Source organism: Manis javanica, chromosome 3, assembly GCF_040802235.1.
Source record: "Manis javanica isolate MJ-LG chromosome 3, MJ_LKY, whole genome shotgun sequence".
NCBI classification, from domain to species: domain Eukaryota; kingdom Metazoa; phylum Chordata; class Mammalia; order Pholidota; family Manidae; genus Manis; species Manis javanica.
In genome coordinates this window covers 121180341-121324519 of record NC_133158.1, presented here as the reverse complement: position 1 = coordinate 121324519, position 144179 = coordinate 121180341, and the positions used below count along the sequence as shown (strand labels likewise).

The window sequence follows — 144179 nt, the reverse complement described above, 5'->3', positions numbered from 1 at the left end:
GCACCTGGAACTTCTGTGCTAAGACAAGCCTGTAACTGTACTTCTCCTGAGAGAGAAGAAAACCCCATCTCCTACAGCCTGATGCCTACAAATTTCCTATGAGCCCTGGCTTTTCAATGCATGGTCCTTAGTTCAGTATCCCCTGAGAGTGTGTTGGAGATGCAAATCTCAGACCCCATCTTGGACCTACTCAACCATTTTGATAAACTCCCAGCTGATTTCTACACACCTTTAAGCTTGTACTCTGTCCAATAATCCACACTGGGAATCAGAAGAGACTCTTGTCTGTATTCTACCAGTAACGAGCCGTGAGACCACAAGATACTTAGGCTGGTCTTTAGGTTCCTTGTCACATGGGGTGGGTATGGTAGGCAGGACTCTATGTGATTTCCCAGCAAGTCTGGGACACCCGAGGGCTTGTGGACAGGAGTCTCAGAGATGACTGCAACGGTAGAGAGGACGAGGAGTGGGGGAGTCTTGCAGGGAGAGGCTTCTGCTCTCCTACCCCCTCCAACTGTTCCACTAGATCTGGGTTTTGAGGAGAGAGGGCTGAGATATAATTGACATGTAATGTTAGTTTCAGGTATACAATGTAATGACAACATAATGATTCCATATTTGTATATACTGTGAAATGATCACCACAATAAGTCTAGTTAATATCCATCACCACCCATAGTTACAATTTTTTTCTTTTTCTTTTTTTTTTTTAGTTTAATTAATAGTTTTATGGTTAATGTCTTAGTTTTGACAAAGTTACCATGGTATATAAGATATTAGAGGGTGCTGGGGGAAAGGTAAACAGGCATGTTTATATTCTCTCTGCAACTTTTCTGTAACTCTAACATCACTTCAAAAGAAAAAGTTGAACAAAAGACCTGGTAACTACCTTGTTTGAGGGAATGGTCACCACTTTTTATGCTGTATACCTTCTGGGGACGAAGGTCCATGGCACACCCATGGCAGTACTGCAGGCTTTTCTCAAGGAGGCCCAGCCCCCTGTTCAGTCAAGGACTCCAGGTCCGCGAACTGGCTCAGGTTTGCAAATTGAGTGAGAGTTTTTGACTCTCTTGGAATGATTCGAGATAGATCTCTGTTTAACTTACCCAGAGATTTTCCACTTACATAGATCAAATAATGCTTTGGATGGCTGCCTGTTTTGGGTTGAATTGTGTCCCTCCAAAGGTATAGTGAAGTCTTAACCCTTGTGCCTGTGAACATGACCTTACATGGAAATTGTGTATTTGTGATGGAAGTTAAAGATGAAGTCATACTGGAGAAGGGCGGGCCCTTGATCCAACATGACAGGTGTCCTTATGAGAAGAAAAGAGACAGACACAGACACAGAGGGAGGATGGCCATGTGACAGCGGGTCCAGGGGGTGTTGGCAGCTGTAAGGAAGCTAAGGAGGGCCGAGTGGTGCGGGCAGCCTCTGGAAGCTGGGAGAGGTAAGGAGCCTCCTCACCTAGATCCTCCAGGGGAAGCATGTCGCTGCCGACACCTTGATTTCCACCTTTCAGGCTCCAGACCTAAGACAATAAATTCTGTTTTGGGCCACCCAGTCGGTGCAGCTTTGTTATGGCACCCTAGGAAATGAATACACCCTGCACCTCTTTTGTTCTTAGAAACTCTGGGACTTTATAGCCACCACCAGAGGTAACGGGGGCAAAATCATCTAGTTGGCGCTTGGGTCCGGTGGTTCGTGCTGCCTGTGCTATCTGTGGCAGCTGGCCTCTGCCCTCTGGAGTCCCTTGTCCTCGCTGAGCTGGGGAGCTCATGCCGCAAGGGCAGAACGTCTCACCACCTACTGCATGGCTCTGACTCGTTGCTGGAAAACAGTTGCCTGGTAAGGCATTTCCAGCCCCATGCGACCAGCTCCACAGTGGAATGTGCGTGAGGGCAGTGTGATCCAGGGGAGTCGGGAACAAGGGATCTGGCTGCCCTCAGAATCCACCATTCCTCATGCCCCATGCCTGCCCACCACTGAGCTGGCGGCGGTCATAAGAAATGGAAGATCCTGTGTGGCTCAGACCTTTGAAAACATTTCCTCAGCGGAAAACAGAAAGCGGTGTGGGTGACTCCTTCGTGTTGGCATTGTCTTGAGAGGAAGGGGACAGACTTCTGTGTGTCTCTTTCATATCTGCAGGTTTCCATTCCATTGCTTATTTAAAAGCATGTAAGTCTCCCCGGGAAGGGAGCCCCAGTCCATTTCAGATGGAGATACGTGCTCTATCTTTGTGGACGATTCAAGTACATGTAATGCTGGCAACTATAACATACATTTCATGATTGTGACGATAGCGCAATGGAAGTGTATTTCCACTCATGGAAGGTCCAGCTTCCGCAGGGGAGAATCTGCCTTGCCGCTCACTAGAGGCACCCAGGCTGACAGGTGCTGCCGTCTTCACCATGAGGCTCCCGAGGTTGCTTTGGGTGCTGGTGTCACCAGGCAGCTGGTAGGAGGTGCCCGGAGAAACTAGAGGATCATGGAGGAGGTTTTCATTGGCTGGGCCTGGGAGAGCACACATCCCTTCTGTGCTCTGCTGACGACAGCTTAGTCACCTGGCCCACCCCCTTTGCGAGGCGCTGGGTTCTCGCAGGTGTGGATGTGGTCTGGATGTTGTCTTGTGTCCTCTGGTCTTTATTCTAGGAAGAGTTGTCTTTGTTATATTTTCATAAATATATGTGGTTTTGGGAGGAGATTTCCGCTGCTCTACTCATGTCGCCATCTTGGCTCCACTCCAATTTTTTTTCTTTTGAGAGTTCTCATTCTTTTAAGAAAAAGAATGAGAACTTTTAAGATCTACTCTCTTAACAACTTTCAAATATACAATGCGGTATTATTAACTATAGTCACCATGCTATACATTGATCTCCAGGACTTATTTTTTTTATAACTGGAAATTTGTACTTTTTGACCCCCTTCACCCATTTCACCCATCCCCCACACCTCACCTCTGGCAACCACCAATTTGTTATCTTACTATATCTGTCTTATATACTGGATTTCTCATAATAATTCATTTGAGAAAAGAATTCTGTCATTAAAAAAAAAAAAGCTTGGGCCCTCCCGTTCTGAAATCTCCTGCTGATTTGGGTCTGTCTGGTCCCAAAGGGTGAGGCTTCTCTCTGATGGGAAGGAAGGAGTGGGACTACCTGATGTCCTAGGCTCTCTGCCTTGAATCAGGTTTTCAGTTCAAAAACCGTTATTGTTTCCTAAGGGCCTTGAAGTCAGTGTGCTTCAGGTTGACCTTCAGGTGCTGGCTTACTCCTGCATGGAGCCTGCATGACAGCCCCGTGGGCCCTTGGAAGCAGGCTGTGAGAGGAACAAATTCCTTTTGAGAGTCAGTACAACACCATGTCGCTTCTCACGTGCCCTTCCCTTGCTGGCTCTGCTCATCTCCTGGGCTCTCTACTCCTTCTGCCTCTGCCCCCACCCCTTTTATCTCCTTCTGTAAACCAATTTTGAGGACCTACTATAAGCCAGAGACTTCCTGCTCAGTTCTTTCACATTCAAAGATGGATAATGACATAGGCCCAGCCCTCAAGGACAGTGTGTCTAGACCAGACTCCAAGTTAGCGTCTTGCCTGATTAACCTAAGGTTTCCTTCTCTAGTAGCAGATCTCTGACTTTTGTGGTTCCTCATGGGATCTATCCGGGTCATCAGACAGATTTCTGATTGTGGACAAATCCCCATGCCCTTGCCTTGACATACTGGCACCAGGCTGACAGCTGAAATTATAAGGAAGAGATCGAACCTGTAGGGTAGAACTAGAATTTAAAGGGGATTGAGGACCTCAGCTAATGAGATACAGAATAAAGTCCATAAAGAATAAAGGGAATCCTCTAAAAGTAGACATCTGGGTTGTTTCTTTCTGCTATTTTAAACAACATTATAACATTACATCTTTGTGCACATCCGTTATCTCCATTGGATAAATCTCTTCTGTATATGTGACTGCTGATTCAAAGGGTGTGTGTGTTTTAAGGTTTGGGTTATATTCCCACAAATTTGAGTGTGTTTTCAAAAGTTTAAAAACCTATTCTTTCTTTCCAGGCCAGATCTGTTGAGATCTGAAGGTATCCCCAGTATGGAGGTGGCTCCTGCCGCATCCCCTTTGTCCGGAAGTCCCAAAATGTCCACCTCTAGCAGCAAGAGCCGATACCGAAGCAAACCACGCCACCGCCGAGGGAATAGTAGGGGCAGCCATAGTGACTTTGCAGCAATCTTGAAAAACCCACCAGCCCAGGAAAATTCACCCCATCCCACTCACCTGAGCCAGGCTCAAGCCCAGTACTCTACTCCCCATCACCATAATCCTCTGCAGCAGCAATACCAGCGACCACCTCCTGCCATTTCTCAGAGCCACCATCCCAGACTCAGTATGCATGGACAGGACATTGCAGCCTGTGCCAACAACCTGAGGTATTTTGGCCCAGCAGCAGCCCTGCGGAGCCCACTCAGCAACCATGCTCAAAGACAGATGCCCGGCTCTAGCCCTGACCTCATCTCCACAGCCATGGCAGCGGATTGCTGGAGAAGGTCTGAGCCTGACAAGGGCCTGCCTGGCCCCTGGGGCTGTTGTCAGGCTGACCCTTGTGACCCCTGCCTCCAGTGCGGGTCCTCAGACATGCCCTCTGCTGAGCCGGTGGGGAGGGGCCCAGACCTTTCCAAGTCACCAGCACACAATTCCATCTCAGAAAATGGCCACGCTCCTGAGAAAACAGAAAAAAATGAATTCAGTGGCTGTAGGTCTGCATCATCCCTTGGCATCCCTCATCACATCACACCCCCCATGCTACCTCGAAAAATAAGGCCCCTTCAGAAGGTAAGCTATAATGACATCACTGCCTTCGTGGAATGTCAGATCCCACTGTGCACATTATAAAACATACATAACAGCTGTACATTTTGTAAAAGGATAAGATAACAAAAGCCTAAACAAGTTTCTTTAAATACTTTCTATACTACTTAAGTGATGAATTAGAGAATACACTTCGGGAACTAATGAACCAGATTCAAATATATATAACTTATAGATAGATTAATAACCATATATGATGGATATTTCATCAAAATAGTTGGGAAACTACTACCCTAGCCTGGTCCTGACAGATGCTGTAAGAAGGAAGTACCCCATTATATAACAAGTTTGGGAAACAGTATTCTCTGTCCACTCTTGGAAGATTCCTAGTGTACATTAACAAATCCTAGGCTTTGAGAAATCATGCACTAACCTTATTTAATGCAGCATTTTCCTCATCTGTTTGACCATACTAGCTTTTGAAAATAACATCTATTAATCCCCATGGAACTAGCTTTCTTTACAATACATTTTGGGAAATGTGGCCTTTTCTAATAACCATCATGACCCAGCCAGTTCTCAGTCATTAAAATCTGTTCCTCATCTCCTAGCCTACTGGCTGCCTGGGCTTATTAGCTTGGAGGCAATCTGCCATAGTGGTTAAGAGCATGAGCTTGGGAGTAGGTTGCAACTAAGCTCAAAGCCAGGCTTTTCCACTTAGACCTTGTCTATAAAATGGGGCTAATAGTGGCCCCTGCCTCACTGGTTGATGTGAAGATTAAATGAGTTAATACATATAAAGCATTCAGACCAGGGCCTGGCACATAGCTACCTTCCAAAAATGTTAGCTAATAGTTAAAAATAAGATTATATATGAAAAATATTTAGTGCCCAGTAAACACCCACTCAGTTCTAAGTACTGCTTCATCTCATCACCAGCATTCACCAGGAATTTAGGTGAAGGAATGAAAGGGCCTAAAATATAAATGAGTATGTCTTGGTCAATTAGCATTTAATAGAAAAGAAGCTGAAACTGAGGGCTACTGTCTCAGAACTGTATTTCTTCCTCCACATGCAGTTCTGCTACTGACTAAGCATTCCCAGAGATTAAATTGTTTCAGGTGGGGCAGTGGATTTGAGGTAATCTGTTCTCTACTCCCCCCACCCCTATGGCCAGTAACATGTATTTTTTCAGTAACAACTTTACTGAGATCTAATTCACCATACCACACCACAAAACCATACAGTTCTCCCAGTAAGTGTATGACTCAGTGCTTTTATTCACAGTTGTGTCACTATCACCACAATCTATTTTAGAATATTTTCATCTCCCCAATAGCAGTCACCCCATCCTAAGTCCCCTCCCAAGTAACATGTATCTTTGAACCAGTCTGATGCCATTTTCATGCCATCTGGGGGCCAGGCTACGGAATGCACACCTCATACATTTGGCCTCATTAGAACTGCACTGCCACAGAGCAGTTCAACTTTTCTTTCCAGAGATATGCCCCCACTGGTACACCCAAGGTAAAGTACATATCTCCGCAGTCAGGATTAACTCCATCCCTGTCTTTCCTACTCAGAAAAGCATATCAGAATACTAATACCTGGCACATAACTACCTTCCAAAAATGTTAGCTAATAGTTAAAAAAAAGATTATGTATGAAAAATATTTAGTGCACAGTAAACTAATGGGTAAGAGTAATGGTAGATGAGAACCAACTCTAAAAGTAAGTTATCTTCAATCTTTGGCACAATTACTTGGCCCCAGTCACCTAACTCACAAGGGATCATAGTAATCCGGTGATGCTGTGGTTAAGGACAGTTGATCTCAAATGTGGCTACTCTTACGCCCTTGAATAGAGACGGAATCTTCCTTGTGAAAGAAGGTTACCTCATCAGACAGGACACCTATGCAATCTTCCAGATCAACCACAGAGCCCCGTAATCATGAGGCCTCAGATGTCCCAATCAGAGCCCCCTTACCCCCATGAGCATGACTCCATAATGTACTCAGCACCTGTTTTGTGTGCAGTGTTGTATTTAATGGTGGAGTGAGGAATACAGTACCACAAGATATGGCTTGACCCTTAAATAAAGTATGCTTTAGTAGTGGAGAAAACATAAGTATCATAACTATAATATTAGTGAAAAGGTAATTGGTACATAAAAGGAGAAAAGGTAGTCTTTGGGCTTGTTAGAACTGACAGATCACTTCTTGGTGGAGTCTCTATGTCAGGGCCTGGAGATACTAGCAATGGTAATTTCCCAAATCCCAAGACTGCCTCTCCAATTGTCCCTCTCCATCACTCACCTTGGACAGTCTCATGGACCATCCATGAGGGCAAAGATAACATTTTATTCAGTTAGATGCTGTCTTCTGGCATCTAGTACAGGGCCAATCACCATGGACACCCAGGAAAAGTTGCCAAATTAATGAATGAAAATAAGTTTAAAGATGGCACTTCTTGATGATAATTAAATCTTTTACAGGGAGTCTACATGTGTTTGTAGTGTGTGTGTGTGTGTGAGAGAGAGAGAGAGAAGAAGAGAAATAAAACTCTTTTCTCCTATTCTCAGAGTGGCGATGATTCCTCAGAAGAGGAAGAAGGGGAAGTAGATAGTGAAGTTGAATTTCCACGAAGACAGAGGTAACACCAATGAACATATATGGCTGCTTTCAGTATAATGGGGGAAAATCCCACATTTGCCCCACCTCCTGTTCAGTCACAGGGCACTTTCTAACAACCACCTTACAGGGAAATTCCAACTCACTGTGTTCATATTTTCCCATTGCCATATTTTGGCAGCTGACTATGCACAGCAGACTCCAGTCCATTAGAATTCATTTCACAGGAACTTCAAGGTAAAGAACATAAATACAGATTCAAGGCTACAGTTGAGAATATAGTGGGCATTTAATGAGGGATGGCCATGCTGTTTTACAGGTTATTTTACTGGTTACTAGCATACCTCCCAGGCTACCATAAGAAAATACCACAGCTGGGTAGCATAGAGAACAGAAATTTATTTAACCTACTTTTGGAGACTGGGAGGACCATGATCAAGGGCTCCCAGTGGGGACTGTTTTCTCGGCTTGCAGACAGCAGCCTCCTCGCCGCACCTTCACAGGGAGGGAAGGAGAGGGGAGGTGCAGGAGATCTTTCTCTTCTTATAAGGTTCTTTGGGATTAGGTCCCCATCATTACTCACTGGACCTTTATTACCTCCTAGAGACCCTGTCTCCAGATTTAGTCACAGAGGATGGAGGGCTTCTACATATGAATTCAGCAGGGAGTGGGGGGTTACACAATTCAGGCTGTAGCACACTCCGTGCCTTGGATGTTATGCCTCAAGTTAAGTATTATTAGATGGGTTGAGTCCTCCTTCAACCTGGACTTAGAAATACCTTCCCTCTTAACCCCTGATAATAATTTTGCTGGTAGGATTAGGGAATGAGCACATCCCCCTACATCTGGACTAGGAGTAGGGAAAATATTTTCCTCCCAGGAGGTCTTTTTTGATAATAGGAATTCTATTCTTGAAAAGTAAAGCTCTAAGAGTCCCCCAGGAAGGTTATGTACCTACCCAGAAATAGGAATTTTCTGCAAACCAAGGAACTCCTAATCCTTTGGTAAATTGTACTCTGGGTCCCCATGCTCTGCATAGAATTGAAATCTGTCCTCATCCCCTGAGCATTCCTAACAAGTAGCTATTGCCATCTTATTGTCTCCTTGGACACTATGTTTTCTCCTATGCAGTAAGAATGGGCCCAAGTGAAGTATCTTTTTATTCTTTGAACTCAGTCTACTGACATCAATTATGTTACTTCCAGCTTTTGTTCCTACGACACTCCATGAACTAATGGATTCCCACCTTTGTTTTTTGCTGTAATTGTTTTGCTTTTTGAATCATAAGGTTCTTCTCTGTCTCCCTTCTGGATTACCAGCCTTGAGAAGTTGTGTGAGTCCCCCCTTAACTTCCCTTTCCCACACAGCCTTTCATGTGTCTTTGGTCCTTCAAACTCAGCCCATCACCTGGCCTGGTCATCATCCAGGCTCAGATCATACGGCATCAAAATCACTTAAGACTAAGAAATACAGAGAGATCAGACAATGACAGAGGGAAATGGCAGTCTTCTTTTTATTACTTGCTTTGCTTTTTAAACCAACGTAGGCTAACAGCATTCTTATTTGCTAGACTACTTATAAACAATGGAAAAGAAAGAAGGAACTTTGGCAAATTCTGTCCACATCCCCACCCCAGAAGTGTTGCCTCATCACAGCTAAACCCCCATGTTAACTGGAATGAGCCATTAACTGACTGGGCAGTACCCCCAGCTACAGGGTGAATGTTCCTTCCAAGCTTATTTCCGTTATGGGTCAGTCATCAGGGGTGGTGAAGGTACTCTGCCTTCCAGAGCTGCCAAGCTCAATGGGCAGTACAGCTGGGGTGGAGTGGGGGGACAGGGAAGGACACCGAAGTGGGTGTGCGCAGACCCAGCCAAGCCCCAGTTCCACCTCTGATGGTATGACCTGAAACAAGTCACTTCCCCTCTCTGGCTCCAGTGTTCTATCTGGGAAATGAATTAGACTAGAGCATCTCCCAAGTTTCATTATTGTGAGAATCTAGGATTCCATGAACAGGAAACATAATTTCAATCTGAACATTTCCATCCCATGCATAAGTGTACACAGTGTGATCAGACCAGCTGATTTTTTTCAGACCAGTGGTAGCCATTAGTGTTGGAATGTGGGTTAGCCACATCAACATATAAACCAAATTTCCCCTTCTGCTGCCTTAAAATTAAATAGTGTCTGCCTATCTGAATTTGAATCTCTCAGGGGCAGGGAGAACCTAGATGCCCTCTCACCATGGCTGTGGCTGACAGACAAGGAAAGGAAAGGAGCTGTCCTGTGACTGAGCTCCTTTGGTTTTTTGTGGTTCTAGGCCTCATCGCTGTATCCGCAGCTGCCAGTCTTACTCAACCTTCAGCTCCGAGAATTTCTCTGTGTCTGACGGAGAAGAGGGCAATACCAGTGACCATTCAAACAGTCCTGACGAGTTAGTGGACAAACTTGAAGACCACCTGGCGGACAAGCTAGATGACCTGCTGTCCCAGACGCCAGAGATCCCCATTGAGATATCCTCCCACTCAGATGGGCTCTCTGACAAAGAGTGTGCTGTGCGCCGCGTGAAGACGCAGATGTCTCTGGGCAAGCTGTGCACAGAGGAACGGGGCTATGAGGTGGGGGCTTCTCCTTCTCACCTCGTCACTTTTCCCTTCCTGTAGTTCTTTTCTGTTAAAACAGGCTCAGGTCCCTAGGGCCTTAAAGTTATCCCTCAGTATATAAGATAAAACAGTAGCCTTCAGGAAGTGAGTGGGAGTGCGGAGACCGAGAGAGCTCCTGAAATGAGGGCAGTTCTTCCCAGTGAGGCACACTGAGCTGCTCTGGAACCCTCTGTCCTAAAATTCAACTCGGATCTCACCTCCTCCCAGCCCCCTCTCCCACCCTGACGAAGGGCATGAGCCTCCTTCCTCCACGTCCCCACTGTCCCATGGATGCTGCTATCATAGCACATGTTAACACTTTAGTTCAAATAGAGTGCTGCCTTCTGAGAGACAGGATAGCAGAGTGTTTGAAAGTGGGTACCCAGGAATCCAGCTGCCTAGGTGCAAATCCTAGCCTTCCCACTTACTGTGCAACTTGGGCAACACACTTACCCTCTGTGCACGTCAGTTTCCTTATCTGTAAAATGGGTGTGATAACAGCATCTATCTCATAGAGTTGGCAAGGATTAAATGGATTAATAGATGTGCAGCCCTGACAGCTGTGCCTGGAGTGTAGGAAACACTGCATGGGCGGGGCTTTGGGTGGTCCCTTAGCATGGTCACCATCGTCTTTTTATGTCTCCTTTCTCCTGGGCTCACTTATCTCTGCCACCCCCTTAGCCAGCAACCCAGCACTGTGCCTATTGTGTGGGAGGCATTCAATATATGTTTACCGAGTGACTGCAGAAATGAATTAAGGTCTTATTTTGTCTTGACTTTGCAGAATCCTATGCAGCTTGAAGACTCAGACTGTGACTCTTCAGAGGGGGAGTGTTCTGATGCCACAGTTAGGACCAATAAACACTACAGTTCTGCCACGTGGTAATGAAGGAACACTGATCCTGAAGATCTCATGACTGCTGGCATTTCAAATCCACCCCACCTTCAGACTCTTCCCACTCTCTCCCTGCTTTTTTGTCTGGGAAGAGAGCTGCCCCATCTTTCTTACCCTAGAAATGAGCTGCAATAACAAGAACGTGAGACTTCGCAAATCTCTGGAAAAAAAAATACCCAAATGAAATTAAGTCTTACCGAACATTTCAATCAAGAATGGCAGGGATCTATTTTATTGAATATTCTAGCTACTGTAACATTGATATTTATTTTTGTTTGACATTTTAACACTTTGTACTGTAAAGAGTGAACTATATATGATATATAGAGAGACACAATAATTTCTTGCAAAAAAAAAAAGGGAAAGAGAAAAAAAGAAAGCAAGAAAGAAAAGAAATGGAATTTAGGAGCAACATCCTTGGGAATTTGTGGGGCCAGGAGGTATTGTTGCTACTTGAACAGGGGACCAGTTCTTTTGGCCGTAAGTAAATGAAGAAGAGCCAGAGGAAGACATACTGAGCATTTTAGGAAACAAAGAACAGCACAAGAAAAGCAATTCCAGGTAATGTGAACAGACCACATTAAGTTGAACCAGCTTATTCAGATGGGTGATGGAAATGGCTTAGAAAAAGTTTGTGACCAGGTTCCTTCACACGAGGTTTTTGAGGGCATGTGTTTCCTTTAGGACGAAAAAGAAAACTGTGTATGTAGAAGCTGATTTCATTTTTAAAATTTTAAGCAGCATTTGGTAGTGAGACTGAAGATAGCTTCAAACCTGGTCCTTCACAAACACTTCCCGCTTTAATGCTCTCAGTGTCATTACCTTGCCAAATGTGCTACCTTGACCAATGTGTTTGTTTTTCTGACTTAAGTGCCACTTTTTTACAGCCAATTTCCTTTCCACCTATTGACTACTTCCTTTAGAGAAAAAAAAGAACAGGGGACTTGGGAGGAGAGAAGAATGGGGAAAAGGAAATTCACAACAGTGTTCAAAAAGCAAATGTGGAATTTGTAAAAGTACATATTCTCAATGTCTCAGTTCAGCTACATGGAGAAGATGGGATCACCCCTCTCTAGAATCAGGTTGCTTGTCTATTAAGAGTCCTACTGATACAAACAGAACAGACTTTGAAGGCAGCTAGGATATGTGTGAGTCTGTCCAATGTCCAATCCCAAACCATCCCTCCTGTTTTTATTCATTAACTCATTCCATCCTGGAAGCTTTAGTGACTGGCTACACTATCAGAATAAAAGCAAAATAAGCAACTTGCAAAAGGCAACCCCCCCTCCCACCACAATAGCATTTTTGTTAAATGCTACTTGTAAAATGTATTTTACTTCACTTTGGATCAATGCAGTTTTGAATATATGGATTGGAAATTACAAAAGAACTGATGCTGAGCAGCAGTTAGAAAGACTTTACATTGTCCAAGGCATGAGGTCCTTCCTGTTTCCAGGATTATGGGCTCTGAAAAGCATCCCAAGGTACTTCATTGGCCTTAAGGAAATTTTTATCTAGAATTTAAAATAAACACAGATGTTGGCCTAGTTCCTATGTCTGTCTCTAAGAGAGGTTACTGTCAGACAACCTTTCTAGGCTCAAGACCTGAAGAAGATAGCTAACCTCTTTGATATTGCATCATATTGAACATGAAGAAAGATTTACACATACAGGTATTAAAACATTTCCAATGCAGATGAAAATGTTGCCTTCCTCTGGGTTTCATTGATTACATCAGCCAAAAAGGAAAGGCAGGAGAGAATGTAGAGCAGTTCCTTCTGCTTGTTCAGTCCCTCCACTTGTTTACACTTTATTTTGTGACACTGATTTAAAATTTAGTGTCTATAATTTATAGCTTTTAGGTAGGATGAAGGAAAATGTTTAACTTATACAGAGAACAGTATTGTTTGCATTAAATTATTCCATTTTGTATAAATTCTGTGGCTGGACTACACAAAAGATCTTAAGTTATGGCATTATCATTGTTATTTTATTTTATAATTACTATCATTCTCATTTTCTGTTGATCAGAAGGTGTGGTTTACAGTGTAGCACAATGTGTTTATTGCTAACCATGAATTATTATGGATTTTTATGAAGGAATGAAAATGGAACTTCCATTTGGGAGCTCCCTGGTATTCAGCTCACTTGTATTTCTGCTTTTTCTTTGTACAACAACAATCATCTGAGGGTTGGTGTTCTGCCCTGGAGCCCAGTAGATACGTTGTGATTTTGACTTGCTCTGAAAGTTCCTGGTGGGCAGATGACTGAGTGGATGGACAAATACTTCAAAAGCTGTAAACTTTCTCAACTTTCTTTAGAAATAAAATCATGGGACTACATTAGAAGCAAAAAAAGAATTATTTAATGCCCTGAGAGGAACAGACCTAGAAAGTTTCTACCAAGGGTTTATGGGTAGAGAGTTTCAAGAAATGGCAACATAGTTTGTAATCTCCATCTGGCCAGACCCCACAAAACCAACCTTATTTCCTCCTAGTTGGATTTAGCAGGGAGACTAAAAAAAAGGTACATATATGGCATAACATCAAATGTCTAGCTGTGATGTCTTCCCATAACAAGACTAGAGAAATTCCAGAATGAGGCCTTGTCACTTAGTGGGTCACAGGGCTAGAAAGTACCTTCAAAGGCTGTAGTTTCCATCCTAGGACTTGAGACCACACTGTTCTGTGGATCTCTCTGGTTCATTGCTTTTGGGAACTGAGAAGCTACAACCCTGTCTTCTTTCTGTCCAACATAAAACACATCTCAGCTTGTCCAGTTCTTGCCCACCTGTAATGGCAAAAGAGAAACATGTGGATCAATGTCTGTCTTAAACCCATCAGTGATGGTCTTCCTAGAAAAACCACACCTGATACCTCATAATTTTGCTAAGTTTTTTGAACTCCCATCTTGACTGTCTGTCATGATAATGCCATATACCTTGTCTGGATTAACCACTCAGAGCATGTCAAGGTAGTAGGCTAGTAGACTATGTTAAATCTTCAGTCATTCACTGTTTTGTCAAGAGTTGAATAAAGCCCCTCAGTGAACTTTTTTTTTTTTTGAAGTTAGTAGAGGCTTCAGAGAATAGTGTCATTAGTCTACGTTACAAAGAGAAACACTTTCTCTGTCCCAGTCCTGCCCTGCCCTTGAGCTAACCAAGGCAGTTTTGAATTGGTGTGTATTTTAGAACAACTCCACGGTCATCTGAAGAGTGTTGAATCAGGAGCCCAGGGAATTCACGAGCTAATTCTTCAGTCCTGACAACTGTGCGACAGTGCTTTAAGGAACCTCACAGGACTACGGTTTCAAGCTTTGTTGATGGGAAGTTTAACCACCTTGGGATGAATGTCCACATTCATTTAACACCTGTTTTTGACTGACTGCAAGATAATGAGTTCTAATTTGTGTTACAGAACATTTGGCTCTGATTTCTATTTCTAGATCATGTTCTCTGAATAATAATTCCTCTTAAAATTGCTTAGCAGAAGGATTGAGAGGCCTGCATCTACTTTGAAATTATAAAAGACCTTACCCCCACAGAAGTTTAGACCCATTTGCAAGAGTGTGGGGAGCTTGTAGTCAGAAAGGCGAAGATGCTGGCTCTGTTGTAAGATGACCTGGGATGGCCTACTTGAGTTCAGATTTGACTTAATTTTAGTAAGATGTAATAAGTACTGGACATCCATTTCAGCTTCATTGTGCTAAATTTCAATCTTGCCCTAAGTGATGGTTTGGGGTTTTCCTGATATCAACCCAGTTTTTAAGTGCTGTCCCTGATTGTGCAGCACTGACATTCTTTAGGGGTGAATGTGTCCTTATTGATCGAGTCATGTACTCTCTTTTTCCCATGCCCTTGTTGTCTTTTTCCCCTTTCCTTAAAATATTCCTACTTGAACTTCCTGGAACTGAATTCTCCAGAATAGATCATCATATTTGGAATCCAAGGAATTCCTACCCTGCTCTGCAGTATAGCATGCTATGTTTTATTTTGTTTTTCCACTAAGTTGGAAACCAAAATCCCACCACATACCTTCCTCCACCATCTACCATCTACCACCTCCAGCCTAAATACCCAAGACCAATGTTATTTATTGATCACCACATATTCCTTCCTACTGAGCCTGTATAGAGCCTAAGAGCCTTTTTCAACACATTTGGAACAACAACTATTCACCTGCTTGGAATTTGTGCAAGGAGGTATCTGTTTGCCCTCCCAGTTCTAAGCTCCTTATTTCCTAAACTTGGTCTTGAGTTAGTGCTGACAGGAGAATGACAGGATCACAGCATTGTTCTATGCAGGGATCTCCCACACTATGGCTGCTGGGGAGCACCGCTGGCAGGAAAAAAAAGCCACTGCCCTTTTGGACTACAACTCCACTGAATAATCTCGTTACTGGCGGATTGAATTCCAGAATGTGTTCATCTACATCACTTCATTGTGTTAAATGAGCATGTTCCTCCCTCACCTTCTGTAACAAAAAGTTAACATGTTAAGTCCCACTTACTTGTTTCTTCCTTGGACTCTGAGACTAATGTACCAAAACAATGTGACATATTTTTAAGACTTCGACTTGTACTGTCAGTATGAATTTAGTGCCTTTTTTGGCAGCAAGATTTTTCTTCTTTGCTGGTTTCATAGAATAAATGTCTTAGGTTAGTCACACCACCAATGTTACCAACCTCACAGATGAGCACATAAGAAATACATTAGTCTGCTTGTTTGCATGTTACAGCCAATACTGCAAGCACCTATTCAAACTGGAATGAACAAGGCTGCCCAGTGGAGGATCCTTGTGGAGCCTGGAGCACTTCTCAGGGACAGGTGGCAGAAGAGGGGCAGCTCTGAGAAACAGAGTTGGGTTAAACTCTCCCCAAAGGAGTTGGGTTAAGGGTTTTGTTAACTGTCACATGGCCAGGGCATGATGGCGGGATTCTACACAAAAGCCAAGCCCCTAAGCAGATGGCAAGGCCACTGTAAGGAAACTTATGGCAGAATCCCAGCTTATCCTTTAGGGCCACTTCACAGAACTCAGGGGAATGCAGGCTCTTGGCCCCAGGCTGCTGCCTAGTGATCAGGCAGACAGGGTCCTCCAATGGTTACAGGCTGGAGGGAATCCCAGCCAGAATGTACAAGCAATTGGGAAGAGGTCCATGTCACCTGGATGGCTCTCCACCTCCAGTGACCCTTCTCAGACTCTGGGAGTGGTAGGGCCTACTTTCTTGCAATAATTTGAGTTATTATCAGTTTGGAACAAATTGACTCTTTTGTGGTTAAGTCTCAAAATGAAGCCCCTCATCTGTCTCCCCTGTGGTCTCCAGTACTGTCTATCTGTGTTGGCCTCGGATGCTGGCTCCCTTTGCACCGAACAATTGTACAGCGATAGGAACAAAAGCAACTATCAAAGCAAACATGCATGAAATTAAAAAGTGTACTTCACTGTTTTCTGGTCCAGTCCTTTCCTAAAGGTGCTGTTTTGTATCCCAAGCGCTGCTTTCATAAGACACAGCATTTCAGGCATCCACAGAAGGAAGAGACAACCATTCTTTTATTACAATATCTTCCTGACTATTCTGTCATAGTCTAGAAAGGTGCCCTACTTCTTCCTATGGCTTTCCTGCTGCCCACCTTTCAACTATTTCTCTGTTATTAGTGACCCCCACTACACAGTGAGCACAGAGAAGGAAAGAGCAAAAATGAGAGCCTGGCTTCCAATAAGCCTCCTGAGAGTGAAAAACTAAAACACTATTTTGGATTGTTTGATATTCAGTCACTCCTGATTCCCACTGGCAAAGGGAACTGAATGTTAGTAATATGTACAAACACACACCACACATAACTTTTATATCCATTTATTTGGGAGATTGTTTTGCCTGTAAAAGCACACTTGGTAAGGCACATTGTTGCAAAATCATGGAGGAGGGAGAGAGATAAATCTAAGGATTCTGATAAAGGGCAAAGGGCACGTGCTTGCAGTAGTGTGGGAAACTTACATGCTCCTTCTTCCCCCTTCCTCTAGAACGTGAAGAGCCAGAGATTTCAAAGTCCAGTTGGCCTTCTCACCCCAGCTCTTGTTATCAAGGTTTTTTTTTTTAAATAACACATTTAAAAATGAAGTCCTTGTGTTTTTTGGGTCGTATCACATCCAAAAAACACTGCTTAGGAAATCATTCTTCCTACTGAACATAAATACTCCCAAGAATTTATATAGAACGAGGGGCCTAGATTAAAGCCTTGGCAAGACACTTGGCCAAGCAAAATAAGAACCTAGCAGATGATGCCCAAGGGCAACAGCTCTGCTCAGAAATGGTAAGTGACTCCCATAGGTACAGCATCCCAGAGTGGTCAGTTTAGGTGTCAAGTTCCTTCTGTCCTTGGAAGGATCAACCTAAGTTTGTGCCAATTCAATACTGCAACTGTATGAAGCAAGGACAACTATAGATAGTTAAAATACAACAAAGAAATCCAAAACTGGGTTTTCTCTTTGAATTAATAAAATAGAACTATTTCTGTTATTGTTGGTAAATACCAAAATGAAAAAAAACATTGAGGGTACACTGGTTGATATCCAAGTGTATTAAATCCTAGCAGATTTAGAGGACAGAAAAGGGATTCCCACATGGAAAGGACAGATTAGAAAATGTACTGATAGTCATTTGGTTCAGGTCAGTCAAGGGACCTCCCTGTCCCAATGTGTCCAGAACATACCATAACATACAGTTAGCTCCATCTGTATTTAATAGTCTATCTGCAATCAGCTTAATTGCCAGGAAATACAACTAAGAGGAGACTTGACATAAAGGGTAATATCAGTGTGTCTGAACACAAAGAGCATCACAGAAATCACTGGGCAATTGAGCTGTAGGTGGAAGTTCAATGCAGTTTGTCAGCTTCTTTCCCTTGGTTTATGGAAGAGGTAGGTCACCAAAGTACACAACATTCTTCAAGAGATTAACAAGATGAAAAGTGAGGTCAGTGATGTGGGTTCACGTGTTGTCATTTACACTAATAACATCCACTAGGGACTTGACAGGAGAACACCTGTCACCATAGCCTATCGCTTTACAAAAAGAGGCGGTCTGGACAGGGACAATCAGCATTGCTTCCCGAGGCAGAGCAGAGCTCGGCAAAGGGCAAGTTCAACACCATCCTGAGTTCTTTGTTACTCAGTAAAGTATCAGCAGGATTTTCTAAGAGGCCATCCGTTTTGCAGAGTATCCTGCTAAAAAAGGGTAAGTTTGAGAACCTGATATAATTCACCTTCTAGAGCACAGAGTGTCTTCTATGTAGACACTGCACACAGAAGAATACTGTCCAAATCACCTGCTGATGGTAATTAAAAAACAATGAGGGGCTGTAGAGGACCACACCCATTGCACAAATAAGCAACAGAGTCCAGGGACATCGCAACCAAAAGTCCAGATCATGTGTCCTTTCTACTGCTTAGATGATTAGTGTTGCTTGTTTCATTCAAATGCAGGTCTTTCTGACTAAATTTTTTAATGAGGGTTCCAGGAACTAAGGCCACCAGGGCAATGGCCAACAGCTTAAAGACAGTTTCCCAGGAGAAAAGAGCATCCAGAGAGGTAAGGGTTGACAGGATGGAGCCTGTCTGCACACAGATGAAATTATATGGGATCAAACCTGGAAGAAAAGGGAAAACGCCTGTTACTGGGAAATAGAACACTAACCTCTCAGAATTGTCACCAGGAATTCCCAACAGTGACTCCAGTGGTTTTTTGTTTTGTTTTGCCCAACTCCTGACCCCTAAACATATTACCTCTTTCTCTTCTTCTTTTCCACTCTTTCCCTTCCTTTTCTTACTTCCCTTACACATCTACCTTGTTTAACCAAAGGACTTGAGATGGTTTACAAAAATACAGTAAGATAAAAATCTTTATATAGGATAAACAAATGAGTGAAGAATAAGTCAAGGAGTATAGTTAGTACAAAATGCATAGAGGTGCCCTGCAATCTGGTTCCAAGTGCCCAACAGCCAAAGCAGAGAGGCACCAGCACTATGAGATCTACAGTATGCTTAAGATAAAAACAAACCAATGTCTCAGAAGCAGTAGTTCTTTTCATGTTCTATACTGTCTCTAAAAAGTCATCAAATCCACTGGATCCCAAAGTCCAACTGGTGGCTAGGCGGGCTGGTTGCGTGAGAGTCCCCTGGTGAAGGTAAGAACATCCTGGGGCTCCACCGCAGAGATTCCGGTTACCAGGGTCCCAGGCAGAGCTCAGGAACCCGCATCTGAACAGCCTCTTTCAACTGCCCACCCCACCCACCCAAGACTGCATGGTCTGGGACCTGCTGACCCCATTCCTCTTCTATGTTAGAAAATGCCTCCAGACCACAGACCACTCAAGGTCACACAGCTTGTCAGACAAGCTGGTCTGATCTGAAGTCTTTCCAAGCCTCGTGCTGCCTGGGTAATTACAGGCTAACTGAGGTACTAAGGCACTTTGTCTGAAAGCCGTTATGGCCAGAATTAGCTGTGGTAGATTCTGCTTCAATTTAAGATCTCAATTTCTCTCAGGAATCCCCTATTAATAGCAGCTGCTCAACCACAGCTTGTCATACTTGGCCCAGAACACCAGAGTATTCTTTCCCTCTATGCTTGAAGAAGGCTTAAAAGAGGCAGTCCTTGCCTTAGTTGTAAAGAGGTGGTTTACTTCCCCTGTGGAGAAAGTCACTAATTTTATAGGATGTTAGCACTGTGCCATTCTGATAAAGGCAATCCAAGACCCATATTTCAAGAAACACTGCTCTAGTCCTGGCCCCTCATCTGGTCAAGAGGCCCACTGAGGGGAAGTAGCTTGCTTAAGGTCATACAACTACCAAGAGGCAAGAAGGAGCTTCACTAGTACAAGCTCTTCCTAAGGCAGACCTTCATCAGAACAAGGGCCAAGACCAGAGTCCTCCGCATGGCTCCTTTCTTCTGCCCACTTTTGTTCATTTCAACCCTGCTTTCTGGCTAGTGTTCACCGAGCCCTTACTATGGGCCAAGTCATATGTCTTACACAGACTACCTTCTGATTCCAGTGCCTAGCACAGGGCTCAGGGAACAATAGGCACGAAATACAGTTGTAGAATGAATAATCCTTATTTATTTCAATGGTATTTTTTTGGATTTTCATGTTCAAACCTGAGCAGGATTGAAATGAGGAATAATTCCTTTAGGTCTTAAGGCTTGGCAATACTCTTCACGAGCCTGTGCTCTCAAAGGCAGGCACATGTCCATGTGGCTGGTAACCCAGGGCAGTCCCCCAATATGACAACTCGGAGGACTCCAACTTACCCCTCCAGCCTCTTACCGATAAGAACAGAGAAGAAGAAATGCACGATGGGAATGTTCAGAATCGGGGCCGAGAGGTTCAAGAACCAGTTTGGCGTCATAGGGAAAAGTCTCAAAAACAGTAGGAAAAAAAACAAGCTGTTTCTATTCTCCTCCACCTGTAGCCAAAGAAGATAAGGCTTTTTTAGAAGCAGAAAGAATCTCTAGATATTAAAAATGTGTTGTTGCCAGGCACTATTCTAGATACTTTTACATATTCTGTTCCCAAATCTTCCAACAACCTTCCATGGTAGAGACTGTTTTCCTCATTTTAAAAACAGAAGTAGCTGAGGCTCAGAGAAGTCAGTAACTTGTCCAAGGTCAGAGTTAACAATGATGGAGCTGGGGTTTGATCCCAGGTCTGTGCCTCCTGGAGACCCCAAGGACCTCTGCAGCAGGGCAGAGGAGCGCCATGAGGGAAGATCCCCTCTCTCCCCTTCTAGCCTCAGGGAGCCTCTCTGGGGGCGCAACACTCAGGCACGGCCCCTCCCCTTACCTTCCTCTGCAGCACGGCCACTTTATCCGGGAAGTAGGACACCACCAGCTGTTTGCCAAAAATACTGGAGAGCAGGTAGCAGCCTGTGGCGCCCACTGATGTCAACGCACAGCACAGCAGAAGCCCCAGCCATGGTCCAAACAAAGCACCCGCTAAAACGTTCTGCAAAGAAAACAAACCCTCAGTCATTAGAACATCTGGAGCCTGAAAGTTCTGGGTTCCCTCTTCTGTCAGTGATTTTCCCTGCCAAAACCCAACTCACATTTTAAAAAGGAAATAAAATGTAGTCAAAGAGCTGGGAACTACAACCCTGGCCTGGTCTCATCACCTTTACAACAGAGATGAGGATTCACCTCAGAAGACAGGAGAGAATTAAGTGGATAATATGTGTATACAGCACCCAGCCTCCTGCATGGGCTGGGTAGGTCCTGCAGACACAGGTGCTCTGGGAAGGCAGAAATTAAACTCTCAAGTTATTTTTACTATTTTCAATGGGCAAACACCATGAATTGTCCTTCAGTAAGACCACACAAGCTATCTAAAACATCTTGTTTCTTTGCTTTTTGCTGAAAGTACATCTATGTAGTATGCTAACACTGGGGATTTTGTGTTGACTAGAGTTCTAGTTGACACTCAAAAAGTCTCAGATTAACAAAAATGAACAGTGAACCAATGCATCATAAAAGCAGTTTGATTGACAGCTATCACCCTGCCAAACATGGGATCCAAGAGAGAAAGAAAAAGGGGAACTTAGAATTGAGAAGATGGGAATATACTAAGCACCTACTATGTGTTAAGTGTTTGAGTACCTCTTATTTCCTCCTTACTGTGACCCTGTGTAGCATACTATCCTTGCCCCATTCTACAGGTGAGACATTAAGTACCAGGCAGAGAAAGGATTCACTCCGAGGTAGCAGCTGGCTTTTTGCCCTGAAGAGGGATCAGCTCAAGAGGAAAGGCAGATACAGGGGCAGCCCTGGAGTCAGCCCCTGACCCCAAGCACCCCCCATCTCTCTTGGCATGGACATGTTTGCCTTCCTTCCAGTTTCCAACAAAGACCCTACTTAATGGATTCACCCTGAGCCTGCAGTAGAAAAAAGAACCTAGAGCAGGAGAAAGAAGCAAAACAGCAGGAAGTTCTCAGGGTTTCCTGCTCAGGTGTTCAATCATCCAGCAAATGCTAAGGGCCACTGTGTGCCAGGTACCATTACAGTGCCAGCTGCTCTACACCCACTATTTCACTTACTCTTCCCAGGGCATTGCATAAGAGTATTTCCACTTTACGGATGAGGAAAGAGGATTGCAGAAGTTAAATGGCTTGCCCATGGTTACACAACTGGTATTCAAACCCACCCAATCTCTACACTATACATACATTTACATGAAATAGCTTAAAATGCTGCTGGGAGGGTAGCACAGATTCTATGTATAACCTGAGATGGCAACTGATGAGAAGCATCCAAGAGCCAGAGTACAAGCCCAGGTCTAACACTGTGACTCCTGAGTGCCGGGAGGCTGCCTGGAAAAATCAGAATGACTTGTCTTCTCCACACCAGGGAGACATTGCAATCCTCTACATCTTAACATCACCATGAACAACTTGCATCTGTTCATCAAACATTTATGAAGGCACCTCAATGGCCAAGAATAAGGAACAGGTCAGTCTTCAAGGAACTCAGATTAGTAAAGAAAACTTAAAAAAAAAAAAATCAAAACCAGTGCCAAAATGCAGACCATTATAGGGTCTCCGAGGAGGAAGAGGTGACCCAGCTGCAGGGGGGTCCCCATATGTATCTCAAGGACAGCACTCCATAGCTGTCAGTACCTTAGAAGCAGAAGCAGTACACCTGAGAGGAAAGGCAGACTCTGGAGCTGGGAGGATATGGGTTCAGACCCCAGCCCTGCCCGTTTCTCACCTGGTGGCCTTGGACAGTTACTTAACTTCTCACCACTCGTTTCCTTATCTATAAAATGTGGGTAGTAATGCCCATATTATAAGGCTATTGGAAAAATTAAATAAAGTCAGTGCCTGACACAGGGCAAGCTGTCAGCAAATGGTAGCCACCATAGTCTGTCTCCTAGACTGTATGATTTACAGCCTAAGGGGCCCTCCACAAAGACAGAAGGTGGCTTCTCGCTTGGCACAGGAGAGAAGGGCACTGACCAGGAAGCTGGAGCCAGGGATGGCGAAGCCCTGTTTGTAGAGGTAGGCACTGCAGAAGAGCAGGAACACGTAGGCCTGGTGCTCCTTCCGGTATTCCCGGAGGACCTCAGAGAGCTCCCGCAGCTCGGCCAGATCTGAGGGGAACCACAGTGACCTGGGGATTTGGAAAAGTAGATGGAAAGATGAGTCTAGATCAGCCAGTATCTAAGAAAGTCATGTGTATCTTCTTTGCACAGGTTTATAAATGTGTTTTCTGGAAACACACACATAAGGGGAGCCCAGGATAACAGGTGACCTGACACAACACAGCAAAGGCAGACATAAGAGCCCTGGCTTGGAAGCAAGAGACCTGGGTTGGCATCTTAACTCTGCTACTATCCAGTTGTGTGACCTTGGGCTAGTCCCTGGGCTGCAAGTTTCCTTATTTGAAAAATGAGGGGTTGGTATTGGATATCACTAAGTTCCTTTTCAGCTCTCAGGTTTTATTATCTATTCTTAAAAGGCAAATGGATTAATTCCAGGCAGTTACTAAACTCCCTGAACTGCTTTCCTTTGAAGGAACTCCTCGTCCCCCAAGAGCTTCAAGCCAAGGACCATACAAACTTCATACTGTTCCTGAGTTACTAGGTATCAGTATAACTACTGATAAAAAGATACTGGTTTATCACTCACTAACATGCCAATTAGAGATTCTCTGGGAAGTATATCTGTCCCGCACCATAAAAGAAAACCTTCTTGATAGTATATCAGGCATGAAGCCAGCCCTTTGGAAAGCACCTGCTTTTCACCCTGCTCTTTACCTGGTTCTCTGTGTACTCTTAACCCTGTACAAGGGCTACAGTGTAAAGGCTATTGTGCCTCTGCCATCTGAACAACCCTTGAATCCATCAGTGATCAATTATGAGCAAACCCTCCTAGTTCTCATCAGAATGTTTCTTAGTATGTCTGACACCCACAGTGGAGCCTTCTCAGCTAAAGCCAAAGAATACAGTAACTGAAAACAGTTGTCCTAATATTCAAGTATCAGTAACATCCTTGACAACGCAATGCTGTGCCAGGTATACTCCCATGAACTTCACGACAAACCAGCCCTGTAAGTATTGTACCGCCCCCGGCCTCACCCACTTGGTGGTGGGCAAAAGTGGAGACAGCCAGGAAGACAGGCAGACACGATAATTAATTTGTGAATAATTTAAAGTTTTCCCTGCAACGTTTCTCTTGAAATTCGAATGCCTTTAAGTCCCAAGGTCAGACTTGACTGAAGTGAGGTGGGGAGGCCTACGGAGGGATGCTGAGAGCAGTCGGGAAGAAGGGGCTGCGGGACCACACAGGGCAGTGTCGGCTGCAAATGGGGGGTCAGAACTGGGCCTGGGCAGGCGCCAGGACCCCGCTCAGAGGCGACACCACTGCGCGAACAGAGATGCGCGAGCAGGCTACGCCGCGGTGAGACGCCGCGTTTCCCTTCGCAAATCACCACCGTAAGGGCACCCCGGCGCCCGGACAGCCCTCCCGCGCAGCCCGCACCCCGCACCCCGCTCCCGGCACCCGGCCTGCCCAGACCGAGTACACAGACGCGGCCCGCATGCCAGATGCTGATCTGTAGTCCTAGAGCCGCAGATCCCGACCCCCGACGACTCGGGCCCGAGAACCCCGATCTCCGATTCCCAGAGCCCATCCTCGGAGCTGGCTCCGTTCCTCTGACCCGAACCCCGCTCCCCGCCACGCACCTGCCTCCAGCCTCCTCGGCGGAGCCGACTATCGGCCCGCGGGGCAGCAGCGTCGACAACAAGTACAGGGCAAATGTGCAGCCGGCGAAGACTAGGACGAGGCCGAGCAGGGGGCGCATCACGGCGCCCATACCCGGATCCGCCCGCCACGGAGAAGCCTAGAGAAAGTGCCGGGACGCCGCTGCGCGCGGACTGCGCCTACGGAGCGCATTCGCGGACGGACAGGAGCTGGGGCACCGCCAAGCCCCGCCCCTAGGTCCAGGCCCCGCCCGGCCCGACCCCGCCCGCCGTGTCCCTGGGCCGCGTTTACAGTGCTCACGCGTGTTCCAGCCCCCTGCGTTCGGTCAGCCCTCCCTCTGTAAGTGTATCTTTTTCTGCCTTTATCTGGTTCATTCTCCACTTATTTGCAGCCTCTCTGTCCTGAATCACGAGCCCTGCCCACAGGGAGCTTGCAGTCTAGTGGTCAAGACAGTTTTATCCACAATAGGCTGCAACACAAAACAAATGCAACCGGGCGTAGAACCAGGTGCTCCAAACAAGTACAGTGGGAAGCTAACACTGACCACGTGAATAATCGGAATTACCTTTTATTGAACACCTACTGTATACCCATTATACCTAAACACCACAACAATCCCGCAAAGCTGGTGTTTTTGTATTTCTTTAACAGATGAAAAGCCCAAGTCTCAGAAAGATTATTACATGTCCCAAAGGAGAGTCAGCATTAGAATCCAGGTTAACCTGGTTCCAGACTACTAGTCTGACACTTCATGCATTCATGAAGAAGGTGGGATTTGAATTTACCTTAAAGGATGAGCAAGATTTTCACAACAGAGAAAGGAGGGAGGGTGTTAGCCGAGGGTCCAAGTAAGGCACCAGAGTCCAGTTTCAGTGGAGCCTAAGGTGTATGAGAAATGAGAATCTGGGGATAGACTAGAAAACTGAAAAGCAGGCTAAGGAGTTGGATTTTTTAATATTGTACATGGTGAAACAACAACAGAACTGTTTCAGCAAGAGAATGATATAGTTTCCATTTTAGGATATTTGCTCTGGCTGGTGATTAGAATACAAACTGATCTGATAGCTGCAGCTGTACTGGTGGAAAAGGCTGTCAGCCTGAGCTGGGACCACAGCAGTGGGAATGAAGGGAGTCAGAGGGACACACTGAAAGAGTTGGTAGGATATATGACTGATTAAGTGGAGAAGGGACAGAGTGGATTCCAAAATGTCACAAGCCTGGACAACAGAGAGAAAGCATCTTTGTCATATCATTCAAACCACTTCTTGGGCCAATTAGGGAGCACCTATCAGAATTACAAGTCCTAGCAATTTCACATCCAGAAATCTAGACTAGAGATATGTCCATAGACAAAGATATATGTTCAAGTGTATGCTTTCAGCTTTGTTTTGATATTAAGAGTTTGGGAACAGCCTAAATGCCAATCAGCAGGGGACTAGCAAGGATTATCCGAAAGGTTTGAAGAGCAATGGGGAAAAAAGCCAACTTCTCCTTTTTATAGGGAACCAGGGAAATGGGCACTGGGTCTCCAGAGATAACAGAGACAATAATCACACAGGTGCTGGGAGAGAAGTCTGAGGCAGAGAAGTGGGGGGTGCCTCAGTGGAAATGGGTGATGGCTGGGAATTGCAGGAGGTCTTTACTCACAACTGAACATAGTTTCATAGGGCTCAGAAGATAATGGAGAGTTCATTCAATATTTCCTAAGCACAGACTATATTGTAGGTACCACCCAAGCACATGGCCCCTGCCTTACAGAACAGTCCAGGGAGACAACAGACAATGAACAAAAAAATCACACAAATAAATGTAAAAAAAAACTCCAAAACTTAAAAAATACTACAAAGGAGAGGTACAGTGTCTATAATGGGAAATGAGGTCCAAGAAGACTCAACAATTGAGCTAAGATCCAACTGCTGAGTAGGAGATAATTGGTGAAGATGGAAGGGAAGAGGGCAGAGTGCAATTTAATTGCATCTTGGATTTGGATTCATTGACAAAATGGATGAAAGGTGAGGATGACAAGAGAGTCAAGTTCTAGAGGCCTTGCGAGGAACTTTCTGTGAGGAGAGTTCCCACACTTATAACTGCTTTTATCTTTCCTGTTACATGAGACTCGCTGAAATTCATCTCCATCCAGAGAACAAACTTCCTTCTTGCCTTTACTCATTCATTTATCCATTCATTCATTTGTTCATCTGCCCACCCACTCCACAGTGAGCCAGTTACCATGCTAGGAGATGCCGAGAGGAGAAGCTGAGAGACACCCACTGGCCTGAGGAGTTTATAAATGCAAGTCCCAGCATTTTCTTGGTTGTTTTGGCCCCTGCATACCAGGCAAGGTAAAGAAGACAAAGTGACTGTGCTCATCAAAATAGAGGCCCAATAAAACTCCAAAAAGAAATCAGGCCTATTAGCAGACTGGTCTCTGTACACAGTTGCAGAGCAATCCCAGAAACCTCCTGCAGTGGCCACTGCTGTGGGACAGGTGGTGCATACCTTTGGCTCTGTGCCCACACTGGGTACCTGGCCCCAGGGGTAGACCTCCCTTGGTTCTGGCTTTGGCTCTCCAGACCTACTTGACTTGGCTGCTACTGTCATTCCAGATTCATGGATAACACCTACTACTAGGAAAGCCTAAGGATTCTTCAAACTGGAAGTTTCCAATGCTCCAAGAACAAACTGGTTTATATTTTGAATTCATATGTTAGCAACAGAAGCTATTTAGCATCATTCCAAAAAGTCAACATTAATTACCATCAACAGCTGGAATCATGAATAAGCATATTTTCATTTTGCATCTATACATTTTCTAACTTTCCTCCGATAATCATGGATTGAATTATTAACAAGGAAAAATAAACATCTCTTAAGGATTATGTAAAATGAGGGTTGCCTGTAAAGTAATTGTTCTTCACTTTACAAGAGAAACAAGCTCTGCTTTTCCTCTCTGCCTCTCATTTCATCCCTTGTCCCTGTGAGGGAGGCGGCCCCACGGCTCCATCTGCCCTTCCTGCCTCATCCACTTAATGTCTAGCCCCAGCAGCTGCCCCCTCTGCTGTCCATCTGTCCCCACCTCCTCCCTGTACCAGCCACACTTCAGAGAAGGCAGGAAAGCCAGGCATTGGCTTTCCTGCTTTCTCAGAGCAAACAGGCCGAGAGAGGCTGGTTTTGATAAAGAGAAGTTCTCTTATTGCATATTAGATAATGTCAAAATAAATAAAAGCACATTTCACATTTATCAAACCACTCATAGATGTAGCACCCATGGGATTTCAAAGAACCCTTCATAGACTTGCCTCCCAAACCCACACAATAGTCCTGTGAGGTACGGCAGTCTCCATTCCCTTCTACAGGAGGGGCCTTGGAGGAATTTGGCACAGGGAATGTGGGGTTGAGACCACAGAGGTCTCCAGTCAGTCCTTTCCTTCAAGATGTTCAACTAGTCACTGGCACGGACAGAATGACCCAAGTATAGGCAGCTGAATCGGCTGGCCGGAACGAAGGAGGCCCCAGGACACAGGCGTCATGCTGTCAGGAGTCTGGCTATCTCTGATCCTCCTGCCCTACTTAGGGGCTCCCTTCCCAGAACTGTTCTATCAGCCAACGTCATTTGACATTTTGCCTTGTGACATCAACAGAACGCTTCTGGAAAAACCCTGGTTATTCCGTACTTTCTGTTTCTTGAGGAAAAGGTGAGGTGAAGCTTTAAAAAAGCCCGTAGTTGTAGCTTTCTTGATGTTACTTGTGCCCATGTGCCCTGACAACAGTTACATCTGCAACTTTGGGCAAAGAATAGGTTGGAAGACTGTTTCAGCGTTTTCCATCAGTACAAGGTCATACCGACACAACTGGGGCCTGTAAAAATAAGACAAAATATCCCTGTCAATAAAAAATGTGCAAGAGCCCATTCTAATAAAGGAAATTGTTTATGTCTTTAGGATGTAAAATTTTCTAGCAGTTATTTCTAATGTTATTGGAAAATGGTTACAGCAAATAAGCAAATCAACATCAGGAACAACAGGAACGCAGAATGTAAAAGTTTATTTACCATATAACTTCAGTTAGGTGTAAAAACAGTAATAAAAAGAAGAATAGAAAGAAATAACCAAAAATATTATAGTGGTTGCCTTTGAGTAATTATGGGTGATATTTTTCTGTTTCAATTACTTTCAGTACTTCCCAGATTTTAGAAAATGAATGTGTATTCCTTTGATAATCAGAAAAAAAATATAAAGTCCCAGTTTTAAGATGTAAAAATTACCCTTTAAAAGAAACTTGTATCATTTTCGGATACCCTAAACTGTCAGGAGAAAGGAACATGCAGACAGTACTAACTGCTCACAACATGTCTTGTCTCTCTTTGCCCATAGATCAGATTTAGGACTGCATGTTGCAGTGGCATTAGTCACAAAACATACATACCATCAAAGCTTTGTTCTTTCTCCCTGCCTCTCTCAACACACATACACACACACACACACACACACACACACACACCATTGTTTATTTTTTCTGAACCAATTGAGAATAGGTTGTTTACCCCTTAGTATTTCAGTGTGTATTTCCTGAAAACAAGGACATTCTCAGTGCAGTTATCAAATTTAACATCAATACTGTATCAATAGATAACATATTCCAATTTCCTGCAGCTTTTTTTTAATAGTAAGCTCTGTTTTACCAGTTTGCCATATTATATGAGGCTTTATTTTCTACAGCAAATTATCAACTTGCAAGCAATGTAGGTGGAATGGTTAGGGAGCAATTATATATTTCTAGGCAAACAGCACTATTTGTTTGGGTGATTGGGCCACTAATCTTTAAGTGTCTAACAGCAAAATTTTCTTGGATTACTGGCTACTTGTTTTTTCTCGTCTGTTTTTGGAAAGACTCTCACATCCTTCATTGTGATTGATGAAGTGCTGTTAAAACATCAGACTGAGCAGATTGGACAGGAACCAATATCATCTTTGAAAAACAGGTGCTTGTCAAACCCTGCCTATGGCTCACCTCTCAGGATGGGTAAGTGACCTTAACCTCATTCGAAGAATCCTGAGCTTGTACTTTGGGCCTATTACAGATCCTGTAGAGAACACCAAGGAAATGGCTGCCACTTTATCCAGATCTTGATTAAATCTTGCAAGCAGACTCACTTGGTGATATTTCTGAAATGTTGAGGGTTCACTGGAAGGAAGAAATATTTTTAAGTGGAAATACATTGCTAATAAAAGAAAACAATCTTGAAGCCTATAGATCATTCACAGCCATTTGACCCCATAGCCAGCCCCAGACAATGTTCATGAGCAAAGTCTACTGGATTCCAAAGGGCTGCACAAGTGAAGCTGCTGACCCCAGGACTGATGAGATACCATGACACTAACAGGCATGTGCTGCCTACTACTTGCCAGACAGCATTCTCCCTCTTGACACATTTCCAGTCCCCTGAATAATTCTGTGAGGTATTATTATCTTCATTTTATAGGTAAGGAAACAGGCTCTTGGAGAGCTTAGGCTCACCCAGGTCACAGGGCTTATCTGGAGCAGTGCAGGTCAAACCCACTTCTGGCTGAGTTCAAAGTTATGGTCTGTCCATTAAACTGCATTGTTAGACACATACATATATTTTTAGCCAAACTAGATACTAATTTAGAAGTTGTGCTTAAGCAAATATTTTTTTTAAGTCCTGCCTCTCAAGAGAAACCCACAGTAATGTTTGGGTAAGCTACAAGACAATGCGGCACTTGCATAAGGAGATATATAGATAAATGGGATAAAATTGAAAATCTAGAAAAAAACCCTTACTTATGGTCAATTGATTTAGACAAGGGTGTCACAACAATTCACAGAGAAAGCTAGTCTTTTCAGTAAATGGTGCTGTGACAACTGGATATCACAGGCAAAAGATTAAAGCAGAACCCCCTAACTCACACCATATGCAAAAACTAACTCAAAATAGATCAAAGACATAAATGTGAGACTTAAAACTATAAAGAACTTGTACTCAGAATATATTAAGAACTCTTGTAACTCAACAAAGATAAATAACCCAATTTAAAAATGGGTAAAGCACACAAAAACTGACACCCAGATGTTTATAGCAGCTTTATTCAAAATTTTCAAGACTTGAAGGCAATCAAGATGTCCTTCAGTAGGTGAATGAGTAAATAAACTGGTACAAGTAGACAATGCAATATTATTCAGTGCTAAAAGGAAATGAGCTATCAAGCTATAAAAAGTCATTGAGGAACCTTAAATGCTTAATACTAAGTGAAAGAAGCCAATCTGAAAAGATCACATACTGTATGATTCTAACTATATGACATTCTGTAAAAGACAAAAAGACTAAGGAGACAGTAAAAAGACCAGTGGTTGCCAGGGATTAAGGGGAGGTTGGGATAAACACACAGAGCACAGAGAATTTTAGGGCAGTGAAACTACTCCATGGTCCTATGATGGTAGATGTACGTCATACAGTTGTCATAGAGTTACAACAAGAGTAACCCTAACGTAAACTATGGACTCTGGGTAGTAAAGATGTGGTAGTGTAGGTTCTTCAGTTGTAACAAATGTACTACTCTGGTACCATTGATAGTGGAGAAGCTCTGTATGTGTAGGGTAAAGGGTGTACTGGAAATCTCTGTACTTTCTGCTCAATTTGGCTGTGAACCTAAACTGCTCTAAAAGATTAATTCTATTTAAAAGGAAAAAGAGTAGATATTTCGCAAAAAAGTATATAAAATGGCCAATAAGCACATGAGACATATTCAACATTATTAGAGAATTGCAAATCAATACCATAATGAGATATCACATAATGCCCACTAGAATGGCTACAATAAAAAGGAGAGACATAGATGAATGGGTAAACAAAATGTGGTATATACATACAATGGAATATTATTCAGCCTTAAAAAGGAAGGAAATCCTATCACACACTATCTCATAGATGAACCATGAGGACATTAAGCTAAGTGAAATAAGCCAATCACAAAAGGACAAGTACTGTACGATTCCAGATATGAGGTATCTGAAGTAGTCAAATTTATGGTAGAGTGGTAGTTGCTAGGGAATAAAGGGGAAATGGGAGTTGTTATTTGATGGAATAAGAGTTTCAGCTTTGCAAGATGAACAGGTTCTGGAGAACTGTTTCTCAACAACGTGAATATACTTAACACTACTAAACTGTACACTTAAAAGGGAAGAAAGTGCTAAATTTTATGTTATATATTTTTATCACAATTAAAAAGGAAAACGTTTTTTAAAGACATTAGCAGTGTTAGCATGGATGTGGAGAAATTGGAACTCTAACACATTGTTGGTGGGAATGTAATATATGGTATAGTCTCTTTGGAAAACAATAGGCAGGCAGTTCCTTAAAGGTTAAACAGAGTTACTGTATGGCCCAGCAATTCCACTCCTAGGTATATACCCGAAATGAAAACATATATCCACATAAAAACTTGTACATTTATGTTCAAAATAGCATTATTCACAACAGCCAAAAAGTGGAAATAACCCAAATGTCCATCCACTGATGAATGGACAAGTAAAATGTATATGTGAGCAGAGTGGAACAATGGAAGCATGCCAGGCCCAGAGGTCAGTGGACTGAAATAAAATGTGATATATACATACAGTGAAATATAGTTCAATCATAGAAAGGAATGTAATGTGAATACATGCTACAACATGGAAAACTTTGAAAATAGCTAAGCAAAAAAGGCTACCGATTGTATGATTCCATTCATATGAGATGCCTAGAATAGGCAAATCCATCGTTGAGCTTATTTTAGATGTTCAGTGGTTGCCAGGGGCTGGGGAGGAGTGACGAATGGGGAAGTACTATTAACAGGTACAGGGGTTCATTTTGAGATATTGAACATGTTCTGGAATTAGGTGGTAGTGATGGTTGCATTTTGTGAGTAAACCAAAAAACACAGAACTGTAAACGTTTAAAGGATGAGTTATATGGTATGTAAATTATATCTCAATTTTATTTAAAAGGTTAAAAAAATACATCTAAAAAGTGGAAACAGGGAGAGTCACCAGAACAATAATATTCTTGAATGTGTGACTCCACTTATACCCATAGTCTGGTAAGACTGAATGAATTTAGGGTACAGACTCTAATATTATTTTCCTTTTTTTTAATTGTAAAATTGCTAAATACTAAAATGTTAGAGTTTACCTTGCAAAAAAGGGAAAAGTAGCCATATTCTTACCATGGAATAGAACAACTCTTTCCTTTTTTCTCATATATTCTCTGATTGATGATGACTTTTTCACAAACATGACTAAAGTAAGAATGACTAAACATGACTAAACTAAAGATGTCTCTATCTTAACCAAGAAATAAATCTAGGAATTTTTTTATAAATTTATGAATTCATAGTTGGGAGGAATTCACTATGTAAAATTAAAATTTTTAAGACAAAAGTAAAGCAAATATGTAAGCAATTATTGGCAAGACTGCACAGTTGTACTAGGCGAGTCCTCAAGATATAACTGTACAATCTCCCGTGCCATTTTGTAGGCTCTCCAGATGAGATCTTCGCCCAGCTTGCTCACTGAAGGTCACAGTCTGTAAATGCACCTGAGGCTGGTTCCTCAAGATACCCCCTAGCGATGCCCTCCCTCATGATGCTGCCTCTGTGGGTTAAGGACATGGACACTGAAGGGAGTGTGATACTGGCCAGATCACCTGACTTCTCCAGGCCTCAGTTTTCTCATATATAAAATTGGGGTGTTAATGCCACCTCACAGGATTTTAGTGAGATTACATTAGCCAATGTGTTCAGTGTGCTTAGTTCAATTAAAAAAGGCTGTTGTTATTATGATTCAAAGATGCATTAAAAAAGTCACCTCCAAACTTCCCATTAACAAGTTCCCTGTTTATTGTAGGTTGGACTTTTAAATGGTGAACCCATAAGGTGATCTCCAGGCTCAGGTGACATTCTACTTGGTCCTTTGTGTGTGGCGAAGAGACAAGCAGAGTGCCTAGTGGATAACAGGACCCGGGAAGTGTTTCCTGACTAAATGAGTACAGTAAGCCTCAGATTCCTTTGCTTAAAGTAAAGGGTTTTGGGTTTTTTCCCCTTTTTCCTGATTATAAAAGTCATTGATAAAAAATTATTAACCATTTTTAAACTAGGTATACACACACACACACACACTCTCTCTCTCTCTCTCTCACAACCTCATAGAAAATTAAAAAGTAATGAGAAGCTGAAAAAAAACACTCATATCCCTACCACCCAGGAATAATCTAACATATTTTGGCATGTTTCTTCTTCATTTTTTTACACTATTGAGCTAATCTTACACTTTATATAATTTGATATCCTATATTTTTTCACTTAGCATAATACAATTTAATGTAATATATATCATAAATAATTTCAATGTATAAATAGTATTTTATTATATGGGAATATTTAATTAACTATTTTTCCATTGTTGGATTTTTAGGGTGTTTCCAATTTTCTGAGTTTCATAAACATACACATATATGTTTATATAAATGTATATTATGAGCTTATAAAAGAATAGAAAATGTGTGTGGGTTACCTTTGGGTGTGGGATTGTTAGGATGGGGCAAGGATTTGCACTTTTATGTTACATCTTTACCATTTAAATGCCTTTACAACAGGCAAGCATTTTGTAATTAAATGTTTAAGCAAAATAATGGAGGGAGAGAGGAAAGGAAGGGAGGGAGGCAGGGAGACAGGGAGAAACAGAAGGGCAAAGTAGGATGGATGGAGGGGATGGAGAGAGGAGATCCTTGCACCAATTTCAAAGAGCCTGAAAGATCAAGAGCTATGAGAAGCAACTAAGCAATATGCCACATATCATTTGTAGAACAAAGAAAGTATAGACCTATAAATAACAAAGTAGTATATTGGGGTTTAATTTCTCTGAGAAAAAAAGGGAAACAGCAAACTGCAAACTATTCTAGCCCAACTTACTGATTGATTTTAGATTCTGTGGTGTTTCCTGCTTTGTCTCTCAACTTGATTGTAATGGACCCTCTTCTTATATTCTTATTCCAAGTTATGATATCCACAAAGTAATGATATACTGCAAAACAGGGAAAAAACATGGTAAGAAAGGTACTCCCAACTGCTCCCCTGAGGGCCAATTTTTAAAACCCAACCTCCCCAATAGCTGTGTCTTTTTTTCTCTTCCTCTGTAGTTCCTCTGCAAAGATCCAGGGCAGAATTTTCTAATGTTCCTTTCAATGAAGATGGCCTGAGTGACAGCAGAATTCAATGGCATCCAGTCATGGTGTTTAGGCATCACCTCTTGGATCAGTTCCCACCCTACTGACCGAGGTCTCATGACCTACTGCTGAGTATGACTGGTTCCCTTCAATCCCTGCCCACATTAGAATAAACTAACCAGGTGGCCATGTAGAGACCTCCACAGCTGACAGGTCCTCTGCCATCTGGGCCATGTCCATCAGCCTATCCAGCTTCCCTCATTTCTCCCCAAGTCATGCCACACTACCCACACCATCACACTCTCTCTTGCTCCTGGGCCTCCCCTCTCTGGGACACTCTCACTGTGCTCCCTTTGCCAACTCATCTGTCAGGCTTCAGCTTAATGTCCCTTCCTCCTGGAGGCCCTCACTGACCATCAGACTAGGGTCTTCCTCTTAGAGTTCTTATCATGCTCTGGTATTCTTCCATCATTAGCCAGCACACTTTACTGTATTTGCAAATTTCAAGAAAAAGTGACAGTCAAAAAATTGGTACATTATGGGTATCTATGGGTATCTATACAAATATTGCCTGAGTAATGTCTTGTGGGGTTAAAAAAATAAAACTAAAATATACTACAACAATAACTGGGAAGGGATTTTTTTGTAATCCTAGCAGTAATACCTTAAAGGTACCCAATAAATCCCTACTTAATAAACAGGAATGCATGATATGTTCAAAGAACTATTCCTCCTCCCTATTCTTTGCTCCCAAAGATCAAGGATGCTTTGGGGAGATGGGTCCCACCATGAAAGTCAGATCTGCTATCTCTTGGTCAAACTTGCAGAGAAGGGAAAAGAGGCTCAGGAAGACGACGGCCCCATAAACAAATACGGTCAGCCCTGGAGTTGCCACTTTCTGGCCCATTATTTTTCAGGGGCTTGTCCCATTCCTACTGCGCAGACACCAAACCCTCAGATACCATGCATGGCTCTAAAGCAGGGAGAAACCCAGTGACCTGCAACCTCTTTTATAAGGAGTGCTCCCAAGAAAAATGAAAAGGGAGACAAGATTGCAAGACATATGTCTGCTCAGGAAAATGCCTACTTGCTTCCCAGGACATCTAATGGTCTGCCACCCCATTTAACTCCCATATGGAATACCAACCTCTCAGCGTCTTTAGGAGGCCATGATGGTTGCTTTGGAGCTGGAACTGACCCGTAGATGTGGCTGGCACCTGATCTTTCCTAAACCCAATTTCATGTATCTCGGGGCTCATATTTTCTGAAAGATCTTAGTCATTATAATGGTCATCCAGAGAAGCCAACAACTATGATTTTTTTTGAGATTTTAATCCTTATAATCTAGAAGATAGGCTTTATTATCCCCATTTTACCTAACAGAACATGGAGATTCATAAAAATTCAATGTTTTGACCAAGGTCACAGAGCTATTTTGTGGTAAAATCAGGATTTGACCGAGGTCCTTCCAGCTCCAAAGTCCACACTTCACTATGGCCTTTATTTACCAAGAAGTAGCCAGGGAGCTGGGACTCAGCCATTCTAAAATTGAAGGGTCGGGCCAAAGCCAAGAACCACATTCACCACTCACTGCAGAACGGTTTCTCCTCAGCTGTGTCAAAGAATGCCTTAGTCATAGGAGGGTCTTTCTGCCTTAAATAATCTTTCCAGTTATCAGCATAATAACCTATAGAAAAAGTTGGAAAAGCGCAACATTAATGTGTATTATGTAAGAGTAAAAGCAATCGGGGGGTAGGGAAAACAGTGAGTTTGACTGCCGCCACCAGCCAGTCTCCCTTGGGCCCACCCCCATGGAGAGGACCTGCAGGGCCAGAGGGCCGCACCTTCCCAGCACCTACTATACCTTGCTTGGTGCCCTACCTCTCATTGCTGGGGCTTGCAAAAGGACTCTATGGTGGCTTTTCCCCCTTTCTCCTGACATTTCCTCACTCAGCCTTTAATAACATTAGGAGACCCCAAAGTACTTCAGGAATTGCGGTGGGGGAGTGGGGAGTGCTACACACTGGGTGGACTAAAAATAGCACTGATATTTTTCAGTAATACAATCTTCTTACAGATGAAAACAGATTCAGGTTTATACCTAGAATAGCATCACTCTTGCAAAGCATTGTGTTTCTTGAAGAACTACAGTTGGACCCCTAAATTGTGCAGAACCTGGGCTTGCCATGTGATTATGCCAACAAGCAGGGGAATGTCCTCCTTCATGTCTATGCCTACAGGACTAAGGTTGGGTGCCATCAGTGGGGCCTTTGGCCCCACCCTTAGAGAACAGCCTCCACAATCTGACTTAATTGATCTGGAGTAGGACCCCAAAACCAGTAGTTTTTTAAATCTCCCTAGTTGATTCTAAGGCATAACCAAGGTTGAGAGTCCCATGTCTGTAGCATGTCCTCATGTTAACCTGGGTTTTTTCTTAGGGAACAATTAGAAAATTTTCATCGTCATCCAATTTCAAAGTCCTCACCACCTGGAATATTTCTATTAACCCTTAACAAACGTCCAAGCAGCCTCCGCAGTATCTTTATGCCACCCCATTCCCATACATGCTCACAAGACCCAGGGGTGGCATGAGGGCATTTACAGACATGGCTCTTTGGAAGGCATCACGCTGCAAGGCTCATTTGACAGGAGAGTCCCTGGGCTCACTGTGACCCTCCCCCAGCAGAGAGACTGTGTATATAGAGAGTGTGCTCCTGTTCCCATGGAGCAGGCTATGTAAGGTGACTGTGCCTTCAGTAGGCTTGGAAACTCTTCTGGAACCTTCTTTTTCATGCGAAAATAAAGTGTCCAGGGAGATTACACTACCTTCTGAATGAAATCCTTTACAGATTGCTCTTCTAACACTATTTTTTTCTCTTTAATAACATTAGGAGACCCCAAAGTACTTCACAGAACAAATTGGCAGAAAAAGCTTACTAAATGAATTTTTTTTAAAAACACAATTTTCAGGCCCATTTTTAGATAGTAAATTGGTGCTGGGGTCCTATTAAAAATTAGCTCTGTTAATCAGAGGGGGAAACTGCTCGTTGGACTTACCCACAAGGGGACAGGACTCCTTCTGTGGCATGCCGCAGGTGGCACACTGGCCATTCCTATAATCCCGGTAGGAGTCACAGGGATATGCCGTAATAGTGCAGCTCTCTCTCAGGGAAGAAAGATACAGGTACACGGATCTCTGGTGGTCACACTTAAAGTATTGCATTCCTTGGTTGTAAAAGGAATGGTTAAAGAGTGGTTGTATTATTTAATAATAGTGCATTACATATTGTATACATACACAGTTTATCACCTGTCTCCAAACGCCAGGTACTGTGCTAACAGCTTCGGTTATTTGATTCCACTTAATCGAATATAAAAACCCATTGATCAGGATTCATACTGGCAAGTGGCAGGAGAAAACAAGATAGGCATGATTATCCCCATTTTACCTAGCAAGACATTGAGACTCAGAGAGGTTAAATGACTTGACCAAGGTCACACAGCTGTTATGTGGTGGAATCAGGTCAGGATTCAACCTCTATCAGTGATTATCTTTGATTATCCATCTCTGGAAGACACAGACTTCCTTTGTCAATGAAAAAGAGGAGAAAAATTATGTAGTAGTCAGAGATTCCCTGGAAGTTTTCAGCAGAAAGCAAGCGCATTTAAACTAGTAAAAACGTGAGAGGAAAAGGCACTGGGGAGTATTAGTAAAGGAAGATTCCCCAAGGAGGGCAAGCAAGGAGACAGCTTTGCAAAAATATGGGGAATGCCCCACCCTGGGCCGAAAGGGAACATGAATGTAAAGACCAACCTTGTGAATTAAGATGAGGATAAATAAAATGGCTTCCTGAGGTGGGGCCTTGATCTAGGTACAAAAGTCAAATCTAGCTCATCTCTAAAAAGTGAAGGTTTATAGGTGGGTAGAAATTTGTAATGGCAGCATGAGGAATGATCATGGGGAGTCAGCAGGAGATAAACATGAGGTTTCTCTGGCACTTTTTAGGGCCTTGGAGAAGTTAGCAAGTTTGCCTGGGGCTTATTCTCAATCAGCAAAGCTCCATGACTTCTCTAGAGTGTTTTCAAGCAAAGGTGGGGGCTGGCAAGGCAGAGACCTAAGGTCCTGGGGGTGCACAGGCCATTCATGAGAGCAGGGGCTCCATTTCTGCTCAAGGGTGAAGGGTGAAGTGAGAGGGGCTGAACAATAGAGGATGGCCCTTGAAGCCATGGCCCAGCAAGAAGAGGTGAGAAGCAAGCCTCCAGTTAAGTCCTAGTGGGTGCCACGTGGTGTGATGGTGAGAGAGGAGGCTGGTGAAGCACGGGATAGGCACCGGAAGAGCTGGTGATGCAGCATCACCGCACAGACTGTTGGAGATGTTGTCGGAAAGCTGATGGTCAGATGATTAAGTCATTCGGACAAGGGCCTGGGTCCCAGAGATGGGTAATCAAAAGAGGTGAGGATCTGAATAGGCAACAGTGAACCCCATGAAAAGAGGAGTTAGGCTTATGAGCTCATGGGGTGGAGAGGCACTGGGTGCTGGAGGCAGACTGTCTCCCCTTTCTCTGGTGCCCTCATATGCCCAGAGAAGAGATCACAGAGGACAAGAGAAACAAACTGGGCTAGAGAAGGGAAGCAAGGGCTGGCATAGGGCCATGCTGGACTGAAATAAAATCTGTAAGTCAATATTTACTTGTTCCTGGAACTTCTGTTTGCAGAAACCATGAAGTTAATACAGAGAACGTCCTTTATAATTGAAGTACATTGTCTTCGGCTGCTCACGGATGTAGTTACACTGCATCATCACACAGGATGGGATTTGAACCCACACCATTTATGATAGAATATGGTTGGCCTTACTTATGCCATTTCATTTGGACCATTTTCAATTATTATGTCATTTCCAGGGCCATATACCATTTTGTAACAAGGTCATCTTTTTCTAGAATCATTCCCATGATGGTTTAATTTTCTGTAGCAATGGTGAAATACAGATTCAGAGCACTTAAGGATGGATTTTTTAATTCTGTACCCAACTCCACTTTTACATTACACTCCAACATTCTTGTTTTGTGAGTTTTTCTCACTAGAAAAGTAATATATGTTCATTTAGAAAATATAAAAGAATAGGAAATAATGATGCAAAAATCACCTAGAAGTGCAATATCCAGAATTCACCACTAACACTTATTTTTAGTCTTCTTTTCTGTACTTACATACATAAAAATACACATTTAAAAAAACTAATTGGGATCACACTTTATAGTTTTGTGTCTTTTTCACTTAACATCATATTATAAGCATTTTCATTAATCTAAAGATAACAGTTTTTAACAATTGTATTTTTTTTTGTGTGTATGCCCTAGTCATTTAATGATTTTCCTATATTGGATGTTTAATTTTTTCTAAAAATTTCCCTATATAAGTAATGCTGTACTGAATATGTTTGGACTCTGATTTTTGTCTACATTTTCCATTATTTCTCTAGGAGAGATTTCCAGATGTGGAGTCTCTAGGTCAAAAACACACCTTTTTAAGAGAGGGAAATCATTCACAATAGATTTTAATCATATGGCTGTGGTTTTTAAAAGTAATATATTTGAGTAATAATTTATAATTATAATTTATATTTTGTATTTATATTTATACCCCCTCTATTATCTCAGGAATTTATTTTCTATTAAAAACTTCCACATGGCATAATATCAGATTTTTTTAATGTGCTTTTTTTAAAACCACTATTTCACAAAGTATCTGCACTCACCTCCAAATATTGTTTTGGGGCAACCAGGCTGATCCAATCCTCCATTTGGGTAGAAGTCTATGTTTCCTAATGGTTCCTTGTAGCCCAGTGCTAAAAGAGAATATACTATGTTTTTATACTGCTTTGAGATTCTCTCATCTCATAGCTCATTTGCCTGCAGGGTATAGGCAGGGACTGTATTATTATTGTTGTTGTACCTATTTAAATATTTTGCCTAAAGTTACCCAACTAATTAGTTAAAGACAGCAGTGATTTCCAACTAAGAGACTATGAAGATGGTAATGGAGATTTATCTCCAATATTTCTAAAGAATGTAGGAGAGTTTGGTCACTTGTTTTCCAGGCAGTGATATTTTTAGTCACTAGTTCACTGCCAGGCAGTGATAAAATATTTTTCTTCTTTATATTCAGCCAGAACTCTCTGATTAATTGCCAGGTACTTCCTGAGCCTCTAATTGCATTTGTGCATGTCTTTAGTGAATACAAAACAGGAAAAAGTGAACTTTTACTTAGTAGGAAAAAGTCTTTAAAAATTTGGGATCTATGATGGTAGATTAGAAACTGTTCTAGAAAATGGGGACTGAAAAAAGGAATTACAGAGTTAATCATTGCTTATTCTCTTTAACTCATAACCCTAAAATAATCATAAATTGCTTGATTATAAGAATTATTTTTATATATGTATACATATGCAGTATTTCATTGCAGTACTAACACATATTACATATCAAGAACCTACATATGTCTGTGGGCATGATACTAGGTGTTTTACAAACCTTCTAATTTTCACCATGTCTGAAAAGTAGTCATTGGTTAAATCAGATGAAGAAGTTGTGGGTAAAGATACTAAGGCTCAGAAGATGTACAGAACAAACATGACACCACTAGAAAGAATAAAACCTTTCTCTGATTTGAGTCCACCTGCCCAGCTACAAAGCTCATATTCTTTCCCACAAAGTTCACTTTCCTTCCAAGAATAAAAAATAAATTACTCTACTCCATCAAGCATTAAAAGTTCATTGAGGTACTGCACTTAAGTAAGGTAATAATTTGCAAACTACATAGTAAAAATGCAGCTGTTTCATAGATGTTTCTTCTAAGGCACACAGTTACTGAGCACCACAGCAGAGAGCCAGTGAGAGATGATGGTTAGGGGTTTTTCAGGTGGTTGTATTGCAGAGAGGGTGTGCTCCTGAACAGCCCCTCTTCTCTGTTCCCTCAGCCCTCCACAAGTCCCTACTCTAGCTCTTCTCCCAGACATCTTGATGTAAAGACCCATCTTTAATATCATTCCAGTTCCCATGTCATGTGCCCAATCCCAGATATGAAATCAGCACAATGAAAGAAACAGCCAGGAAGATCCACAGATTGACAGAGAGCTGTAGGTGGTTCAGAATCACTCTGCATAGAGACACAGCACTTGAATGTATCTTGCAGCTTAAGGAAATAATGAGAAAGGACCAAAAACCAAGGAACCATGCATCCAAATTCAACTGCACATATTGGAACATTTGTCCACACAGCATGCAAGTCGGCCTGTCTTTGGTCAAGATGATCACTTTAAAAATAAGAGACGATGAGAAAAGCACATCCACTCCAGCACGAGGTGCTGGGCACCTCTGTTAAACCTGCTTCCCTTCAATATTTCAGTGGATCTGGAACCCTACCCATAGAAAAAGAGGGAATCTGGAGGAACTTGATCCCACTGGCATGATGATACCCACAGGGCAGACTCTTTGGGAGTCTGGGGGACCAGTGACCCACAATGATAGGAATGTTACCGTCAATGTCGGAATGGATGACGTCAACGAATTGTGCATCACTGAAATGTAATCTGTCCTCAGGAGGTTTCCCATTGAATAAAGGGCCCGCAGGGTCGAGACCTAGAATGAAAACACAGTCCACTTGGCAGACCCATGCCATGAGTCACCTGCAGCTAGCCTTTTGATCCCTCCCCTTGAGGAGAACTCACATGCTGCAGAGCACCCTTAGGTAGGCAAGCACTTACATTCCCATCCTGCTTTGTCAGGCTCCTTTCCACAGCCCTGCAGGCTTTTCCCACAGTACAGATGGTTTCCCTGGCAGTGCCTCCTGAGAACAGCACCCACACTCCATCAGGAGGTATATCTTGGGCAGGGCTTAGTGGCACAGAGTGCACGAGAGCGTGGGGATAAAGTGGTTCCGTAGGAAAAGAGCACCTACCTAAGAGTGCACAGAAAAAGTAGATGCTATGCTTGTCTTTATCCCATTTAAAATGGTCAAGAAACCTCATTCAACCTTTCCTTCTTGTTATTAATAAAACTCCCTTACAGTTTCCATTTTTTGTTCATCCTAGCTCATATGACCCATATCACAAGCCTGTGAGGAAGGTGGGGTAGCTATGATCATTCCCATTTTACAGATGAATGAACTGAGGTTCAGGGAGATCAGGTGTCTTCACCAGAGCCATAGCTTCATAATGCAACCACCTTTCTCTGGTGAGCTCTTGTTTTCACTGCACTGAGTTTGGCCAGTTCCCTGAGCATATGAGAAACTCACTGGTCAGGCCAGGTATCAGAGGGAAAGAAAGTGGCTGTTGAGTCCTGCAGAATTAACCCACCCATAAAGGCCTGAACTGATTTGCCCTTGGTCATTGCTAGCTGGGCGTTCTTCATTCTTGTTATGAAACAGCTGGACAAACAGGAGAGCAAATCCCGGGATGTTGTAACCACAAACTGAAAACTTAAAACTCCACAACAGAAAACCACCAGAACCCCGCTTGCTAGAAACCTACCTGGAGTGAAGAAGGTTTTAAGGGGTGTCTCAAAGTTTTCACTTGTGAATGTCATTTTAAAGACATCGCCCACCCCCTGGTATCATACACAAAATCAAGAGATAGCATCTTTGCCTCAACTTTTCTGTTTTGAGTCTCAATCTCTCCATTTCTTCTCTCCCAACACTCTTTTGCTCCCTTGACACCTGTCTTTACCTGCCTCCTTTCCTTCACTCTTTTTCCCACAGGATATTCTCGGCACAGCATGAAAAACTTATAACCTTGGATAGAGTTTGCTAGGGAAGCTTCTGCCTCCTCTTAGGCCAGCATCACTTATGGTCTAAGAAAATGAACAGTGAGAGCCCCACTTCCATGGCAGATAAATCAGCTCACTATCTAATGTCCAAACCAGGGCAGTTTTGCGAGTCATGAGGGGCTATTAATAATTATACCCACACAAAAGGCACAAATGGGGGCTGTTATAGTAAACATGGACTTACCTTCTTAATGATAAACCACAGCAAATGATCAGCTTATAATGTCAGCCAAATACCACAGTTAAACTGCCCTAAAAAGCAGAGTATTTTGTGTGGGCAGAGACCACTGGAGCCAGAGAGATGCGACATGGAGCCCCAACCAAACAACAATCAGCTGTGTGACCTTAGGCAAATTATTTCTCTGAACCTCGGTTTGCTTGCCTGCAAAATGGAGGTAACATTAATAGCTACTTCAGAAGACTTATAAAAGGGCTCCTGGATCTGAATCCAGAACACTTTGAGATCTATTTTATAATAAATAGAAACAAAATCGGAAAGTAGAGCTCTTTCTGATTGCTCTAAGATCACCAGAAAGTGCCCAGATAGTGATTTGTGACTTTTATTGCAGCATTAACTGGTTTGGGAACTTGGTGACAGCTCTGAACCTCTCCCCAGGACAGAACAGTTTCAGAGGCCTGCAGTTCGTGTGCAGCTTGAAAGGCCTCTCCTACCCATTCCCAAGTTTACCGGGAACTCTCTAAGGTAGTGCTGTCCAGTAGAGAGATAATATGAGTCACACATATAATTTAAAATTTCCTACAAGCCACTTTAAAAAAGTAGAAGGAAGATTAATTTTAATAATGTACTTATTTTACACAGTATATCCAAAATATCATTTCAAATGTAATCAATATAAACATTTTGAGATTTTTAAAAATATTCTTTTTTTGTACTTTATCTTTGAAATCCTGTGTGTATTTTGCACTTATACCACATATCAGTTTGCATTAGCCACGTTTAAGTGTTCACTGGCTGCACGTGGTTAGTAACTACTTTACAGGATAGCACAGCTCTGTGGACATCTCTCAAGGTGCAGTGCTCAGACTACCTGCATCTGGTGAAACATACAAACCCCTGGACCCCAACCCAAGTGCTGACTCAGCAAGTCAGCATTGTAACAGCACCCACGGTGATTTTTATGCAGCCTTAGGTTTGAGTATCAAATTTAATGTATAATCAAGTGATGTAGGCACTTGAAATATTTTTAAACCCATTCATCCTCTGCCACCTTCTGTTGAAGTTAATGGGAAGTAAAACCAGGAGATGTGCTTGGAAAGGAGAAGCGAAAGGAAGGACTGGGGAGAGGGAAATGGAACAGGTGAAGCAGCCGTTCCAGACTAGGTAATTAAGAAGCAGAGCCGTCCTATTCTTGGGAGCTGGGATTGTGTCCTGGGATAACAAGCAGATGCCCACTCTGCAATCCGGAGCCCACTCAGGCAAGGCCGTGGGAGGTGAGTAGGGAAGGGAAACGTTTGACCCTTGAAACTGTTCTTGCAGATAACAGACTAATCCGGGGCTCAGAGAAGATGAGGAATCGGGAGAACATGGGGAAGTCAGGGGTCAGATAATTAAGCTGTGGACATTGGCTGAGTTCATACTGCAGAGCAGGGCCACATGGGCCCAGAGTGGAAGGAAGGGTTGGGGGATTTCCACAGTCAGAGACCAGATTACATTGCATTCACATTCAAAGTAGTTGTGGGAACAGTTTGCTGGGAGGCTGAGGAGCAACTGAGGGGTAGACAGAATAAGGCAGCAGTGGGCTGGAGCCCCACTAGGGAGCAGATTTACTCCTCTCTTCCCGAGCTTCGTGGCTAGTGCTATCAGCAGACACTGCCTCTCCCTTTCATCCTTCTTTTTCTTTGCCTTCCTTCCTCTCCCTTCCCCTTTGCTTCCTTTCCTTCTCCCCACTCCCCTTTCTCTCTCTCTCCCTCTTTTTTTTTTTTTTCTTCCTTTTTTCTCTTTTTTCTTTTCTTTCATTCTTTTTAGAGAGCAGGTCAGCTTCTAACCACATCACTGGGAAAAGTCCCACCCTCCAGAAGACAGCTCCCAGGAGATGAGGGACACAAGCATATTCAAGCCATCTGTCCTTTGTACCCATAAGGGAAAACAAAGTTTTTAAAAGGACACATTGCTTTCTAAATAATAATAATAGTAATTAAAAAAAACCTTTAAAAGAGCTTTGCCTCCCTGGGAAAGCAGGTAAATAAGAAGGTGAGGAATGAAAGTGAGAGAAAACCAGCCAGAAAAAACAATGTGATCTCAAGTACCAGGGCTGGAGGAGACAGCCAGTGTGGTGTGTGTGTATGTGTGTGTGAAAGAGAGAAAGGGAGAGAGGGGGAGAGGGAGAGAGAGAGAGGGAGAGAGAATGACTTGCCTAGAGCTGCCTGTCAAGTTAAATAGCACATTCAGACTTGTGACCCTAAAGGTGACCTCCCAAGCATAGCTGGTTTGAAAATCTCCTTCCTGTTCACTTCTACCTTCCAGATTCCCTAGATTTAAAATAGCTATCTCTGCCTGAGGATGGATTCTGGGAAAGGTCTGAATGGGAGAAGCCTCTAGTCTCTGAAAGAGAAGGCCTCCCTCAGGCCTTCCTTTGTAGCTGTGGAAAGTTACTAGAGACCGAGGCTACTAGAGAACCCAGCAAGGGAACCTTCATTTGGGGTTCCAAGTGTTGTCAGTCAGCTTTTATCTGAACGCTGATATTCAGAGAGCTCAGCCATCAAAATTCCCATCTCTTTTTCCAGCTGTGCCTGGGGGTGGAAAGTATTAGGTATGCAGCTCAAGCTATCCCAGATTAAATGAAAAGAAGCCGGCTACCTGCTTGGGGGCACAGCTCAAAGCCCCATGGGACACAGCTGCTTTCCATCCCTAAGAGAAATAGAGTCACCACCAATCTTTTCTGTGGCATATACAATCTACAAAGTGCTTTTCACATATTTTATTAAATAATAACCTGAATTCAATATTCCCTTTGCACAAAAGGACACATGCTCAGAGAGTTTAAGTAATTGGAGGAGCTGGCCTTGAACCCAAGAACTTGGATTGCTTGCCTCATGCTCTCCCAGGATGCAATTTGCCCAGCTGACTACCCTGTGCCTATTCATAGGAAGCCTTACCTGTAATTCTCCCCAGCTTTCCATTGTACATCTTTCCAACAAATCCAGATATGTGGGCTCCTAGACTTACTCCAATCATGTAAATGTGATCAAGAGAAGCTCCTTCTGCCTGGAATTTCAAGAAGTCCATTATTATGAATTGTGAGGGGCAAGTTGTTGACAAAACTTGGAGAAATTTCCTTTTTGTTGACTTTAGAGAAACACTTCTGAGCACCTTACATCTATGACCTCATTTAAGTATAACAACACTCCTGCAAAGTAAATCCTGTTCTTTTAAGTACACAGATGAGGAAACTGAGGCCCAGAATTGAAGTAATCTACCCAGGCCAGGCAGTTGGGGAGCAGGCAGAGCAGGATTCTAGCCCAGTGTCCAATTCCAAGCCTGTACCTTAACCTTTATGCCAGGGTGTCTCCATTCATGCTTGTAGAAACCAAGCCATCTTTAAAACCTTCCCAGCTGGGGAGTAGGGCAATCAAACATTTTGATGAACTCCTTTATCTTCACACTGACTCAGTTAATGAAATCACCATGTAGAGGGAGGGAAAGTAGGAGGGGTGGGCACAACACTGACCACAGTTTGCTGAGACAGCTTGCCATGAATCATCTTAATATTCACTTTCCCAGGGCTGCGGCGTAGGTGGGGAGTGCGTATAGAACTTACGCCACCCATGGCCACAATGACCACCAGACCTGACTCTCTCTGAGACTGCCCTTATTTCAAGTCACTTTTTTTTTTCATAAAAGGGGCAATTTGTGACATAGCTCACTAGATAAAATTTAAGATTAATTTAATCTTTATAAATTTTCTAAAAAATATCGTATCCATATAAAACTTTCCAATCAGACAATGTGTATCAGTTTTGCTTTTGCACAATCTGATCACTAAACTTTTGGCATTTCTAGGAAAAGAAACAATAATAGAAGTTGGGGAAGCTGTCTGCATCACAGCCAGGAAACCTCTAGATGGAAACTCTCCTACCCATAAGACACCTTTATGTAAATTAGAAAAAGATGCCCCTTCCTTAGGACATTTTGCTGTTACACTGCAAAATTATCATAATAAATATATAGATCTACAATGTCTACAATGACAATGGTGCTCCTTTAGAAGAGTGACATTTGCAATGCACAACCCGCACAACCATACATATGGGCCTTCCCTCCACCCCTTCACTCCACCTTCTCTAGGGCTTATTTGGATTTGCAAATCAGTCTCCCTGTTCACTGCAGATACCTCTTCACTTTAAATCTCCAGATAATGGGCCAGTTTCAATTTGGCTCTGCACCATCTAGGAGAATTCTCACTTACCAACATCTGGTCAATGAATTCCTTCAAGACTTTTGCTACTTTCCTGGTTTTATTAGAGGCATGGCTGTATATTACAGTTGTGGCTCCTCTATTCCAATCAACAACAACCACATTTATGTCTTCTACAGAGAGCAAACCCTGTACCAAGTCCCCAATCCAAACTGGAGGGGAGCCTGTTGGCCTAAATCCATGGACAAGGAAGGTGGTTTTCTTCGTTACATTCAAATTCCCAAAAACTGTGGAGTTGATTGCTTGTGCACAGGTCGGGTTTCTTCTTGAGTAGAGCATCAACTTCACATTTAGCCCTGTACCAACCACTGCACTGTGAAAGCTCAGTTTGGTGAATGAAGGACATATTTCATCTGTGTCTGCAAATAAAAATTAAGAAGTCATTGTGATGGTTCTTGCCTTAATACTATCAAACAATAGTGCTGCTCTGTATTTGGTGGAGGTTTTTCTATGGCACATGGTGGGAGGCTGGATCTAGTTGAAGGAAGTTGCAAAGTCATACCTGATTCAGATTTTATAGTGACTAATTTTTCACCAGGAAAACTATTTTTTCAAATCCTACCCTCCTTTAAGGTCCAACGCAAAAGTCACCTCAAAGAAGCTCTCTGATTCTCCCAGATTTAAGTACTGTCCTTCTCCCAGAACTCCCCCAAACTCTCTGTGTACCTCATTGACAGCATAATGAAAACACTTTCAGGGGTGTAATATGGGTATTTATGCTCATGCATGTCAATCTTGCTAGATCACAATCTCCTTGGAATTGTGTTTTATAAGCTTTTGTATCCCTCACAGTGCCCAGCACATAGTAGATAACTCGGTAACTGAATCTGCACAGTCCAAGCACCTCTTGCCTTGTCGAGAGCACCCCCTGTAACAGTGGTGGACAAAGTGATGTGCCTTGCCCTGAGATTTTCAGTAGCATCTGAAACTATTGACCATGGTGGCCTTTTTTGGACCTTCTTCTTTGCTCCTCAAGCACCATTTCAAGCACTCATCCTGCTGAGTAGGCTGTAAGGATGGCCTTAGAAGAAAAATTGGGGATCAAAAGGGCAACAGCATTAGATAGCCTGCAGGCAGAAAATAAGGGAGCATCTAAATACATGTCACAGCCCAGCTTGGAGGGGCTTCCATTGGCCAGATCTGGGATAATCTGAGCATAAAATAATTAAGAACAGTAATGAACCATGGGCCTTTGGAAAAAAATTAGGAAACAATAGCTCTATAACAAATAAATAAACAAACAAATAAGTGGAGGAAAGAGGAGGGCTCTTAACTTCCAGTATAATGCTGAATGACAACTGGTAAATGTGGAGTGAATACTGGAGTTGAAACTCATCATTTGTAACCACCATAATAAAGATTGGTTTAAACAAGCATCATCAATGGCTGCTAAACAAGGGTGGGCAGTATTTTGAGGAGAAGCATACGTGTATGCTCTTAAAGTCTTCCACAGATTGCTTATTAGTGATGAGGGGAAAAGTGGTAACTATATGGTGGAGAAATTGCACAATACACTGACTAGGTTATCAAACTGCACGTCACCAAAGACAGGCAGATGGCCATCATGTGTCTCTAGCTATAATGCACTGAGAAGGACACATTACCTCATAGTATTCCAGGGGGAATACATAACCTGCATCTACCCATGAGGAAGAATCAAACGAATGCAAAATGAGGGCTACTATATATTTTTTTAAGAAGGGACTATGTTCTTAAAAAAAGAACAATGTTATAAATGACAAATAAAAGCTGTGGAAATGTTCTAGATTAAAGAAGATTAGAGAGACAGGATAAATAAATGCAATATCTGGTCTTAGATTAGATCCCATAATGGAAGGAAACAAATGCTATTAAAGAAGTTAGTGGGTCGATTGATGAAATTGGGGTACAGACACTAAATTAGATAAAAGTATGATATCAGTGTTCAATTAATTGAGGTTGATAACTATACCATGGGTATGTAAGAGAAAAATTCTAATTCTTAGGAAATACAACTGAAGCATTTATATGTAAATGGCCAACTTATTCTCAGGTGGAAAAAAATTAGGGGTGAAGAGAGACAGCAAATGATAAAATCTATGTAGCAAAATGTTAACAATAGGGGATTCTGACAAGGTTGTTCATGTGAAACCTTCATAAGATTGTATATCAATGATACTTTAATTAAAAAAACAATAGGGGAATCTGTATAAAGGGTTATTGATATTCTGTATGTTTTTATTCTTGTAGATTTTCTGCAACTTTAAAATTGTTTCCAAATAAAAAGCTTAAGTAAAAGAAAGAAGAAAGGGGTCAGGGCCTTATCAATGACATACACAGTGGGAGGGAGGTTCTGAGTTCTGGTATCAGAAAACAAAAGTAGCTAGGAATGATGAAGACTTCTGCTTGAAAGGGAACAAGGAGTTGGAAATAAAGGAAAGATCAAGATGCAAGATGAAAGAGCCAGTAGGAAGGACAGAAGACTTTGGAGTCCTTCGGTACTGAGACAGTGTTACTTTGCAACATTATAGAAGCCCTCGATCAAGAACCATGATCAAGTGAAAGTAAAAAATAAACCTCTGATCAACACTGGTATCGAGACACAATTATATAATAATGAGGAAGAGTGTTTTTTTTTATTATAAGAATTATTTAAAACTGTGTTGTGACCCACTATCCCACATCCTGCTTGGCTGAGAAAGAACAGCCAACTAGGAGGTAAAGTGGAACAACAAACAATCCCTAGCTGCCTGCCAGAGATGGCCCTTTAGGGTGCTCAGGAGAGTGGTGCGGTCCTCCTATGAACGTTCTGGGATGGAGGGAACAGAAGGGGAAGACTGCGGACTTGCAACTGCTCAAGAGAAGACAGGGGTGCCTTGGGAAATACCTATCTGACTTCCTCCAACAGGAATTTAGGAACCATTTGCTGTAGGCCCCTATTCTCAGTCAATCCAAACTTCCACACTCAGAAATTGCTCCTCTCTCATTTTGAGCCTTGGGGTAGCCTTCATCATGGGTCTCTATCCTTTCTTAATAACTTGGGTCCATTCATGTATGCTTTATATGAAACTTCTTGCAAAGGCTCTGGTGATTGGGAATGACTGAACTTCCAAAATAGAATGAGCAAAAGTAGCTGAGATAGAAGGTTAAAATTAAGGAGGCTTTGAAATCCCTCAACCTAGAAAATAGTGGTTGAAAATTGGGCCCCAAATTCACACATTCCTCCTTTTACTCGACACCATCAAGTAGCATGTGCAATGAGGGATGCTCCCAGGTAAATACTTTTTTCCTTTTCCCCCCAGCTTTATTGAGATATAATTGACAAGTAGCACTGTGTAAGTTTAAGGTATACATGATGATTTGATATATGTATATGTTGTAAAATGTTTGCCACACTAAGGTTAGTTGTTTACACAGCCATCCTCACATAGTTATCTTTTTTGTATGTATGGAGAGAGTTAAGATATACTTTTTTAGCAAATTTCAAGTATATAATACAGTGATGTTAACTCTGATTACAATGCTGTGTTTTAGATGCCAGAATTTACTCATCTATGTACGTACTTTCTCCATCTTTTGGCCCCTTTCATTTTTCTCTTCCTGTAGATTGCATGCTTCTGGTAAAATGGACTGAAACTTGTCTGATACTTGTAAAGCAAGGCCCAGAATAAATAACTGACTGTTTAATTAGTCATTTTATTGAGTAGTAGGGGCACAAGATAGGGCTGAGCTTCTCTGAGTTGGCCATCAGTAAAACTGTTTCATTTCTGGTTGTGTGACTGACTCACCAGGTGGCCTGGAGAAATTATGTCATCTTTCACTTGCCACCTACCTGCCCAAGAGAGGAATGCTGTGGATATTGTGAACGAGGTCATACTGGGGAAGATAAGAGATCCCTTCCAAAGAAAAGGACTGCTTAATTGTTAGGTTGCCTGTTCATTTGAGTCAAATGAGCAATATTAAGCCAGTGTGTCAAAAGTCACATGTCTGAGCCCTTGGAAGGCTCACAGAAGAGTTGTGGAATTTAGTTCAAAGCTATTTTTCAGCAGCAACTGCCAACTTTAATGTCTATGGAATGGCTCAACCAACCTCCTTGACTTGCTGAGTCTTTACAAGAAGCCCTGAAAATAGACAGTTACTGAAAGGTAAGAACGGCAAAACAAATGGATCTTTATTTTTCATTTGACAAAGCTACCCTGACTTCATTTTTAAATGTCTTGGTTATTTTTATGATGATATTAGGCTTTGGAAAAGTTGAGGGTAAGTACTGAGTGAAAAACAGATCTCCTTGTTCCTCTCTCTACTAAATATTTTAACCAGTTAACATGTATTATCTCTCATCCTCAGAGGAAATGTGCAATCCATTCAACAAGAGTCTACTCTATCCTATGTTCTGTGTCATGTGGCATTTTAGAGGAAGAACCAGGTATCAGTGAAATAAAACATACAAATAAGTATAAAATTGCAACCCGTGATATATGCCATGTAGAAGACATATAGTATGAAATGAGAATTTAAAGGTAGGGAGTTTGGCCTGGTCTGGAAGTCAGGAATCTCTTCTTATATCAAATGGAAATGATGTATCTAATTGCCAGCAATGGGAGATTCCTCTTGCAAAATATAACAACATTACATTGAAGGGCAATTCAAGTTCCCCAAACTATTGGTTTAAGTATCAGGTATTATATCTTTTCTCATTTTTAATGTGCTTTATTTGCCTTGAGTTCCACCAAATGATATTATCATAACTGGGCCTTTTTTTGTTAGCATTTGCCTAGCATTCTCCCCACTGACCTGATGTCTATCCTGACTTTTATGAGTTACAAAATTATTTTTCATTCATCTCGAGATCACTTTTCTAGTTTAAAATTAAATAGTTAAGTTTCTATGTATTGGTGCATTGATCAGAATTGTTGTTCTAGTTACTGTATCTTTTCTCTCTCCTAATTCCCTCCAAGAAAGATGAGAAAGTTAATGTACATATATTGCCTCTCCTATCCTCCTGGATCTCTCCCTTAGAACTCTCTCTCTCTCTCTCTCTCTCTCTCACACACACACACACACACACACACACACACACACACACACTCATGCAAACAAACATAAAAATAAGGTCAATCCTCATTATTTATGGATATTTGTGAATTCACCTACCCATTCATTTGTAACCCCCAAAATCAATACTTGAGTGTGCTTTTGTGGTCATTAATGGACATGTGCAGAGAGGTAAAAAAATTGAGTTGCCCCACACATCCACTCTGAACTGAGGTCAAATGTGGTAACATTCTGCCATCATATTTCAGCTCTTATAACAAATGTCCTTTTCACAAGACATCTATTTCCTGCCACATTTTTTATTCTTGTGCTTCTTCTTCATGATTTTGCTCTTTAAAATGGCCCCAGGCATAGTGCTGAAGTGCTGTCTGGTGCTCCTAAAGTCAAGAAGGCTGTGGTGTACCTTACAGGGACAGTATGTATCTTTGCTCAGGTGTGAATTACAGTGCTGCTGGCCATGAATTCAATGTTAATGAATCAGTGAATCAACAACATATGTTAAATAAGGTGTCCTTAAACAGAACACACATAAGAACACACATAAAATAAGATTATGTATTGACTGGTCAACAAAAAATGTTGTAACCAGAGGCTCACAGGAACCTAGCGCTGTATTTCCTCCAGGAGCAAAGGTTCGGTGTTTGCTAATTCAGTGTGTGCAATGACTTCATAGCATGTAACTACCATGAATAATGAGAATGGACTCTATATGAAAATTGCTTCTAGAACTGTATTTCCCCAGTTATATAGTTTTAGTTGTATAATGTACACCATCGTTGCTCACAGTGAGTCCTTTTCCTAGGCTTCTCCATTCACCCCTGTGAAGGACTTTTGCTGTCTTTTCAAGAAGGGCTCATGGGTAATGCAGATCCTAAATTCATTCATATCTGTTAATGAATTCCTTGGCCTAAATAATGACCTGGCTTTGAACAATATTCTTTCCCTTGGTATTTATAGATAGTATTCTACTTTATTTTTATATTGAATTCACTCTAGAGAAATTTTCCACTTACATATTACTTACCTTTTTCCTACCTCACACCTGAAGCATCCTTTCATTATTCTGAAATAACTTCCCCTACTGGTAAAGAAGCTCCAAGTTAACTGACCTGTCTGTTTATTCATCGTTGTATACCCAGCCAAGAAGAGGACCTGGCTCAGAGTTGGCATCAATAAATGTTTCCTAAATAAATGAATATAAACCTCTTTAACACATCATTCAGCCATTCAGAATGATGCATAAGAATACTGCAAATAGTATATGATGTAATGTTTATAAAATAAATGGTGTATGAAATGGTACATGCACTATAACTGAGACTATGTAAAAATATATCTGCAGGTGATGAAGCCTGGGAAATAATATGCAAACAAATTACTACTTCATTTCTGATGTCCTTTTTTTAAAAACTGCCTAAAGTTATTAATCCTTTTCCTCTCAGAATTAATAATGTTTCAAAAAGAAAATACTAAATTTATCTTATTTTGGACCACTTACAAATTAACTTAAGCTCTTCGAGGGCAGCCACTGTTGTTCTTTGTCCAGTTTTGTGTCCCCAGCACCTTGCACAGGAATTTGTCTTATTGTTAGACCAGAAATTCTCAGGCAATTTGGAGCAGTGACTAAGTATTGTGCATAGTAATTTGTTAAATTGCTTCACCCTCATAGTTCTTTAAATTCTACTTTATGTGCTAATTCTAAAATGATTTCTTCTGTGCTTTCAGAAAGCAAAACCTTTTTGCTTATTTTGTTGTGTTGTTACAAAGACAAGTTTACTCAAAGGTATTGCCAGAGCCCAACTGAGTAACCACAGAACATGTTAAACTGGTTTCCAAAGCTTAACCTCTGCTATTAGAGTTTATTTGAAACAGGAGAAACTTTGTCTTTCACCTTCAGACTACTTCGAAATTCATTTACTCTGAAACGCCATTTTCTGTTGACAATTGGAAAATTATAATTTAATGAGTGATGTCTCCCATCCAATGAGGAATTCAACCTCCTACACAGAGCAGGCCTGATGAAATCATTTATAGATTTTTCTCTGTTAAATTAAATGAAACATATCCACATAGGATGTCAAGGAAATTTGGCTATAACATCTTCAGGGATAATACTTGTTATGCATGAGATATTTTGTTATGATCTAATGCATGGTCGCCCACCAGCCAAATTTTGCTCTGCCCATTTACACGCTGTTAACAGCTGCTTTCCTGCTCTACGACAGAATTGAGTGGTTTGTAACAGTGGTCAGTGGTCCCTGATGCTGAAAATATTTACCAACTGGCTCTATACAGAAGAGGTTTGCCAACCCTGGTGTAATGTCCTAAACAAAAACACAACACAATTTTGGAAAGAGCACATAGGTTTGAAGTCCAACTCCACTGGTATTAGCTATGTGATCTCAGGTAATTAACTACCTAACCTCTTGAGTCTCACATGTCTAAAATGATCATAGTAATACCAGTCTGTCAGGCAGTGCTTTGCAAAGTCATACTGAGCCTGAGGCAAAAGAAAAAACAGTATATATACAGTTATCAAAATATCCTCCCTTATATTGAACCAAGTGGGAAAAGTTTATATATAAGCTCTACAAAGACTGTGACTATAGACATAGCCCTTTGTTATTCAATCTGTGCACACACCATTGTCAACTCTCATAAACCACCTAGCAAGGAAATAAAGGTGGCATGAGCCCAGGAACAGCTGGCTGATTGGAAATGACTTTTCTTACTGTACAATAACAGAGATGTAAACAAACAAAAGTCTGTCTTTATTTAAAATTTGGATATTTTGTTCATCATGGATTTATTTGCATTGATCTTCATTTTATAAAAATATTACATTAAAATACAACATGCATATAATTTATCATGCAATATAATGCCATGCATATTATCATTTTCATCAAAATATTAGATATTAAAATATCAAATGATATTTAGGTATCATTTAAGTATTGCATTAAATATGAAAAATAAAATATCATCCTTATTGTATTAAGAGATCATTAATATAAATTTTTCTTGATTACTGAGTTTTGGTGTCCCTTCCTCCTTAAATTTTGCACCTGGTGAATGCCTTTCTTGCCTCACCCTAAACCCAGCCCTGCTGTCAGGATTGCTGTGAGAATTAGAAATAATGTCTGTGAGCTATCTAAGGCATTACCTGGTACATAGTAAATGCTAAAAAATTAGTAATTGTTGATGTTGATGATTGGTTGGGTTAATAGTATTGATCTCACAGGGCTGTTATGAATACTATATGAAATAATATAAGTAAATTGCTTAGCATGGGATCTGATATAAAGCAGGTGTTCAATAAGTATTGATTCTTTTTTTTCCATCATTTTGGATTTGGGAAGGGACACTTTATTAGTCAATATACTGGTGACAGTTTTCCTTGGCTGGAGAACTAGGTTTGGTTCTGCCTCCATCATTAGCAAGGTAAAACAAACAGCCTGTTTGGGCCATCATTTTTCTCATATTAAAATGAGAGGTCAGTTCCTCATTCCTTAGAGGTTTAGCTAATCACTAGCATTCCTTTTGGACACAAAATTCTAAGATCTGCTAGCTGATTTGAAAGGATAAGAGGCATCTATTCGTGAAAAAAATTTCCAGGGAATTCTTACTTACCAAAGACAACTCAAATCTAAAAAAATTAATGTAGCAAGGAATTAAAAATTCTTTTAATTTTAATTAAAAGACCTGAAAATAGCCATACTTTACTCTTGTAATTAGAATGTTGATCAGACAGGTGTTTTGTCCCCCTTATGTCAGGCAGGGGTTTTTGGCTAATTAAATACCCTTTAGTTAACCAACAGGATTCCACATGCTACAGGTAGGGTGAATCTTGAAAACATTATGTAAGTGAAAGAAGTCAGTCACAAAAGACCACATGTCATATGATTCTATTCATATGAAATGTCAAGGATAGGGAAATCTATAGGGATAGAAAGTAGACTAGTGGCTGCTGAAGGATGGGGGTTGGTGGGGAGGGGGAGGTAGGGGTACCTCAGCTAAAGGGATCTGGGTTCCTTTTTGAGGTGATGAAAATGTTCTAAAATCAACTGGTGATGGTTGCACATATCTGCACATACACTAAAACCCATTGGGGTGTATGCTTCAAATGGTGAAATGCATGGTATGTGAATCATATCTCAATAAAACTGTTTTTAAAAACAGTTCCTATAATTTCACCCTTTCAGAGAAAGACCAGAGTGAAATGATAAGAAGTTTGAGGTAAGTAGGCAGGAGTTTCACTTTTTTTGTTAAAATCAAAACAGCTCCCAGTTTATCAATTTGTTTCCTTTGTCTTTGGAGATGGAGAGTGACAGACGTCCACTGTCTACCACTGAAGGTTAAATAAACCCCCCTACCTTAGTTAATCTGTTGTGGGTGAGGGTTGTAGCTATTCCCGTGCAAAACAAACCACTCTTAATCTCAGGCTCAGGGATTAAATAAAGCTGTTACTCTGTTTTCTTTGCCAGACAAAATTGTGTTGGATAGACAAAATGCCCTCTTGACAGGAAGGCCATCTCTGCTTTTAACCGTTGGCTATTGCTTTTAACCTACTTCTTTAGGATACAACCGAGAAAAGACGCCTGTTTCTGTAGATTGGCTTATTTCATGAGTCCCGGGTGGATAGAAAAGAGTGATTCCCTCTGACTGATTACTGGCAACCAGCTCCCTTTCCGATTAATCTTTGAAGGGACCCTTTTGCTCCGCTGTTGAAAGACACACTGCCCTGAAGCCAAACAAAGCTGCCTTTGCTGTCTGAGTGTTGCCCTCAGTTCTGCCTGCTTTCGAAGGAACTGATTTCCTATCCCACATTTCCAAGTAGGGGAAAACGTGTACAAAAAGAGGAGACTCCTCATTCATCTCCAAAGAGGTGTCAGTGAGAAGAAGAGATGGAATTCTGGACAGCAATAATCCACTGATGGAGCAATTGTGAGCATGGGCAAAAGGAGAGAAGGTTCTGAGATTCTCTGACAATAAGCAAAGGCAGGTCCAGATGAAACCTCTCTAAATATGACTTAGTCAACTGATTAGAAACAAAATAATCCATTTCTCTCAGACCTATGGTTGGTGAAGTTTAGTTCACTAACTTTCAAATGCAAGTGATGGCTGTGAAATTCCCCCTAATTTAACCCTACCACTAAACATGACATGGATGTGTGTTAATAACTTCTGTAGAACAGAGGTCCATAATTAGGCATAGTGACTCAATGCTGCCCTAAATATTTGCTGAGATTCAGAACATAGATGAAGGGATACATTGTCGAGTATTCTGCATGCTGGAGGTCAGTCAGTGTCTGGAGCACAGCTCACAACACGTCAATTGATGAAGCTGGGATGTTTCCAGTAACCTACACTGGAACACACTCAAAAGTTTGCCTGAAAACACTGCTCTGAAGGAATTTTCAAAAGTCCCAGTAATAAAACTCCCTTGAAACCAGAAACTTTGCCTTGGCAAGATCAGAAAATGAGTTGGACTCCTATTTTTTAAGAGAAACAGAATGGGGAAGTAATGTGTGCTTACTATGAAATTCTATTAAATGTTTTAAGTCTGAAAAGCAGCTCAGTTTATATTTTTTTATGAGAGGACAATACTGAGTTTGGCATCAAAAACCTGCCTGAGCCAGATTATGAAGCATTCACAGTTGGCCAGGGCCAAACCTGGTGGAATATCTCATGGTTCTCTTTTATCCCAGGCAGAGACAGGCAAGAAACATATGGGCAAAATGCCCTCTTGGAAGGACATCTCTGCTTTTAACCATTGCCATATTTCTTTAGGACAGAACTGAGCAAACAAATGAGATGCTAGATTTCCTCACTCCCATCTCTTAATCATGGGCATAAATGTGTACATTCACAGCCCACCCCCTCATACACTTTCACCTACACGTCAGAGGAGGATGAGTCAAACACACACAACAGAGTTATAAATCACGTGGAGAGGATTTCCAATATTCCAGGAAATAATTCTCTGTTTTTGGCATGAGGCTATTTTCTCTAGGAAAGTATCTGCCTAGTTTTACAGAAGTTGCCATAACCAACAGATCGACAGCAAAGTAGCATTGAAATGTATTTATGACAACAGCCTTAATAGTTTATCAGTTTGTCTTCTTTTGACCACCTGCCACTGAAAAACCTTGGTGGTTTGTTAAAAATGCAGATTCCAGGATCTCACCACAGACCCATGTATCTGTGTCTTTGGCAGTGGGATCTCTGCATTTTTAACAAATTCCCCAAGTGATTCTGGTGCACACTTGAGTTTACCAGCCATTGCTTTGTCCACTTAAAAGACTATCACAAATGTTCCAAACCAGCTCTCACAAAGGTTAGAACAGCAAAACAAAGACTTCTGAAAGTGAATTGACTTATATCTTTGGCGTTTTGGAATCACATCTTAACACTTCTTAATTTTTGGACTGCAAGCCAAAGACTGGAAAAATGAAAAGTCAACATATTTGTGGTTGATAATTTCTGCTATCAGATGCATATTATTCAACACCTGCCCACATGAAAGTTCCAAGTTCATGGTTTTACAGATACTGGGAAGTCTAGATTTAGCTTACAGCTATAATTATGTTTTTTCTTTTTAGCTACAAGTTTATTGTGGTATGTCTCTGCTTAGATTCTATCATGAAGCAGGGAGTCTTCTAGAATCATTTAAAACAAGACTTCACTGATGAAATAATGTTAAGTAAAAAGTAAGGTCAAAATTAAGGAAAAATAAGTTCCAACTTTGAAAATAGAGATATATAATGGGAGACTGGAAGAAAGTACCCACAAATCATCCTCAGGTTTGTGTGTAGGGTGAGCCCCCACTCCCCTTAAGCTATCTCTAAATTCATGTTCATTTTTAATTTAAAAAATGGTAATAAATACACACTAAAATGTTGACTTTTGTTAAAAATATCACTAGTATAATTTTAACTATTAAAGCAACTTTAAAAGTACAAATTAAGGAAAATTTATTTATAAGCCTAAAAACCTAATACAACTGTTTAAATTTCTCCATTTGCCTTCTAAACTTTATTAACAGGCATACATACATGATTTTAACATAGTTGTAATCTTAGTTTACCTACAAATTTGAGTTCTGATTCTTCTACTTTGTATTGTTTTATAGATGTGTTTGCACATTTCTGCATAGCTTCAGAAATATTTCAAAGGCTACATTTTTTTTTAAAGTTGATAGGCTGTATTTTATCCATTCCTATGTAGGAACACTTCTGCTATATCTAGTTTTAAATTATTATGAATAACATATGATCATCATTGCATATGAGGATTTTTTTCCTTTAAAAGTTATTACTTTAGAATAAATTCCCCAAATGGTTTTCTATTCAAAATGCATGGACATTTTTATGGGTCCTAATAAGTAACATATTTTCCTTCAAAAAAATTGTGTCAATCTTCATTACCATTAAACTATGTGAAAAATAATTGGATTCCTAAGAAAGCTGAAAAGTATTTTTTTAAAAGCATTTCACTTTATTTTTGTTACTTTGCTATGTACATTACTGTTTTAATTTTTACTTCTTTATTATGATTAATCATTTTTAAGTATATGAGGTACCATTCCAAGGGATATATAAAATCATATTTTTATAAGAATCATTTAAATAAATTCTCAATGGATGAAAGCTATAAAAACCTACCGTCTATGTATTATATACTATAAAACAATTTTTTTTAATTTCCAGAAAATATCTTATTTCACAGCGGTAGATAAGCACAGAAAATTTAACTGTGAAAGAAAAGAACACTATTCAAGATTTTTTCAGCATATTTAATTTCTGTACATCAGAATAAATTAATTCAAAGGAAAAATAATTTCTAGTATTACTGAGAAAATATATTTTTTCAGAATTAGAAAGTTCATTTAATCCATATATTCTTTCCTTAAAAAATGACTTTAAAAGTCCATTGAAGAATTTGGGATGATAAAATGCAAAATGACAGTAATACTTATGTTGTTTAAATAATTAAGAAAATCATACAATAGGTGACTTACCTGATCTCACCAAACACAACAAACTGATGAGGAAGTATAATCTCAGCATATGGGAACTGGAGAGAGCGTATGTCACATTCACAAGAGTGATTTCCTTCACAGAACGTTAGAGTTTCTACTGAGAGCCTTGCTCAGAGAGCTCGGATAACTAATCCAGAGGTGTGGTGACACCAGGAAGTTCCCAAAGGACTGCAGGCGCGTCCCAACCCTGAAAGACTCCTCCTCTTTTCAATGAAAGGTCAGGTGCGTTTCTACTTTACACAATTTATGCATATCTTAATATTATGTTTTTGTAGAATGACGAGTTCAAAATAGTTTCATTCTTTGTGGGTGGTTTATTAGTCGTTTGGCTTGGTGTGTTGAAATCAAGTGTGATTTGAGATCTTTTCCCCTCTTGTTCTTGTGAGTGAAACAAATCCAGTTAATGTCCTGCTGGCCTGTGTATACAAAACTGCTTTTTCTGTTAATTCACACACTCATTACTCATAGGGTAGTCTTCAAGTTTTGTAAAGAACATTTCATTAAAGTCAATCGTGTACCTCTATTTGCCAAAATATGCTTCAGATTGAAGGAAACTCTGTATGGTATTATTTTTATTTTTATTTCTTCCTATCAGAGTTCTTTTATCTCTATTAGCTCTTTTTTTTATAAGGAAAAGTAAATGCAACAACTTAATATAGAAAGCTATGCCAGAATTCACCCACTTCAGTTGTTGGAAGTAACTATATTGCGTGCCCATAGCCACAAGATAATTTAATTCCCTTTCTGATGAAAGTGCTTGCGAACAGTTACTCAGGCTTGTGCTGGTCTGATGAGCTGAAAAGTAAATTAATAAATAAAGACACTAACAACTTAAGAATACATTTTCATGCAAAGCCTCAGGTCAAAGCCAGTAGTCATTTAGCATGGTCCACCTGAAGTATGTGTTTATGAAGCAGCAGCGTCTCTCATGCAAGGTTATCAGTTCTCCAGGTCTGTGCCCCACCTGAAGAGCACGGGATTCCTTGCACGAAGTAGACTCCAGCAATGCTTCCCAAGGAATCAGTACATCAGAATAACCTGGGAAGCTTTTGAAAGTATTGTGTTTAGATTTCTGTGACATACCTCAGACCTAACGGAATGCCAAGACTTCCTAGCAGTGATCCAGTTACCTGGGTTCAAACCCACGTGTTCCACTCACTAGTTGTGTGGCTTAAGAGAAACATTTAAGTTCTTCATTTTCTTAACTGTAAAATGAAGATAATAAAATCATACATCTCACATGGTGGTTATATGGATTAAATGAGATACTATAAAGTACTTAGCACTATGCCTATTGCCAAGGTAAATGCACTTGGCATTTGGTAATTATTGTTCCTACCTAACCAGTCACACAATCTATACCTTTCCCTCTCCTCAGAAGGTGGGCTGCAAAAAGCTGATAAGAGGAATCAGGTTAAAATCTCTTAGAGATTTTAGAAATGGAGGGTACCTTTCAGCAGTGAAGTTTCAGGTGAATTACTCTGGTCTGCACTTTAGTCTATTTCTGTCTTTTGTTTCCTGCTGGGAGAAATAAATTAAGGATACATAAAAAGGAAAACCAAATAGTGACCTGCTAGCTTTTTTAATTTTTCCATTTGCAATAAGCTTTGAAACTTGAAAACAACTGCTCTGTGGAACAAATAGAGAATTGTTTCACATTCTTTTAGGAACTCATTATAGAATGCATTCCTCCCTGTCAGCCCAGTGTGCTTGCCTGATAAATATTTGTTGAGCTCCTATCAGTTTTAGTACCATGCTGAGTGCTTATCTAGACAGAGCCAATGTATATTTTCCTGGAAACTAGCCAATTAGAGGTACATGAATCATTTCTGTTGAGGGGCCTCATTGTGTTACTATTAATGATTTTTCTGCTGGTGGTCACAGAAAGTCCCCTAACTTCCTAGCCTGTGTGTTCCCTTGTACTTCTAGCATACAACACAGCACAAGAATCAATGGGAAAACGCATCCCCTCTTTTTTCAGCTAGTGCGAAATAGCAAATATGAAGGAAAAAAAACATTCCAAAGGATAGGGGAGGGAAGAGTAAGGGAGAACCAGATTATGGATGTGACTATAAAGGGATAGCACAATGGATCTGAGAGGTGGGTTAGTTTTGTCTCTTGCTTGTAGTGGTTACAGGAATCTACACATTGCATAGAACCCCCACCCCCAACACACACAGACACATACAAGTAAGTGCATGTAAAATTGGTAAAATCTGAATAAAGTATATGAATTGTACCAATGTCAATTTCCTGGTTTTGATCGTGCCTTCTAGTTATGTAAGAGGTTACAATTAGGGAAATTGGGTGATGGTTGGTATATGGAACATCCCTGTACTATTTTTCCAGCTTCCTGAGAGCCTATAATTATTTCAAAATAAAAGTTTTTTAAAATTCTAAAAGATGGGCCAACTCATAACCACTTGAATGTTAACATTTATTCAAAGGTATTCTTTGGATAACCATTTGTTCATTTCTCATCAGCTAGTCAAAAGTGAAAAGTGGTCAATTTTCTCAATACTATGACCCTAATATGTGATATTATAACTCAGGAATGTCACAATTTTCCTCATTTCCAGTCTAGTGTCATGGCTTTTTTTTTTTAACCTAAAAATCACTTGCTATGAGAGCAGAATAGAAAGGGGCAGGCAAGCATCCACATTGACAGGAAAAACAGGTATGGAAATATAATGGAACCGAGAGTAGGTGGTTTTATAACCCTCATTGGTTTCAATAGTCAGGAAAGGTGGTTTTATAACTCTCATTGGCTTTAACAATCAGGATAGGTGACCTATGTCCCCTCCCACCCTTGTCTAGGGCTCCATGCTGCTCTATAACTCACTGTAACATCCTGTTTTCTTCTCATAACAGCAGTGACCCTGCAATCTCTCACTTGCATTCCAAGTTTAGAAAAATATAAGTCTGTTTCCTTGGTTTGTGTTCTATAAGGATATCAGGTAAACTTCCCCAAATCCACACATTCGTTTCATTTCTTTACTGATTAAACACTTTCTGAACTTCCATTAAAAAAAATAAGGGAAAAATAGGAGATGGCTCTTTCCCTCAAGGAGATAGACATATTAATGATAATAATAATATTAACACAGAGATATGGATACATATTCATTAGAAGAACTGAGAAGAAGCAGTAAGATGCTGGGAATCCCAGAGGGAGGAGCCAGTGGAAAAACTTCACTCATGAGGTACCTTTTGAGCTGGGTTCCAAAGATTAGGTAGGAGTTTGCAAAGTGAAGAAGGTAGAGGAAAAGCATTCCAGGCAGAGTGAACAAACGTGGAGGCAAAAAAGAAGTGTGGACTGACTGTTTAGTGTGTATGAGTAGGGAAATGATGAAGTAATTTGAAAACAGGCTGTGAAGAACTTTGGATGTCATGCTTAAGCTGTTGGATTTTACCTTCAAGGCAGTGAGAACCTAGCTTTTTTCTTGCTTATTTTTATGTTAATACATTACTATTATACATAATAATACAAATGAATATAATAAATAATATAGAACATACTATGTTAACAGTAAATGTAATAAATAATATAAATATGTATAGGATACTGTATGTTAAATTATTATTACAGTGTGAATAATTTTTTTGGTAGTTCATTACAAAACTAGAATGGAAACATCTGCATACCACTTTTCTGGCCTAAGAAGTATTTTTCATGGACTAGAGTTACTTTGTTCTAGAAACCATGACTTCTTTACAACCAATGTATCAAACAAAACCTGTGCAAGCCCAGTGCTTTCAGTAACTGTTTTCAGAGGGCTGCTCAGAACATTTCCAGGAAAGACTGCTCCTGCAAGGCTTGCATGCACCTGGCAAGACAGGCAAAATGCTTTTAGTTATTAGAAGTTCATAAAAAAGAAAGTAAAAAGGTTTTGGGGGAATGTCTAATATTTAACATCCCTTGGTATCATGCACTTCAGATTTCTTCCGGTCTTAGACTACTGTTTTAAAATATTGTTGTGAGAACCAGATTTTTGTTTTTCTTTTTACTTAACTGGCTTCCCAAACATTAGTCATGAGAATCCTACACCTTCATTACATAATTATTCCCTGGAGCATGCACACCGAGTTGTCTGTGAGAGAAGCAACTCTGGAAAAATCCATCCCTGTGATTTGGAAGGTCTAGACTTCTGCTGTGGGTTCTCATTTGGAACCACCCGGGACCACTTGAGGAGTTCATTCTGTCTAACTCAGCAGGGTCTTTCTAACTTGGGGGCATCCTCCTCTTCTGGCTACATGTCAGTTTCACCTGCTCCCAGAGACACCTGTCTCTCTTTTTGAGGCTCCTTCTAGGACCATCCAAAGTAAATTCTAGGATTGCCCCATATTTGAAGTCACACCATTCCAAACAAACCTGCGGAATTGGTAAAAATCAACCCACCCACTTTTAGTGATTTACTAACAGAAAACCAGAAATTAAATTTACAAGTTTACCTTCCTTAATAAATAAAAACAACAATATGAATTTACCTTTCTTAGCAACAATAACAAAAAGCAACAAAAACATATTTTTAAAAAGAGAGATCACCCTGAAAATAGGTAGAAGAGGGACAGGGTAGAAAAGGGAGTAGCTAATGCAATGGTGTGAGAAGTGATCAGGCCCTGAATGTCTAGTTCTGAGGGGTTTGGAGAGGGGAAGGGGCAGATCTGTAGAAAACATAGGATGGAGACCTCACAAGTTAAATAACCTATTAGATGTGAGAAGGAAGGAGAGGGAAGAGAAAGTAAGCACTTAGCTATGCTGGGCATCGAAGTAGGTCCTTCACACACATAAACACATTATTGGTCCACAGATCTGAGAGGCAGGTTTGATTAACTCTATTTTACAGGTTAGGAAACTGGCTTGGGTAAGGCCTGGTGCTATTTGCAGTCAATGGGAGCAAATTTTGTAATAAATCTAGGCCAAGAAAGAACTGCATTTTCAGATAATAAGGTCAAGTTTATTATTAGACAGACTGAATAAGATCAAAGTCACATTTTTAGGAGGACACATTTTTCTTGACAACCAGAGGAGTTTGGTCCTATAGGTAAAATTGCAATATTTCCAGAATCTCTTGCCTAGCCCTAGTGCATCTCCATTATCAATAGGTGTTTCCAAGGGGTGGAGAGAAGAAGTCCATCTCCATATCAATAGTGATTTCTTGGGGGATCAAGGACATATCTTGACCAGAGAGGTTGGGTGGGGCTGTTTTTTGCGGCCGGGTCATGAGACACCTGGGTGAGCAGAAGTGACTGCTTGTAAGCAATAAATGGGTTTCTCCCACTTAATTTTTCCCTTTGGCTAATTTCAGTTTCAAAGGTAATTTGCCCCAGGCTGGGAATAGACTTCCCCTCTGCCAGAGTCACAGGCAGGTCCCCAGAAGGAAATTAATCTTCAGGATGAATTATGTTTGTTTTTAGGCAGTTTAGGTCCAAACCAACATCTTATCTATAGACTCCTCCCCCAACCTTTCTATCACATGGCCCAGAATGCTGTTCTGATCAGGATCAGGGGAAACAATATTGAGAGGAAATCTTTTAATATGTTGAGAATCCTAGCAAAGGGAAAATCTGCAAGACTAAAGAATGGATTGGAGGTCAGGGTCTTCTTTATTATATGAAGGGGAGGTAGGTTTTGAGGAAGATTGGGGACAGGCCTTGGAAAAGCATTGAAGGAAAGGACCTCAGCCAGAGGATGAGGTTCTTTATGGAAAACTGCCACAATCCTTTAGGATACTCTATGAAAACTTAATCAATGAGGTTGTGCCCCTCTGGTAGTATAAGTTTGCAAGTTATCCAAACCAAGGGCAGAAATCTCAACATCTTTGTAACTCTGGGGGAAAATATTTTCCCTGTCCAGGGCAAATTACCTTTGAAACAGAAATCAGTCAAAGGGTGAAATAAAGTGGGAGAAACCCATTTATTGCTTACAAGCATTCGTCCACTTCTGCTTGCCTGGATCTCTCATGACCCAGCTGCAAAAAGGGACCCTACCCAGCCTCTCTGGTCTAGATATGCCCTCCTCCCCCAGGTAATCACCTATTGATATGGAGACGGACTACTTCTCTCCACCCCTTGGAAACACCTATTGATGTGGAGATGCACTAAGGCCAGGTAAGAGGTTCTGGAAATACTGCACTTTTACTCACAGCCCACTCCTCCAGAAATCTTGCCTCACAATCTACTTGCCACCCATTTTCTGCAGTGGCCCCTATATGAGAAAAGTGGAGCACTGTAACCAGACTAATAACATACAATAATAACAGCAATAAAATCATGACAATCCTGAAGCCAGAGGATTCAGCTAGGTTCAAAGTTCTATGCAGATTAAGTCCACACCTTGCTCATTCCACAGGCAGTCAGTCAGTAGCTGAACAGGTAGGGAGTTCAGTGCAATCGTTAAGTGGCAGCTGCAGCCAGGGGGTGGGTCCAGGCCACAGGGATTGTAGAAGAAAATAACCTTAAGAGTGATAAGACACCAGCATAGGAAAATCTTGTCCATCAGGTAGGATGCATGCAAGAGAGTCGTCCTGTGATAGGAGAGTGGCAGGAATGGGATCTTATCCTGGTCTAGTATACCAGACTTTAACTCCACTTCCTGTGAGAATTACAGATGGGTCAATACATAGGGCTGTGGAAGGTACATGCACTGGCCATAAAGACAAAACAAAATTTTCCCATAAGATGCTCTTACCTCCTGGATGTTTTTGGTACATTACCGTGATCTTTGAGGGCCACCCTGCTGTTACTTCAGGAACACACTGGAGGTCAGCTTCCAGGCCTTTTCCCCAAGATGCCAGAAGGGCCAGCTATTGCTGGTCCATGTGTCAAAATGTCCAGGGCCATATCCACTCAACAGAGTCTCGAGGATTCGATGCACTTGGGGCTGGAAGCAGTATGTTGCTCTGCTGGCTTCAATAAGTCCACTTTGGTTTCCACATACAGCTGTATAAGAGAGGCAGCAATGTATGTTAGCATGTCCACAGGGCTCAAGGCTTCTTTTTTGGGCTTCTCATTCAAATGCCATAGCACTGTCCATAGCGAACTGACCAAACTATTAGTATCTGACTTCAGGAGAGATTTCAACAAACCATTGTCCCTCTCTATCATGCCTGCCCCAGTAAGGTTAAACGGTACATGAAACTTCCACTTTATTCCTAATTGCTGCACCCATTCTTTTAGTGCATGTCCAGTAAAGTGGGTGCCTTGATTGCTCTCAGTCACCTGCAGCCAGCCATAGGCTGCAAAGAGATACTCTAGGACCCTTTTTGTGGTTTGCTGATCTTCATGATGTGTAGGAAAAGCAGCCAACCATCCAGTAGCCATGTCCACACAAGTCATGGCATACCGATATCCTTCTGATATGAGCGGAGGCCCAATATAGTCTATCTGCCACCTGACAAGGGGTATCAGCCCCTTTACTATTGTCCCATGTTGCTATGGGACTCAGTGTAAGTCCCTGTTAGAGCATACATGGCACTCCTTCTGGATTCTGCTCAGTTCTTCAAAGGTCAATGGCAAGTCCCACCAACAAGCTACAGCACACATTCTCTTCTGCCTTGTGTGCAACAAATGCTGAAGTAACCATTGGGCTACATCAGAGTCAGGCTTTCCTTCTAACCAACGTACCAGGGCTGATGTGTCTGCTTCATCATTCCATGGGGATGCTAAAGGAAAATGGCCAGTCACATGATATATAGTAACAGTCTTAGTTTGACCAGAGGCCCATAGGTCTTGCCACCAAACAGGCCAGTGACCAACCACCCAGTTGGCATTGTACCACGTTGGTAGCCACAAGGTCAAGCCCTAATAGATGGCCCAGCTGTCAGTACAGACAACTATAGGGGAGGGCTGCTGGGTGATCATGAGCCACACTGCCTGCAACTCAGCCCACTGACTGCTCTTCCCCTCTCCATCCTCTATCCATATTGTCTCAGTCTTAGGATGGAAAGCTACAGCCCTCCACTTTGGGGGCTGTCCGTGACTGGAGCCATCTGAATACCAAGCATCTTCAGGTATAGGGGCTTTTCCCTCCTGATAAGGACTCTTGGCTACCAATGGCTCAAAAGCAAGTTCTTCCTGGTTTCCACTGATATACATCACTGGCCCCAATAAACATTGGAGTTCTCCACTTAAGGAGCTATTGGAGAGTGTGCTACACTGCTGTAAATATGCACCTCATTTGGCCAGTGTAGGTGTCTGCGCCCTGCCACTCTGTGGCCTTTGGGTCCAGTCTCGCACCCACCCCATGATGGGATAGGTAATTATTACCTTGGTCAGAGCTGTTCTGGTGATGGGCTCCATAGCCAGCAAGGTGTGGTACACAACAGCCAGTTGTTTCTCTATCAAGGTGTACCGAACCTCTGCTCCTTTCCATAGTTGTGACCAGAATCCAATAGGTTGGCGTTTCCATTCAAGCCACTGCCAAAGACCTCATCATAACCATCTTCAGTTACATGAACATCTAGCTCACAGGGCCTTGATGAGTCCGTTACACTCAAGGCCTGTACAGCCTTGACTACTTGCTTAGCAGTAGTAAAAGCAGCTGCATGTTTCATTCCAGTCCCACCTGATGCCCTTTTGTACCAACCAGTATAAGGGCTTCAGAATCTGTACCAAGTGTGGGATAAACACTCTCCAGCAGCCCAAAGACCCAAAAACTCTTGTTAGACTGCCACAGTGGTAGGAGTAGGGAAAGCCTGGACTTTGTCTATGACTGCTTCTGGGATAACTTAAGTTTTACCTGAGCAGACAATCCCCAAGAACTTTACAGACAAACCAGGTCCCTGAACATTGGTGCTGTTCAGTCCATCCTTTCTCCTGTAGATGTTGCAGTAGTCTAGAAACTGCCCCTTCTAAATCTGCAAGAGAATCATACATGAGCATATCATCAATGTGGTGATACAGTTGCACCATTTGCTGTTTTTTCCATTTGGCCAAGTCCTGGGCTACAAATCTGTGACAGATGGTGGGACTATGGAGGTATCCCTGTTGGAAACACAGTGAATGTCTACTGCTGGTCTTCCCGTGTGGAGGCAAACTGTTTCTGACTTTCCTGTGCTATGTCAATAGAGAAGAAACCATTAGCAAGGTCCATAATGATATGTTCCTAGTTCATGACTGAGGGTGTCCATAAGAGCTGCTATAGAGGGGACAGCAGCATGCAAAGCGGGTGTGACTTTACTTATTTCCCTGTAATCCATGGTCACGTGCCAAGAGCCATCCCGCTTTTCAACTGGCCACATCAGGGAATTGAAAGGACTATGAGTGGGCTTTATGATCCCCACCTTCTCTAACTCCTATAGAGTTTCTCCAATTTCCTTGTGCCCCTCAGGCAATTTATATTGCTTAGTATTTGTCACCCACCGAGATACAGGCAGAGCTACAGGTGGGTACTTAGCATGTCCCCTCAGAACTGCCTTTACCACACATACCCTCAGTCTGAACTCACCTACAGTGGTCTGTAACTACAGGCCCTGCAGGATATCTACCCCCAAAATATATTCAGGGATGGATATATTTTATACATAGTATACTCCTTTGGGGGTAGATGCCCTATCCCCAATGGGATTTGGGCTTTCTTCCCTCTAATTGCCTTACCCCTATAGCCATCTATCACAGCAGGGGTACTGGGAAAACACTCAGGATTGCCATAAATTAGAGAACATTCAGCTCCTGTCTCCACCAATGCCAGGACACATTGTACACTCACAGGGGACCAGTGAATTCTAATTTTACTTGTGGCCTCTGGTCCCCACCACATCCCCAAAGGTGGGGGCCTTGGCACACCCCTCAGTCGAACTTCAATGCTGGAGTGTGTCTCTCTCCTCGATAACTCTGTCCACTATCTTGAGAAACAAACATTTCACAATCCCAGCTGCTATACGGCCTCTCAGGGCCTCTAAGCAGTCTTGTATCTATCTCATGGGGGGCTAATTCTACAGGTTCCAGTGTCTCTACCCTTCCCCAGTTCTGGGGAAGTCCCCACTCCTCTAGGAGGTGCTTTACCCTAGACCAATTTCCCACTAGAGGCTCCTCAAGAGGAAGCCCCATTGATAGGGGGTTCCCAGGTGAAGCCGCACCGTCCACCACTGCCGGAGGTTAAGGGTGAGTCATTACCTCCTGCTGCAGCAGCCACTGGGGCCTCCTCACCATCCACAGGGGCAGACTGCCCACGCATCACACCCCTGGAGACAGATTTTGGGTTCAGAGGTCCTGCTGACTACCTCTAGATGTAACTCCAGAGGGAAAATATTTTCCCATCCTGGGGCAAATTACCTTTGAAACCAAAATCAGCCAAAAGGAGAAATAAAGTGGGAGAAACCCATTTATTGCTTACAAGCCATCTACAAGCTCACCCCTGTCTCTCGAGACCCAGCTGCAAAAAGGGACCCCACCCAACCTCTCTGATCCAGATATGTCCTTGCTCCCCCAAGTAATCACCTATTGATATGGAGATGGACTACTTCTCTCCACACTCCTCAACACCTATTGATATGGAGGTGCCCTAAGGCCAGGGAAGAGATTTTTGGAAATACTAAATTTTATTCACAGTCCTTGTTACTCCATATGGCTCTGGTCCTTTGATGAATAGATCCTGTGTCCGGGAATGGCTGCAGCATTGATGAGGTTGAGGTTAAGGATAATCCCACTCCTTGGCCAGAGGATGGGCAGTGGGCCATGACCTTCCTGAGGATGACAGGACATAGAAAGCACCAACTGACAGACAAGCCCCAGGTGGGAGTCCCCTTCTTTTTTCTCCTTCAGAGGGTAACTAGAGACCCAAAGAGGACACAAAGGAAATGTATGTGTGTTGGGGCTGGCAGTTGCCATACTCAGAAATTATTGTTTGCTGGTGAGGCCCAAGATTAGGATTGAGGTTTGTAATTCCAAAGCCCTCCCACTCTTCATGACAGTTGACTGGCACTTCAGTATTGGATATGTGCAGGTACTATTAGTGAGGCTTGGGAAGTAAAAAACAGTTGTGTTATGGTAGTGTACTAGAGTGTGCTCTGAGACTTGATGCCAGTATTTTTTAAATCTTGATTGACAAGAACCTGGGATAAACTACTATTGTAAAGGCGCTTGCAGTTTGCTGATTTATGTTTTGAACGAAGACTGCTGTTTCATTTTGAAACATCTCTTCTCAATGTTTGAGTGGTCTTCTTGTTTTGGCAAAAGCAAACACCCATTCTTAAAGTGGAACAGACAGGACACAACTGAACTGCTCTGCATAATAACGCCAACGGAAGTCTTTTATGTTAACTGGGAATCTGGTCTCAGAATGGGTTGAGATAGAGGTGGAGCGGACGCTCTCTTCTGTTGATGGCTTGTAAAAGATGTTGAGAAAAGTGGGGACATGACTTTGGGGAGAGGAGAGTCCTTTTGGGAGGTGGTGGGCTATAGCCACTTCTGAATCTTCTTCTCAGCTTTGTAATTCTGTTATTCCTGAAGTTTCAATAACATCCTGGTGTTAGCTATGTTTTGAGGAAGAGGGACCTATGTCCACTTAGGATTTGCTTCCACCTTTTAGAACCTGCCCCCCATACCTCTAGGCTGAAGTGGTAGCCACCAGTAGGTAGCTGGTGGTTCGACATCTCTAGGGTGTGGCTTGCAGCAGAATTCCAGAACATTGTTAATTGAGCAAACGATGAGTCTGTAGCGGGGAGTGCCTGTGTTGAAACTGAAGCATGTCTGAAAGTCTGGCCTTAACTAAATCACATGTAAGGATCAAGTGCAGCCAGGGACGGATTTGGGGGATCTGAAAACCTTTTGAGGATTCCCAGGACTGTCTTGGGGAGGGGACTAAAGTTTCTATCACTAAGTAGGTTGGGACTTTTTCTGTTGTTGATAATTAACCAGAAGTGAGACCTCTAGATAAGGGAAGGAGAGTAATTTAGCAGCATTCCCTGCAGCCCAGGGGAGACCAGCAGGTACTAAGTAGGCCATAGGTAGCTTTTCATCCGTAAGTTTCTGTGAAGTCTTCCTTGAGTTCTGCCCCTCCCTTCCCCTCCCCCGCGTGTGGCTTTCCTTTCTTTTGCTCCTACTGCACTTTGAGCACACCTTTATCATAACAGCCAATTATCTTGTAATTCGTATTCATGTCTCCCCTGGTAGACTGACCTCAAGGGCAAGGGCGAAGGACTGGTGCTGGTACTCAGACCCCGGTTCAAATACCAGTAATACCACTAGCTAGCTTTGTGACCTAAGACAACTTACTCGTTCAAAGACTCCATTTCCTTACTTACTAAAATTGGGCACTAGATTCCCCATCGCCTGCGGTTTGCTGGGAAAAAAAAATTCGACCAAGAGTGTCACGTGCCTGGCATAAGGTCTGTGCAAAATCAAGGGTTCTAGTAGGGTAAACATTTATTGACACGACCTACCCTTATTTTGTGCAGTCAACAAACATCTGTTCAGCACCTCACTATTTCAGGCTTCCGGGAGTGCTGGCTCCAGGTTGGAGCAGCCTCACGTATCGTCAGTGGGCCTTGTCTCTCCTGCGATTCAGGACTGGCTCCGCGGAGAGAAAACCCCGCCCATATCATTTCCATTTGTCAGCGATTGGACCGAGACCGCCCCGCAGGCACTGGTTGCTAGGCTCGGGATGTGGGTGGGGCTGGTCAAGGTTGCGCAAGCGCAGATTGCTGAGAAAGGTGTTTTCCGGTAGGGCGGGAGGAGGTGACGTCAGGAGCTGTGGCAGGCAGGGACCTCCCGCAGCCCCGGGGACGTTATATCTGTGGGCCCGCGAGTCGCGTCACAAGTCGGCGACTGAGCCTTGGCGGAGGTGGCCGAGGCGGCGAAGGCGGCAGCGGCGGCGACAGCTCTGGGGTTTGCGTCTCGGGGTGTGTCGGCCGCCGCTGCTGCTTGGGCCTGGTATGTACAAATGGCTGGTTAGGATTCTCGGCACCATTTTCCGTTTCTGTGACCGGTCGGTGCCGCCTGCCCGGGCCCTCCTGAAGAGGCGGCGCTCGAACAGGTGAGAGGAGAGGGGGCCGAGTACCGGCCTGGCTGTACCCCCTCTCCAGCCCGGGCCTCGGCAGGGGTAGCGCTGATCAAGCTAGGCAGGCCCAGCCCAGCCGAGACATTTGCCTGGGCCGAGGCGGTAGAGGTGCGGGTGCGTGGTGTCTTAGTGACGTAGTCTCTCCCTCCACGCTGTGCAGATGCGGCTCCTAATCGTGGAACCAGCTAGTTGTCTTTGGAGTGGCCGGTAACGGTTGGGATCTTTCATGTTCTCGTCCGAGTCCAAGCAGGTTGCTGTCAACAAATGGGGTTTATCATTATTTTCCTGCCCATAATATGAACACTAAAATTGAAGGAATACCATCTTTGTTGTGGTTCACTGTTTACAAAGCACACTCCTAAGCGTCATATGTGGGTAAAAAGTACAGTTAGAGGAAGTGAGATTCATAGCTTGCCCAAAGCTGTTTAACTGCAAATACTGTTCTCTTAGCACCAAGAGACAGCAGCTGTCTTGTTCTGAAACAACTGTCAAACTGCGTGTGTGTTGTGCCTGTGCGTTTAGGGGTGAGAGAGGGTGGTTCTGTGCTTTCTAATTAGTGTATGAGAAAAGTAAATAGGTACTTCACTCCTTTAAACAAAACACTAATCTGTGCTCTAAAATCCGTATAATTTCTTGGTTTGTCCCATTTCATAGTTTATACCCTCTTGACAAAGAATTAATCTAGAAAATAAAATATACCAATTTTATGCACTCCCCTTCTTCCCTGCTAATGATAATCTGTTAATTTCATTTTTTATTAAGCCTCAAGTTTCTTGCTTGAGAAAACAAGATGAAGATTATACAAATCTGAGAATGCAGATCATTGACGAAATTGGCTGTTGACTAGATTCTGTCATGTGTTTTACAGAAAGCAGGGCTTCAAGTTACTCCTCCTTTCTACCTATCTAAAGAGTTGATAAAAGGATCATTTGACAACACATTGTATAGTGCCTAAAATGAATCTTATTTTATATAAGGGTAGTATTCATTCGACCTTAAGTGCCATGTGCAGAGGTTGCTGCATAATAGGTACTTGGTACATATTTATTGCCTAAGGGAATGTTAATTACCTCTGCCATCCTTTCTTTTTGCTAGTCAGGGAAACAATGGTTTGGAAATCAAAGCACTATGTTTTACTACACATTGTTAATCTAGAACAACTCTTTTTAATGTAAGCCATTTTTCAGTTAAACGAACCTAGGAGGTCTTGTTGGAATGTTTAAAGTTATGAACTGAATAGTATTCTTATGGGATTTATTCTGTTCACTTTTTTTTTTTTGAGAGGGCATCTCTCATATTTATTGATCAAATGGTTGTTAACAACAATAAAATTCTGTATAGGGGACTCAATGCTCAATGCATGATCATTAATTCACCCCAAGCCTAATCCTCGTCAGTCTCCAAACTTCTGAAGCATAGTGAACAAGTTCTTACATGGTGAACAAATTCTTACATAGTGAATAAGTTCTTACATGGTGAACAGTACAAGGGCAGTCATCACAGAAACTTTCGGTTTTGATCATGCATTATGAACTATAAACAATCAGGTCAAATATGAATATTCGTTTGATTTTTATACTTGATTTATATGTGAATCCCACATTTCTCCATTATTATTATTATTTTTTTTAAATAAAATGCTGAAGTGGTAGGTAGATGCAAGAAAAAGGTAGAAAACATAGTTTAGTGTTGTAAGAGAGCAAATGTAAATGATCAGGTGTGTGCCTGTAGACTATGTATTAATCCAAGCTAGACAAGGGCATTAAAACATCCACGGATGCAGAAGATTTCTCTCAAAACGGGGGGTGAGGTTCTAAGCCTCACCTCTGTTGATCCCCAATTTCTCACCTGATGGCCCCCCTGCGACTGTGCCTGTCTTAGGTTGTTCCTCCCTTGAGGAATCTTACCTGTCTCTGGCTAACCAGTCATCTTCCCGGGCCATACAGGGAGATGTAAAGTTGGTAAGTGAGGGAGAAGCCATAGTTGAAAAGGTTAGCTTTTTACTTCTTTGCAGATTTATGCCCTGTGGCTTCTATGCCCAGTATTTGTCTTGAGGTATCTTTACCACTTGGAGGAATTATGATACTCAGTAAATTCGATACGAGGCACGAATTCTATTTAAGGGTTGTAATTAGGAAGGAAGAAGAAAAGCTATAGAGGTAACAGACGGAAGAAAACATGAGAGGATTGATTATTTCTTTGACATATCTTCTTGTAGAGTAACTTAAGCATGTATAGGTTTTAAACTACTAATTAAATTGTGCACACACATTAACATAAAAGGAATACAGTTACATAACCAAAGCAGATCTATAATTACCAGCCATCTCCAGTGAAGCCAAGAAAACCAGTTAGGCACCCTAGGCATTTGTGAAAATTTGTCTATGATATAATGGATATTCTCCAGCTGTACTTGAACAGTCTGAGAGAAATCAGACAAATTAAATCAACCCATTCCTGGGAACTGTTCACATCCCATATGTTCTTTTAACAGTAGATAGTCTGTAGTTGTAAGATTTTGGAGCGCTACAACTTGCACTTCTCCTAATTCTTGGTTGAGTTCCAACAGTATAGATCCAGTCAAATTTGTTGTTTTACTGAAAGCACAGGCCAGCTTAGATATCTCCTTCATCATTCCAATGGCAAGTCCAGGAACCGGTGGGATGGATACAGCTACAACTGCAGCATCGCCTGGATCTTTGTTGAGGTTTTTTGATGATCATCTTCTGGTATGACTCTTCCAGAAAGTGCTGATGTTGGAAGTTCTTCATATCGTATCTTAGTTCATTTTCTGGGTAGCCAACTTAGGCTTTGATCCTCTGTATAAACACAAACAGACCCTTTGCCCACACTTTGATATGCCCTTTATACCATTGTGTAGAACTCATTGGAGGTCACCACACAGGAACTGTTTTTTTTTTTATTTAAGAGAAAGGAATATTATCAGAAAAGTGTACCTCCATAGCTGATCATCTGACACCCTTTAAGTGATCAAAATTAAGGATATTTAAAGCATGCATTAATCGTTGATTTACACTTAGTTCTATCCTATCAGGGAGTAATCCCCCTTTTCTTTCTTTTTTTTTTTGTTATCTTTAATCTACACTTACATGAAGAATATTATGTTTACTAGGCTCTCCCCTATACCAGGTCCCCCCTATGAACCACTTTATAGTCACTGTCCATCAGCATAGCAAAATGTTGTAGAATCACTACTTGTCTTCTCTGTGTTGTACAGCCCTCCCCTTTCTCCCCCGCATGCATGCTAATCTTAATACCCCCTTTCTTCTCGCCGCCCCCCCGTTATCCCTACCTACCCACCCATCCTCCCCAGTCCCTTTCCCTTTGGTACCTGTTGTCCATTCTTAGGTTTTGTAATTCTGCTGCTGTTTTGTTCCTTCAGTTTTTCCTTTGTTCTTATACTCCACAGATGAGTGAAATCATTTGGTATTTCTCTTTCTCCGCTTGGCTTATTTCACTGAGCATAATACCCTCCAGCTCCATCCATGTTGCTGCAAATGGTAGGATTTGCCCTCTTCTTATGGCTGAGTAGTATTCCATTATATATATGTACCACATATTCCTTATCCATTCATCTACCGATGGACATTTAGGTTGCTTCCAATTCTTGGCTATTGTAAATAGTACTGCAATAAACATAGGGGTGCATCTGTCTTTCTCAAACTTGATTGCTGCGTTCTTAGGGTAAATTCCTAGGAGTAAAATTCCTGGGTCAAATGGTAGGTCTGTTTTGAGCATTTTGATGAACCTCCATACTGCTTTCCATAATGGTTGAACTAATTTACATTCCCACCAGCAGTGTAGGAGGGTTCCCTTTTCTCCACAGCCTCGCCAACATTTGTTGTTGCTTGTCTTTTGGATGGCAGCCATCCTTACTGGTGTGAGGTGATACCTCATTGTAGTTTTAATTTGCAGTTCTCTGATCACTTGTGATGTGGAGCATCTTTTCATGTGTCTGTTGGCCATCTGTATTTCTTTTTTGGAGAACTGTTCAGTTCCTCTGCCCATTTTTTAATTGGATTATTTGTTTTTTGTTTGTTGAGGCGTGTGAGCTCTTTATATATTTTGGACGTCAAGCCTTTATCAGATCTGTCATTTACAAATATATTCTCCCATACTGTAGGGTTCCTTTTTGTTCTATTGATGGTGTCTTTTGCTGTACAGAAGCTTTTCAGTTTAATATAGTCCCACTTGTTCATTTTTGCTTTTGTTTTCCTTGCCTGGGGAGATATGTTCAAGAAGAGGTCACTCATGTTTATGTCTAAAAGGTTTTTGCCTATGTATTTTTCTAAGAGTTTTATGGTTTCATGACTTCCATTCAGGTCTTTGATCCATTTTGAATTTACTTTTGTATATGGGGTTAGACAATGGTCCAGTTTCATTCTCCTACATGTAGCTGTCCAGTTTTGCCAGCACCATCTGTTGAAGAGACTGTCATCTCGCCATTGTATGTCCATGGATCCTTTATCAAATATTAATTGACCATATATGTTTGGGTTAATGTCTGGAGTCTCTAATCTGTTCCATTGTTCTGTGGCTCTGTTCTTGTGCCAGTACCACATTGTCTTGATTAGTATGGCTTTGTAGTAGAGCTTGAAGTTGGGGAGTGAGATCCCCCCTACTTTATTCTTCTTTCTCAGGATTGCTTTGGCTATTCGGGGTCTTTGGTGTTTCCATATGAATTTTTGAATTATTTGTTCCAGTTCATTGAAGAATGTTGCTGGTAATTTGATAGGGATTGCATCAATTCTGTATATTGCTTTGGGCAGGATGGCCATTTTGATGATATTAATTCTTCCTAGGCAAGAGCATGGGATGAGTTTCCATTTGTTAGTGTCCCCTTTAATTTCTCTTAAGAGTGACTTGTAGTTTTCAGGGTATAGGTCTTTCACTTCCTTGGTTAGGTTTATTCCTAGGTATTTTATTCTTTTTGATGCAATTGTGAATGGAGTTGTTTTCCTGATTTCTCTTTCTATTGGTTCATTGTTAGTGTATAGGAAGGCTACAGATTTCTGTGTGTTAATTTTGTATCCTGCAACTTTGCTGTATTCGGATATCAGTTCTAGTCGTTTTGGAGTGGAGTCTTTAGGGTTTTTTATGTACAAAATCATGTCATCTGCAAATAGTGACTGTTTAACTTCTTCTTTACCAATTTGGATTCCTTGTATTTCTTTGTTTTGTCTGATTGCCGTGGCTAGGACCTCTAGTACTATGTTAAATAACATTGGGGAGAGTGGGCATCCCTGTCTAGTTCCCGATCTCAGAGGAAAAGCTTTCAGCTTCTCGCTGTTCAGTATAATGTTGACTGTGGGTTTATCATATATGGCCTTTATTATGTTGAGGTACTTGCCCTCTATTCCCATTTTGCTGAGAGTTTTTATCATGAATGATGTTGAATTTTGTCAAATGCTTTTTCAGCATCTATGGAGATGATCATGTGGTTTTTGTCTTTCTTTTTGTTGATGTGGTGGATGATGTTGATGGATTTTTGAATGTTGTACCATCCTTGCATCCCTGGGATGAATCCCACTTGGTCATGGTGTATGATCCTTTTGATACGCTGTTGAATTCTGTTTGCTAATATTTTATTGAGTATTTTTGCATCTACATTCATCAGGGATATTGGTCTGTAATTTTCTTTTTTGGTGGGGTCTTTGCCTGGTTTTGATATTAGGGTGATGTTGGCTTCATAGAATGAGTTTGGGAGTATTCCCTCCTCTTCTATTTTTTGGAACACTTTAAGGCGAATGGGTAGTATGTCCTCTCTGTGTGTCTGATAAAATTCCGAGGTAAATCCGTCCGGCCCCGGGGTTTTGTTCTTGGGTAGTTTTTTGATTACCATTTCAATTTCTTTGCTAGTAATTGGTTTGTTTGACTTTTGTGTTTCTTCCTTGGTCAGTCTTGGGAGGTTGTATTTTTTTAGGAAGTTGTCCATTTCTTCTAGGTTTTCCAGCTTGTTGGCATATAGGTTTTCATAGTAGTCTTTAATAATTCTTTGTATTTCTGTGGAGTCTGTCGTGATTTTTCCGTTCTCATTTCTGATTCTGTTGACTTGTGTTGATTCTCTTTTTCTCTTAATAAGTTTGGCTAAAGGCTTATCTATTTTGTTTATTTTCTCAAAGATCCAGCTCTTGGTTTCATTGATTTTTGCTATTGTTTTATTCTTCTCAATTTTGTTAATTTCTTCTCTGATCTTTATTATGTCCCTCTTTCTGCTGACTTTAGGCCTCATTTGTTCTTCTTTTTCCAGTGTCGATAGTTGTGATGTTAGACTATTCATTTGGGATTGTTCTTCCTTCTTCAAGTGTGCCTGGATTGGTATATACTTTCCTCTTAAGACTGCTTTTGCTGCGTCCCACAGAAGTTGGGGCTTTGTGTTGTTGTTGTCATTTGTTTCTATATATTCCTTGATCTCTATTTTAATTTGTTCATTGATCCATTGATTATTTAGAAGCATGTTGTTAAGCCTCCATGTGTTTGTGAGCCTTTTTGTTTTCTTTGTAGAATTTATTTCTACTTTTATACCTTTGTGGTCTGAAACATTGGTTGGTAGAATTTCAATATTTTGGAATTTACTGAGGCTCTTTTTGTGGGCTAGTATGTGGTCTATTCTGGAGAATGTTCCATGTGCATTTGAGAAGAATGTATATCCTGTTGCTATTGGATGTAGAGTTCTATAGATGTCTATTAGGTCCATCTGTTTTAGTGTGTTGTTCAGTGCCTCTATGTCCTTACTTATTTTCTGCTTGGTGGATCTCTCCTTTGGGGTGAGTGGTGTGTTGAAGTCTCCTAAAATGAATACATTGCAGTCTATTTTCCCCTTTAGTTCTGTTAGTATTTGTTTCACATATGCTGGTGCTCCTGTATTGGGTGCATATATATTGAGAATGGTTATATCCTCTTGTTGGACTGAGCCCTTTATCATTATGTAGTGTCCTTCTTTATCTCTTGTTACTTTCTTTGTTTTGAAGTCTATTTTGTCTGATATTAGTACTGCAACCCCTGCTGTCTTCTCGCTGTTGTTTGCCTGAAATATATTTTTCCATCCCTTGACTTTTAGTCTGTGCATGTGTTTGGGTTTGAGGTGAGTTTCTTGTAAGCAGCGTATAGATGGGTCTTGCTTTTTTATCCATTCTATTACTCTGTGTCTTTTGATTGGTGCATTAAGTCCATTTACACTTAGGGTGACTATTGAGAGATATGTACTTATTGCCATTGCAGGCTTTAAATTCGTGGTTACCGAAGGTTCAAGTTAGCCTCTTTAGTATCTTACTGCCTAACTTAGCTCGCTTATTGAGCTGTTATATACACTATCTGGAGATTCTTTTCTTCTCTCCCTTCTTATTCCTCCTCCTCCATTCTTCATATGTTGTGTGTTTTGTTCTGTGCTCTTTTTAGGAGTGCTCCCATCTAGAGCAGTCCCTGTAAGATGCCCTGTAGAGGTGGTTTGTGGGAAGGAAATTCCCTCAGCTTTTGCTTGTCTGGGAATTGTTTAATCCTGCCATCATATTTAAATGATAGTCGTGCGGGATACAGTATCCTTGGTTCAAGGCCCTTCTGTTTCATTGTATTAAATATATCATGCCATTCTCTTCTGGACTGTAGGGTTTCTGTCGAGAAGTCTGATGATAGCCTGATGGGTTTTCCTTTATAGGTGACCTTTTTCTCTCTAGCTGCCTTTAAAACTCTTTCCTTGTCCTTGATCCTTGCCATTTTAATTATTATGTGTCTTGGTGTTGTCTTCCTTGGATCCTTTCTGTTGGGGGTTCTGTGTATTTCCGTGGTCTGTTCGATTATTACCTCCCCCAGTTTGGGGAAGTTTTCAGCAATTATTTCTTCAAAGACACTTTCTATCCCTTTTCCTCTCTCTTCTTCTTCTGGTACCCCTATAATACAGATATTGTTCCTTCTGGATTGGTCACACAGTTCTCTTAGTATTGTTTTGTTCCTGGAGATCCTTTTATCTCTCTGTCAGCTTCAATACGTTCCTGTTCTCTGGTTTCTATTCCTTCAATGGCCTCTTGCATCTGATCCATTCTGCTTATAAATCCTTCCAGGGTTTGTTTCACTTCTGTGATCTCCTTCCTGACATCTGTGATCTCCCTCCGGACTTCATCCCATTGCTCTTGCATTTTTCTCTGCATCTCTGTCAGCATGTTCATGATTTTTTTTTTTTTTTTTTGAGAGGGCATCTCTCATATTTATTGATCAAATGGTTGTTAACAACAATAAAATTCAGTATAGGGGGGTCAATGCCATGTTCATGATTTTTATTTTGAATTCTTTTTCAGGAAGACTGGTTAGGTCTGCCTCCTTCTCAGGTGTTGACTGTGTGATCTTTGTCTGCCTGTAGTTTTGCCTTTTCATGGCAGTTTGCAGAGCTGGTATGAGTGATGGCTGGAAGAGCTTTCCTTCTTGTTGGTTTGTGGCCTTCCTCTCGGGAGAATAGCGACCTCTAGTGTCTTGTGCTGGGCAGCTGTGCGCAGACAGGTCTTCTGCTTCCTGCCCAGCTGCTATGGAGTTTATCTCCGCTGTTGCTGTGTGTGTGGCGTGGCTCGGGCTGCTGCTCCAAAATGGTAGAGCCCCGTTGGAGAGGGAGCAGCCGGGAGGCTATTTATCTCCATAAGGGGCCTCCGTGCTCCCTGCTGCCCAGGGGATTAGAGTGCCCAGAGATCCCCAGATTCCCTGCCTCTGGACTAAATGTCCTGTCCTGCCCTTTTAAGACTTCCAAAAAGCAGTCTTCAAACCAAAACAGCAACCACAACAACAACAACAATAAATAAATACATTAATTAAAAAAAGAAAAAAAAAAGAAAAATACACGATTTTCTTTGTCCTCAGGCGCTGGTCTCAGGCACCCTCTTACTGGTCTTGCTGTCCTGTTTCCCTAGTATTATGGTCCCTGTCCCTTTAAGACTTCCAAAGACCTCTTGCCAAAAAAAAAAAAAAAAAAGGCTGCTCCTGTTTCTTTGTTCTCCAGCGTCAGCCTCAGGCACCCACCCACCGTCCTGCCTCCCTGTTTCCCTAGTATCCTGGGCCCCGTGCATGCACTGTGTCTGTGCTCTGGTCCGGATGGCTGGGGCTGGGTGTTCAGCAGGCCTGGGCTTCCTCTCCCTCCCTGCTGACTCCTCTCCTCCTGCTGGGAGCTGGGGGGGGAGGGGCGCTCGGGTCCCTCCGGGCCGGGGCTTGTATCTTACCCACTTCACAAGGCCCTGGGTTCTTGCAGGTGTGGATGTGTTCTGGATGTTGTCCTGTGTCCTCTGGTCTGAATTTTAGGAAGAGTTGTCTTTGTTATATTTTCATAGATATATGTGGTTTTGGGAGGAGATTGCTGCTGCTGTACTCACGCTGCCATCTTGACTCCACCCCCTGTGTTCACTTTTTGTTTTGTAAATATGATCAGTTATAATCATCTAGAAAGATTAGTGATACGCCATGAGTTTACAACAACTCTTGAGGTATAGGTACAGAAACTTTACTGAATCCCCAAATTCTTTATTACTACTATAATCCAGGTTCCATGAGAAAAATGCAGTTAAATGTAACGGCCTTTTTGGCTGAGAACTATCTTTTTAAGGCTTATATTGTCTACTTCAACCTGAAGTAGAAAATGGCTTTGTGTGTGTTTGTGTGTGAGCTTTCAAAAGGAAATTATTTGTTGTTTTTTAAATAGTTTATGGAGAGAAAAAGGAAATACTAGTCCTAGGCTCTTACCTATTTACTCACAACGTGAATTCTGGCCAGTTTCAAGTTTCTACTTTAGCTGGGTTACAGATATGATAGGGAGTTTTGGGTTTCTTGCAAATAGTTGAAGCCATAATGTTAAGTCCTCAAATGCTAATGGCCTTCTATTGAGTAGCATTCTCTTTTAAAACATCAGTTAGATCTCGTTTATGGCAGAGTGGATGAAGGGGTGAGTGTTGTATGAATAAGTTTATTTATAGAAATGGATATGTATGTACCAGTAAATATATATACATTTTTTCCCTTCTCTTTTCAGCACTCTGTTTTCTACAGTGGACACTGATGAAATACCAGCCAAAAGACCAAGATTAGGTATTGACTATTAATTTTAAAAATTAGTTTTAATAGGAAAAATATGCACGGAACAAAATTCAAAAGGTAAAAAGTATATGTAGTGAAAAGTCTCTTTCCTATCTCTCTTCTACTCAGTTAACTTGTCTAGAGGTGATCACTCTTACCAGGGACTTAAATATCTTTCCAGGTAAGCAAGCCAGTATGTTGGATGTGCATGTTAAAATTCTGATCTTCCTATAAAGAAAAGATGCTTTTTACTTTTGTGGAGACAACATTGTAAAAATAACTTTAAACTGAGTCATCTATTTCAGATAGCTTAGTGAACCAATTTAATGAAGGGCTAGATGTAGTTTGGTAGAAGAGAATAAAACTAGACTACAATAAAGGGAAAAGGCACAATGGAATGCTATATTTTCCTCCTCAAAAATGAATTGAATTTGGATCTACCTTAAGAATGGACATTGTGTTAAGATTTCATTTAAATCCAGTGAGTACTTACTGAGCGTTTCTTATTGCTAAGCATTGTATTAGGTTCTACAGGAAATACAAAAATGAGTAGCATAGAGTTTCTATTTTTAAGGACCTTACAGTTAAAGAGGTACATGATTATATACTAGAGTGTATAAGACAAGCACATAATAATACTAATGTCACTGAGGCTAAGAAAAATGGAATTTAAAAGGCAGTAAAATACTGTCCTTTTCAGCTGGTTGAGGAGCTGGTATGTGAGAAGGGTCTTTGAGGATGGATAGGATATCAACAGAGAGCAATAGGAAGGAAGGCAAGGCATTCTAGGCAGATGGTACAGTATGAGAAAGTGCAAGTCAGGAAATAGTTAATGAATCTCAGGGCAAAAGTTGCCTAGAGAGTATAGGTCAAATTATAGAGGACTTTGAATGACAGAATTTACACTAAATTCATTAGGATGGTATTTACCACAGCCTAGGATAGATGCCTATTTGGAAAAGATTTTAGGGGATACTATTTCCTAGCATTAAGTAACATTTGAATTGTTATATACTTAAAAAGTTATTTTTAATTCTCTGATTATTTCAAGCAGAAAATCTTGACTTAATGCTAGTATGTCTTCAATACTTGTCCTAATACATGTGAATCTCCCCTCTCTTAACAGTTACTGCTAGAACTTAATATTGTGTTGTTTTCATTTCTTTGTAAAACAAATGATGTTGCTTTACAGTAGCAATACAAAAATACCTTTCAAATATATTTATTTAGCAAAAAAAGTGAGTCAGTTTTAAAGTAAATATAAATAAAACTGGTAAAACAGTTATTTGATGGTGGTATTACAGAAAGTTCCTGAAATTATTATGATAATCATGTATTTTAAGGTCTTTGATATTAAGGATCTCTCCTGTAATTTTCATCGAAAATGTATTACGATTTTCTGAATGTAAACTGTAGAAGGGAACCTAAGCTAAGGGGGAAGCAGTGGGTAGCAGAAAGCACTTATTGGCAGAGTTTGTAAAGATCTGTAGCAGTGCATCCAATAGAACTCTCTGCAACAACATGCTGTTGCATCCATGCAACCACCTCTGCATCCATGTTTTTGCAAATGGTGGAATTTCTTTATTTTTTTTGGCTGAGTGATCATCGTTGAGCACTTGAAATGGGGCTTGAGTGACTGAGGAACTGAATTTAATTAATTGACTAATTTTTAAAATTGAAATATAGTTGATACACACTATTACATTGGTTTCAAGTATATGACACAGTGGTTCAACAGTTACAGACATTATTAAATCTCACCCCAATTACTGCAGTTACTGTGAACATATAAAGATGTTACAGAACCATTGGCTTTTTTTTTCATGCTGCACTTTCATCCCCATGACCAGTTTATATTATGATTGTGATTTTTGTGCCCTTTTATCCCCTTCACCCTCCCTACCCACCCACCCCAACCCTTCCCCCATGGTAACCACCAGTTACTTCCCAGTGTCTCTGAGTCTACTTCTGTTCATTTTGTCTTTAGATTTCACAAATAAGTGAAATCATATGGTATTTATCTTTCTCCGCCTGGCTTGCTTCACTGAGCATAATATCCTCTAGGTCCATCCATATCCATGTTGTTGCAAATAGTGAGATTTCTTTATTTTTTTTGGCTGACTAATATTTCATCACGTGTATGTACCACATCTTCTTTATCCATTCATCTGTTGATGGACACTTTGGTTGCTTCTATATCTTGACTGTTGTCCATAATGTAGCAGTAGACATAGGAGTGCATATATCTTTTTGAATCAGAGATTATTTTTTTCTTTGGGTAAATTCTTAGAAGTGCAGTTACTGGGTTGTGTGGTATTTCTATTTTACGTTTTTTGAGGAACCTCCACATTACTTTCCATAGCAGCTGCACTAATTGCCATTCCCGCCAACAGTTGTAGGATAGTTCCCTTTTCTCCATATCCTTGTCAACACTTGTTATTTCTTGTCTTTTGGATAATGGCCATTCTCACTGGTGTAAGGTGATATCTCATTGTGGTTTTGATTTGCATTTGCCTGATGAATAGTGATGTGGAGCATCTTTTTGTACACTTGTTGGCCATCTGTACTTTTTCTTTGAAAAAATGTTCAGGTCCTCTGCCCATTTTTAATTGGGTTATTTGCTTTTTCGGTGTTGAGGCAAATGAGTTATTTATATATTTTGAATGTTAACCCTTTCCTGGATAAATCTTTTATGAATATATTCTTCTATACTGTAGGTTGCCTTTTGGTTCTGTTGATGGTGTCCTTGCTGTATAGAAGATTTTTAGTTTGATGTTGTTCCACTTGTCTAGTTTTGCTTTGTTTCCCTTGTGTCCTGAAAAAAATCGATGATGCTTATGTTCAAGAGACTTTTGCCTATGCTTTCCTCTAAGAGTTTTGTGGTTTCATGACCTATATTTAGGGCTTTAATCCATTTCGAGTTTACTTTTATGTGTGGAATTAGTTTCATTCTCTTGCATGTAGCTGTCTTCCTTTTTGAACACTTATTAAAGATAATTGAAACCTTATTTCCCCGTTATATATTCTTGACTTCTTTGTCATACATTAACTGACCATATGTGCATAGGCTTATTTCTGGGCTCTCTATTCTATTCCATTAATCTATGAATGGTCCCAGTACTGTAGTGTTTTTATTATTGTAGCTTTGTAGTATAGCTTGAAGTCAGGGAGCATAATACCCACAGCTTTGTTCTCAGGATTGCTTTGGCTATTTAGGGTCTTTTGTGGTTCCATCTGAATTTTAGGATTATTTATGCTAGTTCACTGAAAATTGCTGTTTGTATTTTGATAGGGATTGTACTGAATTTGTAAATTGCTTTGAGCAGGATGGCCATTTTGACAATATTCATTCTTCAAATCTATGAGTGTGAGATAGGTTTCCATTTATTTGTGTCATCTTTAATTTGTCTCATGGCTGTCTTATAGTTTTCAGAGTACAGGTCTTTCACCTCCCTGGTTAGGTTTAGTCTTAGGTATTTTATTCTTTTTGTTGCAATTTGTAAATTGATTTCTCTTTCTGCTAGTTTGTTATTAGTATATGAGAATGCAACAGATTTCTGTGTATTAATTTTGTGTCCTGAAACTTTGCTGAATCCAGTTATAAGCTCTAACAGTTTTTTGGTGGAGTCTTTAGGGTTTTATATTATATAATATTATGTCATCTGAAATAGTGACAGTTTTACATCTTTCTTACCAATTTGGATGTCTTTTATCTCTTTATCTTGTCTAAATGCCCTCACTAGGACTGCCAGTACTATGTTGAATAAAAGTGTTGGGAGTGGGTATCCTTGTTTTGTTCCTGATCTTAGACGAAAAGCTGTCAGCTTTTCACCATTGAATATGATGTTAGCTGTGGGTTTGTCATATATGGTCTTTATTATGTTGAGGTATGTTCCCTTTATACCTATTTTGTTGAGAGTTTTTATCATGAATGGATGTTGAATTTTGTGAAATGCTTTTTCTGCATATATTGAGATGATCATATGGTTTTTATCCTTCCTTTTATTAATGTGGTATATCATGTTGATTTATGAATATCGTACCATCCTGTGTCCCTGGAATAAATCCCACTTTGTGGTGGTGGATGATTCTTTTGGTATATTGTTGAATTTGGTTTGCTAGTATTTTGTTGAGTACTTTTTTATATTAATTTATAACTGAATTTTATAAATTAATTTTAAGTTAAGGTAACTATTTGTGGCCATTGGCTACTATATTAGCCAGAACAACTCAATTGATTGTTTTTGAAAGAAGAAAAGGAAGGGTAAAAAAAGAAGGAGGACCTTAGAGTCACAGACTCCTGATCATACATGTGAAAGAGATTGTAAAATATCTAGTTTGGTCTGAGAAAAATAAGGTGGTCTTATTGAAGCACATCTTCCTTTGTGTTTTTTTTTTTAAGTCAGTGAAGTCTTCTGGCATGATCTTGGGGAATATTCAGATTTTGACAAAATTTGTAGGAAAATAAATACTACAGTGCTTCTTAACATCTACTATCTAACTATGTTATTAAGAGTACTTTTGCCCTCTGGGGTCAGGATGGCAGTCTGGGTTAAGCACCTATCCAAGAAGCTTTTTTTCTCCTACTTAAGAAAGCACAGTAGAATGTAAGTAATATCTCTCAATATAGTTAGAGGGATAACCTGGATGGAATCCTCTAATTCCTAAAATTAGAAACAAGTCATTTGCAACCATTGGTACTTTTAATTATTCTCTAGTACAGATTACTTCATATTGGATTCTGCTTTACCCAGCTATCACATCCTCTCCATTGTTTGTTATTTCCCTACCTTTCTGGAACTTTTTACATTTATACCTGGAAATTCTTTGTATCTTATATCTTCTGGAGTGTTTGTTGCTTAAAAGACACCATTTCAATTCAAGCTTCTTTTCTCTAAAACAGAATGTGGCTGAGATGATGGTTTCTTTCTTTCAGACTAGTGCTTTTAGAATGCTCTTAGTTAGGAAGTAGAAAGGAAATTGTAGAAAGCAAATAGCAGTGTAGGAAGTGAGAAAAGGGGTAGTGTAAAAGGAGGAAGTGGGGAAAGCACTGAAATCTACTTTTCCCCCTTGTTTATTTACTTACTTATTTTGTAATCTTTATTTTTGGTGGCAGGGAGGGATGAGTTTCAAGTCTTCCATGTCTTATACTTCACTAATTTCTGCTCTGGGCATAGCCAGGATATAATAGACACTTAGTAAGTAGTTGTTTAGGACAGCCATGTTGTTACCTGCTTAGGAAGGAAGAACAAACCAGAAAGTGAATGAATAAATGATAGTGCTTCCTGTGCAATTCCCATCATACCTAGTTGACTGTGTGCTCCAGGTTGTTAGGCCCCTATCTCTTTTGTAAAGATATATTTTATATATTCTGGAAAACTCATTGTAAGTTGTCATTTTAGGACATTGTTTTGCTAATCAGTATCTGATTTGCTAAAGTGATGGTTTCATGTTTTAATAGCATTCCAGATATTTTGCTAAAAAACCAAAAATCGCAATGCTGCAAATCCAGTTTTCAGGAGTTATTTTTACAGAAAGCTTTTTATCTCAATGGTTGATAGTGGGACTCCTTATAAAAATTGAGAAAGGCCTGTTCTATTTTTCTTATTTTTTTGCAAGAAATTGACTATGTAATATTTATATGTATATATAATCTATATGTAAACTATATTGCACTTTCTAGATTGTTTTATTCACCAAGTGAAAAACAGCCTCTACAATGCTGCCAGCTTACTTGGATTCCCATTCCAGCTGACCACAAAGCCCATGGTAACCTCTGCTTTTAATGGAACACGGAATGTCGCCCCTTCAGGCGAGGTCAGTGGGGATAGGGCTCCAGTGGGGCTACTAATTTTTTATACTTAATCACTAAAGTTTAATTTTAGAATTACTCTCTTTTTAGGAGTTAGTAGGTAGAATGATTTCCTTTCAGAAATGTTATCTTTATTAGCTTGAATATAAAGGCCAAGAAATTAAAGATTAAGAAATTACACATTTAAAAAATATTTGTAAAGAGCCTAATTGCAACATACCTGCTTTCCTTATTTGAGTTTGTGTGAAGAACCTGAAATTGTTCTTTTTTACCTCATTTTGTGAGTTCTCATATATTAAATCTTTAGTCTTACTGATGGCTAGCAAAATAATCACCAATAGAGTAGGGTTTTTTCTATATTAAAAACATTTAAATTCTAAAATTTAGATACTATAGAGGTGATTCTGTTTGATTTTAAGGTATTGTCGGACTCTTCATCTTGTGAACTGACAGGTTCTGGATCCTGGAACAACATGCTGAAACTGGGTGAGGTGGTCAAAAATATTTCTGCTTCTCCCTACCTCCTTCTGCCTCTTTTGGAAGGAAAACACTGATTTGGGTTGGGATGAGAACACAGACTCATTTTCTCTACCATTCTAAAAAGTAAATAACGTTCCTTTAGAATTGTCTTTGAATTTACTGTTGTATTTTCTATTTGTATTATCAGTGTCCTTAATATGACTTAGATCAGGGTTCATTCATTTAAAAATCAAAAAATGAAAACAGGCTTTCTCTCCCGAGAGCCTACTCTGTGCTAAGCATATGCTAAGTTAGCAGGAATAACAAAATAACAAATAACAAAATAATAAAACCTGCCTTTGAAGGACAGCATCTGATTAGGGAGCAAACTTAGTTCCCAGTTCTCCTACTTTTTTGGATTAGAAACCTCCATATCATCCTTAGACCCTGAAACTGAACTGTAATTATTGTATGTACTGTAGGAAATGCTATGGTGGGAAAAATAGGAAGAGCCAGAGTCCTGAAATGGTTATGATCTCTGCCATTCAGGTAGGCTTTTAAAGTTTGGGAGGAAGGGAAAAAGCTGTTAGGGGAAGTTGTGGGTTTAGAAGGCAAAAGTGGAAGAAGCTAAGGAAATTATAAAAACCAGAGAGTAGTGCTTCCCAAACTTTTATAGTAAATTACCTCTGGTGTCAGACAAGAGCAAAGGAAAACACATGCCTGCCCCTGAGCCTGAGAATCTAGTTCCAAAGGACCTGGAACAAAGATGATAGAGTTCTTTGAAGACTTTCATTTCATTTTAAAAGTTAATACACATTTGATTTTATAATCTATTCATATTGTTTAAATATATAAATGTTAAAATTTTTTACCATTAGAACTGGCATATGGAAGGGATGGTAGATTTATCTTGTGCCTGAGTTACCAGCACTATATTTCTGTGGGTTACTATCAGAAATGAAGTCTGATAGTATATGTAATACTATTACTATAATATAGATACTATAGTATATACTATAAGTAATAAATACTATAAATACTAGAATAAATATAGAATACTAGAATATAGAAATATAGTCAGATTCCTAGGGCAGGTTTTTTGTATAAAGAAGTCCACAATCTCTTAATCTCTTAATCTGAAACCCTGGTGATGTGTTTAGAAATTCAGATTTTTTCAAATTTTAGATATACTGTGTTCATTGAATATTACTTTAAAAAACCCATTGGGATTGAACATTGATTCAGACCAGGTTTTGCAAACAAGTGAATTCAGGTCAGTGTAGGTTTTGGTGCTACTGACTACTTTATATTTTGGATTCCTTGGGGAGTCAACACTCTTGTAGTAAGCAGCTCTAGCATACAGTGTGGCTGATGGAAGTTTGGTTACTCTTTTCTGAAGTATAGTAACTATCATAAGTGTTGGAGGCTTTTAGTGAAATGTGGTAACATATGGCAGGTTTTTGTTTAAAAATACTTCAGTTTTCTTGGGAAGAAGAAACAATTTGAACAATTTACTCTATTTGATTAGACCACAGAGAGTTTGTATTCATTGAGTTCTTGGTTTCAGCAAGCAAACTAGGGAAGGTTGCCTATGAATTGTTACTGCCTATCGGAGATCAAAGACAATCTAAGCACTATTGCTTTTCCTTGAACTTTTACAAAGTTCTTGCTGAATCTCTGTGCTGTATTATTTTAGTATTTGAAAGAATAAGATTTAGCTCTACAGTGTAAACTGCTCACAGATTTTCTTTTCTAATGCACACTGCTCACAGGTTTTTGTTTTACAATTACAAATGCATTTTAAAAACAGGTAATAAATCTCCTAATGGAATAAGCGACTATCCAAAGATCAGAGTGACAGTAACCCGAGATCAGCCTCGTAGAGTCCTGCCTTCCTTTGGGTAAGTGTTAAATTCTGCCTCTCTGTACAGGAAACTTAGCACTTACAAGCTGTTTGCTCTTGCTAGGCATTCTCTTTTATTCTGATATGCAATCTTGTTAAGTAAGTACTCTGAGATTAGTACCTTCACACATATCACTAGTGAGAGACTTGAACTTAGATGTGTGTTACTTTTTCTTTTTTTTTTCATTTTGGTATCATTAATATACAATCACATGAGCAACATTGTGGTTACTAGATTCCCTCCATTATCAAGTCCCTACCACATACCCCATTATAGTCTCTGTCCATCAGCATAGTAAGATGCTATAGTCACCACTTGTCTTCTGTGTGCTATTCTGCCTTCCCTGTGCCCCCCATCCATGTTATGTGTGCTAATCATAATGCCCCTTATTCCCCTTCTCCCTCCCTTCTCACCCACCCTCCCTAGTCCCTTTCCCTTTGGTAACTATTAGTCCATTCTTGGGTTCTGTGATTCTGCTGCTGTTTTGTTCTTCAGTTTTTGCTTTGTTCTTATACTCCACAGATGAGTGAAATCATTTGCTACTTGTCTTTCTCTGCCTGGCTTATTTCACTGAGCATAATACCCTCTAGCTCTGTCCATGTTGTTGCAAATGGTAGGATTTGTTTTCTTCTTATGGCTGAATAATATTCCATTGTGTATATGTGCCACATCTTGTTTATCTATTCATCTACTGATGGACACTTAGGTTGCTTCCATTTCTTGGCTGTTGTAAATAGTGCTGAGATAAACATAGGGGTGCAGATGTCTTTTTGAGTCTGGGCTCCTGCATTCTTAGGGTAAATTCCTAGGAGTGGAATTCCTGGGTCAAATGGTATTTCTATTTTGAGTTTTTTGAGGAACCTCCATACTGCTTTCCACAATGGTTGAACTAATTTACATTCCCACCAGCAGTGTAGGAGGGTCGTCCTTTCTCCGCATCCTCACCAGCATTTGTTGTTTCTAGTCTTTTCTACGTTGGCCCTCCAAACTGGTGTGAGGTAATATCTCATTGTGGTTTTAATTTGCATTTCCCTGATAATTAGTGATGTGGAGCATCTTTTCATGTGCCTGTTGGCCATCTGAATTTCTTCTTTGGAGAAGTGTCTGTTCATATCCTCTGCCCATTTTTTAATAGGGTTATTTGATTTTTGTATATTGTGGCCTGTGAGTTTTTTATATACTTTGGATGTTAACCCCTTGTTGGATATGTCATTTACAAATATATTCTGTCATACTGTAGGATGGCTTTTTGTTCTGCTGATGGTGTCCTTTGCTGTACAGAAGCTTTTTTATTATGATATAGTCCCATTTGCTAATTTTTAATATTGTTTCCCTTGCCTGAGGAGATGTGTTCAGGAAAAAGTTGCTCATGTTTATATTCAAGAGATTTTTGCATGTATTTTCTTCTAAGGGTTTTATAGTTTCATGATTTACATTCAGGGCTTTGATCCATTTTGAGTTTACTTTTGTTTATGGGTTTAGACAGTAATCAAGTTTCATCCTCTTACATGTAGCTGTCCAGTTTTGCCAACACCAGCAGTTGAAGAGGCTGTCATTTCCCCATTGTATATCCATGGCTCCTTTATTGTATATTGATTGACCATATATGCTTGGGTTTATATCTGGGCTCTATAGTCTGTTCTGTTGGTCTTTGGGTCTGTTCTTGTGCCAGCACCAAATTGTCTTGATTACTGTGGTTTTGTAGTAGAGCTTGAAGTTGGGGAGCATAATTCCCCCAGCTTCATTCTTCCTTCTCAGGATTGCTTCGGCTATTCGGGGTCTTTCGTGGTTCCATATGAATTTTAGAATGATTTTCTCTAGTTCATTGAAGAATGCTGTTTGATATTTTGATAGGAATTGCACTGAGTCTGTAGATTACTTTAGGCAGGATGGCCATTTTGACAATATTAATTCTTCCTATCCATGAGCACAGGATGTGTTTCCATTTATTGGTATCTTCTTTAATTTCTCTCATGAATGTCTTGTAGTTTTCAGAGTTTAGGTCTTTCACTTCATTGGTTAGGTTTATTCCTAGATATTTTATTCTTTTTTATGCAATTGTGAATGGAATTATTTTCCTGATTCATCTTTCTGCTAGTTCATCATTAGTGTATAGGAAAGCCACAGATTTCTGTGTGTTAATTTTGTATCCTGCAACTTTGCTGAATTTAGATATTAGATCTAGTAGTTTTGGAGTGGATTCTTTAGGGTTTTTTATGTACAATATTATGTCATCTGAAACAGGGACAGTTTAACTTCTTCCTTGCTGATCTGGAAGCCTTTTATTTCTTTGTGTTGTCTGATTGCTATGGGTAGGACCTCCAGTACTATGTTGAAATGTTGAATAAAAGTGGAGAGAGACAAGAAGACAAGGAGACAAGAAATCCTTGTCTTCTTCCCAATCTTGAAGGAAAAGCTTTCAGCTTCTCGCTGTTAAGTATATTGTTGGTTGTGGGTTTGTCATATATGGCTTTTATTATGTTGAGGCACTTGCCTTCTGTACTCATTTTGTTAAGAGTTTTTATCATGAATGGATGTTGAATTTTGTGAAATGCTTTTTCAGCATCTATGGAGATGATCTTGTGGTTTTTGTTCTTCCCTTTGTTGATGTGTGTGATGTTGATGGATTTTCAAATGTTGTACCATCCTTGCATCCCTGGAATAAATCCTACTTCATCATAATGGATGATCTTTTTGATGTATTTTTGAATTTGGTTTGCCAATATTTTATTGCGTTTTTTGCATCTATGTTCATCAGGGATATTGGTCTGTAATTTTCTTTTTTTGTGGTGTCTTTGCCTGGTTTTGGTATTAGAATGATGCTCACTCGTAGAATGAGTTTGGGAGTATTCCCTCCTCTTCTACTTTTTAGAGAACTTTAAGGAGGACGGGTATTAGGTCTTCACTAAATGTTTGATAAAATTCAGCAGTGAAACCATCTGGTGCAGGGATTTTGTTCTTAGGTAGTTTTAAAATTACCAGTTCAATTTATTTGCTGGTAATTTGTCTGTTCAGATTTTCTGTTTCTTCTTGGGTCAGCCTTGGAAGGTTGTATTTTTCTGGAAAGTTGTCCATTTCTTCTAGGTTATCCAGTTTGTTAGCATATAATTTTTCATAGTATTCTCTCCTAATTCTTTGTATTTCTGTGGTGTCCATCATGATTTTTCCTTTTCATTTCTGATTCTGTTTATGTGTGTAGAGTCTGTTTTTTTCTTGATAAGTCTAGCTAGGGGTTTATCTATTTTGTTTATTTTCTCAAAGAACCAGCTCCTGCTTTCATTGACTCTACTGTTTTTATTCTTCTCGATTTTATTTATTTCTGCTCTAATCTTTACATCCCTCCTACTGACTTTTGGCCTCAATTGTTCTTTTTCTAGTTTCGTTAATTATGAGTTTAGACTGCTCATTTGGGATTATTCTTCTTTCCTTTGTAGGCCTTTATTGCAATGTACTTCCTTCTTAGCATGGCCTTTGCTGCATCCCACAGATTTTGTGGTGTTGAATTATTGTCATTTGTCTACATGTATTGCTTGATCTCTGTTTTTCTTTGGTCATTGATCTATTGATTATTTAGGAGCATGTTATTAAGCCTCCATGCATTTGTGGGCTTTTTCATTTTCTTTGTGTAATTTATTTCTAGTTTCATAAATTTGTGATCTGAGAAGCTGTTTGGTACAATTTCAATCTTTTTGAATTTGCTGAGGCTCTTTTTGTGGCCTAGTATATGATCTGTTCTTGAAAATGTTCCATGTGCACTTGAGAAAAATGTGTATCCTGTTGCTTCTGAATGGAGTGTTCCGTAAATGTTCATTAGGTGCATCTGTTCTAATACATTGTTCAGTGCCTCTGTCTCCTGACTTATTTTCTGTCTGTTTGATCTGTCCTTTGGGGTGAGTGGTGTGTTGAGGTCTCCAAAAATGAATGTGTTGCATTCTATTTCCCCCTTTAATTCTGTTAGTATTTGTTTCACATGTGTAGGTGATCCTGTGGTGCATAGATATTTATAATGGTTATATTCTCTTGTTGGATTGACCACTTTATCATTATGTAATATCCTTCTTTGTCTCTTGTGACTTTCTTTGTTTTGAAGTCTATTTTGTCTGACACAAGTACTGCAACTCCTGCTTTTTCTCCCTATTAGTTGCATAAACTATCTTTTTCTATCTCTTCACTTTCAGTCTGTGTATGTCTTTGGGTTTGAAGTGATTCTCTTGTAGGCAGCATATAGATGGATCTTCTTTTTTTATCCCCAGATTGGGGAAGTTTTCAGCAGTTACCTCCTCAAAGATACTTTCTATCCCTTTTTCTCTCTCTTCTTCTTCTGGTACCCCTATAATGTGAATATTGTTCCATTTGGATTGGTCACACAGGTCTCTCAATATTCTTTCATTCTTAGAGATCCTTTTCTCTCTCTGTGCCTCTGCTTCTTTGTATTTCTCTTCTCTAATTTCTATTCCATTTCCTGTCTCTTTTACTACATCTAATCTGCTTTTAAATCCCTCCATTGTATGTTTCATTTCAGATATGGAATTTCTTAATGATTGAATCTCCTTTCTAAGTTTGTCCCTGAGTTCTTGAATATTTTTCTGTACCTCCAAGCATGTTTATGATTTTTATTTTGAACTCTCTTTCAGGAAGATTGTTGAGTTCAGTTTCATTTGGCCCCTTTCCTGGTGTTTGTGAGATTTGGGGTTGAACCAGGTTCCTTTAACATTTTATGTTTGTATGGGGCACCCTCTATTGCCCAGAAGCTCTAGTCTCTGGAGCTGTTTATCCCTGAAGCGAGTTCAAGGGTCACTGGGCAGCAGTGCTGGTGCCTGTGGGGAAGAAAGAGCTGTTTCCTGCTTCCTGGCTGCAGTGCCTGACTGTCAGAAGCAGTGGACCGAGCACACAGTTGTAAACCTCTGTGCTTTGTGTCTGTAGCTGCCTTAGGCTGGGCCTCCCTCCGGCAGGCCTGACACCAGGGCAGGGAGTGTCAGTTTATGAGCCAGTGCCGGCAGGCCTGGAGGAAGGCGCAGCAGGCTATGTATCACAGTGGGGGGCCTCGTTGCTGAGTAGCCAGCCAGGGTGATGGAGCGCCTGAAGCTCCTGAAACTTCCCAACCTACTGGGCAGAATGCATCCAGACAACCTTGTCCACCTATCCATCCCTTCTCCCACACAGCAAGCTCCATGCAAACCCTGCCCCTTCAGCAGCCCTCTCACTGCTAGGAAGCCTCTCAGACTGCCTGCCTTTCCTTTGTCCCAGAGCAGCTGGATGTGGATCTCTGTCCTCCACAAATGGCTGGAATCTCAGTCTCTCCAAGTATTCCGCCTGTCTTTGCTTTCCAACCCCACTTATCTCCAGAGCACCATGGGGGCATAGGTTTCTGCCCCCAAAGCACATCTCTAGGGCTAGGTGCTCAGCACTCCTTGGTTTCCACCCCTTCTCTGCCCTATTTTTCTTCCTCCCACAGGTGATCTGGGGTGAGGGAAGGGCTTGGGTCCTGTCGGATTAAGGCTTTGGTATGTTACCCTGTTTTGTGAGGTCTACTCTTTTCTCCAGGTGTATGCAGTCTTGTAGAGCCTTCTTGTTGCTCTTTTAGGATTAGTTGTATAAACTATATTTTCATATTATATCTGGTTTTGAGAGGAGTTCTCTGTCTCACCTCTCATACCACTTTCTTGAATCCTTCCCTGTGTGTTACTTTTTTCATAGCATATTATATGGTTATAGTACCTTTTTTTTTTTTTTTAAGCATTTCAAAAAGTAGACTTTATTTTTTAGAGCAGTTTTAGGTTCACAGCAAACTGAGCAGAAAGTACAGAGTTCCCATCCCACCACAATCGTACATTGACACGATGCATCATTATCACCCAAAGTCCATAGTTTACATCTGGGTTCCCTTCTGGTGTTGTACATTCTATACAATCATACAGTGACATGTATCCACCATTATAGTATCATGCAAAATAGTTTCACTGCCCTAAAAATCTTCCATGCTCTGCCTATTCAGCCCTTCTTTCCACCAAAACCCTGGAAACCACTGATCTTTCTGTCTCCATAGTTTTGCCTTTTCCAGATCGTCACATAGTTGGAATCATACAGTATACAGTTGACCCTTGAACAACACAGGTTTGAAACGCACAGGTTCACTTATACATGGATGTTTTTCAATAAGTATTGGAAAATTTTTTAGAGATTTTTGACAATTTAAAAAAACACTTTATTTTCTCTAGCTTACTTTCTTCTAAGAATACAGTATATAATATATATACAAAGTATGTGTTTATTAACTATGTTATCCATAAGGCTTTCTAGTCAACAGGAGGCTATTTAGTTTTTGGGGAGTCAAAAGTTATACATGGATTTTTAACTGCACAAGGGGTTGGTGCCCCCAACCCCCATGTTATTCAAGGGTCAACCATATAACCTTTTTAGATTGGCGTCTTTATTTAGTAATATGCACTTAAGCCCTCCCTACCATTTTTCATGGCTTAATGGTCATTTCATTTTAGCATTGAATAATCTTCCATTTTAAAGATGAACAACAGTTTACCCATTCATCTACCAAAGGACATCTTGGTTGCTTCCATGAATAAAGCTGCTATAAACTCCATATGCAGATTTTTGTGTGCCCAGTGCATTTCTACCTTCATAGTCTGAATGTAGAGCTAATTTCTAAATCAGATCCTAACAAGTCAATATTTATCAATATGACTGGTAGGGTTTATCCTTCAAATACACAATGAAACAACAAGAAGTATATTACTATGGTAGGAATAGAAAACTGTAAATTGATGATTTTATTGATTGTTCTGAGGTATTAACTCTATTTTGTTATTTCCCTGTCTTTTCTCTCCTCTTGCCCTTTTCAACCATAAACACAATTAGCAATAATATAGTGGATCAATAGATGATGTAGCCAGATTGTTTGTGTTTGTTTCTATTTGAATAATGGGACTCTGACATTTATGAGCTGCCTAACATGGAGCAAGTTACTCAACATCTTTGTGCCTCTTCTTCTTCATCTTTAAAATAGGAATTTTAATAGGGCCCACCTCATGGACTAAATGAGTTTATATGCATAACTCGTAGAATACCTGGCACATAAGTATTTATCAATTAAGATGAATAATATGCATGTGGATCTCTTGTGTGAATGCTGGTCTCACAGGACTGTACACAGGAAGTTGTTCTGCTGAGTCAAACTGTCAGGCTTGCAATTTGATTTTTTTTTTTTTGAGAGGGCATCTCTCATATTTATTGATCAAATGGTTGTGAACAACAATAAAATTCTGTATAGGGGACTCAGTGCACAATCATTATTCAACCCCAAGCCTAATTCTCAACAGTCTCCAATCTTCTGAGGCATAACAAACAAATTCTTACATGGTGAACAAGTTCTTATATAGTGAATAAGTTCTTACATGGTGAACAGTGCCAGGGCAGTCATATCACAGAAACTTTCGGTTTTGATCACACATCATGAACTATAAACAATCAAGTCAGATATGATTATTTGTTTGATTTTTATACTTGATTTATATGTGAATCCCACATTTCTCCCTTATTACTATCATTATTTTTTTAAAATAAAATGCTGAAGTGGTAGGTAGATGCAAGATAAAGGTAGAAAACATAATTTAGTACTGTAAGAGGGCAAATGTAGATGATCAGATCTGTGCCTATAGACTAAGTATTCATCCAAGCTAGACAAGGGCAACAAAACATCCACGGATGCAGATTTCTCTCAAAACAGGGGGGTGAGGTTCTAAGCCTCACATCTGTTGCTCCCCAATTTCTCACCTGATGGTCCCCCTTGACTGTGCCTGTCTAACGTTGTTCCTCCCTTGAGGAATCTTACCTGTCTCTGGCCAACCAGTCATCTTCTGGGGCCATACAGGGAAATGTAAAGTTGGTAAGTGAGAGAGAAGCAATATTCTTTGAAAAGGTTAGCTTTTTACTTCTTTGCAGATTTATGCCCTGTGGCTTCTATGCCCAGCATTTGTCTTGAGGTATCTTTACTACTTGGAAGAATTATGATACTCAGTAATTTTCGATATGAGGCACGAATTCTACTTAAGGGTTGTAATCAGGAAGAAAGAAGAAAAGCTATAGAAGTAGGAGACAGAAGAAAACATGGGAAGATTGATGATTTCTTTGACATATATTCTTGTAGAGTAACATAAGCATGTATGGGTTTTAGCAAACTACTAATTAAATTGCGTACACACATTAACATAATAGGAATACAGCTATATAACCAAAGCAGATCTACAATTATCAGCCATATCCAGTGAAACCAAGAAAACCAGTTAGGTACCCTAGGCATTTGTGAAAACTTATCAATGATATGATGGATATTGTCTAACTGAATTTGAATAGTTTGAGAAAAATCAGACAAATTAAAACAAAACATTCCTGGGAATTGTTCACATCCCAAATGTTCTTTTAACAGTAGATAGTCTATAGTCGCAAGATTTTGGAGTGCTGCAACTAGCACTTCTCCTAATTCTTGGTTGAGTTCCAACAGTATAGGTACAGTCAAATTTGTTGTTTTACTGTATGCACAGGCCAGCTTAGATATCTCCTTCTTCATTCCAATGGCAAGTCCAGGATCCAGTGGGATAAATGCAGCTACAACTGCAAAAGCGCCAGGATCTTTGTTGAAGTTTTTTGATGATCATCTTCTGGAATGACTCTTCCAGAGTATGTTGATGTTCAAAGTTCTTCTTCATATCGTATCTTAATTCGTATTCTGGGTAGCCAACTTAGGCTTTGAACCTCTGTATAAACACAAACAAACCCTTTCCCCACACTTTGATATGACCTTTATACCATTGTGAAGAACCTATTGAAGATCACCACACAGGAACTGCTTTTTGTTTTTTGTAAGCAAAAGGAATATTATCAGAAAAATGTACTTCCATAGCTGATCATCTGACACCCTTTAAAGGATCAAAATTAAGGATATGTAAAGCATATGCTAAACATAATACCCCTTTTCTTCTTTCCCCCCCTTATCCCTCCCTACCCACCCATCCTCCCCAGTCCCTTTCCCTTTGGTACCTGTTAGTCCATTCTTGGGTTCTGTGATGCCGCTGCTGTATTGTTTCTTCAGTTTTTCCTTTGTTCTTGTACTCCACAGATGAGTGAAATCATTTGGTATTTCTCTTTCTCTGCTTGGCTTATTTCACTGATCATAATACCCTCTAGCTCCATCCATGTTGTTGCCAATGGTAGGATTTGTTTTCTTCTTATGGCTGAATAATATTCCATTCTGTATATGTACCACATCTTCTTTATCCAGTCATCTACTGATGGACACTTAGGTTGCTTCCAATTCTTGGCTATTGTAAATAGTGCTGCGATAAACATAGGGGTGCATCTGTCTTTCTCAAACTTGATTGCTGCGTTCTTAGGGTAAATTCCTAGGAGTGGAATTCCTGGGTCAAATGGTAGGTCTGTTTTGAGCATTTTGATGAACCTCCATACTGCTTTCCACAATTGTTGAGCTAATTTACATTCCCACCAGCAGTGTAGGAGGGTTCCCCTTTCTCTACAACCTCACCAACATTTGTTGTTGTTTGTCTTTTGAATGGTAGCCATCCTTACTGATGTGAGGTGATACCTCATTGTGGTTTTAATTTGCATTTCTCTGATAATTAGCAATGTGGAGCATCTTTTCATGTGTGTTGGCCATCTGAATTTCTTTTTTGGAGAACTGTCTGTTCAGTTCCTCTGCCCATTTTTTAATTGGATTATTTGTTTTTTTGTTTGTTGAGGTGGGTGAGCTCTTTATATATTTTGGATGTCAAGCCTTTATCGGATCTGTCATTTACAAATATATTCTCCCATGCTGTAGGGTACCTTTTTGTTCTATTGATGGTGTCTTTTGCTGTACAGAAGCTTTTCAGCTTAATATAGTCCCACTTGTTCATTTTTGCTTTTGTTTTCCTTGCCTGGGGAGATATGTTCAAGAAGAGGTCCCTCATGTTTATGTCCAAGAGATTTTTGCCTGTTTTTTTCTAAGAGTTTTATGATTTCATGACTTCCATTCAGGTCTTTGATCCATTTTGAATTTACTTTTGTGTATGGGGTTAGACAATGGTCCAGTTTCATTCTCTTACATGTAGCTGTCCAGTTTTGCCAGCACCATCTGTTGAAGAGACTATCATTTTGCCATTGTATGTCCATGGCTCCTTTATCGAATATTAATTGACCATATATGTTTGGGTTAATGTCTGGAGTCTCTAATCTGTTCCACTGTTCTGTGGCTCTGTTCTTGTGCCAGTACCAAATTGTCTTGATTACTATAGCTTTGTAGAAGAGCTTGAAGTTGGGGAGTGAGATCCCCCCCACCTTATTCTTCTTTCTCAGGATTGCTTTGACTATTCGGGGTCTTTGGTGTTTCCATATGAATTTTTGAACTATTTGTTCCAGTTCATTGAAGAATGTTGCTGGTAATTTGATAGGGATTGCATCAAATCTGTATATTGCTTTGGGCAGGATGGCCATTTTGATGATATTAATTCTTCCTAGCCAAGAGCATGGGATGAGTTTCCATTTGTTAGTGTCCACTTTAATTTCTCTTGAGTGACTTGTAGTTTTCAGGGTATAGGTCTTTCACTTCTTTGGTTAGGTTTATTCCTAGGTATTTTATTTTTTTTGATGCAATTGTGAATGGAATTATTTTCCTCATTTCTCTTTCTATTGGTTCATTGTTAGTGTATAGGAAAGCCACAGATTTCTGTGTGTTAATTTTGTATCCTGCAACTTTGCTGTATTCTGATATCATTTCTAGTAGTTTTGGAGTGGATTCTTTAGGGTTTTTTATGTACAGTATCATGTCATCTGCAAATAGTGACCGTTTAACTGCTTCTTTACCAATCTGGATTCCTTGTATTTCTTTATTTTGTCTAATTGTCGTGGCTAGGACCTACAGTACTATGTTAAATAACAGTGGGGAGAGTGGGCATCCCTGTCTTGTTCCCGATCTCAGAGGAAAAGCTTTCAGTTTCTCTCTGTTCAGTATAATGTTGGCTGTGGGTTTATCGTATATGGCCTTTATTATGTTGAGGTACTTGCCCTCTATACCCACTTTGCTGAGAGTTTTTATCATGAATGGATATTGAATTTTGTCAAATGCTTTTTCAGCATCCAGGGAGATGATCATGTGGTTTTTGTCCTTCTTTTTGTTGATGTGGTGGATGATGTTGATGGATTTTCAAATGTTGTACCATCCTTGCATCCCTGGGATGAATCCCACTTGGTCATGGTGTATGATCCTTTTGATATACTGTTGAATTCTGTTTGCTAATATTTTATTGAGTATTTTTGCATCTACATTCATCAGGGATATTGGTCTGTAATTTTCTTTTTTGTTGGGGTCTTTGCCTGGTTTTGGTATAAGGGTGATGTTGGCTTCATAGAATGAGTTTGGGAGTATTCCCTCCTCTTGTATTTTTTGGAAAACTTTAAGGAGAATGGGTATTATGTCTTCTCTGTATGTCTGATAAAATTCTGAGTTAAATCCACCTGGTCCAGGGGTTTTGTTCTTGGGTAGTTTTTTGATTACCGTTTCAGTTTCTTTGCTCATATTTGGTTTGTTTAACTTTTGTGTTTCTTCCTTGGTCAGTCTTGGGAGGTTGTATTTTTCTAGGAGGTTGTCCATTTCTTCTAGGTTTTCCAGCTTGTTGGCATATAGGTTTTCATAGTAGTCTTTAATAATTCTTTGTATTTCTGTGGAGTCTGTCGTGATTTTTCCTTTCTCATTTCTGATTCTGTTGATGCGTGTTGATTCTCTTTTTCTCTTAATAAGTTTGGCTAGAGGCTTATCTATTTTGTTTATTTTCTCAAAGAACCAGCTCTTGGTTTCGTTGATTTTTGCTATTGTTTTATTCTTCTCAATTTTGTTAATTTCTTCTCTGATCTTTATTATGTCCCTCTTTCTGCTGACTTTAGGCCTCATTTGTTCTTCTTTTTCCAGTTTCGATAATTGTGATGTTAGACTATTCATTTGGGATTGTTCCTCCTTCTTTAAGTGTGCCTGGATTGCTATATACTTTCCTCTTAAGACCGCTTTCGCTGTGTCCCACAGAAGTTGGGAGTTGTTGTTGTTGTTGTCATTTGTTTCTATATATTCCTTGATCTCTATTTTCATTTGTTCATTGATGCATTGATTATTTAGGAGCATGTTGGTAAGCCTCCATGTGTTTGTGAGCCTTTTTGTTTTCTTTGTAGAATTTATTTCTACTCTTATACCTTTGTGGTCTGAAAAGTTGGTTGGTAGAATTTCAATCTTTTGGAATTTACTGAGGCTCTTTTTGTGACCTAGTATGTGGTCTATTCTGGAGAATGTTCCATGTGCACTTGAGAAGAATGTATATCCTGTTGCTTTTGGATGTAGAGTTCTACAGATGTCTATTAGGTCCATGTGTTCTAGTGTGTTGTTCAGTGCCTCTGTGTCCTTACTTATTTTTCTGTCTAGTGGATCTATCCTTTGGGGTGAGTGGCGTGTTGAAGTCTCCTAAAATGAATGCATTGCATTCTGTTACCCCCTTTAGTTCTGTTAGTATTTGTTTCACATATGCTGGTGCTTCTGTGTTGCATATATATTGAGAATGGTTATATCCTCTTGTTGGACTGAGCCCTTTATCATTATGTAATGTCCTTCTTTATCTCTTTTTACTTTCTTTGTTTTGAAGTCAATTTTGTCTGATACTAGTACTGCAACCTGTGCTTTCTTCTCTCTTTTGTTTGCCTGAAATATGTTTTTCCATCCCTTGAATTTTAGTCTGTGCATCTCTTTGGGTTTGAGGTGAGTTTCTTGTAAGCAGCATATAGATGGGTCTTGCTTTTTTATCCATTCTTTTACTCTCTGTCTTTTGATTGGTGCATTCAGTCCATTTACATTTAGAGTGACTATTGAAATATATGTACTTATTGCCATTGCGGGCTTTAGATTCGTGGTTACCAGGTTCAAGTTAGCCTCTTTAGTATCTTACTGCCTAACTTTGCTTGCTTATTGAGTTGTTATATACACTGTCTGGAGATTCTTTTCTTCTCTCCCTTCTTATTCCTCCTCCTCCATTCTTTATATGTTGATTGTTTTATTCTGTGCTCTTTCATGTTTCCTTTAACTGCTTTTATTGGGCAGTTGATTTTATTTTTTGCCTTTAGTTAGTATTTGGTTGGTCTGCTTTCTTTGCTTTGATTTTATTTTCTCTGGTGACATCTGTTTAGTATTAGGAGTGCCCCCGTCTAGAAAAGTCCCTCTAGAATACCCTGTAGAGGTGGTTTGTGGGAGGCAAATTCCCTCAGCTTTTGCTTGTCTGGGGATTGTTTAATCCCTCCTTCATATTTAAATGATAATCATGCTGGATACAGTATCCTTGGTTCAAGGCCCTTCTGTTCATTGCATTAAATATATATTGCCATTCTCTTCTGGTCTGTAATGTTTCTCTTGAGAAGTCTTATGATAGCCTGATGGGTTTTCCTTTATAGGTCACCTTTTTCTCTCTAGCTGCCTTTAAAACTCTGTCCTTGTCTTTGATCTTTGCCATTTTAATTATTATGTGTCTTGGTGTTGTCTTCCTTGGGTCCTTTCTGTTGGGAGTTCTGTGTATTTCCGTGGTCTGTTTGATTATTTCTTTTCCCAGTTTGGGGAAGTTTTCAGCAATTATTTCTTCAAAGACACTTTCTATCCCTTTTTCTCTCTCTTCTTGTTCTGGTACCCCTATAATACAGATATTGTTCCTTTTGGATTGGTCACACAGTTCTCTTAATATTGTTTCATTCCTGGAGATCCTTTTATCTCTCTCTGTGTCAGCTTCTATGCGTTCCTGTTCTCTGGTTTCTATTCCATCAGTGGCCTCTTGCATCTTATCCATTCTGCTTTATAAATCCTTCCAGAGTTTGTTTCACTTCTGTAATCTCCTTCCAGACATCTGTAATCTCTCTGGACGTCTGTAATCTCCCTCCGGACTTCATTCCTTAGCCCTTGTATATTTCTCTGCATTCTCCATCAGCATGTTTATGATTTTTATTTTGAATTATTCTTCAGGAAGACTGGTTAGGTCTGTCTCCTTCTCAGGTGTTGTCTCTGTAATCTTTGTCTTTCTCAAATTTTGCCTTTTCATGGCGATAGACATAGTTTGCAGAGCTGGCCAAGTGACGGCTGGGAGAACGTCCCTTCTTGTTGGTTTGTGGCCTTCCTCTCCTGGGAGAACAGTGACCTCTAGCGGCTTTTGCTGGGCAGCTGCGTGCAGACGGGGCTTCTGATTCTTGCCCGGCTGCTGTGGAGTTTATCTGTGCTGTTGCTGTGGGTGTGGCCTTCCTCGGGCTGCTGCTCCGATGTGGCGGAGCTGTGTCGGAGGGGAGACAGACGGGGGGCTGTTTATCTCCATGAGGTTCCTCTGAGCTGCTCTGATATCCAGGGGTTTAGGGTGCCCGGAGTTCACTGCTGCTGGACTAAGTGTCCCAGGACACTTCCGTCTGGCTGTGCTGTCCCTGTCCATTTAAGACTTCCAAAAAGCACTCGCTTTTCTTTGTCCGCAGGCACCGGCTGCAGGCACCCGCTCACAGGTCTTACTGTCCTGTTTCCCTAGTATGCAGAGCTCCATGCATGCACTATGTCTGCGCTCTGGTGCAGATGGCTAGGGCTGGCTATTTAGCAGCCCTGCACTCCCTCTTCCTCCCCACTCCAACTCCTCTCCTCCTGCCCGGAGCTGGGGTGAGGGGTGCTCGGGTCCCGCAGGGCCGTGTCTTATATCTTACCCCCTTCACGAGGCGCTGGGTTCTCACAGGTGTGGATGTGGTGTGGATGTTGTCCTGTGTCTTCTGGTCTCTCTTTTAGGAAGAGTTGTCTTTGTTGTGTTTTCAAAAATATATGTGGTTTTGGGAGATTTCCGCTGCTCTACTCATTCTGCCATCTTGGCTCCGCCCTTGTCATAGCACCTTTTTTAAAAACATTTTAAAAAAGAATTGTCGCTCCCTTCTGAACTTCTGAACTTTTTTTTGAAATATTGTATGCATACAAAAAAAGCAGAAATTATGTGTATAGCCTGATGAATTTTCATACACTTAACACATTCTTCAGTTTTGTGTAATGTTCTTACTGTTTTATTAGTAATTTTCTTCTGTGTTTTTACTTTCTAGAATTTCTATTCTTTGGATATTAGAGCTTCTGGATTGATATAACTTCCTTATGTATTCTCTTCTTTTGTTGTTCTCTTTGCCTTTTCTTTAAAAAAACGTTTTACTCATTTTTATTTTTTGGCTATCACTGTTTTTATGTTGTAAGCATCCTCTCCCTTTCTATAGCCCATGGTTTTTACTTTCTTCAATAATCTTGTTCTTATTAAAAGGATGTAATATCCTTTCTTACCTCTCTGAAGCTGTTCATTAGTTAATTAGTTTAAAATTTGTTTTCCTCCCTCCTTGTTTGTTTCGTCTGAATTCCTCTTCCCACTGGTTTATTTGGTCTTTCATGTCAGTCTTTTTTTCAGTTGAGATATAATTAACATTTAACATTAATTTCAGGTGTACAATATAATCATTTGATGTTTATATATGTTGTGAAACAGTCACAATAAGCCTAGTTAATATCCATCACCCCACATAATTATGTTTTTTTCTTGTGATGAGACTTCTAACATCTTAGCAACTTTCTAAGATACAGCATAGTAGTGTTAACTATAGTCTCCATGCTATACATTACACCCCATGACTTATTCTATGACTGGAAGTTTGTACCTTTTGACCCCCCTTTACCAATTTCACCCACCCCTCCACCCTCCAGTCAATCACCAGTCTATTTTCTGTATCCATGAGTTTGTGTTTTTGTTTTTTTTGTTTTAGACCCACATAGAAATGAAATCAATGGCATTTGTCTTTCTAACTTATTTCACCTAGTGTAATAGCCTCAAGGTTCATCCATGTGTCACAAATAGCAGGAATTCCTCCCTTTTTTTTGACATTCCAGTGTGTATGTTTTTTTTAAATTTTGTTTTACCAGTTACTATATTTTTATTTTTATTTAGGTATCTTTGATATACAATCTTACATTGGTTTCAAGTATACAGCACAATGGTTCAACAGTTACCCATATTACTAAATCCTCATCCCAACTTGTGCAGTTGCTATCTGTCAACATAGGAGGATGTTGCAGAATCGTTGGCTACATTCTCCATACTATACTACCGTCCCTGTGACCAGCATATATTATGATTAAGGATTTTGTGACCCTTTATCCCTTCCCACTCACCCACCCCAACCACTTCCCCATGGTAACTGCTAGTCACTTCTCAGTGTCTGTGAGTGTATTGCAGGGAAAGTCTCCATGCTTCTGCCAGGCAGCAAAATCTAGTGTTGCTGGGCCAGTGGGCCAGGTTGGGGCCAGGTGGGCAGTGTGCAGGGAAGTGCCTCAGGGCTGAGCTGCCAGCAAGGGGGATGGAGTGTTTGTGGCTCCCGCAAGTGCCCAACTTGTTCGGTTGAGGGAGGACTGGGGAAGTGGTGCCTACCTGCCTTTTTTCTGCTGAGAACTCCATTCAACCCTTGCCCCTCTGGCACCCTTTCCATTGCTGGTAAGTGTTTCAGACTACCTTCTCAGCTTTGGGTCTCAGTGGGACTAGCAGAGCATGCCTGTCCTCCACAAGCAGCTGGAGTCTCAGCCTCCCAGAGTGCTCCAACTCTCCCTGGTGTCCAGCCCCGCTAATCACCAAAGGCCGATGCGATGGGAACTTCTGTTCCTCATATCACATCTCCAGGGCTAGGTGTGCAGAGTTCCTGAGCACTTACCCTCCCTGCTCAGTTCCTCTCCCATCACTTGTGGCTGGGTTGGCAGAAGGGTTGGGGTCCCACTCAGTTGAGGCTCTGTCATGTTACCCTGCTCTGTCGAGTCTTCTCTTCTTCCCCAGGTGTAGGTGGTCTGTTCTGTAGCCTTTAGGTCATTTTCAGGTTTAGTTGTATTTGCTGTAGTTGCTTCCTTGGTGTGTGAGGGAGTAGGTTTTCATCTTGCCTTCTTTCCTGACATGTTTTTTCCCCCTGTCCTCCCAGTGTGTGTCTTTTTTATCGATTCATTCGTCATTTGGCACTTAAGTTGCTTCCAAGTCTTGGCTATTTTAAGTAATGCTGCAGTGAACATTTGGGTGCATATATCTTTGATTCTTTATTCAAATACTTGCTAATTCTTGTCTGTCTACTAATATTTAAGAATGAGTCACTTAGCTAAAACTGGGGCCCTCTGGAATTGGATAAATGGTTGATCTGAGGGCAAAAAGAGAAAGTACAGAATGTCTTTGTTATTGATTGAAATCAATACCATAATGGCTTAATTCCCTTATGGTCAGAGAATATACTGTAGTATGACTTAAATTCTTTTAAATTTGTTAATATATGATGTTCAGTGTGCACTTGAAAAGAATATGTACTACACTGATGGACAGAGACTATAATGGGGTATGTGGTGGGGACTTGATAATGGGGGACATCTAGTAACCACAATGTTGCTCATGTAATTGTATATTAATGATGCCAAAACAAAAAAACAAAGAAAAAGAAAAGAATATGTATTGTGCTGCTGTGAGGTGAAGTGTCAGATCAAGTTGGCTGCTAATATTTCACAAGTCTTACTGATTTTCTGTCTACTTTATTACTAATTGATGAATGAGGAGTATTGATGTTTTCTACTCTAATTATGGTTTGTCTGTTTCTCCATCTAGTTATGTCAGTTTTTGCCTTTGTATTTTGTCTTCATGTATGTATTTTGAAACTCTGTATGTGAATTCATTTGATTCAGATTCACCAGTTGTTATTTTGCCATATTTGCTCTGTCATTCTCTGTTGTATGTACCTAATGTTTTTTTCTGAAGCATATGAAAGTAAGTCTTAGACTCGTGTCCTGTAATCATAAGTACTTGAGTGTTTATTTCTTAAGAATGAGAACATTTACTTATATAATCACAGGTTACCAAAATCAGAAAATTTGACATTAATAAAAAACTATCATATAACCTTGTTTAAATTTTACCATTACAGAGATAATTTTTTCTGGTCCAGGATTCAGTGCAGGATTGTGTATTACATTTAATTTTCATGTCTCTTTGATCTCTTTTCCTCTTCAGCTTTTCTTTGTCTTTGATGGTGTAGAATTTTGTTTGTTTGTTTGAGCCTTCTAATTCTTGTTTTTTTTTTAATTAAGGTGTCATTGATATACAATCTTATGAAAGTTTCACATGAGTAACATGGTTACAACATTCACCCATATTATCAAGTACCCCCCACCCCATTGCAGTCACTGTCCATCAGCGTAGTAAGATACTATAGAGTCCCTACTTGTCTTCTCTGTGCTATACTGCCTTCCCTGTGACACCCAACATGATGTGTGCTAATCATAATGCCCCTTAATACCCTTCTCCCTCCCTCCCCACCCACTCTCCTCATCCCCTTCCCTTTGATAACTGCTAGTCCCTTCTTGGAGTCTGTGAGTCTGCTGCTATTTTGTTTTTTCAGTTTTGCTTTGTTGTTATACTCCACAAATGAGGGAACTCATTTGGTACTTGTCTTTCTCTGATGGCATGGATATTCTTGAAGAATGGAAAGCATTTCTTTTGTAGAATGTCCCTTAATTTTGTCTGATGTTTCCTCATGTTTCAGATTATAAAAATTTTTGGTAAAAATTACTATAATTGTGATGTTGTAGTCTTTTTAAAACATCATATCCAGAGGGATACGATGTCAGCTTGTCCCATTATTGGTAGTAGTAGTAGAAGCAAGTTTTGTCACCAGCAACAGTGACTAAGTAGTGGCTTCATGGCTTCTATTTCTTAAGCATTGAGCAGATGTTTATTGAGTGCCTGTTGCTTAGATCCTGTACCAGGATATGGTGGTGAAAGGATTTAATTTCTGTCTAAATGGAATTTAAAGTTTAGTGTGAGATATAGACATAATACAAATTAATTACAGATTAACTAATCACACCAGTAATTAATTCCAATGCCAAGTGATTAAAGGAAAAGTGCAGTACCAGAGGAAGGAATGTGTAATAGAAGAATTAAATCCAGAGTTGGGTTTGGAAATTTGGGCATGAGGAAAAAGGCAGAGATTTTCATGTGGCAGCGCTGGAGACTGGAAACACATTCCATTGTGGAATGCTGGGGTCCCCTCTGCTCTAAAGATTCTAACTTTTGTGAATTGTAATTGTCTGGTTTGCCAGGAGCAAACTTAACCTAGGGCAGCTTAATCATAGGATGACTGGAGCTTCAATTCCAGCAATTTAAGTAGTTTGGTAATAATTCTTTTCTTCTTTTCTTTCTGTCTCTCAGTTTTACTTTGAACTCAGAAGGCTATAATAGGAGACCAGGTGGCCGTCGCCATAGCAAAGGCAATCCAGAGAGTTCCTTAAACTGGAAGCCTCAGGAACAGGTTGTAACAGAGATGATTTCTGAAGAGAGTGGCAAGGGTCTGAGACGTCCTCATTGTACCGTGGAGGAGGTAAGCTGTTTTAGTTTGATCTCTTTAAAAATATTTTATCAATTTTGGGGGGAGTAAAAGAGTAAATAATATATGTACTATGGTATAAAATTCAAAAGGTAAAAAAATTTACATTGACTATAAATTTCTTGGTCTGCCTTTCATACCTAGCCCAACCACCTTGTTTTGACTCTTAGCTAGTAACCACTGATACTTGTGTGTATCCTTCTAGAAATACTCTATACATACATGATTTGGTAAATTTTCAGATGTTATTCTCACTTTGAGAAAGAAATAGGAATCATGTTAGGAAGAGATAAGATTATAGATTCTTTTTGAGTGCTTGAATTGGTCTAACTTGTTTTTTTTTATAAGCTATAGTAACTGACTAAGTAAAGAAAGTAAATAGTGTACATGTCTGCTTTTTCCTTCCCTTTTCAGGGCACTTAGCATGATGCCTTCACCAACAGTCTTCACTTCCCTCTTGAAGTCTTCACTTATTCCAGGAGAATTTAGAATTATTCTTGTATCTGGAATTCTTCAGGACTGTCACCTATTGCAGTTTGCTAGATGGTTTTCTGAGCCACTTAGTTTAGTTCACTGGAGAAATATTTATTTGGCTTCTAGGTACTGTGCTAGTTGTCAGCAATTAAAAATTGAATAAAATGTGATCCCTGTCCTTTGAGAGCTTATACATTAGTAGTTGTACCAGCTGAGGCAAGAAGAAAGAGGAATGGATTGAAGCCCTGGAGGGGGTTTTAAAGAAAGTATTAAAGTAAGCCCCAATACCTCTTAGATGAGAAACCAGAGGTGGAACTGAATAAACATGTATGGAGTATACACAAGATATGTTCTGGAAATATTAGAGGGTAATATTAGCAAGGTCATACTCATTGCTTAAGTGTGATGTAAAGTTAGAGGGAAGAGCCTGAATCTCAGATTAATACATGTCACTGACCAAGATACCCTGTGCGTTTAGGGGGAAGATGATGACCAGTTTTGGACATTGTTTAAAGTACCTGTAAAACATGCAAGAAGATCTGTACATCTTGGATATAGATGGTGGGAGTTATGAGAAGAAGGCACTGTGATAGACACATTTCTGAATCTTCAGCTTATTGGTGTTGTATAGATTAGGGGAGCTGAAGAGATAATGGGCAGAACCATCAGCATTTAAGGGCAGGCAAAAGAAGAAATGACCTGCATTCAAGACCAAGAAGATAAAAAGAAATCAGGAGAGTATATTGTCCAGAAAGGCAAGGCAAGGTCAGCAGGGTGAGACAGTGAAGAGCAAGGTTAAGTAATGTAAGGACTGAAAGAGTGTCTTTTGGATCTGGCCAGAGAAGGTCATTGGTGACTTTGGTGAGAACAGTTCCATTTTGGAAGCTAAATGTTCTGAATATACAAGTGGATTATTTCTGTTGAGTATTTGTGATTTACCCAGTTCTGCTGTCAAAAAATCAGATGCCATAAAATTATAGCAGGTAACATAAATGAGTGAAGTGGGCTGGAGTGAATGGCCTGTCTAAAGGGAATAGCCCTACATAGTTGGTCGATTAAGTTTTTCAAAAGAGGCCAAATTTTCAGATTTTTCTTTTCAAATTTATGAAGTTGCCAACTAATTCAAGAAATTTTAAAAACACTATGCTCTCTTATAAAACACATCTGTAGGCTGCATTTGACCTTAGTTTCTGTTTATGATTCAATTGTAGTTTTAATGTGATAATACTTATCTAACTTGCTTTCTTTTATTTAGGGTGTTCAAAAAGAGGAAAGAGAGAAGTACCGAAGGTTACTGGAGCGACTTAAAGAAGGTGGACATGGAAACTCTGTTTCTCCTGTAACTTCAGCTCATCACAGGTGAAAATGAGCTAACAAAATAAATGCTTTGCCAGACTGTTTCCTTATTTTTGAAGAGGGGATTGGTTGTAGAGGCTTTGTTGAAAAAAAGAGGTTAACATTGAGAGAACTAACCTTGTAATTGCTTGAACATTGTATTTCGTAATGGATTAACAGAGAACAGTGGTTTTACAAAATAAAATTTCCCCTTAGCTTTAGAAAATTTTGTTCATGTGAACTTTTTTTTGATCACTGAAGGCAACATTTACTGTGAGGGACATGCTGACGTGTTTTGTTCCTGGCAGAACAAAGATTCCAGGCAACACAAAAACCATGGATAGCATGGGAGCTCTTCAGACCTTGTAGGCTGTTGTCCTCATGTTTTTCTGCAAATACAATTTTAGACAACAAAGGGCATCTTATTAGTATTTTCTATAATTAAAAGACCTAAGATCTGTAAACTGATTTCAAAATTCAATTCCTTCTTATAGTTTTTTTTTGCCCCTTTTTATTTTATTTAACTTTTTATTTTATTATGGTATCATTAATATATAATCACAGAAGCAACACTGTAGTTACTAGATTCCCCCCATTATCAAGTCCCCCCCACATACCCCATTACAGTCTCTGTCCATCAGCATAATAAGATGCTATAGAGCCACTACTTGTCTTCTCTGTGCTATACGGCTTTCCCCATGCACGCCCCACACATTATGTGTGCTAGTCTAGTCATATTGCACCTTAATCCCCTTATCTCTCCCTTCCCCCCACCCTCCCCAGTCCCTTTCCCTTTGGTAACTGTTAGTCCATTTGTGGGTTCTATGAGTCTTCTGCTGTTTTGTTCCTTCAGTTTTTGCTTTGTTATACTCCACAGATGAGTGAAATCATTTGGTACTTGTCTTTCTCTGCCTGGCTTATATCACTGAGCATAATACCCTCTAGCTCCATCCATGTTGTTGCAAATGGTAGGATTTGTTTTCTTCTTATGGCTGAATAATATTCCATTGTGTATATGTACCACATCTTGTTTATCCATTCATCTACTGATGGACACTTAGGTTGCTTCCATTTCTTGGCTATTGTAAATAGTGCTGCGATAAACAGAGGGGTGCATATGTTTTTTTGAGTCTGGGCTCCTGCATTCTTAGGGTAAATTCCTAGGAGTGGAATTCCTGGGTCAAATGGTATTTCTTGTTCATGTGAACTCTTATTTGAAACTCTGATATAGAAAAGTAGAATCACTGGTTGAAAGTCAGGTTCTCAGGGGACAGAGTTTTTTCCAAAACCACCCCCTGCCCCACGCACATTTCTCATAGTCTCTTGTTTCTGTCTCTTTTCCCCTCCTCCTCTCCTGTCCATCTCTCCCTCCCCACTTCTCTCCTGATACACATATAGTCCCTGAGACATCTTAATGGACGCATTTTAGCCAGTTGAAAACCTTCAATTTTAAGACAATATAAATAAAGTCAAACAAGGGCACAGGGAATTTTCCTCATACGACTGCTTATTAATTAAATACTCTAATGCTTTCAGCAAATAGATGAGTGGCAGAACAAGTTGATGTCTGGCCTTATTCACTGTAAAAAGAGGATAAAAAGTATGTGAGCTCAGGATTGGGGTACACTTGGTAATTCTAACAAGTGGTATGATAATATACAGAAGGGAACCCAGAAATTAGGTAACAGCGAGTTGAAGGTAAAAAAGTCATATGTCTGTCTAGCTTGGTGAAAGGATAAATAACAAAGGGTTATTTTTAATTCTCTTAGTATGATGTTAATATTTTTCTCATTTGACTAGCCACTGTTGGAAACAGCAGTATGTTTCATGAACTATTGGTTTTGTTATGTTGGCAAAATCCTGAAACTATTTTGCTTCTTACTGTTTCTGCTTTTAATGTATTATTTTAGGATCTGTTTCAGTATGTCATTTAAAAATTTTCATCTTTTAACCTGAAATTTTTCATACTGAGTTTTTTCAGTCAAGGTGGTGCTGGGGATTGAAAACATCCAACTTTAAAAATGCAGAAACTGGAGGTTAGGTGACTGAGCTGAAATACTAGAATTAGGATTAGACTCCTTTTTTCCTAGTCCCAGATGGGGCTGTGTTGTGTCCCCTCTCTTATAATTTGATATTACAGGGTAATTAATATCTCCCATTTGGGGAAGCTTCTCAGACAGAGATAATGAATATTTATCGTAGACTTTCCATTTGTATCTGATCTTCACTTTTTCTGTTTCTAAGTTCTCAAAGAAATCAGATGGATACATTAAAGACCAAAGCCTGGGGGGAAGAGCAAAGTCACGGAGTCAGAACAACTCAGTTTGTTCCAAAACAATGTGAGTTCCCAGATTTAGCCCTATCTTAATATATTGACCTTAGTTCATGTGTGTATGAAATTGAAAAATGACATACTAGTGAAAGATGGTGTACAAAATTTCAAAACATTGTCAGACCCTTCCCCAGGGCATTAACTTGGGCTTATCCAGTACCAGTAGTTTAGTAAAGAAGCTATTTCAAGATTAAGTAGGTACATAAAGTGCCTCTTTATGATTATTCTGAGCTTCTACATACCAAATATTTTTTGAGCCAAAATTATTTATATTCTTTCAGTAATTTTCTTCTGTTTCTCCACTAGCTATCCACTACATGAAACTAAATGATGAATGAATGTCTTGATACTTTAAAAACTACGTAAATTGAAATTCTAGCTACATGATTGATAAAGGAAATATTTAATCTTTTCTTTACCATCCTCACAGACAGAATCGTTGAAACAAGGGGACCTGTGTGTCCAGTGAGAAGTGAAAAGAGGTACATGATTCAGTTTATTCTAGTTTTTCTCTTGATACATTATTTTCTTACTTTATAAGCTATATCTGGTAGTAACTATGTCTGAGGAATTGTGAACTCTCCTCAGCTCTGGTAGTTTGTCAGCATATATGTGTCCATAGGTTGCTCTTGTGTCAGATGCCCACTGTAGCTTGGGTTGGTGTCCTTCCCTCCTAGGCATTAGGGTTTGAGAGCCATAGGTGCCACTTAGGAGTGTGGTTGTGGTGGGCATCTTTAGTGATTAGCACCCTCTAGCAAAGCACCTCTAAGTGAAGGCAGCTCTCTGTGCCTTTAGGATGTTGGATGGTAGTTCGTTTATAGCAGCTTTGGTAAACTATGGCCTATGAGGCCAATCTGGTCCACCTGCCTGTTTTTGTAAGTAAAGTTTTATTGGAACACATTCATGCTCATTCATCTGCATACTATCTATGGCTGCTTTTAAACTATAGTGGAAGTTGAGAGGATGTGATAAAAACTGTAAGACATGCAAAACCTAAAATATTTACTATCTGATCCTTTTCAGAAAAGTTTTGCTGACCCTTGGTTTAGAGGAGTATATAAACTCAGGGTAGTTTTGTTTACAAATTTTTAAATCTTACTTCTAAAACTAGTCTAACATGTACCAGGTTAAAATCATCCAGTCTGTAATTACTCAATTTTTTTTCCTCAGGTATTCAAAGGGGAAAATTTCTGATACAGAGAAGGCATTTGGAATCAGACTTGAAAATGAAGGGGTAAGTAGAAGTCCTCATTAAATTTTACATCTTTTCACTCTTTCACCTGACTTACATTAAAATTTTGGTGCTCATGAAAAATAAGAAAGATGATACGTGTGGCTTTGATTTCTAATGCTGTTGTTTACTTTGAAAAAACAACAGGCATTGAAAATATACAACTTTGGCTTCCTTCTAAATTGCCAAATTTTTACCTGCATGGTAGCTACCTTTCTAAAGGAAACAAACTTGCCTCCATCCCAGTACTTACCTGTTTTGCCTGGCATCTTTTGGAGATTGTTTCAAAATCATATGTCTCTAGAAAAGACACATGCAAAACTTTCTTTTCAAAGTCAAAAATCTCAGATTTATTAGCATCTTAGGCTTAGATTTTGCATTTTTTTTTTGAGAGGGCATCTCTCATATTTATTGATCAAATGGTTGTTAACAACAATAAAAGTCTGTATAGGGGACTCAATGCACAATCATTAATCAACCCCAAGCCTAACTCTCGTCAGTCTCCAATCTTCTGAAGCATAACGAACAAGTTCTCACATGGTGAACAAGTTCTTACATAGTGAATAAGTTCTTACATGGTGAACAGTACAAGGGCAGTCATCACAGAAACTTTCGGTTTTGATCACGCATCATGAACTATAAACAATCAGGTCAAATATGATTATTCGTTTGATTTTTATACTTGATTTATATGTGAATCCCACATTTCTCCCTTATTATTATTATTATTTTTTAAAAATAAAATGCTGAAGTGGTAGGTAGATGTAAGATAAAGGTAGAAAACATAGTTTATTGCTGTAAGAGGGCAAATGTAGATGATCAGGTGTGTGCCTATAGATTAAGTATTAATCCAAGCTAGACAAGGGCAACAAAACATCCACGGATGCAGAAGATTTCTCTCAAAACAGGGGGGTGAGGTTCTAAGCCTCACCTCTGTTGATCCCCAATTTCTCATCTGATGGCCCCCTGTGACTGTGCCTGTCTTAGGTTGTCCCTCCCTTGAGGAATCTTACCCGTCTCTGGCTAACCAGTCATCTTCCGGGGCCATACAGGGAAATGTAAAGTTGGTAAGTGAGAGAGAAGCCATATTGTTTGCAAAGGTTAGCTTTTTACTTCTTTGCAGATTTATGCCCTGTGGCTTCTATGCCCAGCATTTGTCTTGAGGTATCTTTACCACTTGGAAGAATTATGATACTCGGTGTTAACCATATTATTTTTAAGTGGGATAAGAGAACTGAAAATACTTTTCTTGCTACCTCCAGGGAAAGTGATGAGTGTTCTGTTCCATAGTTTGTAGTTTAGGTATCCTCTGAGTGTTAGGTCTTAAATGTTTTCTCTTCCCTCTTGCAGGGATAGACATATATGCTAAATCTACTTTATTCATTTGGGGGATTTGCTCATTCTCTTTTCTTTCAGGATAATGGCAGTATTTATATTTCATGTGTTATGTATGTTTATATGTGTAAGTATTAAGCATGTCAATAAAGTATAGACACTTTTTTTGATCAGAGGGGACACCAGCTGGAACCTGACCTATCTGAAGAAGTGTCATCCCGACTCCGCCTGGGCAGTGGAAGCAATGGGTTACTCAGGAGGAAGATGTCAATACTTGAGACAAAAGAAAAAAATTGCTTAGGCAAAGAGAGGGATAAAAGGACAGATGATCTTCTTGAACTTACAGAGGTATTGTTTCTTGTGTTGATCAGAATAAGAGGCAGGTTTTTTAATAACTTCAGTTATTCAAGACTTAATGAACGTTTTATTTTGAGGAGTTATCCAGACTAGGGATGAGTGTATTAAAAGAAGTCAGGCCCCAGGTTACATTAATCATTAGTGATCTGTGAAGATGGCCCAAGAGATCAGATTAATGTTCAGCAAATGTGAATAGACATAATTGTCACATATGTGGAATATAATGGGTTCTTTGTAGATTCTCTTCCTACCCTTCAAATATTCTGGATTCCATAGTATGGGCTTGGCATTAGTAATGAATTTATTGCATTTTTTAAAGTGATTACTGTTTACAGTGTAGCAAAGAGAAGGCAAATAGTGAATCTATGGCATCTTACTACACTGATGGACAGTGACTGCATTGGGGGGTGGGTTGGGACTTGATAATATGGGTAAATGTAGTAACCACATTGTTTTTTCAAGTGAAACCTTCATAAGAGTGTATATCAATAATATCTTAATAAAAAAAAGTGATTACTGTTTACTAAAATGTCCCTTTCATTGACTATTGCATTTGAAAAGAGTAAAAACTTAGAGAAAACAAGGAACTGAAGGTAATTAAAAAGTATCATTTTAAAGGTGAGCACACATCTTCACTCCTTTGTCTTAGTAGGTAATCAGTCCAATTCAGTGAATATGTCTTGGGCACTTATATATATTGGACATCAGGTGGAGAGATCCATACAACAGCAAAATTGTGTATAGTGGGGGGAAAGCAGTATTAAAAATACTTGGATGAAAATAATTTCTGTTGGGTTTATAGAATCAGTCTTGTAGCTTAAGTATGCATTTATCTGTATAAATTCTTTAGAATAACAAAACCATCTATTCGAGGAGGACTCAGTTGCTAGACTTGCTGGGTTTTTTTTTTCCAGTTTCTGCCTATTTACTTATTCTTTTCATTTCAGAAATGGGTAATATGGTCTCTTAGGTGCCCTAATTTTATTGCTTTGATTTTTTTATTAAGACATCATTGATACACAATCTTATGCTCAGGTTTCACATGAGCAACATTGTGGTTACTACATTCACCCATATTATCAACCCCTCTCCCCCACCCCATTGCAGTCACTGTCCATCAGTGTAGTAAGATGTTATAGAGTCCCTGCTTTGATGTTTTTAAATAACAGTTTAGGAGGTAAATAAGGAAAGTATGAGCATAACTTTTATACTATTGTGAAAGGAGCAAAGGCTAGAAAGTTAGACACTCCTGAGCTCAAATCTTGGCTCTTCCTTTTAATAGTTGTATGACTTTGAGCATGTAATCTGAATTCTCTTAGCTTTGCCTTTTCCATAAAATGCTGATACTACTTTCCCCACAAACAAGGAACCTGACCTATCTGATCAGGTTCTGGGCGTCAAGCATCTGGTACCGTTTGGCTCATAGTGCTCAATAAATGATGGTGGGGTAATTGAAACTATATATATATGTAATGTTACTCGCAAATTATTGTTTCCAGAAGGTGATAATTGACCTAACATTTTTTATAACCATTAGTAAGACTGCTTTTTAGTCCTAGGTTTAAATGTTTTAATACTTCAGTTTAAGTATTTGATAGTATGTTTTTCTCAAGGGTCTGGTATTACAGAGATGAAAAGCTTCTTTCAGTCTCAGACTTTAATATCTGTTAGTGGTTCTATATTAAAATAGCAACTTCTGGAATTCCTAATTCAGGACATGGAAAAGGAAATCAGCAATGCCCTAGGCCATGGCCCACAGGATGAGATCCTAAGTAGCGCTTTCAAATTGCGAATTACCCGAGGAGACATCCAGACCTTGAAGAACTATCACTGGCTCAATGATGAAGTAAGCTGTCTTTTTTTGTCTTTTCTGACTATCATTATGCTTAAGCACTTACTATCCATAACCAAAGTGATTTCTACCCAATTTTAAGGGGTTAGATAAGGCAGCTTTTAGTTTTACTTAAAACAAAAACATCTTAAAACTTACAAAATGGTCAGTTATGACTGTTTGCTGCCTTTAATGAACAGTTTCCCTCTTCTGCACCTGTTATTCCTTTCATCCACCACTTCATTTACTAGTTTTCAGTGACAAAATATAAACCCTGAGTGCAGCTGATGAATGGAAGGAAGTAGCTGATAATATTTTATTTTAGATGAATTCTTATAGGAGCCATTTTATTTTTTCAATAATAAAGAGAGATATTGACCACTATACGTATACCATTTGTCTTTAGAAAAATTTTATTTGGGTGGTAACTGCAAAAATGTTGTGTCCTTACATGTTTAGCTAAAGCTAGCCCTTAGTTCTTGTCAATTTTCCCGTTGGTCCTTCCCCCTACTGCTTGGTCTCTACATTTTCTCCCTTTGCCTTCCTTCCCCTCTCCGTACCATGATGAGTGACACTTAAAAACACATTCTTATAAAACTAGAATGTTTTGGTTTATGTTTATAAATGTTACATGTTTATTATAGAAAATTAGGAAAATACAGGAAAAGTGAAAGATAATATTGTTTGAAAGTGTCACCACTCAAAATTGAACAATATTTTGGTAAATTTCCTTCCGGTTAATATTTTTAAGTTGAGGTATAATTTATAATGCAGTAAAATTCACTTGTAGTTAATATTTCTGCATATTTTTTATGTGCTCAGTTTCATACATCTTTTCATTATTGCAGACTTTCTCCTTGAGTTCCTTCTTTTGGCTGTCTTAACTCATATGCCTTAAAGTAGTTTCATTCCTTCTTAATCCCTGTCATTTTGCATTGATCATTTTTGGTTCCCATCTTTCTGTCATAGACAGTCCTTTTATCCCTTCTTTAGTACCTTCCTTTCCCTGAGCATCTCACCTTCTAGTTTTTTTCTGATTAAGCTAGGTAGGAATTCAGTTTTGTTAACATGCCATGTTTTGACATTTACTGTCTTGATATTATAGGTCATTAATTTTTATATGAATCTTCTGGTGGAAAGAAATAAAAAACAAGGATATCCAGCACTTCATGTGTTCAGTACTTTTTTTTACCCCAAATTAAAGTCCGGGGGTTACCAAGCCGTGAAAAGATGGACCAAAGGGGTTAGTCTCTTTGAACAGGAACTTATTCTGGTGCCTATTCATCGGAAGGTACATTGGAGCCTTGTGGTGAGTTGAGAGGGTTAATTGGTGGCATTTGGATAAAGACTATTTTCTTAAATAATGAAGGCTACCCTTTTCTGTCCTGTGAAAGTCCAAGAGTGTATGTTAAAGGCATGTTCTGCAGAGTCCCTTCCTGGTTCTAGGATTGAACAATTTAGAAAGCTAGATTTAGTCTTGTATCTGAGGAGCTTTTTTTTTTGAGGGAAAACATTTTTATTGAGGTAAAATCCATGAATCCATGCAATATGAAAATGAACCATCTTAAAGGATACAATTAAGTGGCATCGAGTACATTCACAATGTACAACCATCACTTCAAATTCCAACACATTTGCATCACCCCGAAAGGAAACACATACCCATTAAACAGTCATTCTCCATTTTCCCTTCCCCCTAGCCTCTGGCAACCTCTAATCTACTTTCTGTTTCTGCAGACGTACCTATTCTAGATTTTTCATGTAAATAAAATCATAAGTATGAAATCTTTTGTATCTGGTTTCTTTCACCTAACATACTGATTTTGAAGTTCATTACTTTGTAGCATGTACCCTACTTCATACAGGAAGCCATTCAGGGCTCATTTTTATGGATGAGGAGCTTTTGTTTTTAACAGGAAAGAGTTTTAACAGGAAAGGGTATTTAGTACGCTTATGGGTAAATGGGTATTTAGTATGCATATGGGTTTTGTTTATGAGATGGTACAGATTTATTGCAGAAAAGTAAAGGTATAAAGAAAAAAGCAAGAAAATATCTTATCACTCTGAGAGGACCACTGATGTTTTGGTGCTTAAGTTTCCAGACCTTTCTCTAAGAATAGAAATAGATAATTTTATAGAAATGAGGCTTGTATCATTTATGCCGGTTTATAAAAATATATGTCTTAGAAATCCATTCATGTTGGTACAAGTCCTGATTTTTTAAAAGATGCTTTTCTTTTTGGAAATAAAACTCTCACTTCTGTTATAGTTAAGATATTTCTGGATGTTGCATTTTTCCATTATAGGTGATAGACCTCAGAAAAAGGTGTCTCAAATATCTGGATTCTATGGGACAAAAGGGCCACAGAATCTGTGAGATTCTTCTGTAAGTAAAGGCTGAAAAACTTCACCTTGTTAAGTGTTCTTCTTCTGTTTAATCCTATGAGACTCTGGTGATGGTAATTGTTGTCTTCTGTATAGTCAAGGTTGTCTTCTCATTGTTTAGGACCTGAAACTTGAATCCATCTTTTTGTTTAAAAATAACCTAATATCTAATCTTAACTGAGAAGTCTTGCTTGGTAGCATCATTGAAAACAAATTTGTTGTGTGTGATAATGTAAAATCTTATCTTATTTAGAGTCCTGTGATTTCAATTAGAGTTCTTTGGGATTGATACATTACTCTGAATGTTCTAAAGGAGTGTTAGCTGGGGAGTATTATTCCTCCCTTAATACCACTCATGTCTCTATGTTTTCCATGATAGTAGGGTTCATCTCATAGTATCCAGAAGCAGTTTTTAAATTAAAGATATGGTTTGTAGGCAATTATTTGAAGTAGTAATTGCTAGAAACCTGCCTTTAAAGCATAGCCACTTGTTAGCTATGTAAAGTGGTGACAGATTTCACAGTGAGGAAGCAAATCAGTGAGACAGTTTAATTTGAACCTTGTTTGCTCAGTAGAAGCAAAAAGAGGTTCCTATTTTTAATTTTGGTATGGATACTTGGATAATTTTAATAGATACTTTAGTAAGGCATTTGTTAAATTTAGGATAGGAAGAAAAGTTGTTATTAACAATAATTAGTTCAGTTCTCTCTTTTTTGATAATGTTTTAGTGCAAAAGATTTTTATTTATGGGTGTTTATCTTAAAAAGTTTAGAGGAGAAATTTTTAAAAATCATTAAGACACACCAAATTGTTTATAAAGCAGTTATTTTCTTCTAGTCTTTTCTGTTTAAGATACATATAAAACATTGCATGCACATGCATATATATTATTACATGCATAGAAATGTTCTCATTGGAATCATACAACTAAATTTTGTTTTTTACTTAAAACAATACAAATCATACTTTTATCTTTTTCTTTTAAGTATGAAGTGTTCAGCTCCTGTTGTATCTGAGGCCTAATACTCCCTTTCCTGGTGCTCCTAGTCCATCTTTTCTCAGCTTTTTTTTTATTATCACTCCCCTCCCTGATATCCCACCCCTGCAAAAAGTTTATTTTAATTTCTCCATGACAAGAGAAAGTAATACTAAAGAATAAGACTTTTCATTTGTGGTTGGACCTTTAGAGGACTACAAACCACTGGAATTCAAGATTTTTGCCCTGCAGGAACCAGTTTTCATCTCCAGGGGGGCGATATTACCCCCATTGAGAGGTCCTGCCCTGGTGTGAGGCTGGCTTGCCTTCCTTGCAGGTTAAGATGAGAACTGAGATGTCTGTGTTAAATTTGATAACCCTCTGAAGATTTGGATAAAATGCATCACTCTTAAGTGTATACCTCCTAAGAATAAGGAAATTCTTTCAAATAACCACAGTGTCATTATCATTTAAGAAACTTAGCAATCAGCAGTATGTTATATATGGTTCATGTACTGATTTCTTTGGGTATCTTACATAGTTTTTTTTCTTAATACAGGAAGCCATTCAGGGCTCATGCATGTACTTAACGTCTCTTTAGTCTCCTTTAATTTAGAATATTCTTCCTGCCTTTTTTTTATGTTTCATGGCAGTGGCTTTTTTTTTCTTTTTTGATTTTGTATCTATTTTTAAGTGAGGAAAAGCAAGTTGTAAAATGAAGTACTTTTTAGGATAACGTGTTTGTTTTTAAATTGTGTATATAGGAGTAGGGAACTAGAAGAATATGCAGCAAACTATTTTTAGTTAATTAAATAGTAGTACTATTTTTAATGTTAATTACTTCTGGAATGGCTCTTATATTTTTTTGCATTTTATGCATTTTAATTTTTAAAGATAAGCATGTACAATTTTTTTTATTAAGGTATCACTGATATACACTCTTATGACGATTTCACAAGAAAAACAATGTGGTTATTACATTCACCATTATTGAGTCCCCTGCAAAACCCCATTGCAGTCACTGTCCATCAGTGTAGTAAGATGCCACAGAGTCCCTATTTGTCTTCTCTGAGCTACACTGTCTTCCCGTGACCCCACACACACCATGTGCACGTATCATGATACCCCACAATCCAATCCCCTTCTCCCTCCCTCCACACCTGCCCTTCCCAACCCCTCCCCTTTGGTAACCACTAGTCTCTTCTTGGAGTCTCTGAGTCTGCTGCTATTTTGTTCCTTCAGTTTTGCTTTGTTGTTATGCTCCACAAATGAGGGAAATCATTTGGTATTTGTCTTTCCCTGCCTGACTTATTTCACTGAGCATAATACTCTCTAGCTCTATCCATGTTGTTGCAAATGGTAGTATTTGTTTCTTTCTCATGGCTGAATAATATTTCATTGAGTATATGTACTACATCTTCTTTATCCTTTCACCTACTGATGGACACTTAGGTTGCTTCCATATCTTGGCTATTGTAAATAGTTTTGCAATAAACATAGGCATGCATATGTCTTTTTGAATCTGAGAACTTGTTTTCTTAGGGTAACTTCCTAGGAGTGGAATTCCCAGGTCAAACAGTTTTTCTGTTTAAGCATGTACAATTTTTATTTTATTTTATTAAGGTATGGTATCATTGAACACTCTTATGAAGGTTTCACATGAAAAACATTGTGGTTACTACATTCACCCATATTATCAATTCCTCCACACATCCCATTGCAGTCATTGTCCATCAGTGTAGTAAGAAGCATGTACAATTTTTATAAGCAGAATAAAACCCCCAAAATTAAATTGAAAAACCAAAAGCAATCATGTTTTTGAAAAGCGAATGGGGGTGGATTTGAGAATGGTGTATCTGTTAAGACATCAAGTCTTTTTTAATCATAAGGGTAAGTCTCCACAGGAACTCACCAATATATTCCTTCTTTGCTGTTTTTTTAGTCAATATTTACAGGATGAAAGTAAGACCAAAAGAAATATTGATCTGAATCTTTTAGAATGGACCCACTACAGCATGAAGCCACACGTAAGTGATGACCATCCATATTTGAAATACTTTGTTGGAGTTACTGACAATGGCATGTTTTGAAGATTTGGCTTCCTTTCTTCCCTCACTAACTCATATCCTTATGTGTGCATTCTACTCAAGTGTACGTCTTAAGATGATCCACTTCTAAATCTTTAGAAATTCGTTTAACCAAGATGTTTGCTTCTTAGTCTTTATCATCATGCTTAAATTATAAAGATTAACTATAGCTTGTATGTCTCTCAAAAAATTGAAGAAAGTAAGAAAAAAAACAATAAATTCAAGTTAGCTCATTTTCTTGGTGCTAATCAATGTTTAAAGTTCTTGTTTAAAACTTACCTGGGAATTTTGTTTATTTAGGTCTTAAGGGTCCTCCTTAAGAGTCAAGTGTACTATTTGTGCATGTGCTTTGTATCTTACCAGATTTCAATCTCATTCAGGATGTGAAAGTGCATACTCTTTGAGTGCTAATGGCTTTTTTTAAATTGAAGTATCACTGATATACAATCTTAATTAGTTTTAAAAGTACATAACACAGTGGTTCAACAGTTACCCATATTATTAAATCTTCACCCCCACCACTGTGGTTAGTACCTGTCAACATAGAAAGATGTTACAGAATCATTGGTTATATTCTCCATGCTGTACTACTACCCTGTGACCAACCTATGTTATGATTGAGAATTTTTGTGCCCCTTTATCTCCCTCAACCTTTCCACCCACCCACCCCTTCCCCCTTCCCCCCTCCCCCCTCCCCCTTGTAACCACCAGTCACTTCTCAGTGTCTGAGTCTACTGCTGTTTTGTTCATTCTGTTTTGCTTTGTATTTATATTCCACAAATAAGTGAAATCATATAGTATTTGTTTTTCTCTGTCTGGCTTGTTTCACTGAGCATAATACCCTCTAGATCCATCCATGTTGTTGCAAATGGCAGGATTTTTTTTTAATGGCTGAATAGTATTCCATTGTGTCTATGTACCGCATCTTTTTTATCCATTCATCTATTGATAGACACTTTGGTTGCTTCCATTTCTTGGTTATTGTAAATAATGCAGCAGTAAACATAGGAGTACATATATCTTTTCAGGTCAGGGATTTTGTTTTCCTTGGGTAAATTCCTAGGAGTGTAATTACTGGGTCGAATTGTATTTCTATTTTTAGTTTTATGAGGAACCTCCATACTGCTTGCCATAGCAGCTCTACCAGTTGACATCCCACCAGCAGTGTAGGAGGGTCCCATTTCTCCAGATCCTGGCCAGCACTTGTTATTTCTTGTTTTGGATAGTGGCCATTCCAACTGGTGTGAGGTAACACCTCATTGTGGTTTTGATTTTGCATTTCCCTGATGATTAGTGATATGAAACATCTTTTCATGTGCCTGTTGGCCATCTCTGTTTCTTCTTTGGAGAAATGTCTGTTCAGGTCCTCTGCCCATTTTTTAATCAGGTTGTTTGGGGTTTTTTTGCTGTTAAGACATAGGAGTTCTTTGTATATTTTAAATGTTGACCCCTTATCAGATAAATCATGTACAGATATATTCTCCCATACTTTAGGTTGCCTTTTTGTTCTACTGATGGTGTCCTTTGCTGTACAGAAGCTTTTTAGTTCGATATAGTCCCACTTGTTCATTTTGTATTTTGTTTCCCTTGCCCGAGAAGATGTTTCCAAGAAAAAAATTGGTCATACTTATGTTCAAGAGACTTGCCTATGTTTTCTTCTAAGAGTTTTATGGTTTCCTGTCTTACATTTAGGTCTTTGATCCATTTTGAGTTTATATTTATGTATGGAGTTAGGCAGTAATCCAGTTCCATTCTCTTGCATGTAATTGTTGAGAATGGCTTCTTTTTAAAGTAGGATTAATGAATTCTGTTTTAGCTGCCCTAATCTATATATAATGGCTCATCTGTCTTTGCCAAAAGCATTTCCATTTCAAGTTGTGTAATTAAGAAGGTTAAGCTGAAATTTCCTCAGGAGAGCAGAGATATAAGAAGTCTGTAAGGATGAATACTATGTTCTGGTGGGGGAAATGTAACAAAGCAAATTCTCTCCCTTTGTATATTGGAGTCTATAGTTCTCTCCACTCTGTGAGAGCTTTTGGGCTTGGGAGAAGAGTGCTGAAGTGTATGGGTGGTGTGCATGTTCAAAAATCTTTTCTCTTTTATAATAATCATCTATATATTTTTTAATAAAGATAGAGCTGTTGTCATCTGGTATGTTTTCCAGCCGTGGGAATTGGAATCTCTTAGTCTCATCAGTTTGTGCTCATGAGTAACTGACAGCCAAGGCATATAAAGGGCTGGCCAAGATGAGTATGGGAGAGGCCTGGGGAGTGTGTGAATCTGCCTCACCAGGCTCAGAATCCACTTTTGGCTTACAATGCTTTTAGTGCTCTTTGTAGTCAGCCCTGTTGTCTCAGAACAGAACTGAACAATGGAGGGGAGATCCTAACTGGTTAATGACTGTCAAGAGGCTGCTTGCTTTCTCCTGCTTGCAGCTGTGAGGGTCCAAAGCAAGTCTTATTTTCCTGGCTAGAAAAATTAAACCTTGCAATATTGAAGTAGGTTTATTATATTATAAATATATTTGTGATTGAGCCACACTTAGCCCTTTTCAAAATTTATAAATGCTTCTGAAATAATTCTGACTAGAATTCCTGTTCCTGGTTAAATAAACCTTTCAGTTTGACTTCTTAGTATGAGAGCTGAGGGATGGAACTCTAAGTTTGCTTTTCTTTTCCTTTCTGAAAAAAAGTTTTTGTAGGGTCACATAACTGTTGGGCAGCTGCATCTGGGGAGGTCTCTACCTGTGCACTAGGTGAAACCTAAACCCAGACAAGGTAGGATTTTTGACTCTGACGGAGAAGGAATTCTTGACCAGGTTGGAGTGAGTGTAAGTAAGGAAGGAATCCATTAATGCAAGAGTGGAAGCGAATGTCAGCAGCCCTGCAGGCTATAGAGAGCAAGGAAGAACAGAGGGAGGAAAGGGAAGTTCATTGAGCTGCTCTGTGTACAGCAAGTACCATGACAACTCCTAAAGCCAGGGTCACCTGGCATCCCAGTGTCTGCTTGAATCTGCACAGTGTGGAAACTAAGCCCCTATCACCCCAGGGGAGCCACAGAGCAGTGGATGGAGTTTATGTTCTGAGAACTTCCACTTACCCACTGGCCTGAAATAAAATAGGGAGAAGAGGATTGTGTTAAGACTAGAAAGCTGAAACAAACAGCAAAGTGACAAAGACATTTACCACCAAAGGTGGAAGTTTGAGAGTTCTTGTCTTTATTATGGAAAAGAGTTCAGAGACAAGTGCAATCAGCTTTGCAACAAGAAAGTTTGATATAAGACAGTATATATTCAGGAGTACAGGCGACCTCAGGAGGTACGCTTAAGAGTTTGGGGTTTGGGGTTTTATAGGGCGTTTTGGGTAGGGGTCAACATAAGGCATGATGTATACAGGTAATTCATAGTTCTTTGAAATTTTGTCTTAAGAATAGTTATTTAGGTGACTGTGTTGATCCAGATCTTGGCATTCTTTATCTACATAGGTTTCTGTGCTTGGAGGTCTCTCTCTTATTCTGGTTGCAAAGTTACTTAATTGATTTAGGGGCTGGAAGAAGAGGAAGAATAGTATATAGATTATGTTAAAGAGTAAGCTGGGGGCCCTTTTCGCAGGTAACTAGGTTTTACAATGGCATGACTTTTGTTCCATTTCTTTGCTCTGTCACAACATATTCTGTGTCATGTCATGGTTAGAGTGTTTATAGCACATAAAGACTAATTCTGTTTGTGTGCATGTTTGTGTATTTGTGTAATACCAGATTTAACGTTTACCCTTATAATATTGTTTATCCACAGAAATATTTAGGAAGAGTCCAAGGAGTTTGTAGTTAGTAAAATTTTACCCCTTCCTTCCTTCCTTCTTTTGTAACTTTAGGAGATTCCTCAACAGTTGAATGGGAGTGATTGTGGAATGTTTACTTGTAAATATGCAGATTATATCTCTCGGGACAAACCTATCACATTTACTCAGGTGAGTAGAGACCCCTCCTCCCTCCTCATCCACTTCTTTGTTATAGGACAAGATAGACTTAAGAGTGTTAACAGTGCCTGGCTCACGCTGAGCTTTTAACATGGTAGCTATGCTATTGTTTTTGCTATTAAACCTTGGCCACAGCCCTGCTCTTGCTAGCTAGCATCAGGGTTTGTTACTCTATCTGCTTTCAGATTTTTCCTAGTCTTTGGTGACCAGTGCATATGTTTGAACTCTGCTGTTCCCTGGTTCTTGAGTATTACCGATATTTTTAGCCAAAAAAGGAGGCATATAAGATTATGTAACAGCAAGGGGAAATCAGGCCTGTGAGACCTTGAGCTGCAGGTCTAAGATAACACTACAAATACTACTTATCCCCTTTATCCCTTCTGTTCTGGTTATTTTGGGTTCTCGATGGCTCTGTATTTTTTTTTTTTTTTGAGAGGGCATCTCTCATATTTGTTGATCAAATGGTTGTTAACAACAATAAAATTCAGTATAGGGGGGGTCAATGCTCAATGTACAATCATTAATCCATCTCAAGCCTAATTCTCGTCAGTTTCCAATCTTCTGAAGCATAATGGACAAGTTCTTACATGGTGAATGAATTCTTACATAGTGAATAAATTCTTACATGGTGAACAGTACAAGGCATTCATCACAGAAACTTTCGGTTTTGATCACGCATTATGACCTATAAACAATCAGGTCAAATATGAATATTCGTTTGATTTTTGTACTTGATTTATATGTTGATCCCACATTTCTCCCTTTATTATTATTATTATTTTTATTTTTAATAAAATGCTGAAGTGGTAGGTAGATGCAAGATAAAGGTAGAAAACATAGTTTAGTGCTGTAAGAGGGCAAATGTAGATGATCAGATGATCAGGTGTGTGCCTATGGACTAAGTATTAATCCAGGCTAGACAAGGGCAGCAAAACATCCACGGATGCAGAAGATTTCTCTCAAAGCAGGGGGGGTTAGGTTCTGAGCCTCACCTCTGTTGATCCCCAGATTCTCACCTGATGGCCCCCCTGCGACTGTGCCTGTCTTAGGTTGTTCCTCCCTTGAGGAATCTTACCCGTCTCCGGCTAACCAGTCATCTTCCGGGGCCATACAGGGAAATGTAAAGTTGGTAAGTGAGAGAGAAGCCATATTGTTTGAAAAGGTTAGCTTTTTACTTCTTTGCAGATTTATGCCCTGTGGCTTCTATGCCCAGCACTTGTCTCGAGGTATCTTTACCACCTGGAGGAATTATGATACTCGGTAAATTCGATATGAGGCACGAATTCTATTTAAGGGTTGTAATTAGGAAGAAAGAAGAAAAGCTACAGATGTAGCATATGGAAGGAAACATGGGAGGATTGATTATTTCTTTGACATATCTTCTTGTAGAGTACCTTAAGTATGTATAGGTTTTAAACTACTAACTAATTTGCACACACATATTAACATAATAGGAATACGGTGACATAAACAAAGCAAATCTATAATTACCATCCATCTCCAGTGAAGCCAAGAAAACCATTTAGGCACCCTAGGCATTTGTGAAAATTTGTCTGTGATATGATGGATATTGTTCAACTGTACTTGAACAGTCTGAGAGAAATCAGACAAATTAAAGCAGCCCATTTCTGGGATCTGTTCACGTCCCATATGTTCTTTTAACCGTAGATAGTCTATAGTCATAAGATTTTGGAGTGCTACACCTTGCACCCCTCCCAACTCCTGGTTGAGTTCCAACAGTGCAGATCTGGTCAAATTCGTTGTCTCACTGTATGCACATGCCAGCCTAGACATCTCCCTCCTCATTCCTATGGCAAGTCCAGGAGATGGTGGGCTGGATGCAGCCACAACCGCAGCATCGTCCGGATCCCTGTGGAGGCTTTTTGATGATCATCCCCCGGCACAAGTCCTCCAGAGAGTGCTGATGCTGGAAGCTCCTCCTCATATCGTATCTTAGTTCATTTTCTGGGTATCCAAGCTAGGCCTTGATCTTCTGCATAGAAACAAACAGACCCTTTGCCCACACTTTGACATGTATGGCTCTGTATTTGAGTGAAATTCAAGTATGTTGGGAACTCTTGAGAATTTATGTTTGTAACATGGATTCTCAGCCTTTTTATAACCTAGGAAACCCCCTTTAAAAATGTTTCTTAAACATTATCATTTTGATAGATGGTGGCTACTAAATTGTGCTGATTGACTAGGACTAATAACCCCATTCCAAGATTTTGAGGAACATGAAGTAACTAGGGCTCCCACACTGAATTGATACAATTCCAGTCTAAAGTAAAGGCACTTACTAAATTGGAAGTTTTACTAAAAATACATTTTTTACCACATTTTGAGCTATTTAAAATAATAAGATTTTTTAGGTCCCTCAAGGTAGGAAGTCACTAATTTACTAGTTTTCCACGAGTAAAATGGTATATCCAACTTTTTATAGTCAGACACCAGGACTACCTCAAGGGTGTGAACTTCTTATTTCATCAGAGACCTAGTTGAGATATACATAGTTTTGGATTTGTCTTACTTGTTCCTTGTTGTGGATTGTGTTGTGTTGGTCCATGTTGTGATTATCAATTAAATAATACATTAAGCAAAGCATTCCAGTCTTTTGTGCTTCTAAATAACAAGAAATTATTTGTTCTCTGAACCTAACGACATGAGATTTGAACAGGCAGAAGTTACTATTTGCACAGAATTGGTAATATACTGCATTTGATAGAAAGAAATTTGTGGATTTGGTTTTTTATAAATTTAGATGCAGTTCATGTTTTTCTCATTAAAAAGTAGAATGTGTATATTTTGGAATGTTTTGAAAATACATGCAAGTAGAAAAGTTAACTTTTGTGCCATTGTTTGGATATTTCTATTTTTTGGTACATGTTTCTGTTATTAAGTTGTTGTTGGACTCTATCATAGTTTTATATCTTGCTTTGATTTTCATTAACATGTAAAAATGCTTATGATACATATAATAGCAAACATAAGCCTCCTTTTTCCTTTGTTTTTTATTAAGGTATCACTGATATACACTCTTATGAAGGTTTCACATGAAAAACATTGTGGTTACTACATTCACCCATATTATAAAGTTCCCCCCAAACTCCGTTGCAGTCACTGTCCATCAGTGTAGTACGATGCCAGAGTCCCTATTTGTCCCCTCTGAACTACACTGTCTTCCCCATGACTCCACACACACCATGTGCACCTATCATGATACCCCACAATCCCCTTCTCCCTCCCTCCCCACCCACCCTCTCCCACCCCTCCCCTTTGGTAACCACTAGTCCCTTCTTGGAGTCTGTGAGTCTGCCACCGTTCTGTTCCTTCAGTTTTGCTTCGTTGTTATTCTCCACAAATGAGGGAAATCATTTGGTACTTTTCTTTCCCCACTCATTATAAGCCTCCTTTTTTATAGCTTTGTAAGTCTGTATCATGATGTTAAAAAGTCACGGCTTACATAAAGGATGTAGATATCTTACTTTATTTACAAGAGTGCACCTACAGGTTGCTCATGCTCTGCACATTAATATGTAATGTATGTGGTGTTTGTGTTTCTTTACAGCACCAGATGCCTCTCTTTCGGAAGAAAATGGTGTGGGAAATTCTTCATCAGCAGTTGCTGTGAGAGTGCCCCTGGCCCAGTCCCTCCAGCTGCTGCTGATTTTTTTCCACCGTTGGATGTTTCCATATACCTCATGCATTGTGGGTTAAAAGTCCCTACGTCACCTCTCTCACAGGTACTGAGCTGTCAAGAAGTGTGTGAAGGCGTCTCACTGCACCTGAATCTTGACTTGTGTGCGGAGGGCTGCTTGCAACTCTAAGTCTGTGCCTGCTCAGAGCCCTGGACTGTATAACCCACACAAGAACAAACGCTAATTAGAATTTCTTTAAAGATTTTTTTTCCCTATGAATGTGGGAAATGCAGGATTTATTCTATGATTTGTTTTTTTCTGTGTTCACATGTATTTCTTTGCTCACTCATTTGCAAACATAATGGGCAGTGGTCATTATCTGCTACTCTTTTAGTTAACTCTAAATTACTTGTGTGAACTATTTATTTCAAATATGAAAGGCACGTTAATCAAGCTGCCAGTCCCTGCTGAAGATTGGGAGGGAAATCAGTTGGGGAGGAAGGAAGTGTTAATTAACTTCTCTACCTGGAGCTGTAAGTGGCAACTTGAAGCTGGAGGTCTTTTTTTTGAGGCTTGAAAATGCTGGGAGAAGTGCTACGGTATAGGGCCCTGATTGCCTTTCAGAGGAAGTCTGACACTACAGCATTGACATGTGTTGTGGAAAAGTGGAACTGTGGCCAAGGAACTCTGGCTATGCAAGCATCTTTAGAAGAGTGTCGTGGTCATCCTAAAGAGACTTCCCTTTCTGGAAATGAGGTGACGTGGATACTCTTGAAACTGGATTAGAATTCACTGTAAACTCTAAATCTTCATTTTCATCCCAGATCTGGTTGAGTAGAAACCTCAGAATTGTAAGGGCTGGCCTGAGCGGTTTATTTCAAAAGATACTATTCAATTTAAAACTATTTTTCCTCAAAGTGTTTTTTTTTTATATATATATATAAAGCTGAAATTAAGTTTTGTACTCATTAGGATTTACATCGTCTCATCCCACCCTCACTGAAATTTGTGGAAGAAAATTTAGTACTTGGCTCTGAGGTTGCTGATTATATAATAATCTATTTTGCATATGAAAGTTTGTATTTAGCATTTTTGTTCATTAAAAACCTTACAGTGGTTTTGCATTTTTAATTTCAGAAAGTTTAGAGTTGATCAGAACATATTTTGCAAGATCCTAGTGCCTAGTGTTGCTTTTCTGATGTAATAAAAGGATGTCTGGCAGAACTTGAAGAGTATACGCTGAAATGATTTCTAATCCTTTCCCTACTTAAACTCCCCAAACTTGTTCTGGTACACAGAAGAAAGAGGTAAAGCCAGAAAAATTGGGCATGTGTTAATGTTGTATCAACATGTCTGTCACAGAGGGCCCAGGTCACTGGTCACAGAAGCATACTATTGCAGTCAACTATCTCTGAGATGTGTGAAAGTATTGGTATAGGTCTTGCGGGGCTGTGGTATGGATTGAAACTGTTAGGCCTGCTAAATGGCCAAACCAGAGAACATGTGTGCTTAGGTGATGGGAAAGACTGCGCTGGTTGTGCTGAGTCTCCCTCAAGCTTAGGCTACACCTTCCTCCAGCCTCTGTCCCTTTCTGAAGGCTGCTGGAGCTGTGTCAGTACATTTTGGGATCAGGAAGCTGGCATACCCAAGAAAGGCCTGAGATTTATTGGGTCAGCATTATACCAAAAACCTGGTTGGCTCCCACTCAGTGCTAGTAGGTTTCACCTGAGAATTTAGCACCTTGGTTGAGATTTGTTCCATGTTGAATAAGTCCTGTTAGGAATGGCAGTTTGTATTGTGCCTAAATGAGTGCTGCTGGGGTTTAATATATTGGTATTACAAGTATTTGAGGGGCATCTTGGAGCAGCTGTCACTGAGCTTTCCATTGATGTGTGCTCTTCAGGGTGGTGGCTCTTCATGTCTCCCAGGAAATGACGAAATTGGTAGCAGCAGAGAATTAAGCTACAGAATGGCATACTACTTTAGTCTGACTTCTGAATTTAATATAAGCTATCACAGGCCGTGCTTCTCTAGGCACTTGACATGTCTCTCTTGTTGCAGAGAAACCTGTTACTAATAGAATTTTTGTATCTAAACAGTCTAGAGTAAAGCAGTCAGGTGATTAAAAATAGCTATTGGTTTTATCAGTAGCAAATTATCAACATTTAAAGCCAGTGATAGATAGATGGATATTTTTTATATCAATAGTGTGGGCATCTGAAAAAAGGTGGAATGAACTATCGTTCTTTTTTAGTAGGCAGTCTCTCCTAAAGATTGGTAAAGATAAAGAGAGAGAGAGAGAAAAAAAACAACTGTTGGTGAGCAAGTGTCTTTCTTATGTCTGAACTTGTATCAAAACCAGGATGTGGGTGGGAGGAAAACAGACTTGGGGCATATGGAAGATATTCTGGAGTGCCCCATATTCTACCTCAGTTACCTAAGGCTATTAGACCTGATGTTTTTCTCCTCTGAACTCCTAAGCACAACTTGGGGAATGCCATGTTGAGTGGTGGATGTTTGCCTACACTGTGAGGAGTTGCTGGGTGCTGGGACCAAAGTGTGGGTATGGGGAGAGTATGTCCTTGGAGATACAAGGAACTTCAGATACAAATAAACAAGAAACTGAAGTGATAACCTTAGTACCATCGTTAAGCTACACTGTTTATTAAGTTGGCTTTCCTGAGCTAATTGGGAACTTTATCTCTAAGGTTTCTTTGAGAAAAATTCTTAGCACCCGTGATTCAAACAAACTTTTGGTACTTATTTGTAAGTTGGGGATCTAGCTGGCCATATTGCTTTGACAGTTTTTTTCTTTTAATTTACCTAATATATACAATCAGGGGTTTGGGTGTATTGAAATAGGTGTTGATTTTATCTATTTACCAATAAAGTCATCTCTTTAATTCAGTGGCTTTCAAATTTTTCTGATTGCAATCCACAGTAATAAATGTATTTTATATTGTGACCAATAACACACATACATATATATTATGTGGACATGCATTTATGTACATGTTATATATGGACATAAAGGTTTCACAAAAACATTATTTTTACTTCACTGCACTGATAGTTTTATTTCAGTTTTTTTAAAAACATGGGTTGTGACGACAGTTGATTTCTCAACCCACTAATGCATACAAATCCAGTTTGAAAACACTGCTGTAAATGATCTAACATCAAGATACAAATTATGTTTAAAACTATAAAGCTTGAGACCACAAAAATATAAAATGTGAGGCTGTTTTGAGATGAATCAATTTAAATCTAGGAAAATAGGCCAGAAGCTTTCAGACCCTCGATGGAAATACGTGTTTTAAACAATCTTTGTTCTTCAGGTTTTTATATTGGCATTTCCTAAAATATGTTAAGTAGAAATCTTGTTCTACATAGGTTGTAAAACAAAGGATTCTGTGGCCCAGTGAATGTGTGTACCCTGTCTTTTCCTCCTGAGGAATGCATAGCAAACACAACAAATCAATGTCTTAAGCTTGCATTTCTGGCAGCTTGGACATTGAACCCTTCTTTATGCAACACTTGTGGAACTGTTCTATGGAGTACACTTGGCAACATAGATTTTCTGAAAGCGTGGACTTCAAATATACACTGGGGAAGTGCCCCTCCCACCTCAGCACACACAGTGCCTCCTCAGGGGCATATGGTGATCAGAAAGTCTGTGGTCCCACTGATATTTTTCTCTAATTGTAGGACTAATACCTATTAGTTCATAGTAGAAAAATAGAAGGCTGATACAAGGTAAAGAGTAAAAATTCTGCAAACTCACTGTTCAGAGTTAGTAACTCTAAATATTAACATTTCGGTATATATCCTGGCCTTTGGTATATGCCCTTTCTTGTATGTATGAATATGTATTGTGCATGCTTGTACATGTATATATTTTTTGTTAGAAATGAATATGGAATCATACTGTATATATGGCTATATAACCCCTTTTCCACTTAATTTATCTTGAACATATTTTCATGTCAGTAAGTACTGACATCATTTGATTGCTACAGTGTTCCACTATATGGCTCTAACTATTTAATCCAGTATTGTTGGACATACCATCTTGCACAGTGTCTGGGTTATTCTCTTAGGAGAAATTCTTAGAATTAAAATATCTGAATTTCTGAGTTAAAGTTACATATGTTTAAAAAAATCCACTGGTATTCTGACTTTATTTTTTCGGGCACAAGATGATTTGTATCTCCATTGAATGTTTTATATTTTTCATGTGTAGCTCTTCTGCACAAGTTCATTTTGAGATATCTAACATTGCAGTGGCTAGTTTATCTTTTTTTCAACTACTTTACAGAAATTTTAAGATATATACAATCATCACCCACTTTTCAGCAGTTATTAAAATGTGGCTAATCTTGATTCACTTTTTTTTTCCATAGGGGAGGGGAGGGTCTAAAGTCTGATAAAGCAAAACCTTGTCATGTCATTCTACCAAAATACTTCAGTCTCCCTACCCAATAGAAACTTAAGAAAAAAAAAAAGCCTGTCATTTTCTCACCTAACAGAATCAGATTTGCGAATATCATCTAATATTGAGTTCATACTCAAATTTTTATTCTTCTTGAATCAGGATAGTGGCTGAATGATGGCCCCCAAAATGATACATCCACATCCTAATCCTTGGAACCTGTAAATATTACCATCTGTGGCAAAAGATATGATGAAGGGTCTTGAGAAAAGGAATATATCTTGGATTATGCAGGTGGGCTGAAAGTACAATCATGTATTTTTGTGAAAAAAAAAATCTGTTTTATATATACCTAAAACAGTCTGGAAAAAGATGCCCAAATATTACTAATGGTAGTCTGGACAGGCTCAGTTACTTTCTACTTTCTAAACCTGTGTTTGGAGTTAAAAAAAAAAAAAAGAGGAGGAGGCAGTGAGAAAGGGCAGCTGCTGGGAGCCCAGGTGGCTGGGAGCCAGCGGAGCAGGAGCACCTGCAGAGGGAGCGTGGCTTGGCCCATGCCTCCATTTCAGACTTCTGGTTCCAGAACGGTGAGAGAATACATTTCTGTTGTTTTACTCCTTCAGATTTTTGGTAGATAGTTATAGCAGTTTCAGGAAACTAACACAGGGTCCAAATAAAAGGCACACATTGGCTTTCGTTCTTAATCTCCTGAGTCTCTTATTTGACAATAGTCTCCCTCCTTACACTGTTATTATTGGAGAAAGTGGATTTTTCTGTGGAACAGCCCACACTATAGATTTGGCTTACAGCTCCTCAGTGGTGTTAACTCGTTCCTCTATCTTTTGTATTCCATGTAAACTGATAAGTTTGATCAGATTTGGGTTGAATTTATTAGGCAAGAATACATCATCAGTGGTCCAATTGTATGGCATCGTGTGTGGCACAAATGTCTGGTGGTCCACTTAGTGGTGCTGAGATTGACTCAGGCTGTAAGAGTTCTTACCCACCTTTCTCTTCTTGGTTTCAAATTCAGTTGAAAGATCCATTTCATTAACAGGCAAAAAATGGTGACTTTATAATTCTATCAGTCCTTCTATGTACATTACCCTGAACTCTTCTATAAAGGAAACACTTCATGTTAACTCTTTGTTTACCCTGAAAGGCACTTCACACAGGAGAGAATAGATGATGTTTTGACTCGTTGTAGTTATTCTTTCTGATGTTCAAATTGCCCCATTTTAGGTTTGCCCCCTTTCACCTCAAACTTGTTTTCCGTCATGTAGTATGGAGCAGAGATATCTGAAACTAGCCTAATTTTTACTTGTTTTTTGTTCTAGCAGTAACTTTTTTGGGGTCTGTATCCTATTAGAATTTTTGTTCTATTTAAAAAACATGCCAGGATCTATCTGAATCTTTATTTTTGTTTGGTTGTAAAAAGATCCAGAAGCCTGTGACACAGCCCCGCAAATCTGATATCAAGCTTCCTTGCTTACCCAGTGTGATAAAGGCTCATCTTTCCTGCTTCTGAGCTGAACCTGGCCACTCATCAAAGGATTTCTTTTAGTGAGACATTTTAGAGATCAGAATTTGGGATACTATTAATGCTGTTTACTACTGGGTTTTGGTGCTTCTAGGCCTTTACAGAAGACAGATTAAGGAATTCTTTTTCTTCAAGAGAAGAAATGTTTTACTGATTTCCATTGCAAATATAAGATTCCAAGGTTATTCTTGATTTTAAACTGTAATCTTTGAAAATTTTGGTTGCTAACATCATTATTCATCTTGCCCTACAGTGTAAATAATTTCAAAATATCAATACCAGCATAACAATTAACAAGGCAATTAAAATCTTTAGACTATCCCACTAGAGACTCACAGTGAAAATACTCTTAAAATCACTAACAGTAGTTTCTTTATCTGAGCTATTATGCCATCAGCTTGACACAGTTGGTTTAATTTGTTCTTGGTGTTTAGGGATTCGCTTTTCACTTCTGTTTTAATTATGTAAAACATAAACATTAGTCCATGAACAAAACTACAAAAACAAGGCACATTCACAGTTTTGCTTGCTTCACCCTGTTCTCTTTCCCTGTGTAGATCTTACTAGCTTCTAATCTTCCCTTTTGAAAATATAGCTAGACATATACGTATTCATATTTCTTTCCTTTCTTACACTAAAGGAAGCACATTAAAAACACACTTTCTGATTAAGTTTAGTTCTGGATATTACTCATTTTCAATTCCTTTTATAGTTTCATCGTAATCCGTTGTTTCCGGATGCTGTGGTTTATTACCAGTTTCCTCATGATGGAAGTTTAGGCTGTCAGTCTTTTTCTATTACAGATAATGCTGTAATACGTGTATCTTGTGCACGTCACTTCTTATTTTTCCTAACATATCTTTAGGATAGATTCCTAGATGTGAAATTGCTGGGTCAAATATCTAGCATATATAATTTGCCACATTTTCCTCCACAGGGGTTAACATCATTTTGTTATCAACTCACAATCTTAGCTGCAAAGCCTAAAATATTTGCTGATTAGCTACAGAAAAGTGTTGTCCACTCCTGTCCTATGGCATTTCAGAGGCCTGGAAGAGGTAGTGTGGGCAGTTTTTAGTGAGCCAGACTAGGAGTGGCACAGCTCACCTCAGCTCCCACACCTCTGGCTGGAACTCAGTAACATGTCCACATGGCACTGTGAGGTGGACTAGGAGACAGCCTGGTTTGGTGGCTAGGAAGGAGAGACCATGGATCTTTGTTCTGCTTCAAGCACTCTGCCGGTTATCCATTTTTGTCCCATATATGACACCTATTTTTTTAACGTGTTTTGGAGTATCATTATTATCATTACTATATGTTGCTTCCTCACCAAGAGTAATTTTTGATATTTAAATTCAGTTTTAAATTTTGTTATAATTCAGCTCTAAATTGACTTATAACTAAACATTTCTAGTTTAACTGGTTTCATTGCTCTTAGTGCTTTATTTTTTAGTTAGTTGGAAACATTTCCAAATACTTATTTTCAAGGAGGACATAGGAATATTCTTTTTTTAAAAATTTTTTTATTAAGGTATTATTGATATAAACTCTTACAAAGGTTTCACATAAAAAAACAATGTGGTTACTACATTTACCCATATTATCAAGTCCCCACCCATAACCCAATGCAGTCACTGTCCATCAGTGTAGTAAGATGCCACAGATTCACTATTTGCCTTCTCTGTGCTACACTGTTTCCTGGTGATCCCCCACACCATGTGTTCTAAAGATAATACCCCTCAATCCCCTTCTCCCTCCCTCCCTCCCCACCCACCCTCCCACACCCCTCCCCTTTGGTAACCACTAGTACCTTCTTGGAGTCTCTGAGTCTGCTGCTATTTTGTTTCTTCAGTTTTGCTTCATTGTTATATTCCACAAATGAAGGAAATCATTTGGCACTTCTCTTTCCCCGCTGGCTTATTTCACTGAGCATGATATCCTCCAGCTCCATCCATGTTGTTGCAAATGGTAGGATTTGTTTCTTATGGCTGAATAGCATTCCATTGTGTATATGTACCACATCTTTATCCATTCATCTACTGATGGACACTTAGGTTGCATCCATGTCTTGGCTATTGTAAATAGTGCTGTGATAAACATAGGAGTACATATATCTTTTTGAATCTAAGGAGTTGTATTCTTTGAGTAAATTCCAAGGAGTGGGATTCCTGGGTTAAATGGTATTTCTATTTTTAGTTTTTTGAGGAACCTCCATACTGCTTTCCACAATGGTTGAACTAGCTTACATTCCCACCAACAGTGTAAGAGGGTTCCCCTTTCTCTGCATCCTCATCAGCATTTGTTGTTCTTAGTCTTTTCGATGCTGGCCATCCTAACTGGTGTGAGGCATTTCAGAATATCTCATTGTGGTTTTAATTTGCATTTCCCTGATGACTAGCGATGTGGAGCATCTTTTCATGTGTCTGTTGACCACCTGAATTTCTTCTTTGGAGAACTGTCTCTTTATATCCTCTGCCCATTTTTTAATTGGGTTATTTGCTTTTTGGGTGTTGAGGTGTGTGAGTTCTTTATATATTTTGGATGTTAACCCTTTGTCGGATATGTCATTTACAAATATATTTTCCCATACTGTAGGATGCCTTTTGTTCTGTTGATGGTGTCCTTTGCCGTACAGACACTTTTTAGTTTGACGTAGTCCCCGGTGTTCATTTTTGCTTTTGTTTCCCTTGCTCGAGGAGATGCGTTCAGAAAGAAGTTGCTCATGCTTATATTCAGGAGATTTTTGCCTATGTTGTCTTCTAAGAGTTTTATGGTTTCATGACTTACATTCAGGTCTTTGATCCATTTCGAGTTTACTTTTGTGTATGGGGTTAAACAATAATCCAGGTTCATTCTCTTGCATGTAGCTGTCCAGTTTTGCCAACACCAGCTGTTGAAGAGGCTGTCATTTCTCCATTGTATGTCCATGGCTCCTTTATCATATATTAATTGACCATATATGGTTGGGTTTATATCAAGGCTCTCTAGTCAGTTCCATTGGTCTATGGGTCTGTTCTTGTGCCAGTACCAAATTGTCTTGATTACTGTGGTTTTGTAGTAGAGCTTGAAATTGGGGAGCATATCCCCCCAGCTTTATTCTTCCTTCTCAGGATTGCTTTGGCTATTCTGGGTCTTTTGTTGTTCCATATGAATTTTAGAACGATTTTTCTCTAGTTCATTGAAGAATGCTGTTTGGTATTTGATAGGAATTGCATTGAATCTGTAGATTGCTTTAGGCAGGATGGCAATCTTGACAGCATTAATTCTTCCTATCCATGAGCACAGGATGTGTTTCCATTTATAGGTATTTTCTTTAATTTCTCTCATGAGTGTCTTATAGTTTTCAGAGTATAAGTCTTTCACTTCCTTGGTTAGATTTATTCCTAGGTATTTTATTTTGATGCAACTGTGAATAGAATTGTTTTCCTGATTCCTCTTTCTGCTAGTTCATTCTTAGTGCATAGGAATGCCACAGATTTCTGCATATTAACTTTGTATCCTGCAACTTCGCTGAATTCAGATCTAGTAGTTCTGGAGTGGATTCTTTAGGGTTGTTTATGTACAATATCATGTCATCTGCAAACAGGGACAGTTTAACTTCTTCCTTGCCAATCTGGATGCCTTTTATTTCTTTGTGTTGTCTGATTGCTATGGCTAGGACATCCAGTACTGTGTTGAATAGAAGTGGGGAAAGTGGGCATCCCTGTCTTGTTCCCAAGCTTAAAGGAAAAGCTTTCAGCTTCTCACTGTTAAGTATGATGTTGGCTGTGGGTTTGTCATATATGGCCTTTATTGTGTTGAGGTACTTGCCCTCTATACCCATTTTGTTTAGAGTTTTTATCATGAATGGATGTTGAATTTTGTGAAATGCTTTTTCAGCATCTATGGAGATGATCATGTGGTTTTTGTTCTTCTTTTTGTTGATGTTGTGGTGGATGGTGATGATGATGATGGATTTTCGAATGTTGTACCATCCTTGCATCCCTGGAATAAATCCTATTTGATCATGATGGATGATATTTTTGATGTATTTTTGAATTCAGTTTGCTAATATTTTGTTGAGGTTTTTGCATCTATGTTCATCAGGAATATTGTTCTGTAATTTTCTTTTTTTGTGGTGTCTTTGCCTGGTTTTAGTGTTAGAGTGATGCTGGCCTCGTAGAATGAGTTTGGAAGTATTTCCTCCTCTTCTTTTCTTTGGAAAACTTTAAGGAGGATGGGTATTAGGTCTTCACTAAATGTTTGAT

General features: G+C 39.8%; 4 protein-coding genes across 17 annotated transcripts in view; 2 read left to right on the top strand and 2 right to left on the bottom strand.

Moving 5' to 3' along the window:
• MAP3K13 (mitogen-activated protein kinase kinase kinase 13) overlaps window positions 1-11338 on the top strand; it is a 124581-nt gene extending 113243 nt beyond the window's left edge. For all 6 annotated transcript variants that reach the window (XM_017681189.3, XM_017681173.3, XM_037024151.2 and 3 more), the window contains 4 exons: window positions 4059-4830; window positions 7388-7458; window positions 9757-10054; window positions 10863-11338. In XM_017681189.3, coding sequence (XP_017536678.1) covers window positions 4059-4830; window positions 7388-7458; window positions 9757-10054; window positions 10863-10964 — 1243 coding nt within the window. In that variant the 3' untranslated portion in view covers window positions 10965-11338. The remainder of the gene's footprint in view (window positions 1-4058; window positions 4831-7387; window positions 7459-9756; window positions 10055-10862) is intronic.
• Window positions 4580-24918, bottom strand: TMEM41A (transmembrane protein 41A). 4 transcript variants are annotated; one of them, XM_073231966.1, is made up of 6 exons: window positions 24700-24918; window positions 22973-23126; window positions 20809-20970; window positions 20293-20431; window positions 13613-13763; window positions 4580-4717 (listed from the first exon to the last, which is right to left on the bottom strand). In XM_073231966.1, the coding sequence occupies exons 1-5, from the start codon at window positions 24828-24830 to the stop codon at window positions 13636-13638; spliced, it is 714 nt and encodes a 237-aa protein (XP_073088067.1). In that variant the 5' UTR covers window positions 24831-24918; the 3' UTR covers window positions 4580-4717; window positions 13613-13635. The 4 variants fall into 4 exon arrangements, 3 of the variants coding, with proteins under 3 accessions (XP_073088067.1, XP_017536696.2, XP_017536689.2); XR_001856453.3 differs by lacking the exons at window positions 4580-4717; window positions 13613-13763 and adding exons at window positions 18415-18618; window positions 19030-19146 and having other exon boundaries at window positions 24700-24917; XM_017681207.3 differs by lacking the exon at window positions 4580-4717 and having other exon boundaries at window positions 13316-13763.
• Window positions 24919-27388: 2470 nt separating this feature from the next.
• Window positions 27389-61450, bottom strand: LIPH (lipase H). Of its 3 annotated transcripts, XM_017681124.3 has the most exons (10): window positions 61260-61445; window positions 48194-48561; window positions 46884-46992; window positions 42480-42581; window positions 40700-40789; window positions 37995-38162; window positions 36529-36624; window positions 34684-34795; window positions 29729-29902; window positions 27389-28576 (listed from the first exon to the last, which is right to left on the bottom strand). In XM_017681124.3, exons 1-10 carry the CDS (start codon window positions 61306-61308, stop codon window positions 28489-28491), a joined length of 1356 nt encoding a protein of 451 aa, XP_017536613.1. In that variant the 5' UTR covers window positions 61309-61445; the 3' UTR covers window positions 27389-28488. The 3 variants fall into 3 exon arrangements, with proteins under 3 accessions (XP_017536613.1, XP_036880158.1, XP_036880159.1); XM_037024263.2 differs by lacking the exon at window positions 29729-29902 and having other exon boundaries at window positions 61260-61450; XM_037024264.2 differs by lacking the exons at window positions 40700-40789; window positions 42480-42581.
• A 12523-nt stretch (window positions 61451-73973) lies between these two features.
• SENP2 (SUMO specific peptidase 2) lies at window positions 73974-135190 on the top strand. Of its 4 annotated transcripts, none has more exons than XM_037024209.2 (18): window positions 73974-74153; window positions 84302-84357; window positions 84475-84526; window positions 90029-90162; window positions 90577-90643; window positions 92427-92517; window positions 111828-111996; window positions 113732-113835; window positions 116056-116150; window positions 116574-116625; window positions 117314-117377; window positions 118884-119057; window positions 120781-120912; window positions 122003-122206; window positions 123204-123283; window positions 126201-126285; window positions 130218-130313; window positions 133891-135190. In XM_037024209.2, exons 4-18 carry the CDS (start codon window positions 90112-90114, stop codon window positions 133951-133953), a joined length of 1527 nt encoding a protein of 508 aa, XP_036880104.2. In that variant the 5' UTR covers window positions 73974-74153; window positions 84302-84357; window positions 84475-84526; window positions 90029-90111; the 3' UTR covers window positions 133954-135190. The 4 variants fall into 4 exon arrangements, with proteins under 4 accessions (XP_036880104.2, XP_036880103.2, XP_036880102.2 ...); XM_037024210.2 differs by lacking the exon at window positions 73974-74153 and adding an exon at window positions 74197-74256; XM_037024208.2 differs by lacking the exon at window positions 84475-84526.
• The last annotated feature ends 8989 nt before the right edge of the window (window positions 135191-144179 follow it).

Coding starts and splice junctions, on each gene's coding strand:
- TMEM41A (XM_017681200.3), bottom strand. CDS start 24,830: ATGGGCGCCGTGATGCGCCCCCTGCTCGGCCTCGTCCTAGTCTTCGCC. Junction 20,971..22,972: donor TCCCTGGCTCCAGCTTCCTG/GTCAGTGCCCTT, acceptor TTTTCTTTGCAG/AACGTTTTAGCGGGTGCTTT. Junction 20,432..20,808: donor TGGCCGTGCTGCAGAGGAAG/GTAAGGGGAGGG, acceptor CTTTGGCTACAG/GTGGAGGAGAATAGAAACAG.
- LIPH (XM_017681124.3), bottom strand. CDS start 61,308: ATGCTGAGATTATACTTCCTCATCAGTTTGTTGTGTTTGGTGAGATCA. Junction 42,582..46,883: donor AAAGCTGGGGAGAATTACAG/GTAAGGCTTCCT, acceptor TTTTCATTCTAG/GTCTCGACCCTGCGGGCCCT. Junction 29,903..34,683: donor ACAGAATCTAAAATCAATCA/GTAAGTTGGGCT, acceptor TCTTCCTTCCAG/TGAACCCTCAACATTTCAGA.
- SENP2 (XM_037024207.2), top strand. CDS start 74,156: ATGTACAAATGGCTGGTTAGGATTCTCGGCACCATTTTCCGTTTCTGT. Junction 90,644..92,426: donor GAACAACATGCTGAAACTGG/GTGAGGTGGTCA, acceptor TTTTAAAAACAG/GTAATAAATCTCCTAATGGA. Junction 126,286..130,217: donor ACTACAGCATGAAGCCACAC/GTAAGTGATGAC, acceptor TTGTAACTTTAG/GAGATTCCTCAACAGTTGAA.